The sequence below is a fragment of the Lissotriton vulgaris genome, chromosome 12, assembly GCF_964263255.1.
Source record: "Lissotriton vulgaris chromosome 12, aLisVul1.2, whole genome shotgun sequence".
NCBI classification, from domain to species: domain Eukaryota; kingdom Metazoa; phylum Chordata; class Amphibia; order Caudata; family Salamandridae; genus Lissotriton; species Lissotriton vulgaris.
This window is the reverse complement of record NC_141700.1, coordinates 698,399,477-698,543,655: the sequence shown is the minus strand read 5'-3', so window position 1 is coordinate 698,543,655 and position 144,179 is coordinate 698,399,477.

Sequence of the window (144,179 nt, the reverse complement as noted above, 5' to 3'; positions counted from 1 at the left end):
GTAAACATGGCAGCCAGTGGGGTGAACGCCTCGCTCATCCTACAGCTTCACTCCTGACTTTGTGTCTGGCTTCAAGATGGAGGTGCAGCAGCATCTTGTCAAACTCTCATTTGATAATGACCACCTGTTTGGACCGCAGGTTGACAATATGCAAGACAAAATAAAAAAGACCACCAAGGTGAAGGGTACCCTCAAGGTCCCTTTCAGCAGGGGCGTCTCTCGCAAACCACAGGCAAGAAGTGGGTCCAAAGCCGCTTCACCAGCCCAGTCCTACCAGTGGCGACAAGAGGGCTATGAAACACAGGAGCAAAGCCCAGTCTGCCCTAACACCGGAACCTGGGTATATTCAAACAAAGGACAAATGGTTCAGAGGGACACCTCATGAGATAAGATTACATGCCAATGTTTTGATCATATACAAAAACCACAGTTTTATTTTTGCTTATACATGGTGCCAAACAGTATAATAATAAAGTGCATACGGTGCACTGCTCATAAGTACAGCAGATTGATTTGACCTCGGAGATGCTTTGTGTTTGTGGTCCAATGTAACACAATTTGTTAAGGGACAGCAGGGAGGCTCTTTATGACCATTTGGGAGCTAAAATTACAGACGTCCCTGAATGAGACCTCCGTAAAAGCACGTTACATACAGTTGAGAGGTGCCTGGTCAGATGTAGTTCTGGTCCTGAGGAGACCCACCATAACTAATCTGTGTGTCGAAACATCGCCACTTATGTGGGGATCATTTGCAACAATTACGTTGTCTGTAACAGCATTTAGGCTAGACTGATATGTTTGAATCGTGGACACCCACATTGTATAAATGTATCGTATTTTAATTATTGCACTACTTATAAGCACTGCACCATCTGAACTTTATAAATATATTGTTTAACACTGTATAAGCAAAAATAAATCTGCTTTTTTGTATTTGATCAAATGCATTGCCGAAGTCGAGTCTGCTGGTAACGAGGGCCTGTGTCACACTTTTGTTGGTGGTGGGGGGGAGCCTTCTGAAAATCTTTCGGAGCATGCGGATGGTGTTAAAGCAGGCGGATGCGACAGAGTTGACTCAGTGTGTCACGGAAAGTTCTCTGTCCAGTATGATGCTGAGGTTGTGGGCATGATCTTTTGGCGTGGGGGTAGGTCCGAGCTCTGGCGGCCACCAGGTGTATTTTCAAAGTGCAGTGTGTCAGCCGAAGATAAGGACTTCAGTCTTGTCTGTGTTTAACTTGAGGCAGTTGTCTTTCATCCTTGTCGCTAGGTTCTTCATGCAGTTCTGGAAGTTGGTTTTTGTATGGGTAGGGTTCAGTGAGAGGATGAGTTGAGTGTTACAGGAGATGATGATGTTATGTAATCTGACAAAGTCTGCAAGCGGAGTCAAGTTGATGTTGAAGAGCTTGGGATTTAGAGATGAGAATCTGGGTACTCCGCAGATGTTTGGCTTAGAGTGTGAGGAGAAGCCGGGAGGGGAACTCTCTGGGTCCGTCTTCTGAGGAAGGACGCTAGCCATCTGAGTGCGTCGTCTTGATTCCGATCTGGCGAAGTTGCTGGATGAGTTAGGTGTTAGACTGTGTAGAAGCCTGCCGAGAGGTCCAGGAGAATGAGGGCGGCTGTTTCACCTATGTCCAGTAGGGCTCGGATGTCGTCTGTTGCTGCGATGAGGGCTGTCTTGGTGCTGTGGTTGGCCATGAAGCCCAATTGGGATGGCTCCAGTAGGTCGTTTCTTTCCAGATGTTCGGTGAGTTGGATCTTCATGGTCTTTTCCAGGGCTTTGGTGGGGAAATGAAGGAGGGCGATCAACTTGAGTTCTGTGGTTCTTTTATGTCAACTGATGGTTTCTTGAGGAGGGGTCTGACCTCCGTGTGCTTCCATGCGTCGGGGAAAGTTGTTGTGGTAATGGAGACATTGAGTATAGTGGTGAGTTGGCTGATCTCGTTGCTTCCAAGGTTAAAGAGCCGTTGCAGGCAGTGGCCATGAGGCCCCTGAGTGGATGGATTTCATCAGGATGCTGGTGGTTGGTGTGCCGAGTTGATCCCATGAGGTGACCACGTGGTTGTGGTCCATGAGTTGCTGAGGATGTTGGATGATTGGGGTTTGAAGTTGGTTGCTATTTTGTTGTGGAAGTGGTTGCCAGACAGACTCATCCTCAGCCTTTCCCGATGAACCCACATCACACCCCACCTCAGGCAACTCCTTGGCTCCCTCTACAGAAGAGATGCCAATCAATGCTGCTGACCCATGCACACAAGGATCTACACAACCATGGACCCACCTACATTAACCACCACCAGAACGTCTGCCAACCATTGAGAAGACTATGCTCCGCCTCCCTGTCACTTGCCCAAAATCCCCGTATCTACTGAAGCAGAAATACAGGATGCTCCTTCTCCTACATCGCAACGAAGACCTGGACAGCCTCCCCACACAGTATTAGACTAACACCTCACTTCTGAAATTCTGAAGGGCCCTCAAGACCTGGCTGTTCGAATGAGCCTGCCGGAACCTACAAACACCTGGATACCCTAGCGGGTGACTAGCAGCGCTTTATATATTCTGATTGATTGAGTCAGTTATTAGCCAGGCTGGCATGCCAGCCACTAATCCTTTATTAGCCAATGGGGTGATTAACTTTTCCACAGCAAAATTACAATTTGGCAGTTTTGCTGCTAAGACAGATATACAAATGATTGATGGACAGAATGCAGAACAATGTCTTACATTCACCCCAGTACAGAGATCTGGGCCTAAATCCATCGTTTTTTTGCTCACCATGCCATTCCAGTTTGGACCCAGCCATATGCAAATCAGTCTTGACCCTGCGCCCAATGGGAACAGTCAAGCCCGAACTGCCCACCCAGGTCCTCCGTGGACTGGAAACAAGCATCCTAGGACTGGTTTTGGGCTTTCAGCCCTCATCATCCAGGATAGCTTGACTCCAGTGGCATGGACAGCACGGGACCCACGTCTGGGCATACCCGTCCCACTCGGGGTGACAAATGCAAAAGCAACAATTGATGGACAGAATGCAGATCAATGTCATACATTCACCCCAGTACAGAGATCTGGGCCTAAATCCATGTTTTTTTTGCTCACCATGCCATTCCAGTTTGGACACAGCCATATGCAAAACAGTTTTGACCCTGCGCCTGATGGGAACAGTCCAGTCTGAACTGCCAGGCCAGGTCCTCCCTGGACAGGAAACAAACATCCTAGGACCAGTTTCAGGCTTTCAGCCCTCATCAGCCAGGATAGCTTGTCTCCAGTGGCATGGAGAGCACGGGACCCACGTCTAGGCATACCCGTCCCACTAGGGGGTGACAAATGCAAAAACAATTGATGAACAGAATGCAGAACAATGTCATACAATCACCACTGTACAGAGATCTGGGCCTAATTCCACCATTTGTTTGCTGTAACAGTTTTCGCACTAAGTGGGATGGGTATGCCCAGATGTCGGTCCCTTGCTCACTGTGCCACTGGATTCAATCTATCCTGGCTGATGAAGGGTGACATACCCTGAAACCAGTCCTAGGATGCTTGTTTCCGGTTGAGGGAGGTCCTGGCCGGCAGTTCGGTCTGGACTGTTCCCATGGGGCACAGGGTCAAGACTGATTTGCATATGGCTTCTTCCAAACTGGGGTGGCGTAGTGGGCAAAAGGACGATGGATTTAATGCAGATCTTTTGACTGGGGAAGAATGTTTGCATTGTTTGTTGTTAAGCTAAGACACATATAAGCATATATGTCCTACTTAATAATATACTGCTCCCTGCCATAGGGCTCTGTAGGCGTTCCTTGGTGGAGACTTACATATATTGTTATGGGAAGTGGTGGCTTGGCCATTGGTTTGAATGGCAAAGTCGAACTAGCAGTGTAACACTGCCTTTCCTGTCTGCCGTGGCAGGCTGGGAACCATTTTTCATTTTGGTACACCCAGTGTGGCCACAATCAGTGCTGCAGTCTTGGATAGCAACTGCCCTACCTGCCCTGGGTTTTCAACAGAGACAGCAAGGTAACATGGAATTCGCCCACTATTGGGTTAAAGACATTGTTTATATTTCTGTTTGGCTAAAACCAACGCACTTGGGAAAGCTGTACATTGCAGAACTTACTACCGGCTTGCACTGGCTTGTAACTCACTTGGGAGGCCCACTTAAGGGCAGAATATTAACAGGTGATTGCAATGTTCTTTTCTCATTAGCATTGCATTTGGCCTGTGATCAAGGACAGGGATGTCTGAAACGCATAATGCCTCTAAAAATGAATTCCCAGCAAGTTGTTTGTCTCTGATGCAGCCCGGAATAAAATGGCAAACCTGGTTTGTGTGTGCACTTCTGTTCGAAGGCATCCTTTTCTGATAGGTGTATATATTATATATATATATATGTATATTATATATATATATATATATATATATATATATATATATATATATATATATATATATATGTGTGTGTGTGTATATATATATATACTTATATATATATATATATATATATATGTATGTATATATACTTATATATATATATGTGTGTATATATATACTTATATATATTACCTACTGGCAGTCGCCAGTAGGTAGTTATAGTTAGGATTTTTTTCAATGTTAAATCTCAAAATTCTATTTGGAATAACTTTGGCGCCGGATGACGAATCTGCCTGAAAATTTCCTCAAAATGGCCTCGTTGAGCTCCGGTCCTTCCCTGAAAGTTTGGGGGGGATGCGTCAAGTGGGGGCCGAGATAAAAGGGGGGTCCCAAAACGCGTTTTCCCCATGTTAATTTCTATAGGGCGGTCGACCTCACTTTTAGCCCGAACGGCTGAATGGATTTACACCAAACTTGGCAAAATTGTAGGGACTGGTAGCCCGATGTGCCTTTGCTATGTCTCAAGATATGTGCTCCAGTGGATTTTGAGTAATTTAGGTTCACAAAAATATATATATCTATAGCAGCGCTCCGGTACGCGCACCGGGGAGTGCTCCGGGCGCGCCACGCGACTTGCGCACGGAAAGCTGATTGGCTGTCGGGTGTCTGTAAACATTCGAAACAGTCCGGAGCGGCCGTCATCTTGTGTCTCGGTAAAATCGAGACACAAGAGGTGGCAAAAACAAAGGGGGAAATGACCATAAGGGGGCAGGGATAGACCCCCCCCTGACCCCCTAGGTTTTTTTGGGGGGTTTTGAACAATTTTATATTTTTTTGGGTTGTCTATAGCAGTATTGATTAAGGTGACGCTAAGCTCTCCATAGCATAAAGTTTTGCCACAGAAAATGCATAGAAATTTGACCTTGCCAAATTTTGGCTGAATATTTGGCACCATTTGCCGTTCTTCTGGTCCAGAAAGTGAGGGTACTGAAGAGGAAGTGCTGGCCACAGGGGGTGGGTTGTTCCGAAGTTCCCGGACTTCAGCCTGTGCCAAATTATTGGGATGCCACCTCTCCATGTGGCGGAACATGGTATAGTTACCAAAAGAATATTTCTTGGAGGGATTGCCCCTGGAGAGAACTTTTTCACAAATCAGACAGGTGACTTTGGGGGCGTTCACCTTTTTTTGGTCATATGGAAAAGAAAAAAATTGCCAAATGAAGTGCACTTTGACGTGCCTTTGTCTGGGTTCTTCTGGGAGGAAGCGCCTTCGTTGTTCATCCTCCTCCTCCTCTTCTTCCTCCTCTTCTTCTTGCCCTCCAAGAAACTGTGGTGGTGGACCTTCTTTTCTTGGTGGTGGGGGTGGTGGTGGGGGTGCACCAGCTGCAGCAACAAGTGAAGCCATTGTCTCCTCCAAAATAGCTCTTGCTCTCTCAATGAAGAAAGTAAGAATGAGGAAAAATGGAGGGGGCTTTCATTATTTGGAGAAAAAAAATGATAAGAACCAATGAAAAGTGTTATTTTCAAGTCACATGACCCGATGCGCTTACGTTACGCGCTCCGGCGCGCTTACGTTATGCGCTCCGGGCCGCGCCACGGAGCGCTTCCGGGTGCGTTTACGCAGCGCGTCATAAGACGCATCACGCGGCTACGCGATACGTCACGCTTACACGACGCGTCACGATGTTGTTTTCGATCTCGACATTGGCGCTAACGGGACACTTCCCGGTTCGCGCACCGGGGCGCTTCAAAATAGTACGCTTTCCGGGGCGCTCACCGGGGCGGGCACCGGGAGCGTTCCAAAACAAAAAAAATATATATATATATATTTTTTTAAATGAAAAATTGTAAGGACTGATAACCCGATGTGCGTTTGCTATATCTCAAGATATATGCTCCAGTTTTTTTTAAGAAAATTAACTTAAAAAAAATATATATTGGCCTACTTTGGGCTTTATATATGTTAGAGCCCAAATGTAGCCCAATGTAGCCCAATGTAGCCCAAAGATGGCCACCAGAGACAAAAAAATACAAATGTAGCCCAAATATCAGGCAGATGTAGCACAACTAAAGCCCAATGATAGTATGTACCAGAGTGTTCTAAAGAACAACTAGAGCGCTAACAGTCTTACTTATAAAGTGAGACATATAGTTAGGAATTAGCAGTTAAAAAACCTATGAAATTCACTGAAAAAACAATAGGTTTCACACCAGTTATAGTTAGGAATTGGCATGTCATGAGTGATGTCACTGACCATGTCAGGCGTGATGTAATATGTGACGTCATCAGCAGTGCATTGCACGCGCAAGTTATAGTGAGTCCAACTAACTATAACGTGGGAATTTCAATGGTTTTATGTCAGTAAAATTTCCAGCTAACTATAACTGGTGTGAAACCTATGGTTTTTTCAGTGAATATATATATATATATATATAGGATTCCACAATCCTGTAGTGCCAGCAACCAGAAGACGGCTCGAACACAAACCAGGTACAGACTACAACAAGGGTTTCTTAGTGAATAAAGTGCTTTATTCCATCGATGGGAACGGCAACATGACAGGTTTCGTCCGGGGAACCCAGACTTGATCACATGACAAACCCAGAGATACATGTGGTTAAATACTGGTAGTACTACATATGGCCCCTCCCATAAAGTTAAGGACATAGAAAAAATACTGCTTATAACTCAAATGGCTGGCAAAATTCTGAAACTTTTCAAAGTTCACTTTTAAACATTATTTTTCATGATGGTATGTTCATAACATCGCAGTATTGGAGAAATTTCATGATAAAGGAAAAAGGTTAAAACCATAATTATTCCTCAACTATCTCCATATATACATTGACAAAATTAATGAACAGAATACAAATGTGTGTGTATATATATATATATATATATATATATATATATATATATATATATACATATATACTTATATATATATATATATACTATATATATATACTATATATATATATATATATATAATCACAGAGAACCCGAAAGCTTGAGGTCGCACTCCACTGCTAATGTTACCTTTACGGCTCAGTTACAAAGGAAGCCAGCCTCTGCATACCATTTGAAAATTCTCTTTATTGCCAACGCATTTCGAGGCAGCAGCCTCTACCTCTTGGGCAGCTGAGAAAATGCGACATAGAATTTCCTCATTTGCATGCGCTTTTATTTCCTGCCCCCAGTGGGCCTTCATGTTGTATGCAGGGACATATAGTCCTGGAGAATCGTCTTACCCTCAGTGGGTTCTGTGTAACGTTTCGTTTTCTTTACAGCATTGTCCTTTATTAAAAAGACATCCAGTGGGCCCCTCAATGCCAGGCAAGCTAATTAGTTCCACATTAGCACTGCTGATTCGCAAATCGGTATAGTTCCTGCTTGCACAGCTTCTTCCTCTCCAAGATGGTGCGGCCCTCCATGGCAGTGGAGTGCGACCTCAAGCTTTCGGGTTCTTTGTGATACAAATTAATTACACAGCTGCCCTGCCGTGGAGGGCCGCACCGTCTTGGAGATGAAGAGGCTGCACAAGCAGGAACTACACCGATTTGCGAATCAGCACTGCTAATGTGGAATTTCCAATTGAAGTCCACGTCCTGGTGTGAACCTGGGCTTCTATTGGAATTCTCCAGGGCATATTATCAAGCCCATTATCGCCGCCGCTAAACCGGCGATAATTTTAACGCCGTCCATGATAATATGCCCCTCAATTAGTGCTAGGTCCCTGCTGACAAACACTGTGTTGCACACTTTACTCAAGCGCCTTTCAGAAACTGTTCTGATCCTTACTGCGAACTAGGAAATAAATGCAGTGTGAAGTCAACAGGCAAAGGCTGGGAATTAAAAAATATGACTCATTATGGGGGGAGGTAGTGACTGCACAAATAAGACACAAAAACCCATGGACACAAAGTTTGTCATCTGCCTATAGAATGTGGTGTGCAGCTGAGCTAATTAACAAATTCCAATCTGGCATTGGGGTTTTATGTGTACAACATATACCAGTATGACACAGAGGTATGTTGAGTAGGTAAAAATAACAAAACAACAAACGCAGTATCCTAGAAGTGAGCGAGTCACTGAACGTTCAAGCCAAGCTCAAGCCAATTTCAATGTCCTTTTGGAACCTGAAGCCTAAAATGAGCCGAGCTTACACTGAAGTTGTGGCCCAGCTGTTAGTGCTGCTGACCCATCCAGGTTGGGAACCAGGGGCATATTAGCAAGGGCGATATCGCCGCTTTAGCTGGACTTTTTCCAGTGAAAGCGGCGATATTTTAATCACCCTATTGGCAACTGCAGTTAGCGACAGCTTGTAGGCGATAGCTACAGGTTTAGGGCCCGCTTTACATGTCAGAGATATTTATCGCTAATGACATGCAAAGTGTGCGTATCCAACCTGTTAGCGACTAAAAACAGTTGCTAACACAGCTATCGCCTATGAGCAAGCCAGGCGAAGTGATAAAAAACCTTGTGCTAAGCGCAATTATCGCCAAAACCTAACACCTCCTCAGACCACTTCTTAACCTGTATATCCAATGGGAGGTGGATATTCAGGTTAAGACCCCATTAGCGATGATGCCTGAATATCGCTGGATTTCCAGCGATATTCACGCATTGAGCCGCTATCACCAGATATTTTATTGCTTTGGAGATAAACGTTGCTAATAGCACGTTATCTCTGCGATAATATCCGGCGATAAAAAAATACGCTAAGCACATCTAGCGATAATTATCGCTATTGTTGCTAATATGCCCCCAGGTTCCAAACTTGGCCTTGCTCAGCAGACATCCTGTGTATCAAAGGAAAATCATTTAGTCTCCCTTTGCTAAAAATGCATAATGTAGTCTGGGTCTCTTGTGAAGTGCTTTTGTCTCCTTGGGACACGTTCACACTATAAAAAACTACAAAATAAAAATGTGGCTTCTGCCACCCATCCATGCTCTAACCTCTTATGCCAAAAATGTAAGACAACAGTACAAAAGGGGGTGGTGATGGACGGAGCATCTGAATCAATCAAACACTCACACCCAGTCAAAAGATCTGGGTATAATCCAGCACCGTTCTTTAGCCCACTCTGCCACCCCAGTTCAGACATGGCTATATGCAAATCAGTCTGACCCTGTGCCTCATGGGAACAGTCCAGCCCGGACTGCCAAACCATGTCTTCCCTGGACCGGAAACAAGCTTTCGAGGACCGGTTTCTGGCATTCCAGCAGTCTTCAGCCTGGCTTGCTTGAATCCAGTGGCAAAGTGAGCAAGGGACCACCCCCTTTTGTACCGAAAAATGTAAGACAAAGCACTAACCTTTGCAATACATATCCACATGGTGCCTGAATTGCACCTAGTGTGAATCCCGAAAACCTGTGATCAATCCCAGGCTACCCCGCTTGTCCGAAATGTGTGATCCTAAGAAACTACTGTATTTCACTGAACCTCCTTTTTCTTCATTATCACAGATGAGAACTTAAAATATGTGAATTCGGGATGTGCACTGTACAAAAACCTGTCTTGTATTTGATTTAATATCTTATGTTCCTCCATTTATAATAAGAATCTAGGTCACATGTAGGGTACACATGACAACCGATCTGCTTCATAGCTCACTAATGGTAAGGTCATCAGAGTGCGATGACAGCTGCCATTCTAAGTTCATGTTTAAAACTATCACTTTTAATGAATACTTGTCAATGCAGTAATATTTTATACACTAAGGTGAAATGCTTCCGCACGTTAAAGAAATACACTTTTTTTAATTTTTGAATAAACTTTAGTATTTTTTACATGATGTTTCCTGAATGATCTTATGATCAGAATTAACTAAGGAAACAGGCCTATACGTTTTGCATACCTTATGATCTTTATTATCTTTTGGTATAAGGCATCTTTAGGCTTCTTGAAAAGTCCAGTTAGCAGAATTGGAGGAAGTAAATAAAAGCGAATAATCAATGTGGTTTAAGGATTCATTGTTTAGAGAAATGGGAAAACCATCAGGCCCAGGAGCGTTACCTTCGTTAATAGAGTTAATGGCAGTGCGGATATCATATGTTGTGATATCAGAATCAAGGGAAGAAAAAAAAGTGTTTTAATCAAATTCCTTATTCATAGAAGAAAAATATGAGTTAATATTAGATTGGATAGGATCTAACTCTGGCGTATATACATTTTGGTAGAATTTTGTAAATTTATTAAGGATATCATTGTCTAAAAAGAGGCATGGAATCATCTCTTTACATAGTTTCTATTTTATGTTGCTCTTTTTTAATTTTAGGATAATTTGCTAAGAGTTTTCCTGCTGTATTTTGAACACCATAGTATCCGCAACTAGATTTAAGGAGATAAGAGTTTGCCTCTTCCATAGAGAATTTATTGAAATCAAATTTGAGAGAAAGAGAACTCTGTTTATTTAGACCATAGTCTTTAAACTCCACAGATCTTATAAATACATAAAACTATACAATACCAGACAACAACAAGGAGAAACTCATTAGCATTTAAAATCACACATTTACTTTGCGGATAGCTTTGCTTAATACATCTGTAATAAAACCGTATCTACCATCGCACCTGGCGGCCTGTGTATTTCCAATTTTCTAGACTCAGTTAAAAAAGTTTAAAACCTCATAAAAACATAATTAAACAATGATAACATAGACCCTAAAATTAAAAGGGTACTTTACCCACTTCTTCCTCCTTAGCAGCAATAGATTAAAACCATTTGGTCTATAGTTATCTTTGGTCTTAAGCATTTATCTACTGACTGGGTGGGTTTAAAGATAAATGAATCACTATCCTTGCTTAAGTTTTTCCCTTGCAAAACAATTTACACCTCTCATATAATTTCCTAGTGCAATTTCGATATCCAGATTTTTCATTTCTATCGGTAGCGCAATGGCTTGAACTTGTGACCTTATTCCGTATTTTACAAATAGTGGCCGTAAAAACAGTTTTCTCACCTCTAAAAACATATTGCAATCTAACAATATGTGCAATATTTTAGACTTTGTCCCAAGCCCGCATTTGCATGTTCCGTCGGGATATAGGATTTCTGCCTTTAGTTTCCCCTCCATCTGCCATGAGTTAGTGCCAATTCGTATCTTCAAGATTTCGCATCTAAACCCGTGGTTTGGCAGAGTTTCTAGATACGGGTACCAAGCTACATTCTCCCACGATTTTATCATATATTGGACCGATTTTTACTTTCTCAAGTATTCTAGGTCCTGGTTCCTTGATTGCTCCATGCCTTGGGCCCTAAGTAAACTCTTGGTAAAAGCTACATCTAAGGGATTCTGGTTTGCTCTCACCTTTAGGCTCCCAGTTAAATCAAATTTAACCTGATTTAAATTTGCTAAACAAGTCTTAGATTTGGATACGAAGTAGGATTGTTCTAAAGATGTAATATGCTTAATTAAATCAAGTGCTTTTTTGAAATTTTCTTTTAGGTGGAAACATAAATGTTGATAAAATCTCTTGAAGCACCTTTGAGTGTATCCCAAACAATTGGACATGATACGTCAGGAGATTTATTCAGAGCAAAACATTCTGTTATGAAAGTATCAAAGCACTGTGTGAGAGGTATCCAATAAAAGAGAAGTATTGAAGCACCAACGTCTAACTTTGGTGGGAAGGGGAAGGAGGTCTAGACCTAGAATTAGCGGTGCATGATCAGAAATTAAAATGGTGCCTATCTCAGCTCGTTTGATAAGGGTTTAGAGACCAAAAGGTGATCCATCCTAGAATGAGAGAAATGTACAGGGGATAAAAAGTATATTCTTGTAAACAGGGGTTTCAAATTCTCCAGGAATCAATAAGAGATCTTTGTTTTATGGCTGAGGTGAATTGTTTCTGAATGTAGGAAGGGACAAAAGAAGACTTGAAGGAGCTATCTAAAAAAGGATCCATTACCAGATTGGAATCCACACCACAAACTGAGAAGTCATCAGAAGTAGATATCAGTTTGGGTGTAATTGACTCCCAAAATGTTTTATCAGAATCTGTAGGTGCAGAAATATTAAAAACAGATATTGGTATTTTGTTTACTTGTAATCTTACAAGAAGCCATCGACCTTCTTTATTTGATTCTAGTGATAACAAGGTAACATCCAAAGACTTTTTACACAGAATTTCAACTCCATTACATTTTCCATTACCTGGTGAGGAAAATGCATATCCCACCCAATGTCCAACAAGTTGTTTGGTCTCCAATTCAGTAACATGAGTTTTCTGTAACAAACCAATATCAGCATTTAATTTGGCTAAATGAGTAAGAACTCTTTGTCGTTTAATAGGTGAGCCTAATCCTTTTACATTCCAAGTAATAATGTGTAAAGTCCTGAATAAAGAACTGTGGTGAAATGAGGGTACTCTGTATGTAAAGAATAAGAATTCTGTAAATTGTTTAATCGAGTAAAAAATGAAACTATGCATTTCTTAGCAGAGAGAGCAATATAGCAGAAAACTGCATTGAAAAAGAAGGAGCAAGATGAGGAATACAAAATAAAGAAGAAAGAAAACATAGGAGAGAGTATGAAAATAGAATAAAGAAAAAGAACTGCAGATAGATCAAATAAAACATGAAAAGGATAAAAGAAATAAGGATGTTGACAGAAACAAAATAAGACAAAAGACATACCAAATACCAGGACAAAATAATCTGGGGTCGTAAGACCACATACAGGAAGATGACAACAACTTATTATCTTATACAAAGATATACCTTTAAAAGACTAATAAAACATTAAATTAAATGGTAGGTTAACCTAGACATTAAAAACAATACAGCAACAACAATGTGAAACAATAAAAGAAAGTTATATGAAGCCTTTAAGTGAAAAGGTATTTAGAAGTGTCCATTGTTTCCATTTTACAGTTGTCAGTACATTTCTGCAGCATGGAGAGATCTTCATACATTGTCATTTTGTTATTGTAAGTTACGTTAAAGGAGCAGGGATGGAAAAGAACATAATGCAGGTCGCATGTCTAGAAATGTTTTCCTTCTGTCTGCTGTAGCTTTAGCCAGATCTTGAACAAAATATAATGGATTTCCTGTCCAAGTAACACGTACTTTGTTTTTTCTGCTTTGATAACTGTGAGACAATCCCGATATTACAGAAAAAATATTATGACACCCGAGATTTTTGTGATGAGGAGGCATGTTGAGACCGATGACCAAGTCTATGAGCACATTGTATGTTAAGCTTAGTGGAGTGAGGCATATCCAAAGGTTTTGGGAGAAGATTTTTAAAAAAGGAACTAGATTGAGAACCCTCCGTTTCGTCCGCAAGGCCATAGATGCGTGGGTTGTTGAGTCTTTTCCAATTTTCTAAACTTCAGTAACTTTCCTAAGATACAAGGCTTCTGCTTTGAGGTGCATAACACCTTTTTTATCACGTATTTTGTATTAGTCAGTATTATTTGCAGTCAAATGTTACAATACAAATGCAATCTTTCATCATATAGCTTACTCAGGTTCGTCATTGTCGAGTGGTGTTACATATATCTGTATTCGATTTTTCACATGTTTATGCCTTATAATTCTCAAATGACATCCATACATTAGGTGTGAAATGCCTCATGTAAGCCAACAGCAGCCTTACCTGAATGGGCAGATATGATTCCTCTGAATATGCAGGATGAGGGCTGAGTTCACATATGACACTTGGGAAACTCTTGAAAGGGGAGACAACAGGCTGCCAAGACAGTTCTTGTGGATTTACTGTCTGGTTGCTGAAGGATTCTGATTTTGTTCTACCAAACATGTCTCTGAGCTTACATATAACCCTTCGGCACACTTGAAAGGGGAGAGAACAGCATGCTAAGACAATCCTTGAGATCCGCTCTTTGGTTGCTGAAGGACTCGCCTTTCTCCTACTACACTTCTGTCTCTGGGTTTATTGCATGTACAATGAATGTTCCAAACTGCATTTTAATGTTAGATGTGGGAGGACACTAGGATTACCATAGTATAACTAACACACACACACACCACACACACCCACCCTCAGAAATCAAGTTTAATGTGGCCAAAAATGTTTTCCATTTAAAAATGCCCAAAGTGGGTAATACATTTTACTCTATTGGTTAGGGCTTGCTCATGAGCCTTTCCCACCCACCATACAATGCCAGGCATACATGTGGAACCTCCAGGAACCCATTTCTGAACACTTTCTGGCTCTCCAGAAGAGGACAGAGCCTGCTGTATGTGACCTGTGAATAGCTCTGAATCACTGGACCTACTCCACCTTGTACCTAGGACAAAGAATGGGACTACAAGGGTCATAAACCTGACCTTTTAAATCTACAGAGATACAACAAGCTACAAGAGGTGTCTTCCTGGAGGTTCTTGGCTTACTAATGGCACCTGGGCTGGACCTTGCTTTTATCTGATGCTATGTGAGTCTCTCAGTGCCTCCTCCGAGCTCCTAAAGAGTTTTAGAAGTGTACTCCTCTGGTGGAGTGGGACTTTAATGACTAAGTCAGATAAATCTTTGACCAGAATGAAACCTGGTTGTTGTATCTGAGTAGACCCAGGCGGAGTTCACAGAGTTGGCCTATGTGGAACACCACGCAGTGGCTAAAAAACTCTGGTGCGCTATGCAAAGTTCTGCATGCAGGCTAAGTTTGCCGGGTGCCTGTTCGCGTAGCCATGTGCAACGCGGAGTGAGTCCTCGCGTTCCAATTTGCGCACGACTTGCACCATGCTGTTCTCATGTGCATCCTCACATTCCAAATCATGCTTGAACGGGACCACGCAGTTTGCATGAGTGCTGGCAACTTGTTTTCCTACTCTCTGTTATTGTGCAGGATCTGATTCAATCAATTCCTCTTTAATATCTTTAATTCTTCCCCTATCAAACTTATCGTCTCCTCATTTTTTGGTCTCGCCTAGCCTTGCTGCGCACATGCATAGCTCTCTCAGCGAGATTTATTGCAGAAGAGTACTTTTACAAAAGGCCTTTAAGCCCTGCACCTCATTTCCATTGACTGGTGTTACCGTTTATGCTAAATGGTGGCCAGCCATTGGAAAAGAGCTATGTGTGTTGCCTTCCATTGACTTTTAATGCCATCCCACTTGGACTGCCTCACCTGCTTTTCGTTTGTTGTAAAGTTTTCTATATCTTACTGGGCGTGTTGGATTCTATTTGGTGTTTTTGTGTTCATTGGAGTGTTGCAGCTGCTCTGCTGAGGGAGGAGCATTTCCACAAGCTTTCACGACAAGGTAGTTTTTTTATTTTTTTGCTTTGGTGTAATATACTTTTGTTTTGTTCTAATGTTTTTTTGTGTTTAATTTGCAGACGACCTCCAGCCCGTTTCCGTTGCAGACAGCAGGGAGGAGTGTGTGTTTTCGGCGGATGACTACAGCTATGCCAGCGCTTAAACAAGCTTCCACGAAAAGGTAATGTGCGTTTTATTTCAATGTTGTAGATTGTTTGTTTTTGCAGGCTTTTGTTTTGTCTAATGTTTTTTGGTATTTTGTTTGCAGGCTTTTTGCAACCCCCAGCCCGTTTCCATTGCAGAGTGCGGGGAGGAGTGTGTGTTTTCGTCGGCATGACCACAGCGATGCCAGTACAAGTAAGCTGAGGAAGGAGCGCTTTCACAAGCTTCCATGACAAGGTAATTTTGCTTGTCGTGGAAGCTTGTGGAGGCGCTCCTCCCTCAGCTTACTTGTACTGGCATCACTATAGTCATCCCACCTGAAACTATACTATATATGCGTTTTTTTTTTAATGTTGTAGATTGTTTTTGCAGGCTTTTGTTTTCTCTAACTTTTTTGTGTTTTGTTTGCAGGCTTTTCGAGACCCCCAGCCGGTTTCCGTAGCAGAGGGAAGGTAATTATTTATTTTTTGCTTTGGTGTTATTTTACTTTTGTTTTGTACTAATGTTTTTTTGTGTTTAATTTGCAGGCGAACCCCAGTCCGTTTCCGTTTAAGAGAGCGGGAAGGAGTGTGTGTTTTCGGCGGCATGACTACAGCGATGCCAGCAGAGGCAGGAACTCTTTCACAAGCTTCCACAACAAGGTAATTTTGCTTGTTGTAGAAGCTTGTGGAAGCGCTCCTCCCTCAGCTTACTTTGGAGTAAGCTAAGGAAGGAGCGATTTACAAGCTTCCACGACAAGGTAATTTTGCTTGTCATGGAAGCTTGTGGAAGCGCCTCTCAGCTTACTTGTACTGGCATCGCTGTAGTCATCCCGCCGAAAACTGTATTATATTTGCGTTTTCTTTTAATGTTGTAGATTGTTTGTTTTTGCTGGCTTTCGTTTTGTCTAATGTTTTTTGTGTTTTGTTTGCAGGATTTTTGTGACCCCAAGTTGGTGTCCGTAGCAGAGAGCGGGGAGGAGTGTGTGTTTTCGGTGGGAAGGTAATGTATTTATTTTTTGCTTTGGTGTATTTTACTTTTATTTTGTTCTGTTTTTTTGTGTTTCATGTGCTGGCGACCCCATCCCGTTTCCGTTGCAGAGGGGAGGAGTGTGTGCTTTCGGCTGGGTGACTACAGCTATGCCAGACCATACACAAGCTTCCACAACAAGGTAATTTGCGTTTTCTTCTAATGTTATAGTTTTGTTTTTGCAGGCTTTCGTTTTGTCTAATGTTTTTTGTGTTTTGTTTGCAGGTTTTTTGCGACCCCCAGCCAGTTTCCATAGCACAAGCTTCCACAACAAGGTAATTTGCGTTTTCTTCTAATGTTTTAGTTTGTTTTTGCAGGCTTTCGTTTTGTCTAATTTTTTGTGTGTTTTGTTTGCAGTCTTTTCGAGAACCCCCAGCCGGTTTCAGTAGCAGAGAGCAGGGAGGAGTGTGTGTTTTTCGGTGGGATGACTACAGCTATGCCAGCGCTTCCACGACAAGGTTTTGTTTTTGGGAGGGATTTGGTGTAATTTACTTTTATTTTGATATTCTGTGTTTAATTTGCAGGCAACCCCCAGACCGTTTCCGTAGCAGAGAGTGGGGAGGAGTGTGTGTTTTCGGCGGGGTGACTACAATGATGCCAGTACAAGTAAGCTGAGGGAAGTTCATGTTTATACTATTTCCCTTTTTATTATTATTGTTTTAATTCTGTTTTCCTCCCGTAATTTGTGTTTTTTTTTTATTTACAGATCCGTCGTGTTTTACGTCGAATCTGCGGACATTGTTATTTGCTGGAAAGTTCCATGGTAATGGTAGCACAGGGCGGGGGGAGCCACTTTAAGGTAAGATTTGTTTTATGTTTAAGGTGTGCTTTTCCATGTATATTATTTACGTATTGAATGTGTTTTCAAAGTGTATGTTTATACTATTTCCCTCTTTGTTACAATTGTTTTGATTCTGTTTTCCTCCCGTTATTTTTAGGTTTTTTTATTTACAGGATCTTCGTGAAGCCCCAGGGAGTACACAGAGAAAGCAGAAATGTAGCAGCTGTTTGACGATTCCACTACAGCGATGCCTCTACAAGTAAGGTGTATTTTTGTTGATTCTGCCAACGCTTGCTGTTTTCTTTCATTCGGTTTTCCTCATGTAGCTGTTTCATAAGGTAAGAGTATTCATAAGGTTAAAGCCATTTGCTTTGCTAATGTTATTATATGGCAAAGCAAATGGCTTTAACTTAATAAAATGCAAGACCTATTGCATTTTTAATGCTTGTTATTTATTATATCAGTGTGTTTTTGTGCTTGAATATTTTAAATTGTTTTGTAATTGTGTTGGAGTCTTTCATGACTTTTTTATTGTGTTTATTTTCCTTACTTCCTAATTTCTTCTTTCCTTTCCTTCCTTTTTCTTCTTTTCTCATCTGTCTTTACCGCATCCAGCGCCATGGCAGTGGGTCGTCTACCTTGCAGGCGGCACTGCCACCCAGGTGTGCAGCCCTGGGCGATCTTTGGCGAGGACGAGGTGCCAGCAGTATTTTTTTCTGTTCAGCACCACCTCTCTTCCATGTTGGTAGCAGGAGGCAGGCCCAGGAGCAGATATCCAGAGAACCAGCCTGGTTCGGGACACCATCTAGCAGCTGACACACCGCCGGGTGGATATCTTGGACAGGGAACAGAAGCTGCTCCACGTGCTAGGCATTGTGATTCTAGAGCTTGGTGAGTATTAATTATTTGTTGTGTTAGCTTTCTACAATGCTAAAAAAAAATCCTAAATAGCATGCTGCTCATTCTCAGAGGTAAGTTTTGTTTAGTTTACGTTGGAATATTATTATGTGATCCAGTTTCTAGTTTCTGCAAGGCAGGTGCTCAGCGCTACCTAATCGTACTCGTCATCGGCACTCCCTTTGGCTGATTAATTAAGAAACCATTGCAAACTGTCTTCTGAGTCTAGTCACCATAGTGTATCAGTGATAGCAGTGAATTTGCGTTCTCCCTGTGACTTTCTTTATGTAGCTCGTACAGTTCCAAGCTATTTCACAGCGATGTGTGGTATGCATCAATGCATTGCAAAAAAGGGAAACTGAGTTGGTCCATCAAGGGGGTTGAGAAATGAGAATAGAATCAAAGATAATTTACTACAATGCATTAGTTCCAAATGTATTTTTTGTGAAGGAAATTTAAAATAGGTATTTTAGGGTAAGTATGGGCATCACAACAATAGTAGATAGACTCAAAACTAGTATGATAGGCTCGTTGGTCTGCTTTAACCCCTTGCATGCTCCAGTCGGCCGTTGGCTGACGGGAGCACTACCCCACTAGTGCTGCCGTTGGCTGTTGGCCCACGGAGCCCCGCCCACCTAATAGAACGCCCGCACCACGGCGGAAAAACCGCTGCGGTTAAGGTGTTAAAGAAGTACAATTATGTGACTGCGTAATAATTTTGTGAAGATTAACTGAATCACTAATCTTTTTATTATCATCTTAATTTCTTACATCAGAATGCAAGGGCAAGAAGAGGGATGTTGCAGAGGGTTCGGGAGTCGCTGGTCAGCAGGAGGGGCCAGCGGCAGCTAACTCCAGTAAGTCCTATTATTTTTTATTATCATTTCCCTAATTTTGGGTTTTATGATTGTTGTGGGCTTTGAATAGAACCTTGGCATATTGGAATGTTGATGCTGGGTCCAGGATGGAAGTTGCTGCCTGGAGGCTAGTGTCGCTGGTGAGAAACAAAGTTGCTCTGACACCCTTACCTGCGATCTTCGTTCCACGTGGTGATGAGGACAAGATACGAATCCATTCATGCAAAGCACAATGGGTTCCATTTTTGTTTCATTCCTGTTATCCCTGCATTATCTTTTTTTCCCTGATGTTACATGTTTTTGTGGGGAATAGCTGACTTTATCCAGTCTCTAGTCTTTTACTAGTTCACTTAGCTTCTGCTTTCTTGGTAATCTTTCCTTCTCTCCTATATATCATGTGATGCTGTAAGAGTAAGACTAAGAGGAACGTGAAGCTGTAAGAGTAAGACTAAGAGGAATACTGTCCACCATGAAGATTGCAGGCCCAAGTAATCTAGTATTATAAATAATATTTGCCATGTATGTTTGTTGAGAAGGCTTTCTTTTTCCTGCTCATGCTCTCTAACAGTTGAGTTCACTAGAGAGTAGCCATGGTCATGGACTAACCCCACCCCCCAATGTTTTGTGCTTTGTTGTTAATGTATATAGTATACCAGTAGTGTGTTGCATTTGCCAACCAACACCATATGTCTTTAATGACCACCCCTGGCTTGTCTAACATTGCCAACCAACCAAATGCCCAGAGTAATATTTTGGTAGACGATACTGCAGTGATAAATGAACTGTAGTGATATATTGCTGGTGTAGTTTTTTGATTGTAAAAATGAAGGGGGCATATCTTGCATCTAAAATATTAAGTATAATGTTTTACTCTAGCCACATCGACCACCAGTGATGCCACTTAAGTAGCGCTGCTGCATGAGGAGACTCAGTTGGAGTGGGAGAAGCGGTGGGAGGGACGGGCATTGGTAAGTCACATAACGGCTTGCTTATTGACAATTACTGTTATACTTACAAGCTAGCACCGGGGCGTCAACTTGTGACCGTGAACCCCCCAGCTTTACCAGCTGCAGCAGTGGTTGAGTTATTATGGCATCTTCTATCTGCAACTCATCAAAAGTAACCCTGGTCGTAGTGGGCGTAGCGGGGCTACGCAAAGGTCCACAGAGTTGCAAACAAACTCCGTGGAACTCAGCTCCGCTATGCCACTCGCCTCTACCCCCCTATTTACAAGTTGTTCAACATTAATTAAAAGTACATTTAAAACCACTTACCTCTGTATTGCAGCGTCCCCGGGCTTCCCTCCTCCTCTTCCTCGATGTCTCAGTAATCCTTGAGAAAACTGCGCATGCGCGTGCACCCATGCATGTGCATTTCTTGCGTGCCTGCATGTGCTGTTTTCTCAAGGATTACCCAGACGACGAGGAAGAGGAGGAAGGCAGCCTGGGGACACCGCAGTTCGGGTAAGTGGTTTTTAATTGATTTTTAATTAATGTTGACATATTTCTTACTAGGGGGTGTGGCGGCGGGGGCTGGGCAACTCCGCTCTGCTGCAGTGTTCAGAGATTTGCATTCTCCGCAGAACGCAAAGTAGGCAAATCTCCGCACACTCCGCGGGCAGAGCGGAGTTCTCCACCCGGGGTTAATCAAAAGCTCATATAATGAGCGTTGATGGCTTGTGGGAAACGTGAAAGAACAGAAGATTAAAAGAAAGGAAAATGGTATATGAGTGAAAGGGAAAATGGGTGAAAGAATTGTGGGTGGGTAAAGGAATGGATGGGCGAAAGGATAGTTGGAGGAAAGCGTGGATATTGAATGGATGAATAATGGATTGGTAATTTTGGCAAAAGAATGGATGAGAGAAAGTAAAGCTCAATCATATGGGTGAATTAGAATGAAAGGATGAATGGATACATGGAGAGAGTTATGCTGCTCACCTACTTACTTTGTTAATGTAGGTTTATCAAAGCTATGGTTTAAAGTGGGGAGTATTTTTTAACTTTGGTTTTACCCCCTTGACTTACTTTATTTGTTAAGCGAGCCAGATGTATGCCACCCATCATCATCACACCCCCCCCCCCCCCCGGCTACTGGAGAAAAAAATTGATAGTTGTCAACTACAGATGCCCCAGCTGTATAAATGAGAGGTAATTTATTATTCCACTCAAAGTGTCTGTTTATGCTTAATTGAAAAGCCTTTAGAAGAAAAAATACATAAATCACTGTTTTTTAATCCGGTGTTATTCTGCATTAATACTTTTCTCTCACACAGGCAGTGCTTTTATGCAGGGCATGTGTGGGCAAAACAAAATTGACCTTGTGACTCTCCTATTCAGAATCACATCACATTCCAATAGCCCTAGGGAACCAGCAATGCATTGCTACTGTGCATCTAAATATTTGCACAAAGCATTATTTACAATTTGTCTTTTTTGTTTTTCTCAATATAGCTACTCCTGTTGGTTCTGCTGTACCACCCACCAGAAAGGAGCTAGCGGTCTGTCTACGGCGGTAGAGACTGGACTGCATACAACACTCATACCAGCGGCTGGTGGTCCTGGAAGAGGAGGAGGATGAAATTGATGCCTCTCAGCCAGGCCCCAGTGCACCTGGTTCCCTTCAGCCTCTAGCCTCCTGGCCATCCCATCACCAGTACCACCACCTGCTGACATCAACTGCTGCTGTTCCTCCCATGCTGACAACAGCAGGCCATTGCTGCAGTGCATCTTGCAGCAGCTAGACACTATATAGAGACGGCTTGCCACTATAGAGCAGAGCCTGGACCAGCTCCGTACCCAAATACAAAACGCCCTGTTCTAGCCTTTTTTTTTATTTTGGTGGGAGGAACTTAGGGGTGGAGAGGGTAGGAAGGGAGTTGGGACCGAGTTTTATTCTTTGGACATTTAAGAATTTTTGGGAGAAGTGTCAGGCTGTTTGGGGAGAAAGGTGGGTCTGTTGTGTAGTTGGAGAGGGTGGGATTGTTTGCAAAAACAAATAAAGGGGAAACGTATTATAGTTTATCAAAATGTATGCATGAATTTGCTTGTTTTATTTTTAATTTGCACTGCTGCCTTTAGATTTTATGCAGCCTGTTTATGTGCATATAAGAGTGTACCGCTTAGTTATAATTATACCTCTCTTACTATCTAGCCCATTAGGGAGGATGCTGCTATGACCTATATTGCCTAAAAAATCCTAGATAAACGATTCCTTATAGTAGCAGTTAGTTACTTAACTTAACTAGTTCACTTCACTCTATAGTTGTCTTACCTGAATATAGATAAAGAAATAACAGGGAAGGTATCACAGCTTCAGAAGTGAGGTCCCCCTTCCACCCAGGTGAGCTCCAACTGTAGGATTAATTAGAAGGATTATCCATTGGAGACAACTAAATGAGTCAGGGGTTTTATCAAAGCTTTAAAAAAAATAAACACCAGACTACTACATGATGGCACAACAAAAATCCCCTATAGTGATAAAATAACAAAAAGTACCAATAGTTGTAACTTTCCGGGTCTGGTGGCTCAGTAGACTAATGCATCCACTGTAGGGGCTTGTGTTCGACTTCATGGTCACAGGTTCAAATCCCGGTGGGTCCACTCAGCCTTTCATCCATGAGTACCATTGAGTTGGGTAACAATACACATCTGTTATTCAGTGCCAAGATACCCCATTGGGGGTGAACGTACGCTTTACAAATACATATTTTATGAGCAATGGGGAGCTACTAGTAACTTGCAAAATCCTCGAGTTATAAAAAATGGACTCAAAGTGTAGAGTGGGCAAGTGGGCAAGTGGGCAACTTTAGGTTAGGCGTTTACAGTTACACAACAGAAGGCCTGCATGCCAATGAGGATGACCTTTGCTCTTTGTCAAAAATATGGATTACTTTTTATGTGCAGGTGGGTAAATGGGGCCGGTGTAGGCTATTGCTTAGAAGATCCTGCTGAGAGTTGGTGTTGCTATCACCACATCCGCCCCACCAAGTGTGTGATCCATTGATGGTGTAAATTAAGCTACACCTCAATAAATCACACAGCCCGGGGGAAGAGGGTTAGGGGAATGGATGAGAAAGGGGATTTGGGGAAACGTTTGACAAAGACAAAAACTACACATGAGCAGCACATCATTTGTCATCAATCTGTTGTTTAAGGAATGAGTATGACAGAGTACAGTTCAATGCACTGCAAACAGTCCTTCTGCCGACGAGACCCAAGTTATCAGATATCTAAATGTTCTGCCTTCTAGGTTGGGAATGAGACACCCATCCAGTTCTCCAAATATGATTGTTAAAGGAAAAATTATACTGTATTGCTAAATTAAGTGATGCATCTGCCTTCTGGAATGTCCATCACTTTGGGTCTGGACTGGTCCAGCAGATAAGCAGGAGTGTTGAGCTCATCTTTCGCCTTTCGTTTATGCAGGAGAATAGAAGGCCTGTAGATTGTAAAACAGAAACTGTAATTTACAGACAAGGAGAAGGACAAAAGGAAGGAAAGCTTCATGAGAAATGTATCAAAATGACTCAGAGGCATATCAAAAAAATCAAGAGGGGGACTCAGAGTTTCACATTTGCCACCAGTGCAACACACACACCCCCACATAGCAGCATTCCACAAATCAACGCACCTCTCTCCATTCCAAATAGCTGAGTACTAGGCCTCAGACTCCTAGTTTATCTTTGAAATCGATAACTTCTTGCTTCTAGATGTTGATGAGATTGTCCCATGGCTCCCACCCAGAGCTCTTCCATCCTCCTCCTGACTCTAATTAACTCCGTCCCAGACCAGTCATGACCCGAGCAAACTAGACGTGTAGTGTACTGCTAATGTAGAACAAGTAGAGAAACAGAATTCCAGTATTTTGCATAGGTTTTTGTTTGTTAACTAAAGTGACTGTTCTGGTCTCTGAAGAAGCAGAAAAAAGGAGACGACCCTGCAAGTAAATCTGGCTAAGCCTGTAGGGGCACATCACCTCCAGGGAAAAATTATGACCCATCACTCAGGCCCCAAACATTTCAAATCAATCATCTCACGCAAATTCCTAAATTACAGTTCAATACCCTCCCCTCACTGTCTGTCACCACATGAATCATTAATCGTCACTCACAATCACTCGATAATCAGGTCACTTGTTGGTGCAATGGTCACCTGATGCAATCCCAGCACGGTGGTAGGTGCACTACCTCTCCTTTGATGCAAACAACAGATTGGAATTTGGCAGTCTTGTAAATCGAACAATTGTCTGGAGCAGCCAACCTAGGTGATGACAAAAACAAAAGGATCATGGGGTGGACTGTATAGGTTAATTAATTTTTGTTAAGTACCTTTGTAAAGGCAAATCACCCCCAGGGAAAAAATGATCGCCCATCACTCAGGCCTCAAACATTGCAAATCACTCATCCGAAGCAAGTTCCCAAATTACAGTTCAATACCCTCCCTAACTGTCTGCCACCACATGAATCATCACTTACACAATCACTCACTCACCATTGCAAAAGTTGTAGCTACATCTCCCAATCCAAGCAGGGGTAGTTTAGGTATTCGGGAATCATCTTTGATGCAGGCAACACATTGGAAATTGGTATTGGTACTCTTGTAAATCATCAATCTTTTTGGACAACCCCTCTATTGCTAAGTGATGCAAAAAAGGATAGGCATGCAAGGGGGGCAGACATTGCCTTCAATGTCATGAAGGAATTGTGGATGCTTCTACAATGCACACTGCTCTAACTGCAATCCGGCAATATATGTGACCAAAAAATGGTGGGGCAGCATAAATATGACACACAAATAATAATCTCCCACTAGCTACTTTTTTTGTTGCAAAGATAGAAGTTCAATGAGATCAATATAAAAAGTTCTATGGGGCACTGGCATACTGTGGGAAGGAGAGTTCATTATCAAACTCAGGTGGTTCAGCCAGACGTTGGTCAGCTAACACTTGATTCTGACCAATGCTCTTCCTCCTCCTGTGCTATTTCAGGACCGGTGTAATTGTGTGGTATGAAATGTTGGTTCATTTTGATCAAAGTCAATCTCCCCACGTTTTGAGGTGAGAGATTGGTCCTTTTCACTGTAACAACCACACCAACTGTACTGAACACAAGATCAGCAGACACACTGGCTACAGGACAAGCCAGATATGTTATTGCCAGCCCGCTGCGCTCTGGCCTTTCACGCTTATTCCAATACCAATACATCATTGGGTTTTGATCACATAGACCTCTTTTGGATCATCCAGATACTACTGTAGGAGAGTCACAATGCTAATTTTGTTTTGCCCACACATGCCCTGCATAAAAAGCACTGCCTGTGTGGCAGAAAAGTATTAATGCAGAATAACAGGGATTAAAAAACTGTGATTTTATTAATTTTTTCTTCTAAAGGCTTTTCAATTAAGCATAAACAGACACTTTGAGTGGAATAATAAATCACCTCATTTATAAGTATGGCATTATGCACTATGGAGTACAAGTTGTGTAGTGGTAAAATAATGAATCCATGCTAATTGCTAGCAGGCGCATTGGGTATTTTGTGAATCTTTCAGATACCTTCTTTACCTCGTCCTGTAGCAGAAACAACAATGGGATAGCTTGGCCCATCATACTGTCATCCTTGATAACTTCCCATGTGAAAAGCTCAAAAGGTAGTAGCATCTGTGTCAGGCATTTCATTAGGCCCCATTTGACTGCATCCATGGCCATAGCTTTCCCAACAGCATCCCCTCCTCTTAGAATGACATAGCCATAGCTCTGTTTGTACTGCTCAGATGTTTGCACATGTAATAGGTTGAGTTCCAACATGTTGGCACCTCCTGTATTAGGGCTTTAACTGCTGCTCTATTAGTACACTGAAGAATCTACAACTGCTTCTGGGCTTTAAAAGAATGTCTGAAACAAGTGCAGATTCTCCTGCAGGTGGTCAGTATGTTGCTGACTATATCTTCTTTTTTGAGAAAGTCTTGCACCACCAGGTTAATGCAATGGGCCAAACACAGGATGCTAAAATAGCCTCCTTCTGTCATGGCCTTGACTATGTTACTGCCATTTTCTGTGGCAATAAATCCAATTCTGAGACCTCTTGGTCGCAGCTATTCATGCATCTTAATGTTAAATTTAAATTCATCCAAGATGTTTACAGCTGTATGTGATTTATCCCTGGGAATTAGTAGTTTTATATGGGACTATAAGCAGCCACGGAGCACTATAAGATTCTTAAAGCTCTCATATAAATATGGAGGGTTTCAACTGCCTGATTTTAAACTATATATTTGGGCCTCTTTTGCAGGACGATTACGAGATCTTCTCTCCCCTAGCAGACAGCATTGCTGCTATAGTCTTGCTGTTGGAAACAATAGCATAATTTTTGTATATAAGATAAATGATCCAAATTACTTTAAAAGAGTACGGTTCAAGACTCTTATAGATATAGCATATATATGGCGAGAGATGGCAGCTAAATGCTCTCTGCCTTTAATGCATCTTAGTGTTCCACTGTGGGGCAAATCTATGCTCCCGGATATAATTCCATGATACCCAAACTAAACCTTGAGCTAGATACGGTATTAGCCAGCTTGGACATTTATATACCACCAAGGGGTTCTCACTTTCAAAGATTTATAGAGGGTATCTGGTATCCCCAAAAATATGTTTTACAAGTACTTACAGATTAGAGACTGCCTATGGGGGTGCAGAGATATAAGAAAACCTGTGGGATCGAACATACTGACCTATCTGCACTCGGCTACAAAATTGACTATTAGCAAGACATATTGGCTACTCTCCCAATTCTGGGATATGGATTGCTCAAAGCTAGCATCCAAAAGGAGTGAACAATTGAGAAAAGACATCAGCCCTGTAGATATCGAAGATGCACTAAAGACTTTAGATGAGGCAGTATATTCTACTAATCTAAAGTTGCAACAGTTCAAAACCAGATGTATGCTATATTACACTCCAGAACGAATAGCTAGGAGGGCTTCTGCTAACGAGACAAACATAAGCGACAAGGGAAAATGCGCCAAATGCGCATTGGCTGCCGCAGATAACCTAGGTATGTTTGTTACTTGCCCAGGCTTGACACTCTTCTGGAAAGACGTGACACAAATTGTAGGAGATCGCTTAAAGATTGATATGCAATTAACGGAAGTAGAGAGTATGCTTAGTTATAAGGTAATGCCGGATCTTGGACTAAGATCTTTTATATTTGCCATTATAGCAACAGCGTGATTATGTACTGCCCGGGCTTGGGTGTCTAAAACACCACCTAGGGCTTTGGAATGGTGGGCAATACTAAGACAAATATACGAAAGAGAAAGCGCCATAGCTAAGAGCAGGGGTATTGGCTCTGGGAAGAAATGTTATCGAATTTGGGGGCCTATAGTAAATACAGAACAGTAAAAATGTCAGGCATTATTATGTTATTTCATTATATGTATCTACCTATTTATCTTTCTTATTTTTATTGTTTTGGGGGGGGTTCTGTTTGTACAACTGTGAGAGGTATGATACCCCTTAACTGATCTTTTGCTTTATCGATACATATTTGTGTATTATTATTGATATATGGTTTCTATGTTTCCTCCTGGAGATAAATATTTTTTTTAATTAAATTAAAAAAATTATTTCTGGGGAACATGGCCAGTGTTGCATGCTGCCAAACAATCTTAAAACTTTCTTCAGGGCCAAGACCTACACATATATTTTGCTTTACCTTCGCAAAAGAGATCCAGTATGCAGTATTGCACATCTAATCAGTCGCCTGACAACTGGTCCAGGTGGATAATGTGAACAATACTTTGCTGCAAAGCTTGTCCAGCAAACTGCTGCACATCTTGATGCAGCGATGTAACAGCAACTCTGGCAAAATAGGTCTGACTTGGTACCTTCCATTTTGGGCAGATGACTGCCACAAATTCTGAGACTCCCATTCCTTCCCCAGAAGAAAAAGAGGTCAAGTGCTAACATTTTTGCCAGCTTCCCATTGTACAAACATGCAGTTGGGTGGTTCCGATTGTAGGGCCCCTCCTGCAGAGACAAGCTTGTAATAGTAGCCTGGATTTTCTTCTTTTCTGGGGCCACTGACACAGGCATCTTTCGAGAGCTAGATGGTGTGGTAGACTCAATGTGTGGTGTGGTGGGGCAGTCAATGTATGCTGTGGTGTCTTCATCTCACTCCGAGTCCTGTGCCATTGTGAAGTCGCTGACGTGGGTGATTCTGCTGGTGCATTGCTGGGGACAGGGCTGCTTTGTGTAAAGATGTAAGCCTCTTCTTCCTCATCATCACTCGCAACCGTGATTGGACTTATACCTGATTTTCTACGGCTGTCCTCACCACCACGAACATGTTCAGTAATATTTTTGCGGTGCTCCTTCCACTTGATTGTATGGTGTTTTTTCATACGGATCGCATGGCCTCCAGTGCCATAACTTGTACCTGGCTTACCTGGATGAACATTTGTGTGGCAAATGCTGCATACTGCAATGTGCTACCCCTCTTTGCTAACCGTATAAAAGTCCCAAACTGGGGAGAAGAACTTTTTTTAATGTGCCACTGGCAATGGAGAAGTGTGGCTCACTGGTTAGAGGAGGCAGACCTGGAAGCAGAGGTCAGCCCGGGACCAGGGTTCAATTCCCGGCTCGGCGGGGTCTTGAGTCCTAAAATGTCCATGGACTCGACAATTCTCGCTCCGGTGCCTCCTCGATTTACGGGTTCACACTCTGCGACTCTGGGCAATAGCTTGCTTAATCTCCACAACGGCCCCTCGCGGCGGGATGCCTGGCTTTCACCTTGCGGATACCCTGCCGGGGTTATCTCACAGAGGAATACCAGGACGGGTTCCCTAAGCAAGCGCTTAGAAACCGGTTGGTGATTTGCGCTATATAAATTCCTGTACATTTACATTTACAATGCCTGAAGAAGAAATGGAGATAGGTGGGTGTGTCATGGATTACCTCTTTGTTTCTCCTGAGGTAGAGGTTGGTGCAGGTCTGAGCTGGGGCTTTGCAAATTGGGAGCTGGTGGTGCTACCTGTGCAACATCCCTCAGAGCAGGTTGAATAGAATGTCAGACTCCTCTGTGTCATCTTCCACCAGGACTGCCTCATTGTCGTCATCTTCCTCCTCATCCCCTTCCATAAGTCTAAGTCTTTCAGGAAAATGTATTTTCCCTTGCCTCTCCTGTTGTCTACTGGACTCTGCCTGGGTCCTTCCCATGCCCCTACCATCATCATCAGAAGTGGTGATTGGAGAAGATGGTGGAGTAGTACCCTTCCTTATCCTTGCTGGAGATCTGTGAGCCAATGATTCTAATAGAGGAGGTTATTGCTCAGAAGGATGCCCACCTTCCTGTTCTGTTCAAACATCAGGAAGATGTACTATTGCTGGCTGTGGCTGCTGTCCACCTTGCTCTGTTTCCTGAAACAATTGTGTACTACTTTGCAAATGGGACAAACCCAATTCAACGTCACTACTCATTGGCGTGGCCATGATTTCAGTGGCTTCCTCACTGACAGACGTGGTCCTGGGCTTAGGTTGGGGTGGTGTTGTTGATGCAGAAGTGTTGCTCTCACCTTGCTCCACAGAGGCTAATGCGGCAGGCACATGACGTGGTGGTCCAAAAAGGTTTGAGGCGACATGCCACTGGTGATGAGCTGCTTCTTCTCAATGCCCACTTTCTTGAAAGTATCTTTCATTGGGGGCATCTTAAAGCTCTCAGTTGGCAGTTGCACTAAGCTGCACAAGTGGAAGAGATTGGAGGACTGACATGTAACTGCACAGACCTTCAGTTGGACAGTACTGCGGTTGAAGTCTCTTCTCTTGTGCACCTAAAAGCTAACAAGAAGAAAAAAAACATTTAGTGTGAAACGTGGCTTTGTTGCAGTTTGAATTAGTACAGACAAAGGCAATATTAGTTTGGGTGTTTTGTTAACTTCGAGTCAAATCACACCCCCACACCATAATTTCCTATCAGAATAACACACAGTATACAGAATGATAGAGCGCTTTCATTTATTTCCATATATTCTAATGGAGATACCTGTGGCTCTCAGGTAAATGGAATTGTAATCCTTTAACAAATGGAGGTTAGTGCGCGCCTATGGCCGGGCAAAATAAATATTCATCTTCATTACACAAATGATGCTAATGTCTGCTCTAAAGTGCACGGCAGCCAGGGTGTCCAGGAGGAAATTGAATTATATACAAAAAAAACTGATTGTTGTTACGCTACTATGCGCCTATGGTGGATGAATGGATAGATGATGGATCGACCGAGGCAAAACTGAAAAAATTATTTAAAATGTAAATAAATTGGGGGAAATTTGAAATTACAAAACATCTTTAAAAAATTTAAAGTAAAAAAGGAGGCATGTCCACAATAACCAACACATACAGGCCTATCTCAAAAGGACACTGGCTGCCTACACAGAATGTCTGCCAGCCACATGGCCACAACAACCAACAAAGAAGCATGGCCACAACAAAAAACACATGTTGGCCTACATCAAAAGCACTTAAAACCACACAAAGGGAGATACCCTCAGATCCAATAAAGGACAGGGTGAGAAATTGCAACAACATTTTTGTCTCTACAAAAAGGCCTATGGCCATTTACTCAAAAAGTACCCTCTCGCCTGCCACAGTAAAACTATGGGAGGTAAACAGGCAACTCGTGATACACAAACCAGTCTTACTGTTAGACCCTATAATTTAACAAACATAGAATACCTATTGTCCAACATAATATTTATAAAGCACAGAAACCATCATAAGAGCATTGAGTTATCATGCACAAACCAATACTATTAATTAAAAGTGATTCAGTTTTATTCTTAAAAACAAGGTGTTAGCCTTGTACATAGTTTCATACACCACATTTACAAATTAATACAAAACAATTCATTGGGTTTAATGAATTGTTTTGTATTAATTTGTAAATGTGGTGTATGAAACTATGTACAAGGCTAACACCTTGTTTTTAAGAATAAAACTGAATCACTTTTAATTAATAGTATTGGTTTGTGCATGATAACTCAATGCTCTTATGATGGTGTCTGTGCTTTATAAATATTATGTAGGACAATAGGTATTCTATGTTTGTTAAATTATTGGGTCTTACAGTAAGACTGGTTTGTGTATCACAAGTTGCCTGTTTACCTCCCATAGTTTTAATGTGGCAGGCGAGTGGGTACTTTTTGGGTAACTGGCCATAGGCCTATTTGTAGGGACAAAACTTTTGTTGCAACTACATCAAAAGCACACTGTCTGACTATACAAAACGGCTGCCAGCCACATGGTCACAACAACAAGCAAGAGGCATGGAAAACAAAGAACACATGCAGGCCTATGGCAAGAGCACACTGGCTGCCTACATAAAATGGCTGCATGCCACATGTTCAAAACAACAAGCAGGAGGCATGGAAAACAAAGAACACATGCAGATCTTTTGCAGAAGCACACTGGCTGCCTACACAAAATGGCCGCCAGCCACATGGTCCCAACAACAAACAGGTGGCATGGAATGTCATGCCCCGACTTCCCTCCGACACTGTATCTTTAATTGCATTCACTATTTAAAACGCTGAGAACAACAGAACAACGCTTTACGTTCTTGCGTCTAGCTCCATCCGTTTTGGGTTCCGTCCCGTTTCTGTATTGCCTGACTTACGGTTTTACGATTTGTTCCGTTTCGCTTCTAGGGTGATTCCTGCCCTCTCGGCAAGGTGTTGTGGGCACCTGCATCCATTGCTCCTTTGGCGGAATCGTGGTTATGTGACGTCTTTCCTCCTGACATCCACATTTGCGGTGGTTACAGTGTTTGCTGTAGTCGTTCATATTCCCCCTTCCTTGAGCCCCGCCCGGCGGCCGGGACCTTCTCCGCCATCTGGCTGGGTTCAGCCTCTGTCTTCATTTCAGTCCTCAGGTGCTCCGCCCGGCGGACGGGTTTGATCTCCGCCATCCGGCTGGGCACCCTTACAGTTCACTTAGATAGTTAGGGTCCTTTACTTCCCCCTCCTATTTTCTCCTGGTGCTTCGCCTGGCGGCCGGATTAGTCTCCGCCATCCGGCTGGGCACTGCTATTCATTTGGTCATATTATTCCTTACTTGTTGCTGGATTCTCCTGTGCACTTCTTCAGTCCACCCATTCCTTGGCCAGCTACATATTATTTCTGGATCTCTTGCGTGGACCTGAGTGTGGTGCATATTCAGGCGTCTCTTCACAGAATCACGGTAACAGCGCTGTGCGCTGCCTTACAAGATATATTTATTTTGTGACTAATTGTGAGAGGACCTGAATGTATTTCCTGTTTAACAGATATTAATGCAAGATTCATGGAATTGGCTCAAGCTCATATCCATACCTACAGGAATATTGGATGTTCTCCCAGTATCCTCAAAGAACATACAAAGTGAGATTTACATTTTAGATACTTGACACTCACCAGTACAAAGTAAGAAAGAGTTATTTACTATTGTTTTTTGTCATCTTTGCAATAGCTCAAGACGAACACCTTATTATATCCTACTTATCAGTTCTACAGTCCAGAAAATCGATTGTGGTATGTAGTGGTCTTATATGTATCATAGACATTGTGTATAGTTATATTGTGGTTAGCAAAGATAGACTGTAATACTTATCTTCCTTTTCAGCCTACCTGTTACCAAGCATCCATTCTGAAGTCCACCATCAAGCTCTATTTTTTCTCCCCCAACCTTTCCTTGTTTTGTCTCCCTGTTTTCCTCTGGCGAGCCATTCGATACTCTAGTGTTTGATAGAGTCGGAAGGCCGTAGGGGAAGGCTGAGGATTACTCTTCGGATTCCTGACGATCCTGCGGAACCTGCTTGGAAATCATTACAGACGTAAAGCCCACGTGGTGTGTTCTGCCCGAGCGTCATGGATCTAGAAGCAGTCTCCCTAGCAGATTTAGCCGGCATGTTAGGATATTTGCAGGTTGAAACTCAGGCTTTGATTACTAGGGTAGATACTCTGCAAAGACAACAAACTGCAGGGGCTGCGGGTGGAGGAACATAAGTTGTACAGGTCACTACACCTCCTTCCATTCCTCTAGCACCCCCTGAAAGGTATGCAGGGGATGCGGAGCGATGCGCCGCCTTCCTTAGTCAATGCCAGTTGCATTTTTCTTGTAAGGCTAATTGCTTTCCCTCTGATCAGGCTAAGGTAGCATTTGTAATATCATATCTAAGTGGTTCTGCTGCTGATTGGGCCATACCTTTAGTAGACAGAGACGACCCACTATTACATAGTTACACAGCATTCAGGAGGGAATTCCGTAAACTGTTTGATAGACACATGTATACCCATTCTTCTGATACTGAGTTGTTAAGTTTTAAACAGGGGAATCAAGATCTCGTTGCTTACATAACATCATTCCGCAGACTGGTGGTTGAATCCAACTGGCCGGAAGAGAAACGCACTACAATGTTCTACAGGGGCTTAAGAGACGATTTAAAAGATGCCCTCTCACAGATAGTTGACCTACCGACATCCTGTACAGACCTTAGTGATTTAGTAGTTAAAATAGAACACCGGATACAAGAAAGGAAGAAAGAGAGAGGAAAGTTCGAAGCCAGATATGTTCCTATTAAAGAGAAAAAGAGTACTTCAGAGAAAACCAGCGATGATAGTGAGCCCATGCAGATAGGCATAGTAAGAGGACCACTGACGCCCGAAGAAAGACAGAGAAGAAGAACGCTTAGGCTCTGTTTGTATTGTGGCAAGGCAGGTCACTTTCTAAAGGAATGTCCTATTAAACCTACACAATCAAAGTACTCGGGAAACTAGGAAGCCTGGGATCTTGTGAGACGAGGATCCCGGGTAGGTCTGGCCTTACAGTCTCTTCCTCTGATTATACCACCACCCCCACTAATCATCTATAGGATAAGTGTGGCTCACTGGTTAGAGGAGGCAGACCTGGAAGCAGAGGTCAGCCCGGGACCAGGGTTCAATTCCCGGCTCGGCGGGGTCTTGAGTCCTAAAATGTCCATGGACTCGACAATTCTCGCTCCGGTGCCTACTTGATTCACGGGTTCACACTCTGCGACTCTGGGCAATAGCTTGCTTAATCTCCACAACGGCCCCTCACGGTGGGATGCTTGGCTTTCACCTTGTGGATACCCTGCCGGGGTTATCTCACAGGGGAATACCAGGACGGGTTCCCTAAGCAAGCGCTTAGATACTGGGTCGGTGATTTGCGCTATATAAATACATGTACATTTACATTTACATTTACATCTATATGTGTCTGCATATCTGACTCCGGGAGAAAATGGACTACATGTTTTAGTAATGATAGATTCCGGGGCATCTGGGAACTATATGGATGTGGAGTGGGCAAAAGAAAATATGATACCCTGTGAAAAAAGAGAGATAGTCAGTAATGTTACCACTATAGATGGCAGCTCTCTTATCTCTGGTCCTGTAACACATCACACAATACCATTGCACATGATAATAGAACCCGATCACCAAGAAGATATAATGTTTGATTTAATCTGTTCTCCACAATTTCCAGTGCTCCTGGGTATTCCTTGGTTGAGGTCTCAGAACCCTAACATAAATTGGGAAACTTTTACTATAACTTTCCCCCCTGTTACTTGTCCACATCTAGTAAGGGCAGCTATTGAAGAGGCACCCATTGGTATTGAAAGCAGTGAGATCAGCTCAGTCTTGCCATCTTGTTATCACGATCTACAGTCGGTCTTTGATGCTAAAGAAGCTGAAATCCTACCTCCACATAGGGTCTACGACTGCCGTATTGATCTTGAGACAGGGGCAAGAATTCCATGCAGCAGAGTCTATGCTCTCACAGAAAAAGAGAATGTGTATTTGAGAGAGTATTTAGACCTCATGCTTGAGAAAGGCTTTATCCGGCCTTCCGTTCCCCTGCTTCATCTCTGTTTTTTATTCCGAAGAGGGAAGGGGGTCTTCGTTGTTGCATTGACTACAGAAAGCTAAACGATGTCACTATAAAAAATCGTTATCCTCTGCCTCTTATAGCCTCCCTCCTTGACAGAATACGCAATGCCCAATTTTTTACCAAGTTAGACTTGCGTGGGGCATATCATCTTGTACGGGTCAAGGAGGGGGACGAGTGGAAAACCGCCTTCTGTACCAAGTTTGGACTCTTTGAGTACCTTGTGATGCCCTTTGGGCTTTGTAATGCCCCTACGGCGTTTCAGTTTTTTATAAACAAAGTGTTAAAAGACATGCTTGACATATATGTGATTGCATATATAGATGATCTGCTGATTTTTTCCCCTTCTATGACAGAACATATACATCATGTACGTAACGTGTTGGAACGTTTACTGGAGAATCGCTTGTATTGCAAGTTAGAAAAGTGCACATTCCATACACAAGAGGTCCCCTTTTTGGGGTATGTTGTTTCTCCTTGGGGCCTCCGCATGGATTCCACCAAGGTGGATGCTGTTCTCTCATGGCCTGCTCCTCGTAACGTAAAAGAAATCCAAAGTTTTCTGGGTCTGGCCAATTTTTACAGACGGTTTATTCGGAACTTCTCAGCCCTGGTGTCGCCCATTACGGCCTTGTTGAAGAAGGGGGTCCCTTTTCCATGGTCCACTGAAGCCAATAGTTCTTTTCGGCTACTTAAGGAGGCCTTGACCAGTGCCCCCGTCTTGCATCATCCGGATCCAACCCTGCCCTTTGTGGTGGAGGTGGACGCTTCGCAAGTGGCAGTGGGAGGTGTTCTGTCTCAGGCGGATTCTGTGTCAGGAGAGTGTCATCCAGTAGCCTATTACTCACATAAATTCACCCCTGCTGAATATAACTACGCCGTGGGAGATAAGGAACTCCTAGCAATTAAAAAGGCATTTGAGGAGTGGAGGCAATATCTACTAGGTGCTAGATATCCTGCTGTAGTGTATACAGATCACCGTAACCTACAATATATCAAGTCAGCTAAAGCTCTGTCCATGAGGCAATTACGTTGGTCCCAATTCTTCAGCGAGTACGACTTCACCGTTCAATACAGACCAGGGAAAAGGAACGGCAAGGCAGATGCCCTATCTCGATTGGGGTTTGAACACCCTACAGAATCAGTAGAACAGACCTTTATAATTCCCAGAGCAAATATCATAGGAGGTATACTGACTGAAGAAGATTTTGTGACTCAGGTTAAGACAAGTCAGGCCTCAGTAGATATGCAAACTCTAGTGGGCTCCCACGAAACCTCTACTAAGGAAGGATATGTTTGTGTACAGGGGGGAGTGGTATTGCCCTCTAGTGAGTTACAAGAACAGGTCATGAAGTGGTATCATACTCATCCGGTGGCAGGTCATCCAGGGATTAAGAAAACAACCAAGGCTGTACGTGACCATTTTTGGTGGCCTACTATGCTTGAAGACATAGAATCCTTTGTTAAGACATGTCATGTATGTGCTCAAACCAAGGTATCTCACCTAAATCCAGTGGGCTTACTCATGCCTTTAGCTTCCCCACCTGGCCCTTGGCATACAGTGTCTCTTGATTTTATAGTGGAGTTACCGCTCACCAAGATGAAGAACAATACCTTGTTAGTAGTGGTAGATTTATTCACGAAGATGGCTCATTTTGTGCCTTTGAGGGGGGTGCCCACAGCTGTCGAATTGGCATCTGTATTCATGCAACAGATAGTCCTACTCCATGGTTTCCCTTCTGTCTTGGTTTCTGATAGAGGTGCCCAATTTGTATCACGTTTCTGGAAGTGTTTATGTTCTTTTCTCCAGATAGATGTTAGATTATCCTCTAGTCACCACCCGCAGTCAGATGGACAGACAGAGAGGGTTAACCAATGTTTTGAACAATACATACGGAATCAGGTGTTGCAATCCCTAGTGGACTGGGACGAGCTAGTATGGTTAGCTGAGATCTCATACAACAACAGTCCACACACCTCTATCAATGCCACTCCATTCTTTTGTTCTTATGGTTACAACCCTAAGTTGTTGCCTTCAGGAATCCCTACAGATAGTTCGACCCCTGCAGCAACTGATAGGGTAGAGAGACTACAAAAGGTACATAAGAATGCATTAGACAGTCTCGAAATGGCAAAGGTGAGATACACGGAAGGGGCAAATTTACACAGGAGGTTAGAACCTATTTACACACCGGGAGATGAAGTGTGGCTCTCCACAAGATACATAGCACTAGGTGGTCCACGCAGGTTCAACCCCAAATATATAGTCCCCTATAAGGTGGTAAAGATGATTAATCCTGTGGCCATGATATTGGAACTGCCCCCTTCATTCAAAATCCACCCGGTATTCCATGTTTCACTGTTGAAGCCGGTTGAACCGGGAACTAGACTGCCTAGGAAACCCGCTCCTATAACCATTCAGGACTCTGAATAGTATGAGGTTGAGGCCATACTAGATTCCCGTAGAGTGGGGAAGAACCTTCAGTACTTGATTCATTGGAAGGGTTATGGAGTTGAAGAGCGCACATGGGAACCAGCTTCTAACGTCCATGCACCTCGGCTGGTACGTGTGTATCATCTGAAATATCCTGACAAGCCCAAACCCGGTACATAAGAATGCATTAGACAGTCTCGAAATGGCAAAGGTGAGATACACGGAAGGGGCAAATTTACACAGGAGGTTAGAACCTATTAACACACCGGGAGATGAAGTGTGGCTCTCCACAAGATACATAGCACTAGGTGGTCCACGCAAGTTCAACCCCAAATATATAGTCCCCTATAAGGTGGTAAAGATGATTAATCCTGTGGCCATGATATTGGAACTGCCCCCTTCATTCAAAATCCACCCGGTATTCCATGTTTCACTGTTGAAGCCGGTTGAACCGGGAACTAGACTGCCTAGGAAACCCGCTCCTATAACCATTCAGGACTCTGAAGAGTATGAGGTTGAGGCCATACTAGATTCCCGTAGAGTGGGGAAGAACCTTCAGTACTTGATTCATTGGAAGGGTTATGGAGTTGAAGAGCGCACATGGGAACCAGCTTCTAACGTCCATGCACCTCGGCTGGTACGTGTGTATCATCTGAAATATCCTGACAAGCCCAAACCCGGAGGGGTGCATTGTGGGGGGACTGTGCTGTCATGCCCCGACTTCCCTCCGACACTGTATCTTTATGTGCATTCACTATTTAAGACGCTAAGAACAACAGAACGACCCTTTACGTTCTTGCGTCTAGCTTCTTCCCTTTTGGGTTCCGTCCTGTTTCTGTATTGCCTGACTTCCGGTTTTGAGATTTGTTCCGTTTCGCTTCTAGAGTGATTCCTGCCCTCTCGGCAAGGTGTTGTGGGCACCTGCATCCATTGCTCCTTCGGCGGAATCGTGGTTATGTGACGTCTTTCCTCCTGACGTCCACATTTGCGGTGGTTACAGTGTTTGCTGTAGTCGTCCATATTCCCCCTTCCTTGAGCCCCGCCCGGCACCGGGACCTTCTCCGCCATCCGGCTGGGTTCAGCCTCTGTCTTCATTTCAGTCCTCAGGTGCTCCGCCCGGTGGCCGGGTTTGATCTCCGCCATCCGGCTGGGCACCCTTACAGTTCACTTAGATAGTTAGGGTCCTTTACTTGCCCCTCCTATTTTCTCCTGGTGCTTCGCCTGGCGGCCGGGTTAGTCTCCGCCATCCGGCTGGGCACTGCTTTTCATTTGGTCATATTATTCCTCACTTGTTGCTGGATTCTCCTGTGCACTTCTTCAGTCCACCCATTCCTTGGCCAGCTACATATTATTTCTGGGGCTCTTGCGTGGACCTGAGTGTGGTGCATATTCAGGCGTCTCTTCACAGATTCACAGTAACAGCGCTGTGCGCTGCCTTACAAGATATATTTATTTTGTGACTAATTGTGAGAGGACCTGAATGTATTTCCTGTTTAACAGATATTAATGCAAGATTCATGGTATTGGCTCAAGCTCATATCCATACCTACAGGAATATTGGATGTTCTCCCAATATCCTCTAAGAACATACAGAGTGAGATTTACATTTTAGATACTTGACACTCACCAGTACAAAATAAGAAAGAGTTATTTACTATTGTTTTTTGTCATCTTTGCAATAGCTCAAAACGAACACCTTATTATATCCTACTTATCAGTTCTACAGTCCAGAAAATCGATTGTGGTATGTAGTGGTCTTATATGTATCATGGACATTGTGTATAGTTATATTGTGGTTAGCAAAGATAGACTGTAATACTTATCTTCCTTTTCAGCCTACCTGTTACCAAGCATCCATTCTGAAGTCCACCATCAAGCTCTATTTTTTCTCCCCCAACCTTTCCTTGTTTTGTCTCCCTGTTTTCCCCTGGCGAGCCATTCAATACTCTAGTGTTTGATAGAGTCGGAAGGCCGTAGGGGAAGGCTGAGGATTACTCTTCGGATTCCTGACGCTCCTGCGGAACCTGCTTGGAAATCATTACATGGAAAACGAAGAACACATGCAGGCCTATGGCAAAAGAACACTAACTACCTATACAAAATGGTTGCTAGCCACATGGTCACAACAACAAACCGGAGGCATGGAAAACGAAGAACACATGCAGGCCTATGGCAAAAGCATACTGGCTGCCTATACAAGATGGCCGCCACCCACATGGTCATAAGAACAAGCAAGCGGCATGGAAAACAGATAACACATGCAGGCCTATGGCAAAAGCATACTGGCTGACTACACAAAATAGCTGCTAGCCACAGGGTCACAACAACAAGCAGGAGGAATGGAAAATAAAGAACACATGCAGATCTTTTGCAGAAGCACACTGGCTGCCTACACAAAATGGCCGCCAGCCACATGGTCCCAACAACAAACCGGAGGCATGGAAAACGAAGAACGCATGCAAGCCTATGGCAAAAAGCATACTGGCTGCCTATACAAGATGGCCGCCACCCACATGGTCATAAGAACAAGCAAGAGGCATGGAAAACAGATAACACATGCAGGCCTATGGCAAAAGCATACTGGCTGCCTATACAAAATAGCTGCTAGCCACAGGGTCACAACCACAAGCAGGAGGAATGGAAAATAAAGAACACATGCAGGTCTATGGTAGAAGCACACTGACTGCCTACACAAAAAGTCCACCAGCCACATGGTCCCAACAACAAACAGGAGGCATGGAAAACAAAGAACACATGCAGGCCTATTGCAAAAGCATACTGGCTGCCTACACAAAATGGCCACCAGCCACATGGTCATAACAAGCAGGAGGCATTGAAAACAGAGAACACATGCAGGCCTATGGCAAAAGAACACTAGCTGCCTATACAAAATGGCCGCTAGCCACATGGTCACAACAACAAGCAGGAGGCATGGAAAACAAAGAACACATGCAGGCCTATAGCAGAAGAACACTGGCTGCCTACCCAAAACGGCAGTCAGCCACATGGTCTCAACAACAACCAGCAAGGAGGCATGGCTACAACAAAGAACACATGCAAGTCTGTTGCAAAAGCATACTGGCTGCCTACCCAAATGGCCACCAGCCACATGGTCACAACAACAAGTAGGAGGTATGGAAAACAAAGAACACATACAGTCCTAAGGACACTGACTCTACAAAAAAGTCACCCCTGGCTACATGGCATGGGGAACAAAGGCAAATGGTGGCCCTTGGCAAACACACTCACAAACTGGCCAGACAAAGAAAGGAGGCATGGTAATCGGTAACACAGGAGGAAATAGCATTAATTCAGCAATGCCAAGAAACAAAATCTAACTGGGTTAAAATGATTTACTACCACACATATTCTCCAAAGGCATCAAATAGATTACCCCACTTATACACTATTTGTGGGGAAAAACATGAAATACCCAAAAAGAAACCACATTTTGTTATTTAATCTAATGCTATCCATGGCCTAAATTGTGTTTTAATTCAACAGACACCACAGAAGGAGTTGTAATGCACCCATGACTAGTACTGGGCCTACTAGCTGGAAAGCCCATTGGCAGACTAGGGCACATACTGAATTAAATGAATATTGCAACTTTATTGAAGAACAAGTAGAAAATGTACTAAACTGTGCAACATTTTCCCTTTACAATGAAGAAAAATGACGTGCAAAAAAATAACTAGGCCCCTACTGAAACTGCAGGCCACCCACCATAGTGCACTTTAAAAATTGAATAAATCCTGGTGTATGCCTCCAATTAAACAAACAACACCCTTATACACCAGTTTTTGAACTTGCTTGTGAAATCTCAAATACAAGTCCTTAAATCCAATGGTATATATGCAGCAGACAGGGAGCTTGATGCTTCCAGCTCAAAATCCCAATGAAAAGTGATCAGGAGATGGACAAAGCACTGGGAGGAGCCTGCTGGACTGGAACAGGAAGTTGAAGTCTCTGAGGCACTTCCTGCCGTTGAAAAAAAAAAGGCTTCTTGAACATAAATAACAACTCCAAGAGTTGGAAAAGAAAATCCACTTGATATGCCTCTCAGCTGCTTCTCGGGCACACAAATGTGTTTGCGATCTGCATGACATTGGTGCTGTCACGGCCAGAAGCCGTACAAACAAGTGCGAAGATTCGCACAAGCTCAAAAGCAGCCGAAGATTATTGCTCTGCTTGCAAGCGAGCACCAAAACAAATTTTGAGCATGCAAACAGAAAAAAAAACTCTGCTTCGCATCTGGGAAGGCGGCATTTAGGAATTCCTCACTATTCTGAGAGGTGCGTAGTGTCTGAATTGCACAAACTCCGTGAGTAGAGTGGAGTTTAAAGGCCGGACCTATATCCAACCCACGCTCTATCACGGTCAGTTTCAAATTTCGGCTAGGTCCGGGTCTACTGCGACCATTGACTATAAGAGTCAATAGTATAATAGTCGCTTGTGCTTTTTGACACTAATCCTACTTAAAACCATTCCTACTTAAAACTTTAAAAATGTATATTGCTGGTTCCACTTATTGAATTTTTGTCATTTTGATGTTTATTAAAGGTTTGTTTATTAAATGTTACTTTGTTTCTAATTTGGTTTGGGAATTTTCATTATTTTGCATTTTGACTTTATTACTACTGTGGTACCTGATAAATACTTTAAACCTTTCCCTAAGGCATGTCTGCTCTGGCTCTGTACAATAGCTACTAAGGGGGTAAGGTCCGGTTAATTAAATAACTTTGAGGCTTCACCATGACAGATGTGTGGATAGCTGCATTCCTGTGAACTGGGTGGGACACAGAATGAAGGGAGGAAGAACCAGGCTCCTCAGTACTCTTTAAAAGGTGCTTTTTGGTTCCGAGAGACGTCACTGGAAAGGGGCCTGGATATTTTTTGAGAAGAAGATGGGGCTGGTAAGAAAATCATAAAGAGTGGGCCTGGGGTCCTGGGTAACATTTTAATGCAGATGTCACTGTGGATGACATCATGGTGTGAACCTCTAGCCACTCCTATAGGCTGTATTGAGGAACTATCAGATTTGGAGTTGTTCCTGCTGTGACAGACTGCTTTCTGGAGGAAGGACAGGACGGAGGACACTTCAAACGGAAGCAGACTCACAACACAAACTTCAAAGACATAGACTCTAAATCACATTTAGTGTCTGAAAATGGAATTTAAGAATGGGAGGAGTCTAAGGCCCTCAAAATTGTCATCTGTCAAGCAGCCAGTCATGCTGTATGTCGAGGAGGAGAAGTTCTGCAAGCCCTCTGCCTATGACCAGGACTGGAGGCCAAGGTCTCCTATTCACCCAGCTGGTGAGGGGACATCACCCAGGGAAATCAAAGTCAACCTGCCCTGCAGCCTGGAGCAACTGGGCCTGCCTGATTGCCAAGACTAGTGTGCCCTGTGAGGAAGAGGAAAGTGCTTGGAAGGAGAAAGGTCCAGTGGAGTATCCCGTTGCAAGGTGTGCGTAGATGGCTACAGCATCAATCGGGATGTGGCCCGTGTGCAAAGGGATGTCAGCAACCCCATATGCCGGAGGGGGCCACCCTGAAGATTGCATTACTGCTGTCCCGATCAGTTATGCCTGTGTGTGGAGTAAATCTGGTAACCCTGTATACCACAAGGGGCCGCTGTGAAGACTGCATTGCTGCTGTGCTAATCAGACCATTGTCCGTGTGCGGCGTGTAGACAGCAACCCCGTATGAAATAGGAGCTTGCCATGCAGTGGAAATTACAGCCATGTCGATCAGGCTGTCACCTGTGTGCCAGAGGGGTCCGCCGTGAACAACGAGGAACGTTGCCTGGCTCTCCTGTTATCGAGAGGAGAGGACGCCTGTGTTTGCCTGAGCACTGACTAAGGATCGGAACCAAGCGATTGTCCCCCTCCCTGTGAGAAGGATCAGAGGAACTTACCATCTCACCAGAGGAAGCATTCTGAATGTCCAGCCGCTGCCCTAAAAAGCTGCAAGGCTTTTATCAAAGTCCTACTCACCATCAGCAACCGAGGTAGCCCTCTGCAACATCCGAGAGTGAAAAAGCTCCCAGGGACTCCAGTAGCGCAACCCTTCAGGAGTAGGCAAGACTCACCGCAGGGCCAAGACAAAAACACTTAGAAGCAGGATTACAGAAGTAGGGCGCTGGATCTGTTCAGCTGTTTGGACGGAGCACATTTCACAGTGAATTTAGATTATTTACGCTCAATTCCATAGGTGTTCCATGGACCAAAGCACAGCACAGGTGTATGCAAAGTTTCCAACAAACAAGCATTAAGCAGTTGTTATCAAGCAGCTGTCCCAAGAATTATAATGGAATTAGATCCAAATTTAAAGACACTTTTGTCAGAAAATACTGCCATGTATTGATGTTTCTTTCTTGTCATGAACTTTTTATGGAAGTTATTTGAAATGCCTTCCAATACAACCCCTTTGTAATTTTTTACGAAGTCAGAGACGAGGGTTTAACACCGAAAGTGGATTAAAAAAACTAGCTGCAGAAAGATTTAAATTAGAAATGCAGGTGCACTTAAGGAAATGTGTTGAATTTTGTAGCCAATTTGCTTATAAACCTCAGATCTTTTATGTTGTGGGCTAAATTTGCAGATAAATTAATAGAAACTGTTTTTTAGCAAGGGCGTAGAGGAAATGAACTTGTCTCCTTGGGTCCCAGTAAATACATTCTCACTTTGTCGCGTAGTACGACTGACTCGTGTTTAAAGTAAAAGTGTCCCAATCCATGTATTAAAACATTCCGGGCGCACGGAATTAAAGAAATTAATTTAATTGCTGCCCTTTTTTCTCGAGAACCTGTCTCCTTTTCGCCGTTGTTCTCTCCCCCAAAAGGCCGTGGTGCCCTTTGCCTTTATTCTGCTGGGTGGGGTGTCCGTGCGTGCAGTAAAGGCCCATCGTCGGACCGTGTAAACCTAGCCCTTGAAAAGCAAGCAGCAGATTCGCCGCTCAAACAGCCGCGTCAACTCGAATGGAAAAAAAAATGTGAATGCGTACCAGGGAGGAAAAAAAAACCTGCCCCGAGCGTTTGAATATATTCACGGAACAGACAAAGACACGCGACCGTGTGACTGGCAAAATACAAACATAATCAACTCTCAGAAAAGTTCTAGCGTTGAGAGCCAGCTATGGCTCTAAAAACATGCCTTCTTAATCTTTTAGGAGCAGTTCTGCTGTGCTGTGCTGTGTTATGTTATGTTATGTTGTTATGTTATGTTATAAGAGCTTGTATAGCACACGCTGCTATGATGAGTGGCAAAGGGTAGGGTTTATGCTGGCTTGTCGCTTCAGTGGCTGTTGCCAGAGCCACCCTTCGCCGTCACCCAGCTGAGGCGTGTGAGGCGGAGGCTCAGTGCCGCGCAAGCCCCAGGACTTGGCACGTTTACAAAGTCAGCCAGACATTGCTGTCGGCGCCATCCACTCGTGCACACAAAAAGTCAAACATTTTTTGCTCCCCAACCGTGGGACCAGGGTCCCCGAAACTTGGCATGTGCCCTCTGCCACCACCCGCCCACCCCCTGAATTTTTTTCAGATTTTTCGGAGTAGGCGCTGGGTGGCTATTTAAGTGTAGAAAGTTGCGCGGGGGGAAAAGGGCCATTTCTTTTTCCACTCAACCCCATTCTTCGTCGAGCACCGAGAGGAGGCTGCAGCACGGCTGGTCCCTGGCAGGGGAACTCCAGGTTTTTGGGTGACCCCGGGGGAAGATGCCACTTCGAAAGGGGGCGCCCCACTTATATAATGGGGGTAGAGGCTAGAGGGTGGATTTCTGAAGATTTGAATGAGTGAGTGTAAGTAGAGTAGGATCCCCTAGAACTCAGAGCTGGTTCCCCAAGACTTGAATTTCCAGGCCACATGGCAAATGGGTTTTTAGGGGGAGAAGCAGGTTGTGTTTGTGTTTTTATTTGAATTGTGTTACATGTGGTGGCTCTGGGATGGCAGAGGTTGGTGTAAGTGCCACAGAGGGCCCTGTAACAGTAGTGAGAGCTATGCACACTCAGGGGGTGGAAAAGGCTGAATGTGAGAGGCCCAGAGGACCCCCGGGTGGGGACTCGAAAGGGATAAGTGTTGCAGTGACCCCAGAAGGCCAAGTAGTGGGCTATATCACTTTAAGTTTTGAATGGCAGGAAGGTAAAAGTGTTCAAGAAGTCTACGAGTTAAGGTTAACAGATTACTTTGTCTCACCAAGAATTTTGTGTTCCATTCCTGGGCTTTCATTGAACAGCCTGATGCATTCTGGGAGTTGTAGTCCTAATCTACTTAATTTGATCCAAATGAGCTAACACACCTGAAAACAATGATTTGTAAGAGAAAAGACCAGGACTAGAGCATGTGATCTTGATGGCATGGAATCATCCAGTAACCTTACCAAAGGGTATTGTGTGGTTGTATATATGTCTCATAGGGTTCACTAGGTTGGCAATCAGGTGGGGATAGGTTTGCCTGAGGTCTACAGGATAACAGTAGAAAATTCAAGTGTCCCAGTCGGTGGCAAGGTGTGCAATTCAATTTTCCAGAGGTTACTGACGGCAGTGGTGGTGGTAAGTGTACCAGAAACCTTTGGGATAAAAAAGATTTGAGGTAAGTCTTGCAGAGTCCACTTATAGCAGTTTGGAGATAAATGTTTAAGATGCCCTTTACTCTCAGGTATAACTACCGTTGAGATTTTACAGTAAACTCGTTAAGATCTAGACATTCCTGCCTATATCCTACTGAACTCCCTGCCCTATAACAATACACATGCAATCCATTACATCCCATCGCCCCCTGTGCCCTTCAAACAATATACAGTGTTCCCTACATCTCATTAAGACCTCTGCTGTGCAAACAAATACCCCTCCCCTCCCTACATGCCAGTGTCCTTATCTGCTCCACAAACCACTTCCCATTCCTGCCCCTATGGCCCATTAACCCTTGCGTGTCCAGCTGCTTTCTCACCCGCCCCCTCCCCCTTGCTCCACCTCTTCTTTCACCAGTGGTGCTGGAAGTAGGGGTAGAGGGGAGCCGCTTCTCCTCCATAAAACTTGAAAAGGTTTAGGTAAAGAATAAACAATAAAAGAGGCCTTTGGGCAATTTTCTTCTGGCAGCATTTGTTGTGTTTTCAACAGTGGCATAGCTAGGCCTTTTGCCGCCTGTGGTGGTCCCAGCATGTGCAGCCCCAAAACAGTCATAAGAGTGGCGAGGTGCTGGTGCACGAATCCTGCGTTTGCCGGCCCTCGCGGCCGAAGGTAAGAGCAGGGCGGAAGACCATCGCCCCCAAAACTCGTGCCGCCTGGGGCAGACTGCCCCCCCACCCCCTTGCTTCGCCACTAGTTTTCAAAAACATGCTGTCACCTAATCTGCTATGCCTTTAGTGTGGTGACTATTTACCAGCAGCCACACTCCAAAAATCATTCCATCACTGCTGCCTTTCACTAGCCTCTCTCCTACCCCCTCCATTCTCTTTTGTTTTGCAGTTTTATATAACAGAAACTCGATCCAAACGTATTGGGGCACTTTACATGAGCACCAGTTAGGTTACACAAGAACACATTCATTTTTGTTTGGCACAGGGAGATTAATTGATTTGCCTAGAATCACAGGATGTTGAGCCAACGCCGAGACTCGAACCTGGTTCCCCAGCGCCAAAGTCATCAGTTCTGGTCATTACGCCACACCCTCTTCTACTTCACAGTGCCCTCCTCTCTCTCTACGTTCTTGTAACCTCTCTCCACTTCTGCCTCGCTAGCCATCTTGCCAATGTTAAATCCTCTCCACTGTTACCCATATATTTTTCTCTCTCTCATATCTGTCCCCCCTCTGCCCACTCACCTATCTCCAGTTTACTCTGCTTTCCTGTCACACGGCCTCCCGATCCCTCCCCTCCTTTTCCCCTCTACCCCTCTTCATTTCATCCGTTTTTTTTACTGTACCCCGTCTTTTGTCTCTCATACCCTCTTAGGCTGTAACTTCCTCACTCAGTCCTCAACATTGTCTCCCTCATCCTGTCCAGACTTTCATATCGACCAATCTCAATACGACAGAAAACAGTGATTTGTTTAAAGAAATAGGGCTGGAAGGAAACCCCCCTCCCACGAGCTGTCCCCATATCGACTTGCATCAAGGTGGCTGTAAGGACTTCCTTATTTATTGGACACCAGTTTCAAGTTGGTCTCGTAAGTATAAGGCAAAAAAAGTACCAGCATGGTTAGAGCAGGAGTGACTGTAGTCACAATCATGTATTTTCCGTGTTTTATATAAAGTAGCAGCGGTCAAGTGGCCCCGATTTCATGTGTGACATTCTCAGTCAATCCTTTGTTTTGACCAAATCTGCCCTTCGAGGTATTTAACTTTTTAACTCCATCGTTTTAATGGTGACAAGTCAACTGCGAGTCCCAGAATGCAAAGTGCTGTGCGAGAGAAAAGCCCGGGCTGGCTGAAACTGACATACGTGGCACGAGGCCACCTGACAGCCGTTCCTCCTTTCTCACGCTAATGACATGGGGCGAGTTAACCGTTATATTAGCCCCGCCCCTCTTCGACTCCCTCCCCATTGCTAAGCACACCCTTTCTTCTTGCCCGCCTCCTGTGCCTTTCCCCTACTCCTCCCCCGTTCACCAGTTCTGCCTTTTCCTTCCTCTCTCACCCCAGCCTCTTCTCTTCTCCACTTTACTTCGCTCGTTTCCTGTTGCCGCTCCCCGACCCCTCACTGCTGATCACTCTCTCCACTGGGGCCCATTTTCGAACGTTTTTTTTCTCTCTGGTTTTCGGCCTTCCCCCCACCCCCTTCCTCCCTCCTCTTCTCCCTTTCTTTTTCTTGTCACCTTTTTTGCTTCCTGTCACACCACACCCTCCCTCCTAGACCTCTTACATGAACTAACTTAACTTCCTAAACCCCTTACAATTTTTTTTGTCACTTCTCATCGTGATGCCCTTCGTCTCCGCCCACTTTTCATCTGCCATAACTCCCCCCCCCCCCCCCCTCACTCCTCTCTCTGATGTGGCTTTCTATAGTAGCAATTTTTTTCGATCAACCGCATTTCAACGGAAGCGCCAAGAAGCCCTTTCGAGGCCGATAAAGCGCTCTATAAATGACTCACTTTCTCAGTTTTTTTTGTTGTTTCTTCAAATTCTGTATGATTTTTTCACCCCCTTCGCACACTCCCCGTCTCCATCCCTCCTTCATTAATTTACACCTCACACCCTCTACTCCCCGACTCTTGCCTTCTCTCCCTCACGTTTTCTGTCATCCTCTTTCTCCCTTCATTTCTACACTTCCTTCTCACTTTATCATCCAGCTTTTTTGTGTGTTTTTTGCAGTTTTATTTAGCACTAACTCGACCCGAAAGAATTGGAGTTTGACACCTCCCCACTTCTTTCCTCTCTAATGAATTTTCGCTGTCCACTACGTGTCTCCCTACTCCTCTACTATCGCCCTCGCGACTTCTCCTGACTAGACACCCACACTGTCATTTCCTACCTTTCCCTCCCCATCCTTTCATCTCCTGTACCCAGCTCTTCTCCTTCCTTTCCTCTCCCCCTTCCCTTCTCATGACTTCCACCAGGTCTGTTCCTTTCCCCCGCACTTCTCTTTCTTTACAACTTTTTCCTACCTCCCTTCCTGCCTTCTCTTCCTCCACCACCCCCCCCCTGCATTAGCCCGTCCCCTCGCTACCCATCAACTCACCCTCCTTTCCCCTGATGTCCCCTTTTCGGGAAGATCCAATGTTTTCATCTCCCCTTTCATCCCCACTGCCCTCAGCCCTCCTCTTCATCTCCTTCCCTCACACTGCCCTTCTCTCGCCCATCAGTCAGCCCACTTCCCTCCTTTACTCCTCTCTCCCCCACTCCACCATTCTCACTCCCAAACTCAGCTGGCCTCCGCCTTATCAACTGGACTTTCCCCTCATTCACCTCGCCCTCCCCCTCAGCCCCTTTTTTCCAACTAGCCCCCCTCTCTTCTACACCTTTCTTCTCTCGTCCCTCCTCTGCTTCCTTCCACGACCATGCCACCTCTCCCCACCCTGTCCACTTTCCTCTCTCGCATTTACTGTATCCACCCCTCTTCATCTTGTCTTCTACTGTATCCAACCCCTCTTCATCTTGTCTTCTACTGTATCCAACCCCTCTTCATCTTGTTTTCTACTGTATCCACCCCTCTTCATCTTGTCTTCTACTGTGTCCAACCCCTCTTCATCTTGTCTTCTACTGTATCCACCCCTCTTCATCTTGTCTTCTACTGTATCCAACCCCTCTTCATCTTGTCTTCTACTGTATCCACCCCTCTTCATCTTGTTTTCTACTTGTTTTCTACTGTATCCAACCCCTCTTCATCTTGTCTTCTACTGTGTCCAACCCCTCTTCATCTTGTCTTCTACTGTATCCAACCCCTCTTCATCTTGTCTTCTCCGACTGCCCTCTACGCCACCCCCCTGCTTTCCACCCCTTCCCTATCCGCCGCTCTCTCCCTCTCTACTTCCCGCTTCTCTCTCCCTTTTCTGGCACCTCTCTTCTCTCCCTGCCTCTCGTATTCAGCCCTCCACACCGCCTCCCGCCTGTACCCACCCCAGTGTTCATTTTCCTCCCTCGTTTCTCGCCCTGCCTTCCTCCCTCTTCCACCCGCCCTTCATTTGACCTCTCTCCACTACCTCTCCTTTCTCCACCCTCTACCCCTTTTCTTCTTATGCCAACCCTACACTTTCCCTTTTCTTGTCTTTTGCTACCCACCTCTCACCTGATCCTTTCCTCTCCCCTCAAATCCTGCTTGCCCTCTTACCCCTCCACTATAACTCTTCCCCAGCTTTATTTTCTCTGCCCCTCCTCCTCCTCATTCTTTCCTACACTTCTCCACCAACTTCCTTCAGTGTTGCCTCTCCACCTTCTTTCTCTTTTCCCCTCTTTTAACTCCCATTTTCTCTTTTTTTAACTCCTCTCCACCACTGACTCTGCCCCTCCTCTTTCATTCTCTCTCTGCACTTCTCCCTCTCATACACTTCTTTCATCTTTGTCTCTCTACCAACCCTCTCTCATTTACACTTTAGCTTCTCCATTTCCTACCCAGGAGGTCAGCCTCCCTCCGCCATCTCTTCTCTACCCCCTACTCCGCTTTTCCTCCTCTCCCCCTTCAAGGTCGCCCCATCTCTTCCTCTCTTTTTTTCGAATACCTCATAAGTTTTCTAATGTGTGCTACAATGGTTTTCTCGTAATATGAACCGGGCTTGAGTCAGGGTACCACGGGGGTGGACGGCGTCCCCCCACTTATTTTTCCAGGAGCTCGATTACTGGAGCAAATGGAGCCACACATTCACTCTTTGGCCTCTCTGGGGCGAGATCAGAGCTCATTCAGAATGCTGCTCACACGCTGGCTTCTCTGATGCAATCGCATCTAAGGGGTGAGCGAGGGGAGGCAATGAGTCTGATGGTGCAAGCCACCTTTCGTGACATCACTTTCTGTCGTGACGTTAGCGTCCCCCACTTCTTTTTTTAGGACTTGTGCCCTGAATATAAACCCCCTAATCCTGTCTCACTCAGCACTTTCACACACATACCTATTGCCCACTCAGATTGGAAAAAAAAGTCAACTTAATAGCTCCCCTTAGTCATACATATGTTAGGTGTGCTGCAAAGCGCCTGGTGTCTCCTTCCGGAGGCTTCTGAGCGCTGGCATATGTACATTTATTTCAGAGTTGCCAGTAAACAGTGGAGTAGGGAGGAAAATTCCTCACAATCCAACTGTTTGGTTGTGAAACAGGCCTGATCGGGGTGCTGTGGGCCCCCTCGCACGCCATTGCCCCAGGGCCACTGCACCTGCTGTACCAATGAAAGCAGCCGATCTGTGCAGTGTTATGAACGCGCTCTCGCAGTTTCGTGATCTGGGGCTTGACTGGTCGTGGGTGCAGGGGACTGCTGCTGGCCTGGATACAAGGCTTTGGTGTGGTTTAGCAGTCACGACCGCGGCCACGAGCAGCCAGAACTGGCAGTGACTCACCTGAGCTGTCATGAGGTATCGAGATAGGCCCAGTCACGTGATCCCGCGTTCACAGTCAATGGCAAGAGACTCGATCGTGATGTCATGAGTTATATGAAAGTGCCTTGTGGCGCTATCGAGGAGCTACGATCGACATGAAAAGGCTCAGTCACTCGACTGAGTGCCGACTATCGATATGAAAAGAATCAATCGTAAGAAGGACACGCTTAGTGTGGAGAAGTGTGGCTCACTGGTTAGAGGAGGCATACCCTGGAGTAGAGGTCAGACCCGGGACCAGGGTTCAATTCCCGACGCCGCAGGGTCTGAGCCCAAGTGTCCACGGACTCGATAATTCTCACTCCGGTGCCTACTTGAATCACGGGTTCACACTCTGCAACTCTGGGCAATAGCTTGCTTAATCTCCATTACGGCCCACCCGCGGCGGGATGCCTGGCTTTCACCTTGGGGATGCCCAGTACGGGTTATCTCACAGGGAAAAAAGCCAGGGAGGGTTCCCAATGCAAGCGCCGAGATGCCCAAGGGTAAGTCGAGCGCTATATAAGAACACACACATACATAGTGCTGACTCGATGAAGGAATTGCTATTGGAATTGTGACTTGATTGGATGGTCGCGATTGATAAAGGCCCAATCACTCAATCAAGTTCTCACGATCGAGCTGAGGATGCTCTATTCAGGGTCGGATTGGTAATGCAGGCACTCGGGCAATTCCCAAGGGGACAGTGTCCAGTTCCAGCAGTGGGCTGCTTTTTTGATCAGTCTGGGGGCCAATTTGGGTGGTTTCTGCGATGTTCGATGCCGCCAGCGGCTCAGAGTGTGCCTGAGTGGCCTTTCTGGAGCCAGATGGGCGTCCATTACCTCCCTTTTATCAGCGCACAGAGGTGTCACTCCCTTTCTCTCACTGGGGCCGGCCTATTAACATTTGCATATTGAGCGGGGGCAAGGGGGGCTTGAGCAAAAGTGGCCTCACTTGTTTTCAGGTGTGTTTCACCAGGGTAAACTAATCTGTGCATTTTTTTTACCCCCGCACCCTTTTTTAAATACAATTTTGCCGACGCAGTGTCTTGTGGAAAGGCAATATGCAAATGTGGGCCACTTTTTTTTGGGTGTGCCTAGGCCGATTTTTTTATCCCAATCCAACCCTGTCTATCGTGACGTAATGAGCGATCTAACCAGGCCAAGTGGTTAGACTAGCAGTCACCTACGAGCAAGCCATGTCTCAATTGAGCTTCTGTGAGGGATGGAAAACTCGGTCAGTCGTGGTTTATATGTTTGGTAGCTCGAGTGAAATGTCACCGTTGACACGTAGCTGCAGGGCGGCTCAGTCGTGACTGATATGAATGGACTCTGTCTTGGCTCGAGTGAGCATCCCTCAGGAACAGGCCCCAGCCAGCATGGACGGGCTCTGCGGTTAGCGAGGTAACCAAGCCACAGGGAAGAGCAAGCCAGTGGGCGAAACGTTTAGTGCGGAGTACATGTGCAGCAGAATGTATTTGAAATCCCTGCCCTCACCGAAATACTGAAGTGGACGTCGTCCACCGGATTCGCATTTTGGTGTGAAAGTTCAGGAACAAATATACCAGAACCGTTAGTCCAACTTCCAAGTTCCACTTCCCGTGCTTGCTACGCCACCAGATTCAAGCTAGCCTGGCTGATGAGGGGTGTTACCCCGAAACTGGTCCCATGATGCTGGTTTCTGGTTCAGAAAGAACATGGCTTGGCAGTTCGGGCTGGACTCTTCCCGTGAGGGGCAGGGTCAAGACTGATCTGCAAATTGCAGGGTCTAAACTGGAATGGCGTGTCATGCAAAAAAACGATGAATTTAACCTAGATCTGTGACTGGGGGGTGAATGTTTGATTAATTCAGCATTCCACCCATCTTCGGCTCTTTTAGCACTTCCCACAGGAGGGTCAGATTTTCTGCATGGCCTATCTGGTTGGTGTTTGTCCACAGTTCCAAAATGGCCACTTGAATGCTGAAGAAGAGTGAATCAAGGCCCTGTTAATGCTGCTCTTGTGTAACAGTGAAGGTGACCTGTAACCCTTACACAGTAGTCACTCCTCTGGGTGTCTCTTCTTCCTCCCAGCCCCCCCCCCCCATCCCCATTATTTGTTGACCTCAGTTAGCCTAGGCAGTGTGCACTGCTGCCCAGAACCTCATCCCTTTCTGAGAGGATTTCTTCAGACCGCCACCATCTAGAGAGCAGTGGCCCCTGGACTCTGAGACTCCACACCAGGTTTTTCTAGGGGACCCCTACATCTAATGGGAGCTAAGCAATCCCAGCTACCCTGCCTGATGCATTGGTTCCCCCCCGTGGATCCAACTGGCAGGCCACCTCGTACATCCATGGCATATCCAGAACTTTATGGTGAGTAGATGTGGAGTTAAGAATAGTACATCTATACTTACCTATTTGCACTTACCTTCTGGATATTTTTGACACAAATTCTGTGCACACAATATTTATGTTTTCGATATTCTGTCAGTGATCCGTCATATATATATTCTCCTTGGTGATATACTGTTATTTTACATTATGCCCTCAATATTGTTGCAGGTCAGTATTTTACCACTCAATATTCTTGCATACATCCAGGAACTGCCCTAACAGGCGTGCTAGCAATGTTTTAAAGCCTGATTAGATCATTTCAGTGCTTTGAAAATGCTTCCATCCCCAGCATCAGGCCGCTACATGTTCTCCAGTACGCTGCAGCCATGCGTGTTGTAGAGATAGTGCCTAGATGTCATGTCTCTGCTCTGAGAGAGCTACACCTGCTGCATGAGAGGGGCAGCACATGCCACACACCACGGTGCTTACCGCAGTCCGTGGTAGTGCCCGGGGTGCCTCACAGTGGCTGTGGGTGTACTGATCCGAAGGAAAGCTAAGGTCTTCGGACGGCATCTTCTGAAAGGAGTACAGAAGATAAAGGTTACAGGCAGGGGAGAGCAGCTTCAGCAGTGCTTGATTTGCACCGGTGGTTTCAAGTGCTCAGCACTGGCACTTATGACAGCTGCACATGGTGGCTTTATTTGAATAATTTAGAGATGAGCAGTACAACAGTTGTTTATTAATTCCATAAACATTAAAAACAGCCAATACCTGTCACCCAAGCCATTATTACAGCTTTGGGGGTGTTGAACAGTTTGAATTGTCACACTTGTAGGAGTGTGGTGGCTAGTAGTTGTGTAACTACTGTCATTGGCAGAGCTGGCAGTGGCTATTGGTGGTGCAAGCTGCAGTAGCCTCCTCACAAGGGCCCTGACACATATTTTTTACATTTTTACAAATTAAGCACTGACATGTTTTTTTCAGCCATGAAGCAGTAACCCTGTGGAACTCTCTGCAGGGGCTCTGTCAGTCTCCTACTTCAGTTATTTTCAGAAAGACGCTATAATGACACCCTGTCTGAGGAGTGGTATCTCTACTACAGCTCCTGGGTAATACAGTTAATTACAAGTACAAATATCTTGGTGAGGGGGCTGCCTGAGGTGTGTGAGAAGCCCCTGTCCCAGAGCCCTATTGAGGGGGATGGAACTGCCCCCTCCTTCCCACTGCTCGACTCCCCAGTTCCTGATATTCTGACCTAGTCTTCTTGGTAAGATTGGCAAAGTAACCACTTTCGTTCCTCCAGTCCCTGGAAGCAGGAGACACCCATCAGTCTACGGGTGCCCGCCTTGGAGAATAAGAAGATTGAAACTGGGCACGCAGGCAGGAAGCTAGGGGCCAGGGGTTGTCTCGGGCGGTCAACCTGGGGTGATTAGTGGGGCATCTAGTGGGCTGTAAGTCCAAGAAGTTGGCTACCACTCAATGGGCCTTCTGGAGTGTCAGATCCGGGGGCAGCACATGGGTGGGTGTCACTGGTTCGAGGGGCCCAGTGGCAAGGGCTCCTTCTGCCCTAGCATCTGGATGCTGATGGGGCACAGCAGTCTCCCCGCAACCTTTTTTTAAAATTTTGTTGCATTTTTTATATAGAGCAAATTCGACCCAAAGTTATTGGAGCACTTTACATGAGTACTAGTTACATTGTACAAGGGCACATTCATTTTTTTGTAGGCACAGTGAGATTTGCCCAGAATCACAGGATTTTGAGGCAACGTTGAGACTCGATCCTGGCTCCTCAGTTCCAAAGTGGACATCTCTGGCAGTTACGCCTCATCCTCTCCCCGCATCATCTCTTTGACAGGATGACAAATCTTAGAGTGCACAAAGGTTCACCCTGGTGGGCTTTGTTTCGCACGGCGCCTTCTCTGTTCACCCCCATGCTTCAAGGTGTCTCCTTCAGTACCCTCAAACATGATCTGCTGCTAGATATCGCCGAAGCCTGGGTCAGTCTTTGATTCCCAACAGGACTATACTTTGGGCTCCATAATGGTATGAGCCACTGGTTCCCATGCCAGGGCAGTGGCTGTTCTCCCCCATGATAACCAAGCCTGGAGCGTTGTGATGACCAGGGACCCTTTCTGGATGGCCCACAATGCACCATGCAAGTCTTGTGATGAGGTGTGAACCTTGTTTTCTGGCATAGTGCGTTAAATTGGAATATATGATGTTACAATGCAAACAATTACAACGCATGCTTTTACAACGTGGTTTTTACATCGCAACTGCCATTACATTGCATGATTTTACAACGCATGCCATTACAATGCATTTTTAAAAACTTCCATTACAACGCATTCCATTACAACGCATAATACCTTTAGGGCAAGAGTACGGTAAGTGTTGGATAGTGTAGGGCTAAAAATTACAATTCCCACTCCAGTGAGTGCAACATTAGGGTAAGTGTTGGATAGAGATGGGGTAAAAATTACTATTTCCATGTACCCCAAAACCCATACCATCTTAAAACTAAAAAATCTCCAATACTTACCTTATAATGTGTTGTAATTGCATGCATTGTAATGCTATGCGTTGTAATGTCATGCGTTGTAATGGCATGCGTTGTAGTGACATCCGTTGTGGGGACATGCATTGTAATGGTATGTGATGTAAACGCAGTTGCGTTGTAATGACTGTGTTGTAAAGGTAGTGTGTTGTAATGACTGCGTTGTAATTGATGTTTCCCATTAAATTGGTGCAAATACCAAGTGGTGTCTTATCCCGCCTTATGGAAGCGCAGGCCTTGCCAGGAGCTGCAGGTACTCCCCTAAACCAATCCTCCTTGAACCCTAGACTTCACCTTTTAGGTGAACGGAACGTTTGTTTTGTGTCGGCCAGGTGCGATTATTAGACAAAGACCAGCTCACAGTAAGTACAGGAGGTGCATTATTTACAATATACACTTTTAAAGTAGTTTACACATGAGTATGAATAGAACATACCAATCCATCTATATAACAAAAATGACGCTTCTTCTTGCATATCACTGCTCACATGCAGGGCCCAGAAGTGTGGCCCAGTGGCTTAAGTGCACAGAAGCAACACAAACCCGGTCTCCCTCCCTTGCCCATGGCAGCGCTACATTAAAACCATTAACAAGAGTCGCTCTAGTGGGTCACCAAAGACAACCACTTGGTGGTGCCAGATTGCGTAGAGTGCCCCAAAAAGGACTTTTTGCTTGGGGAAAAAGGAGCACTTGAACAGTAATAGGCCATTTAACCTGGGAGTTTAAACATTCTTGAACCAGACCTGCTCTTTCCGAAGTGGAGATAACAGCTGAGAAAGGTTGTTTTGCTGCTCAGCATGATGCATCCTGTTGGCAGCACCCCCCAGACAATGCAACTTAGAAGTGTCCTGGCTGCTGTGCACACCTCTTACGTTCACAAAAGACATATCTGTGACGAGGGTTGTCCATCATCAGTACTGTACTGGAAATAAACAAACCGTCACTAAATGAACAGGCATAAAATAACCGAAGAGATCTGTCACACACTGCTTGACAATGGGAGGACTTTAAGCTAGTTCACCACTGCAAGTCCCACATATCTATTATATATATATATATATGGTTTTTTTAAGTGAATATATATATATATATATTCACTTAAAAAAACCATAGGTTTCAGGCCTTATATAGTTAGGAATTAGCATTTTAAAAACCTTGCAAATTCACTTAAAAAACCATAGGTTTCAGGCCTTATATAGTTAGGAATTAGCATTTAAAAAACCATTGAAATTGCTCCTATATCGTTAGTTGTACTAACTATATTTCGCGCACCCGCAATCCACTGCTGATGATGTCACATATTACATCATTCATGACATGGTCAGTGACATCACTGATGACATCACTGATTACATCTCAAATGACATCACTGATGACATCACTGATGACATCTCATTTGACATCACTGATGACATCTCATTTGACATCACTGATGACATCATCCAGTGACTATGTGTTTCTGTAAAGTTTAAATATGTTTTACATATTGAAGAATGAGTGGATGTATAAGTGTCTGGATGAAGGATTTAGTAGGTGCGTGACTGACTGTATGAGTGAGTGATTAAATGTGTCTTACAAAATGCATGGGTTAGTGACTAAACTGTCTGAATGTGTGCATCAGTATGTCTGTTGTTGTGTAAGCTGCTGCATGTGTTGATCAGTAGCTATATGAGTGGCTATATGGGTTATTGATTGGTTGCCCAAGTATTTGAATGGGAGACTGAGTGTGTGTGTGGGTGGCTGAGAGGTGTGTGACTCTGTGCATAGATGTGTGAGCAGTTGATTCACTAGGTGTATGAGTTCAAGAGTGCATGTGGAAACAGCTATATGGACGGTTGACTGTGTGCATGGGTGTGTTGGTGAGTGAATGGATATCTCAGTGCTACATGTCCAAGTAAGTACATATGTAAAACACAGTGCATGTGAGAGTTGGCATATATAAATGACTATACATGAGAGCCAGTGAATGAGCGAGTGGCTGTATGGATCATTGTGTACTTGTATCAGTGATTGTATAAGAGAGTAAGTATGTGTTAGTATATGTTTGAATAAGTAAGGTGTTGTGTGTATTACTGTATAGTTAAGGAAATGGAAGTGTGATTGATTCTTTGCATGACTGACTAAGTTTGTGAGTAACTCCATGGATGAGTGGCAGTGTGTGAGTGTCTGTATAGGTGTATGAGTGCATATGATAGTGTTGTATTGATGAGTGACTGTATGTATGAGTGATTCTATGGGTGAATGTGTGTTTAGACCTAGGAATCAGTGAGTGCGTATGTAGTAACTGGTATTGGTGTGTCAATGGTTTCAAGAATGGTAGTCTGTATTGAACACTGGGTGTAATAAAGGTTATATTAGAGTGTGAGGAGGTGCATCGTATTATCACATGAATTATATCATCAGTGATGTGATCAGTGATGTCAAATGAGATGTCATCAGTGATGTCATTTGAGATGTCATCAGTGATGTCATAAGTGATGTCACTGACCATGTCATGAATGATGTAACATGTGACATCATCAGCAGTGGATTGCGGGTGCGCGAAAGATAGTACAACTAACTATATAGGAGCAATTTCAATGGTTTTTTAAATGCTAATTCCTAACTACATAAGGCCTGAAACCTATGGTTTTTTAAGTGAATTTGCAAGGTTTTTAAAATGCTAATTCCTAACTATATAAGGCCTGAAACCTATGGTTTTTTAAGTGAATTTGCAAGGTTTTTAAATGCTAATTCCTAACTATATAAGGCTTATAACCTATGTTTTTTTCAGTGAATTTGCAAGGTTTTTTAAATGCTAATTCCTAACTATATCAGGCGTGAAACCTATATTTTTTTTCAATAAATTTCAAAGGATTAGCGGATAACGTTTATATATGTTATTATATTTCTGGGACCACCTGAGCAGCCATCTTGTTTCTCAGGAGAAGTGAGGCACAAGAGAGCACAAAACAAGAGTGGAAAACGCGAAAAGGGGGCAGGGTTGAGACCCCCTGAAGGACCACCAAGTGCAAAACATTTTTTTTTAAATCACGGGGTACGTGCACCCCGCGATTTGTTTTCTTTTTTTTTGCCCTTGGGGGTCCTTTTGGGACCCCCTGAGAAGGGCTAGAGGGTTGGGGGGTCTCTACCCTGCCCCCTTTTCCTGTTTTCCACTATTGTTTTGGGCTCTCTTGTGCCTCAGTTCTCCTGAAAAACAAAATGGTGGCCAACACTTCCTGGTTTGGACAGTTTGGAATGTTGACAGTCGACTGCCAGCCAATCAGAAACTCACTCGCGCACGTAAGGGTACGCGCACGTAAGGGTACGCGCACGTACGCGTACGGTACGCGTACGGTGCGCGTACGGTGAGCACATATAGATATATAATTTGCTCAAATTCAATTTTCTCAACAACTACTGGAGGGATTTTCACCAAATATAGAAAAGGCACTACTGCATACCTGTCCCTACCATTTTTCCAAGTTTGGTGTCATTCCGTTCAGCCGTTCGGGCTGTAGCCGTGTCTAAATGTCCCATAGAAAATGCCATTTGAAAATTTCAAATTCAATTTTCTCAATAACTACTGGAGGGATTTTCACCAAACATAGCAAAGGCACATCTGCATACCAGGCCCTACCATTTTGCCAAGTTTGGTGTAATTCCATTCAGCCATTCGGGCTGTAGCCATGTCTAAAGGTCCCTATGGAAATTAACATGGGGAAAACACGATTTGGGACCCCCCCTTTCGGCCCCCGCTTGACGAATCCCCCCAAAACTTTCAGGGAAGGAGCGGAGCTGGCCAAAATTCTGGAAAATTACACATGGATTCCTCAATCGGCGCCAAAGTTATTCACAATAGAATGTTGAGCGCATATAGATATATAATTTGCTCAAATTCAGTTTTCTCAACAACTACTGGAGGGATTTTCACCAAATATAGAAAAGGCACTACTGCATACCTGTCCCTACCATTTTGCCAAGTTTGGTGTAATTCCGTTCAGCCGTTCGGGCTGTAGCCGTGTCTAAAGGTCCCATAGAAAATGCCAATTGAAAAATTTCAAATTCAATTTTCTCAAGAACTACTGGAGGGATTTTCACCAAACATAGCAAAGGCACATCTGCATACCAGGCCCTACCATTTTGCCAAGTTTGGTGTAATTCCATTCAGCCGTTCGGGCTGCAGCCGTGTCTAAAGGTCCCTATGGAAATTAACATGGGGAAAACACGTTTGATGAATCCCCCCGAAACTTTCAGGGAAGGAGCGGAGCAAAGCAATTTTAAGGAAAATTACACGCAGATTCATCAATCGGCGCCAAAGTTATTCCCAATAGAATGTTGGGGATTTCCTATGGTAACTAGGTCCTAACTATATATACCTACTGGCGACCGCCAGTAGGAAATATATATATTATATATATATATAATGTACTGGCGGTCGCCAGTAGATAGTTATAGTTAGGACCATAGGAAACGCGTTTTTTGTTTTCCCAATAACTTTGGCGCCAGATAATGAATCTTCGTGAAATTTTCAAAACTCCTGGGGTGATTGGGCAAGCGGGGGCCGAGAAAAAAGGGGGTCCCAAAACGTGTCTTCTCCATTTCAATTTTCATAGGAAACTTTAGACACGGCTACAGCACGAACTGCTGAACGGAATTACACCAAATTTGGCGAAAAAATAGCTCTTGTTTCAGAAAGAACTCTTTTTGTTGAATAGTGTAAATCTGTTCAGTAGATCCTGAGAATTAAAAAAAAAGAGGTTGACAAATGAATTTCCTATAGGAAACTTTAGACACGGGTACAGCTGGAACTGCTGAATGGAATTACACCAAATTTGGCAAAAGAGGTTGTGCTTGCTTCAGAAAGCGCCCTTTTTTTAAATGGTGTAAATCCGTTCAGTAGTTGCTGAGAAAATAAAAAAATTAAAGTTTTGATATATAGAGGCGCGGTGGATCCGCACACCCTCCCAACCGCGAGCTTTATTCTAATTGGCTGTCAACACTCCAAACCAGAAAGTGTTGCCAGCCATCTTGTAACTCGGTAGAACCGAGTCACAAGAAAAGAGAAAAAGAAACGAGAAAAACAAGAAAAGGGGGCAGGGTAGAAACTCCCTGACCCCTTAAGCTTGCTCAGGGGGTCCCACAAGGACCCCCAGGGCCCAAAAAAGCATTTAAAAAAATTTACTCAGCCGAATTCACGCTGGGTGCGCGAATCCGGCCGAAAAAATAAAACAAAGCGAAGCGCGGGCTCCCGCGCTTTGTTGTATTGAAGATCCCGGGTGGGCCAGGTCCCGGGGACAGTCAAAAGAATGCGTGAGGTGGGCCCAACCCCCCCCCACACTACCCCGGGGACCGCCACTTCCCTGGGGCTTCTGTTTTAATGGGTGGGGGGCCTCCAAGGTCCCCCCGGGGACCACCACCCCAGGGATTTTATTGATTATTTAGCGGAGGCACACAGCCCCCCTCTGCCCTGGGGACCGCCACCCCGGGGCTTTTTCAGTAAACAAAATACACCTGTGTGGGGGGGCTTGAGCCCCCCACATGCCCCGGGGACCGCCACCTCCCCGGGGCAATAATATTCAAATGCAGGGGTCCGTTACGGACCTCCGAGCCCCAGGGACCACCACCTTCCCGGGGCTGTGCAAACGTTGGAAGGGGGGCCGCGTCGCCCCCCTCCTGGAGCCCTTGATGGTCCTGGGGACCGCCATCCCCCGGGGACGGCTTCTGCAGTGTCCAGTGGACACTGCTGTTTGTTATGACAGGGTGGGAGCAGTGCGGCTCCTGCCCTGTCATAGCAAACTGTTATTTGGGTTTTGAATGCGAGAGCAGGAAACCTGCTCTCGCTTTCAAAAATCAAACCACATTGCTTTTCCACATGGGGAGCTGCATGTCAGCAGCTCCCCATGTGGAAAAGTAATGCCGGGTCCCGCAGGACACGGGGAGCCGGCAGGGACCGTGGGGGCATTAGGTCTCCCCCCATGGTCACCAACGAAGAGGGCAGGCCCCGGGGGATGGGGTCCTCGGGGCTAGGAGTGGCCAAGGAGGATGAGGTTCCCAGGGCTAATAATAGAGGCCTCAGGAGGGGGGCCACGCGGCTCCCTTCCCATACATTTTTTTTTAAAGGGGCAAGGCCCTGGGGGATGGGGTCCCCAGGGCCCAAAAAAGGAAACAGGAGGGGGCCAACACAGCCCCCCTTCTTAAAAAAAAAAAAAGTTGCTGCATCTCGGCTAGGCCCGCCCCCTCCCTGCAGCACTCAGCAAAACGAGCCCCCTGGGGCATTGTAAGTTGGGGAATTGAGGGTCCCTGGGGGCCAACTAGACCACCAGGTTCCTCCAGTATGCGCCAGGGAGCTGCGTTGCAGAGAGGTGTTCAGAGGCCACACACCCTTTTACACCTCAATGCAACGCAGCTCTGTGGCGCTTACTGGAGGTACCTGGTGGGCGAGTTGGACTCCAGGGACCCTCAGGATTCAAGCGTACTTGATCCCCCAATTCAAAACGTGCCACAGGGTGCCTCTGCACAGTGGTAAAGAGGAGGGGGCGGGGCCTGAGGTGACACATGTGCAAACATGCCCTGTGGCGTGATTCAAGTTGGGGAATTAATTCCTCTTCAATCCTGAGGGCCCCTGGGGGCCAACTAGCCCACCAGGTACCTCCAGTAAGCACCACAGACCTGCCTTGCAGAGAGGTGGTCCAGGCAAAGCCCCTTTTTACAACTCTCTGCAACGCAGCTCTGTGGCGCTTACTGGATGTACCTGGTGGGCTAGTTGGACTCAAGGGACCCTCAGGATTCAAGGGGACTTAATCCCCCAATTGAAAAAGTGCTATGGAGCGTGTTTGCAGAGTAGTGGAGAAAGGGGGCATGGCCTTTGTCTACCTCTCGCCAATCCCACTGTGTGGGGCTTACTAAAGGTAAAAGATAGGCTAGTTGGCCCCTAAAGGACCCCAAACAGTGAAGGGGACTTTAATCCCCATCCAAGAGCGTGCCAGGGAGTGCATTTGTAGAATGGTGGGCAAAGTGGGCACTGCCTTGTACGAGTACTTAACAATGCTGCTGTGTGGGACTGACTGGAGGTAATCGTTTGGGAAGTTGGCCCCCAAGGATGTCTTTGGGGGCCAACTACCCCTCTTGTTACCTGCAGTAAGCCCCACACAGTGGGTTTGCTAAGACATCTTCGGAGGCCATGGCCTCCTTTCTCTACACTCTGCAAACGTGCCCCGTGGCAGACTACGGGATGGGGGGTGAAGACCAATTTAGTCCTGAGGGAGTTTGGGGACCTAGAATCCCTCCTGGTACCTCCTGTAAGTCCTACACAGCGGTATTCCTGAGCATTGGTTGGACACCCAGCACCCTTTTTCCACCACTCTGCAAACGCGACTACTAGTTAAAGTAGCATATTTCTGCACCTCTGACTTAGAGGTAGTTTGAATCCCCCTGCACTATTATGTACTAGGGGCTTACAGAGGAGGTCATGCTAATCACAGGGGTACCCCAACACATAGTGTTCCCTAGTGTATGTAGATGTTTTCACTGTATTCTAAGTACCTTTTAGCATAGCACTGGCTCTATGCCTGGTAAGTCAGAGTCAGTTACCACCAGTACCCATCAGAAAAAGTTGTGGGCACAGGATGATTTTGCAACAAGGCCTCTTTCTGCTCCTCTGTTGGTTCTTTCTGCACGTGTCTTGCTTCTTCCTGCACTTTTCTTCGTGGACTTCTTTCTGCATTTCTTTTGCTTCTTTCTGTGTGTTGTGTTTCTTCTTTCTTCACATGTTCTACCTCTGTAGGCATAGTTAGAAATTAGCATTTAAAAACCTTTGAAATTCACTTAAAAAACCATAGGTTTCAGGCACGTTACAGTTAGAAATTAGCATTTAAAAAGCCTTTGAAATTCACTGAAAAAACCATAGGTTTCAGGCACGTTATAGTTAGAAATTAGCATTTAAAAAACATTTGAAATTCACTGAAAAAACCATAGGTTTTAGGGAAAGTTATAGTTAGTTGGACATTTCACTCGTCCAAACCAGAGAAATTCCCATTTTTAGTTAGTTCAGCTAACTATAACTCGCGCCCCAGCAATGCACTGCTGATGACGTTGCATATTACATCACTTATGACATGGTCAGTGACATCACTGATGATATCTCAAATGACATCACTGATTACATTATCCATGTGATAATTTGATGCATCTTCTCACACCCTAATATAACCTTTGATACACCTACTCTAAATTACAGACTGCCATTCTCAAAACCATAGACACTCCAAGACCAAAACCTACATATCCACTCACTGATTCTTAGGTTTACACACATATCCACTCACTCACCCGTACAGTCACTCATAATTATAGTCACTCAGTACAGGACTATCATATGCACTCACCTATATAGACACTCACACACCGCCACACATCCATAGAGGTACTCACATACCTAGTTAGTCATGCATATATTTAATCACACTGCCATTTACTTACCTATACAGTTATACATACACCAGCTCAATTACTCATACAAATACTAGCACATTCTTACGCTCTTATACAATCAATGATACTAGCACACACTCATCCATACAGCCACTTTCACAATCACACACTCAGGTATAGCCATATATGTATTCCAACGCTCATATATACTGCTTTTCACATATGTAGTTACTCACACATGTACCACTGAAATATACATTCACTCAGTAACACACCCATACACACACTCACCCACCCATACAGTCCATCACAGATGCACTCTTGAAACCATGCACCCAGTAAATCACCCACTCACACATCTATGCACTGAGTCACCACACCCCACCCACACAAACACTCAGACAACCAATCAATAACCCATATAGACACTCATCTAGCTATTCGCGAACCCATGCAGCCGATTACACACCAACAGAAAGAGGGATACAGACATTCACAGTTTAGTCACTAACCCATGCATTCAGTAAGATACATTTAATCACTCACTTATGGAGTCAGTCACAAACCTACTAAATCATCCATTCAGACACTTATACACCCACTCATTCTTCAATAAGCCTTTCCCCATATATTTTAAACATATATAAACTTTACAGAAACACACAGTCACTGGATGATGTTATCAGTGATGTAATTTGAGATGTCATGAGTGAGGTCATCAGTGAAGTCAAGTCAAGTCAAAAGCAGCTTTATTCGATTTTGATAGTAAAAATCATAGAAGCACAATAAGACAATAAATATACATTAACATCATTAGTTCATTATGTGAATAAAATCAATTGAATTAAAAGAAAAACATTCCAAAGGGAGAGTCACAATAATTACCGAAAATTTGTGTTGAGTTAATTCATTGCAATCCTAAATTTAATCATAGATTTTAAAAATGATGGAACAAGGTACATGATCAGTTCATCTTCCAGCATTTGCAATTCCATAAGCGCAGTCCTACATCAGTGATGTCACTGACCATGTCATGAGTGATGTAATATGTGATGTCATCAGCAGTGCATTGCGGGGGCGCGAGTTATAGTTAACTGAACTAACTATAACATGGGAATTTCTCTGGTTTTGTACGAGTGAAATGTCCAACTAATTATAACTTTCCCTAAATCCTATGTACTTTTCAGTGAATATATATATATATATATATATATATATATATATATATATATACACACACACACACACACTATGGCTGCTTCTTTACATCTCACAATGATGCTGAGATATGGGATGATAGTGCATCCCAGCAATTCTCTCCACTTTCCTTTCCCCTCAACCCTTGTCTGCTCAGGACCACAACTATATACAAAATCTCAGATTGGACAACCCAATGCAATAACCAGCTAAGCAGACTATATCATATGAAATATCATAAAGGGACCAGCAGAGCTGCTTAAAGCTAATAGCATCTCGGAAACCATAAAAGTGCATGTTTGTTTCCCACATCTCATCATCCACCAAACTGCTACGCACTGCGTCCACACAACACCCACACCATGGTGGTCCGCACTCACGACATGGAAACATTTCCCACATAGGACATAAAGCGAAGACATCCTTCTGACCACACATCCTACTCGGCATAGCTTGCTTGACATGTAGGTAAGCGCTTCAGTGTCCACAAGGGGGTATTATAAGCGCTATGTAAATGCTACATTACAATATAACACAATAAACAGTGGGGGCAAGGTGCGGTTTGAATGGGGAACTGGAGACTAGGGGCAGGGTCGGACTGGGAACCACAACCGGCCCTGGCAAAGTGCGCGGCCGGCCCCCCCTCCCCACTGGGGGAGGGTGTTGGAGGTGCCGCCGAGCTCTTTGCCGGAGCCGGTTTTCGGCCGATTTTGTTACAGGGCCGATTTTGTAGGTATGCTGCAAAAACGTCCCCAGGGGTCCAGAAACGGCCCCCACCCGTGCGGTTCACCAGGGGATTGCCCGGTGCCCGCTATGGCCAGTCCGGGCCTGACTAGGGGAGATCAGTGTATCCCCGGGTCTCCCTGGTCATGTGCTCACCAGAGAGGCGAGGCTCAAGTTAGAGTTTCACGCTCCTCAACACATCCCTTTGAGAGTATCACAGAAGGCCATCATCCACCTTCCTATCTGGCGTCCATTTTGGGTCTCTAAGTCAGAGCCTAAAATGGAAGCCACAGAAATTCTAGATGGCAATGGCCTCAAGTTACTAGTCTAAACCCAGGCTGCTTAAAGTTACTCAGGCTCCTGAGTCGCCTCCAGTAATTAGCAATCAGAACCATAATCGTAAAGCAGCACAAAAGGATTTTCACAACTTCGAGGCACACCACCATAGCGAATCTGTTTATAGGACAGACATTCTGTCAATGAGAAAGTAGCACTTTCATGCAACTCTGACTAGCTCAGCTTCGAGGCACTATGAGGTCTTTTTTGAGGATCAGCTATAGGCAGGCACACAACGCCTATTGGACTGGACAGGCTTTAGCCCCCCCCCCTCAGTTTCTGTGGGCTGGGCTGGGGCTGCCAGCCTAGCCTGCAGATCAGACACTTCAAAGTGTTCATTTTGGCACTCAAGCACGTTTGACGTGCAACAAGGCAGCCTTCCGTAGAGTTTTTTTTCTTTCATAAGAAAGGAGCCCCCTGCCCCTTGTATCGCCCTACCTAATAATTTTCCTAAGAAGGAATATTACGAGTTGTCAAGATGGCAGGAAAGACAAAAGCTTCAGTTATTAAATCCTTCTGTATCAACAAATACACAGAATGGGTACCCTGCAACACGCCCTCTGCAGGAAAAGTCCAGCAATTAATCCCCAGGGCAATATATACAGTGACATGGCTGAAGGATTTTGCCTTGCAGTTGTAAGGAAACTGGTTATGAAAGTAGAACTACAGAGTACATGGAAACATTATATTAGAATGAGTTTGTTTTATTTTCTTATTAGAATCAAACTCCTCGCAATGTGCAGCACCCACACATGAGTGGCAGGGGCGGCTGGTGACATTTGAAAGTGGTGAGCCGTAAACTAATTTGCATATTGCACCGCAGCGATCGAGCGCAGCGAGCGAGCCCGAACCACCTTGCATCCATCCATACATCATTCATGCATCCACCCATCTATCCACCCACCCACCCTGCATCCATACATCATTCATTCATGCATCCACCCATCCATCCATCATGCATCCACCCATCATGCATGCATACATCCATACATCATTCATACATCCACTCATACATCCACCCACCCATCCTGCATCCATATATCATTCATTCATGCACCCACCCATCCATCCATCATGAATCCACCCATCATGCATGCATCCATGCATCCACCCATCCATCCACCCACCCACCCTGCATACATCATTCATTCATGCATCCACCCATCCATCCATCATGCATCCGCCCATCATGCATGCATGCATCCATACATCATTCATGCATCCACCCAACCACCCTGCATCCATACATCATTCATTCATGCACCCACCCATCCATCCATCCACCCATCCATCATGCATCCACCCATCATGCATGCATGCATCCATCCATACATCATTCATGCATCCACCCATCCATCCACCCACCCATCCTGCATCCATACATCATTCATTCATGCACCCACCCATCCATGCATCCACCCATCATGCAAGCATCCATCCATACATCATTCATGCATCCATCCATCCATCCATCCACCCATCATTCATGCACCCACCCATCATGCATGCATCCATCCATACATCATTCATGCATCCATCCATCCATCCACCCATCCATCCATCATTCATGCATCCACCCATCATGCATGCATCCATGCATCCATCCATACATCATTCATGCATCCATCCATCCACCCATCCATCATGCATCCACCCATCCATCCACCCATCCTGCATCCATACATCATTCATTCATGCATCCACCCATCCACCCACCCATCCATCCTGCATCCATCATTCATGCATCCATCAACCCATCATGCATGCATCCATCCATGCACCCATCCACCCACCCATCCACCGAACAATCATTAATGCACCCACCCTGCATCCATCCATCATTCATGTATTTTTATGACCATATAAAAATAAATTATGGACTCTAACAAGCCTTTAGGATCGATGTTGAAGGATGTGCCAGTTTACATATTACATCACCCCTACCTTTTTATGCTGGAAACCTTCTACCGCCCATGTTTTTACCATCCTGTAAGCCCTAGGTATGTACTATACAAATTCACATACAAACATACACCAACATGCATGCAATAATAAATGCATATATCATGCTATTCCGCCTCTGCCGTTTGTTAACATTTTGAAATTTTATAACCTTAGTTCAAAGAGTACATTATATTTGTGGCGACAGTTGTTAACTCATTTTCTGGAAAATGTTTATAAAATGAAATCTGTTGAAGGCTGTTGTTGCAACTATCAAAAAAGAAATTCTGAGAATTTTTACATTTCCAAAACCCCATGCTGTGAAATAAACGGGTGACCTGGAATAGACGCACACATTTCTGCAGCAGATGCTTTAACACACTGAACTATCTCAAGTCATTTGTGCAAGCTAGTTTACTGGAACACCGAAAAACACACACTCTTACCTTGCTGCCGGTCCCGCACACGTCACAGGCTCACAGCGCCCCTGGCCAATCCTGGCGCCAGGGGCACAGGTACCCTCTCGCCCGCAGCACGCCCATTAGGGCTCCTGATGGGCATGCGCAACGCCGCCAAAACACAAGTGCGCATGCATGGGCACGGGTAAAAATTCACCCTCCGTCCCCACGCATGCGTACTTGTGTTGCCGTCTGTACAATCATGTCAATGAATCAACATGACGCCCGCCCGGCGGTCTGACGTCATGTTGATTCATTGACATGATTGTCATGAGGGAGCTGCAGGCGGCGTCGGGTAGGGGGGGCTACGCCCCCACGCCCCAATGGACGATCCGCGCCTGATGAGTGGGAAAAGCAATACAGCATCGTCACATAAGGGGTAAAAAGCGCTATTGAATGCCATCGGATAACACGCAAAAAAAGATGGCTCCGTATGTGGATGTGCTTTTTGCTGGGCTTCACAGTCCCCACAACATGAGTTTGATTTGGAGTGCAGGCACCTCAGACTTTCATCCTTCTGGTATTGATACAATGGGTAACACTAAGTAACATTTGTAGTCCCGCATAACTTTGCAGAATGTAAGTTTTATATTTGTTAAGTCAAAAACACAGATTTCAAGAATAGTTAACGTTACATCGTGTTGCATACTACTTCACCTATAATTACATTCCCAAAAGTTCTGAAATGCCTCAGTTAAGTTGTTTTTAAGCTCTTTCCTCAAAAGTACTGTAAACATTCCTGAAAAAATGCATAGAGCTATGTCGTGCATTGTGACTTAATGGAGGTCAATCAGCTTTAGGAACGTTTCAAAAGAGGTGCGAGATATATTGTTTAAGGGTTGTAATCCACGAGGAAAACAACCTTAAGAACTTGGGCATCACAGCACGATGCCATTACAACGCGGTTGTTACAACAACCGCGTTGTTACCACGCAATGCCATTACTACGCAAGTCATTACATCCCCTTGCAGTAGATGGCGTGCTAACATTAGAAAAACTATACTATACTATTCCAACACCTTCCCTACTGTTACGTAGTCTGAAGTTAGAATAGTGAATTATACATTTCTAATGTCAGCGCGCCATCTACTGCATGTCGATGTAATGACTTGCGTGGTAACAACGTGGCCATTGTAACGACCGCGTTGTAATGGCACGCGTTGTGATGACTCGCGTTGTAACGAGTCATATCTAATTTACACTAGTGCACCCTTAACTCTTGTTTAAAACTATAAAGTAAGTACGTTTCAGTTACTATGGTTCTGATTGTGATTGGCCTGGGTAATTCCAATATGTTCGATAACTCCTGATACAGAACATAACAGAATTAGGGGATTTGTGCCTAGCAGCGAATGTCCACACTTTTTTGCGCAAGCAAGTTTCAGCATGTCAAACCTGCGAAATTTACCAGGAGATGGAAAAGTCCAAATAAACATCAGGCTATAGGGATTGTGTGAAAAGCACCAAAAGCCACATGTTATGACCAATTTTGGGGGGAAAATCATAACTGGTGCTGTTTATCACACCAAATAAATTCAGATCCAATGAATGGATTTTATCCGGTGTGATAAATATAAACTACATTTTTATCAGTTCTTTAGGCCTGGTGGGTTTGTGCATGAATGTGGCTCAAAGGCAACAACTGCTTTATATTGATTTTAGTGCATATTCCTGGCAGAGACATTTACAGGTGGTAATATTGCTAACTGATTGTCACTCACTTATTCAATCTCAGAAGGGGAAAATTATGATTTAGGAATCAAGCCTGTGGCTTGCCAGACGCACATGTTCCTTTGTGGAACAGACAGGCAGGAGCTTATTTCAGAAGATGGAATGAAACCTATTTCACAAGCTCACTGTCATTTCACAGAATGAATTGGAAAAACAGTCAAGTCTTGAAATAGTTTTGCGAAAACTGGTTCTAAAGGTCTTTATATTGAAATCTTTCGAAGCAGTTTTTTAGTTGTCAAATCACCCATTCCCCCCTTTAAAGAGCTCTGTGCCTGATTTATATTCTGGCAGGCAGACGTTTCTCTGCCAGGGCAACTGAGTAAATTACTCCATCACCCAGAAAAAGGTACCGTCCTCCGAATTTAGAAATGATCGCCAAGCTTGAGGTCATTTCTAAAGTGTTGCCAGGAACCGATGCCACAGGGGTTCCTGTCAATGTTTTGTGCAGTTTGGTGCAGAGCTCCGTCATGGTAATGGAGCCTGTGCTCAAAACTGTGAAATACATTGACAGGAAACATACTGATTTTCATTTTCAAAAAGAAAATCCCATAGCGGGATTTTCTTCTTGAAAATCAAAAAAGAAAATGCCCCACTCCCCGCCATAGGAATAATTTACCACCAGGGTTTGCCAGGCAGTGATGGGCAGTAAAAAATACGGCTATATGTACACCCATCTGCTGGCCCTTACTCCATTGTGCCATCGAAGAAGTGTGTCTACTGCAATGATGGAGTAGTCACCGCCATAGCCAAACCTGTAGTCTACCCACATTTAAATCGGGCAGGGGTGGGCCACTTTATTGACAGAGAGGGAATTCTATCAACCACTGCAATGGAGTTCTCTCTCCACAACATGTAAATCGGGCCCTTTGCTAGTAGCCCATACACATAGTCAAATGTATTATAACGTTTGTTGTATTGTATTCAGTTTGGCAAGTCAGTTTAAAATGCAGAGTTTATCACTCTAGTTTCTAGTATTGGCTCTAAGTATAACTCCGCCCCATTGTTAGAAGTGTTAGCCCCGCCTCTGTTGGTTGTCATGTTTTTGTTTGGTGCTAGGATTTCATGCAAAGCCACTTTATGGTTTGTTAATATATCCGGCTTTGCGTGAGAACCTGTTTGCACTGTTCCTGCCTATTCCCCCCGCCCACATTCTCACAGATACCAATAACAAGTGTTTGATGCTCCGCAATACAAATCCATTTTGCACTTCGCTTGCGTCAGCTTTTCATTACAAAATATATAGGGGCAGATTTACAAGCCACTTGCGCCACTTTTGCATAGTTTTTCACATGTTAGAAATGACGCAAAAGTGGCGCAGGGGTCTTAATAATAAGCCCCATAGTCTGCACCAGAAATGTGATCTACGCTTTAATTTGCGCCGCTTTGTGTCGCGATGCACCCTTCGCCCCGCGAGTGTGCAAGTGCTAAATCATAGTAAATCTGTGACCCTGCCAAATGTTTTTGTGGCTGCCATGTGCCCCCAGTGCTGGCTAGCCTCATTACTGTTCAGACCACGGGCTGTAGGCTGTCACCCCTACAGCTGCCACCTGAAGGATTCCCCCAGTTTGACTGTCCATGAAGCAGGGGCGGATTGGCACTGCGGGCACTCCGGCAAGGGCCGCAGGGCCGGTGTCTCAGTGCACTCTGTGGGCCGTTTTTTTCCCCCTTTACCAGTTCACAGAGAGAACTGACAGGGAGAGGAAAGCAGCTTCACTGTGCAGCTGGCTGCTCAGCAATGATCAGCTGTGGCCTCTCCTTGACCCCCTGCCCTGCCAAGCAATCATGCTGATGGTGGGCTAGGGAAGGGTGCTTCTGTGCCAGAATCAACCTCTCTGGGGGCCAGGTGTTGCTCAGGCCATTGAGCCATTTTCACCTCAGCCCCCCTGGGGCCCACGCAGCCCAGAAACAGTGCTTGCATTAGTCCTTACCTACAGCCCTTCTCATTCAGGGCATAGTGGGTGAGGAAGAATAGGTCTCATTATGGGGGCCAGGTGATGTGGGGAACTCGCACCATCTTCACCTTAGCCTCCCCCACATCCTTGGATGGCCCAGAAGCTGTTTTTTCACTTTAGCCCGTCTCCTGCTAGGCCATTGCCCTGAGGCAGTGAAGGGCTGGGGAGGGCTGAGTAATTTACAAAAAGCTGGGGCCTCCTGTTTTTCAGGTGCTCCTGTGCTGGAGGGCTGGGGAATAATTTTTTAATAGAAAGGGGCTCACTGTTTTCAGGTGCTCCTGCACTGGAGGGCTGGGAATCATTTTTTAATAGAAAGGGGCCTCGCTGTTTTCAGGTGCTCCTGCGCTGGAGGGCTGGGAATCATTTGGTAATAGAAAGGGGCCTGGCTGATTTTCAGGTGCTCAGCTTGTAGGACATTGTCACCTTAGCCCTGTGTCCTTCCCAAGAACAATATCCTCCCACTTACATTCCTTGTGTGTTTCATGAAAGGGCATGGCCGTGAATGTGGGCCACGCCCCGCGAATGTGGGCCATTTTTTTTTCAGTGCCCGGGCCCAATTGTGATCCCAATCCGACCCTGCCATGAAGCCAGTCCGTGTAAAAGCGACCTCGGGTTGGCAAGAGGAAAGAGGTCCCCCCCCCCCCCCCTCACCGCCGCACTTACCGCGTGACCACTGGATTTGGGGCATATTTGGCAATGCGTGTTATGCCTTGTATTTTCTGAAGTTGTAGAGTCCTGCCTGGATGTAGGTGTGGGAAGTCAGAGGGGACGCAGCGGGACGCTATCAAGCCCCGTGCCCCGTCCACTCTCCCCCAAGTCCAGCGGCGGATGAGAACCCTCCTCACAAGGTGACCCAGCGGCTCTCAAGGCAGAGGTCTGTCTGGGAGAGGCTTTCTTAAGCTCTGAAAGGCCAGTGAGTTTGTGGTAGATGGTAAGCCAGTGCTCCCAGAAAAACAAGAGAGAGCAGAGCTGTCTGCAAGGTGTGCAGTATCCGGGGTTCAAGTAAGGGCAGCGTCGTAGCATTTCGCTTCCAATGTAAGTATTGTGTAGGCCTTGTATGCAATTACACCAAAAATACAATTCACATGGTAAAACTTGTTTCTTGGCACTTTAGGGAGATGTTTATTTCTACACCATCAACGGTACTACTTGTAATGATCACGGAAGAATGAAGGTTTGAGTCAGCCCTGCAGTGATATAAACTCGAGCCCTGCCATGGTGTGAATCTGTTTGCAGAAGGAGTGAGACATTATGCCCCTCACGGACCCTGCAGTACTGTGAAGCACCCCCTTTGACCCACCCCCTGCAGTGAGATACGCTCATGCCCTGCAATGATGTGAATCTATTTGCAGGAGTGTGACATTCTGACCTGCAAGGACCCTGTCAAACACCCCCACGCACCCGCCGAGTCCAACCTCGTGTTTGATGTTTTAGGCTGCTGAGCAGCAGATTGCACCCACAGCACGCGCACCACCCACCTGAGCTATCTTCCAGCTAAGAGGAAGTTAAGACTTGCAGACTTTCACACTGAGCTGTGTATTCCACCAGCTATCCTACCCACGGACGCAGACGGCCAGCAAACAGAGCTGGATTGGTATCTCAGCGGGTTCATGTTCCAACCGCAGTAAACTGTGAGTTTATTTTAAAATTTATAACGGGATTAATGCTTTTCATCTGCTGCTAATGAGTGCCATTGACATGTGCAGTAATGACGTCTATTATTTACCATACAAATATGATACCATTTGCAACGTAAACTACGCGAAACGCGTGCGTGCGTGTATGTCTAAATGTATACGCATTGCACGTGAAAAGATGGGAGTGAGTCACTTTCATGCCGCTGGAGACCAGATTCCAGAACATTCTGTGGTTTGAGATTGTATGGTAACCCTCCACTCAGTAAATTCCTCTTGGAATCTAGACATAATTCCTTCTTTGGCGTCTCTCTCCTTACTTCATGCTGTGTGTGTCAACGATAGGCAGGGCCACTGGAATTATGCGGCGGGGGTGAGGGCGGGGTGAGGGAGGGAAATTATGCGGCAGGGTTGAGGAAATTATGCAGCAAAAAAGGCATATTATGCGGCATAATACTGCACCTTTTTCTATAGTATTACTTCATTACTTTGTACTTCTTGCACCTTTTAACACGGTCTGAGCATTGGTTGCACCTCATTAATACCAGTTTAATACCCAAATATAGCAATAAGCAACAGAGAAGGTGACTTCAACCTTTGTGAAGGGTCTTCCACTGCTCGGCAATACGTTTTGCTGCGTTTTTAGTAACTTTTGAACCATTTGAGCTGCTGGAAACAATTCATTTTTTTTTACCATCTGTAGAATATGTAGCACATGAATTATGTGGCAAATGTAGCAAATCTACAACTAAGCGAAAATCGCTGCTGCCGCACAATCACATCATTACAGTGGCCCTCACTATGGTTGTAATGTGGGGTTGGTTTGCTGTTTTCATGTACTGGATGTTTTTCTAGATGTCTGCATGCATGGTGATGCCCCAGCGTCCATTTTGGGATTTTTTTTTCTTTCTGTTCATGCCAATGCAAACAAGCATCGGTAAAGCTGTGAGCTGGGCACTCCACTTTCAAAAGGCAAGGCCAGTAGAAAACTATAGTTTGAGAAATGAGAGGCCATACCCTAACCCAGTAGCAAAACTGTCACTAAAGAACATTCTGGTCAAAGTGAACAGCCATGGGATATCTAGACTGAATAAAGTTAATGTACTGTAACCTACATTATGCAATCCATTGGTCTCCTTGTGGCAAAGAGCATCTTCACAAATGCATCCTTTAGGCACAATAAGCTGCCAGACCATTCCTTCATCCTCCTTCCCGCTGCACCATTCGCTAATAGCCTCAATGAAATACTCCATACTCTCACAAGGGTACCACAATCTATGTCTGGTAGACTGTCCCTGTGGCTTACCTCATCCCTGCCCATACACTATACCGTTTTTTCTGATGGTAAATTTTGGAGTGTCTTTGATCTCACCTATTAGCGCGTTGTCATTATTTGTGAAATATTTGTGCAATTTGGTATCGTAGCTCTTCTTGGGCCCCAGTGCAAGACCTGGCACCTTCCATTCCTCTGGCCAGCTGCCTGATCGTTACTGAGTTCAGCTACTGATAGGACTGTATGTTCACCTGCGTGCAGCTACAAATGCTGTAGCAGGGCCTGCCACCACTGGGGACCAGTACTACTGGCCACAACTAACTCCTGGTCTGCCTCACGGCCTTAACCCGTTTACCGCGGCAAACATTCCGCCGCAGTGCAGGCGTTCTGAAAGGTGGGCAGGGCTGCGTCGGCCAATGGTCGTGCACCGCACCAGGGAGGGAGTGCGTTGGCCGATGTGAGCATGGAACGGGTTAAACAGAGCTTAATGTGTGAAGGAAAGAGTGCTGGTGCTGTAGCTCTACTCAGAGGCTATGGCCTGTGAAAAAATGTCATTGCGCTGAATACCAGGACTTCTTAAATCCACCTCATGCCTCTTTTATCCAATACCAGTGACTGCTACCCCTTTATCTCACCCTTGCAGGTTCCTGCTTTCTCCCTTTGTGATTATTTTTTTCCATCTTTCTCTTCCTCTGTCTTTCTGATGGGTGTGTTTTTCCCTCTCTTGTACTCAGTATATATCTGATGTGGAAACATAAGTGCCAGTCCCCCAAAATAAGTGCTGGTGGCACCCACCAGCAACCACCAGCTTAAATTAAGCACTGATCATAAACATATGCATCCATTTAGAGGACAATAAACAATCTTGGTGGGATCATCTGACTCCGATGCTAGGGTGTGCCTTCCCGACAACCCAAGCATTGTGGAAACAGTGTTTTGCAGTGTGAATCTTTTCTGGATTCACAGACTTGACTATAGGTCATTCACTGCATGTCCTAAATACCTATACAATCTGACCACTTCTTTACATCTCACAGTGACACTCAGATATGGGATGATAATAAAAATACCCATCCTTACAGTTCTCTCTCCCTCCAACCATGCCAGCTCAAGACCACAACTATACACAAAATCTCCGACTGCACAACTCAGTGTAGTAACCAGCTAAGCAGACTGTAATCATACGAAATACCAACAAAGGACCTGTAGAGTTGTACAAAGCTACCAATATCCTGAATTATGTAAACATGAAGACGGTAATTATACCTACTCAGTAAATACTGTTAATTGGGTAACTATACTTGTATCCTTGATCGACTTTGTTGATTCACCTCCTGCGGCATACATAAGAAGTTGCGGTAGATTATTCCAGCACTGAGCAAGGGCCTATAGCCTATAACAGCATAATTGTTGATTTTCTTTGCCATGTCAAGATGTTTTACATGAAAACTAATAAAAATTATATTTTTTTAAAGTTACCAATATCCTGAAAACCATAAAACTGCAGGTCTGTCTCTCACACTTCATCATACAACACGCTGCTACATGAATGCACAACAGGATAACAGCACTTCAGTGGTCATTACGCACTGCATGGAAAGGCTTCCGACATAGGCTCAAAACATAGACAGGATCCGTACAAGCACACACCCTACAATGTGTAGCAAGATACCCATGCAAGCAAGCGCTCTCCACCCCATATAGAAGCAGTTAGTGCTTTATAAATGCTGCAATACAATAAAATACATCTCGACTCTGCTTGCTCACTGGCATGGTAGCTAGTATTTTAACCACATTCGTGCTCAGTTGTCGCTGTCCTATGAATGAGAACCATTATTCTTCTATTATCACATTGGCTTTTCTTTGAGTTTTCTGCCCTCCCATCTACCCCATTACCTCCTCGTCCACCTTCACATCCGCAGCGAACATTCCGCCGCAGTGCGGGCGTTCTGAAGGGTGGGCAGGGCTGCGTCGGCCAACGGTCGCGCGCAGCACCAGGGAAGGAGTGCGTTGGCCGACGCGAGCACGGAACGGGTCCCATTCCTTACTCATGAGCAGCTTGCTTGCTCCACAGAACCCTTTTACCCAGCTGTGGTCAAAATACTTCCCACAATATGGCGCTGCTCACCCAGCATGCATAAAGGGGGAAGCAATTCACCAAAACAGCCTGAGAATACCAAAGAAACTCATAACTAAGAACAAAAAAAACAATCACCAGACACAGAAAACAGTGAGAGAGGGACAGGCTCAGAAATGGAACGGGAAGACCAGGACTCGAGTAATGAGGATTACTCTTACTCCCTGATCAGGACTCCCTCTCCCCCCTCAGGCTCTCTCTCCTCTTTTCTCTAATATTCCTGCTCTCTCTGCCTCCACTGCTCTCTTAGTATTCCTTGCTCCTTGTTACCCCTCTTGCTTCCTCAGCAGCTACTACGTTCACCTTCAAAAAAAGTTTCCCTTCCCCTGGGTGCCCAGCTTTTCAATTTCTATCTTTTCGTCTCTCCTCAACGGTTAGGGTGCAGATTCACTTTCCCGGCTTCTTATTTTGAAGCTAGCAGCACTAACTATCCTGGAACTTGTTTATTTTTCTCATTACAGATATGGACCTACCGAACCTAGCATGCAGAGCTCTCAAGCTTCCCAGATCCACGTGTCAGCAGTTTGTCCTATCCAATTATGCTTTCTGCATTCTGGGACTTGTAGTCATGATTTAACAAGAATGCGAAAAAAGCCTGGACTGGATATGCCACTCACACATGGATCGGACAAACTTTAGAGTTCTGCATCACGCTCAGTTATTCAGGCTGAACATCATCCTCGTAGCTCTGAACTTCTTGCTAGCACAGTGTTCTCCAAAGCTCTTAAGTTACCCTGATCCAAATGTGAGAACCTCATCCAGTCCAGGTTTATTTTAGCTGCATGCTGGGATTTGCCAACATTTTAGCCTATTGTAAAACCAGAACTGCAAGTCCCAGAATCCCCTTAAGTGAGGAGTTACTTATGCATGGAATGGGGAACTTGAGAGTTCAAGTTCTACATCCTACTTGAGTTTTCAAGCAGGCCCATTTGTGATGATGTATTTACTCTTTTTGTTATATGGGCATCTTGCAATGGGGGGAGGGGGGTGTTGATGGGAGGGGACACATTCCAAACTCTTATGTTCATATATCCCATGAGTGAGTAGCTCATTCAGGACAGTTTTTTCTCTTCATCCGGTTACTTGTAGTTGCAAAGTTATAAAGGGAAGAATACGATTAGAAATACCCAAATGCAAACTCGATTATTGTAATGTTAGGAAGTTCATTGTAGTCAGTGGATTGGCAGAGGGACAACAATGGCTGGTAGAGACCATCTGCTCCAATATTCTAATGGCTGTATTTATTTCCCCCCTGCTTTTTTTTGGATGGTCTACCCCAATCAGTGGAATGTTCTAACAACATTATAGAGGAGTTCTCAAGTTTCCCAGAACCATGTGTATCTTATCCAGTCTAGGAGTTTTCTGTCAATTCTGGGATATGTAACCCTGGTTTCATGTTGGGTTAAAGAAAATTGTAAATCCCAGCATGCAAGGAAAACAAAATCTGAAAAGGATGAGCTACTAACACATGAAACTATGTAACTTGAAAGCTTTGTATAGCTTTTCTGCCTCTGGCTGTACCGGTTGTCAAAAACCCTCTTCCTCGTAATAAGCCCTCACCGCACCAAGGCTTTTCTCGTAGGTGGTATAAAACACTTGGGGCTAGATGTAGGTAATTTTATTTTACCACTTCTTAAATACCGAATTTTACTGATTCGGTATTTAAGAAGTGGTAAAATAGAGGGGGGGGGATGTAGGTATTACAGAATCGGTAAATACCGAATCGTTAAGATTCAGTATTTACCGATTCTGTAAATACCGATTCGGTAATGCCCATTGATTTCTATGGGCATTGAAGCCCATAGGAATCAATGGGCATTACCGAGCGGTATTTACCGATTCGGTAAATACCGATTCCAGCAAGTGTGCAGGGGGTGTCACTTTGACATCCTCTAGTACCCCAAATACAGGCATGTGTGCCATGTGGCACACAGACATGCCCTAAGGCCATGTCTGTCTGTCACATGGCATAGGTGTGCATGCACACATGTGCATGCACACCTGGATTCGGTATTTTACCACCCAATTGGATTGGGTGGTAAAATACCGAATCTGAAAGGCCTTTGGGACTCAGAAGAGTCCCACCTACATCTGGAAGTTACTGAACCGGTAAAAATACCAAATCTGTGTTTTACCGATTCGGTAAATTTACCGATTCGGTAAAATTGGCCCCCTACATCCCAAAAACCCATTTACCGATCGGTAACGGCCGAAATCGTCCGTTACCGGCCGGTTAATGGCCACCTACATCGGGCCCTAGGTTCCATGATCTATTCACACATGGGACCTAGACACCTGAGCTACAACCTACACTATCATCTGACGGGCACAGATCTGGGTTGGGTAAGAGATGCCACTGCCCGGGTTGCTCTGTTATTGTTGCTAACTCTGCATTTGTGTTACAGGCTGATCGGATTCACCTCCACCTTTCCGACACTACTTGCCCATCTACCCCCTGTGTCAACAGAAGATGACAGAGCCGGTGTCCACTGCAGCAGCACATCATGGTTTGCACGGAATACTCGTCACCAACAAACCATTTTGGGCTGTTACAGTGAGCGCCGGAAGCCAGCAGAGGAGCACCAGGACACAAGAGTTAGAGCATGGTTACTCACAAACATTTTCCCCAGGGCCACAAAATCTGGTCTGTGGTGTGCCTGAGGGCCACATTGATGCCAGCAGGATGTGAGTGGATATTTCGGGCTGGGGGTACAGTGGGAATTGGGGATGTGAATCATGTACATAGTGTGGTCAGTGAGTCCTGGAGTTATTTTGAGGGTTTCAGTCCCTACTGCCCTCTAAATTGATCCCCTAGTCTCTAGAAGAGTGATAGATTTGACAATACTGTGCTAAGCAGCATCTGAAGCGCTATTCCTTTACCAGCCTTCTCTATTTGATATCACTACCTCTGTAGAGTCAAGTGAAAAAAAAGAAGTAACTTTATTATTGAATTGGAATAAAATAGAATTACACAGTGTGAAATCAAAAAACCTATGTTCAATCCCGGCTTTCCCACTCGACCAAATTGTGTGATCCTAGGCAATTGTTTTATTTCACTTTGCCTCCTTTTTCTTCATTTCACATGTAAGAGCACATTGAAAAATCTGTGTTCAGGATATGCATGGTACAAAACCTTCTAATGTGTTTGATTTACAGAACTATAATGTTGTCCATGTATAGTAAGAACCCAAACCACCCAGAGGGTTCAACAGGACCCCTGCCTCTTAGTTTCCTATTAGCATTGTCAGGGTGGGAGGAGGCACAAATGTTTGTAAGTGCATTTTTAAAAAATACTTCTAAATGCACTGATATAATCTTTTGCACTAAGGTGAAATGCTTCTGCATGCTAACGAAAAAACTTTTTTAGAATTTTGAAGACTGTCATTTTTATACACGTTTGTTGCAAGAGGTCTTAAAAATGAATGTGTTCTGAAAGTTAAGTGGTACAGGATACCTTTTTGTTTGCTTCTGCTTTTTGACTTCGGTTATCTTGTAAATAAACGCTTGCCCATTTATTTAACATCTTTCTTAAAGTTAGTGCTCTATAAGTCAACAGCTGTCCAGGGCTGCTTTTGGCCAGCGGGCCGCATGTGAAGGTCAGGAGGGCCGCAATCGGCCCGTGGTCCGTACGTTGAGTATCCCTTGGTCGGAGCGAGCCCTACATCTCAGGTCACCAAGGGCACCCCACTCTGTATCACGAGGAACACCATATCCCAGCCCAGTTTTCTTCCTGTAAAGCATAATGCAAACTGGAATTCCAGCCAGTGCAATTAATTCAATTTGTATGAACCAGAACTACAACTACCCAGATGCATTGTATTTCAAAAGAAAGGACTGGAATATGCTGCCCTTGATGAAAGTGATCACCTTTTAACTCATAGTTGTGACATGCTGTGCAAAACTTCCAAGGGTTTCAGTATCATGTGCAACACCTTAAGCAAATTCCTGGTCTTTTAGCCATCACCAATTTGCATTCTGTAACATGTGGTTTTGCCTTTAGCCTTTATTGGTACAGTCTCGGTTTAGCCACCCCAGCATACAACGAATTCTCAAGTTTACCAGTAGCTCATGTGCTCCAGGTTCTTCCTTTGCATTTTGGGATATGTAGTCTTATTGGTCTCTTTATAAAACAGGACTGCAAATGGAAACAAAAACCTGGACTGGATGAGCTAATGAAACATGGACTTTGGAAAGCAGAGAACTCTGCATACATAATGTGGTTGGCTAAAAAGCCAGAAGTGGCAGAAGGTGCGGCACATGACATGGGTCTGCTTGGCAGCGGGTAGTTCTGGCACCAGGCGTTGTAAACAGGCATGGCTTCAACAACGCACACACCTGTACATGCGCCTAAAGAAAGGGCAATGCAGTTAAAGGCCGCAAAAGGAAGCCTCGTCGAAGAACCGCCGGAAGTGGAGCACCTGCCGAGCTGGCGTGGCCCCCGCTCTAGCAGCACAGAAATATTGTCCGTGACTTCGGTCTACACAGGGCCAGTATTGCATGTGCTGCTTCAGCGTGCGCCGCCACTTCCCCCGCAGGGCCAGGGCTGCCTCACCGGGCCGTCTGAAGTAAGGGCCTTGCTGCTGAGAGGTGCAGGAGCGCGTGGGGCTGCGCGCGCCGCCCTTCCACTGGGCAGTCAGTAGTTTGGGCCTTCTTGCTGAAAGTTTGCAGGTGCGCGTGGAGCAGCGCGCGCCGCCCCTCCACCCTCCGGGCCAGGGGTGCCTCCACTGGGCCGTGGGTATTTTGGGCCTTGTTGCTGAGAGGTGCAGGTGAGCGTGGGGCAGCGCGCGCCGCCCCTCCACCCTCCGGGCCAGGGGTGCCTCCACTGGGCCGTGGGTATTTTGGGCCTTGTTGCTGAGAGGTGCAGGTGAGCGTGGGGCAGCGCGCGCCGCCCCTCCACTGGGCCTTGTTGCTGAGTGGTGCAGGTGCGCGTGGGGCAGCGCGCGCCGCCCTTCCACTGGGCCTTGTTGCTGAGAGGTGCAGGTGCGGGTGGGGCAGCGCGCGCCGTCACTCCACCTGCAGGGCTGGGGCTCATCATTACTGCCCCCATCGGACCGTCAGAGGTGCAGGTGAGTGGGGGAATCAAGAAGAGGCCTTTGTGCCCTCTTACATGTTGCGCTGGATTCAGGGTGGTGAATGCCACATGGCGTGAACCTACAAATCCGGTATGACCGGATAGGGGCCTAGCCGGGATATGGATTTTCACTCCGTTTGAGCTAGAAAATCTTAAGGAAGGAAATCTTTCCTTTCTTGAGTCCCCTCTCTCACCAGGGTTTCCCCACGGTGACATGCTTCATCATAGGGGCCATCTCAACCCGCTGCGGGTTGAAGCGAGCTACGACTTGCGTAGGAGCACTAATCACGAGGAGCTATGTGTAGTGCAGTGGTGTGGTGGAGTGGAGTGTTTTAAAACGTACCTAACTAGTGGGCAGAAAAAAACTTAATAGTCACGTAGTATTGTATAAGAAGCAACAATGTGCCTCATGGTCTTTTAAGGGGTGAGAGAGTTCCGACTGGAACTTTGGATGTGATGTGTGATGTGATGTGACATGTATATAGCGCACTTTCACTCCAAGGAGCATCTTGGCGCTAAGACTCAGAGCCAGCTGCGTAGATATACTGCAGCTGAACTATCCAACCTGAGGAGATATGGGATTCAGCCTGATGCTTTGCAAGCTTGCTCCGAAAGGCCATAGATCCAGGTTTTGAGGGCTTTCCTGAAACCCTGCTCGGTTGTCATCTGACGCAACTGGTCAGGTAGTTTGTTCCATGCCCTCGCGCTAATCACTGCCAGGGATTTCCCTCCCTTCGTTGAGAGTCTAAATTTAGGAACAATCAGTAAATTGACTGTGGCAGACCTGAGATTTCTGGAAGGATAGTATCTCACAAAATTTTTACGTGGATACATCGGGCCCTGCGTGTGAAAGGCCCTATAGGTGATGGTTAGGACCTTGAACAGAATACGTTTATGAATAGGGAGCCAGTGCAGGGCATCCAGTGTTGCTGAGGCTGAGGACCTTCTGGGCCACCTAAGCACCAGTCGTGCGGCCGCGTGTTGGACCATCTGAAGCCTGTGAAGGGCCGATTTATGGGCTCCTGCATACAGGCTGTTACAGTAATCCAGTCTGGATGTAATTAGTGCCACAGCCACCGTTCGCCTGGCTGTCAGGGGGAGCAGATCGAAAAATTTCCTCAGCCCCTTTATGATGTTAAAGCAGGAGCCTGCTACCGCCCGCACTTGCTGTTTGAAAGAGAGGGTATCATCAAATTTGATCCCTAAATTTCGTGCTGCACTAATTGTGCTTAAAGGTGCTTCCTTATCCTCTGGCCACCATTTCTGAGGGGCGAAGGAGTTATTAAGCCTAAACTGCAAAATTTCCGTTTTAGCGAAATTGCACTTCAGATGGTTACTTTTCATCCATGTCTTTCCTCTCGGTCAATAGACCTAGTGTCCTTCCCTAGAGACTGCATATAATACTACGCGACTATTAAATACCATACAACGTGACAAATTTGTATCGTATGTATTACTAACGCCTGCTTATTTTCGCAGCGTATTTGTTTCGTTTTTTATCACATCTCACTGTAGGTCACTTTGTAGTGCTACACACAGGGCGGGACCCTGTGTTGTCCTGAAGAAGAGCTCCGGGGAAGCTCGAAACATGTTGACGTCTGCTAGGGACTCCTAATACATTTTGATAGGCCCACTAGAGACAAACCCCAGTTTTAATAGACCAACTAGGAGCCCGAATAAAGTTTTTCTGTCCACTAGTTAGGTACTTTTTAATACGCTCCACTCCACCACACCACTGCACTACACATAGCTCCTCACGATTAGTGCTCCTACATCTCATCGCAAGTCGTAGCACGCCTCAACCCACAACGGGTTGAGATGGCCCTTAAGATGAAGCATGTCACTGTGGGGAAACCCTGGTGAGTGAGGGGACCCAAGAAAGGAAAGCTTTCCTTCCTTAAGAATTTCTAGCTGAAACTGAGTGAAAATCCATATCCCGGCTAGGCCCCTATCTGGTCATACCGGATTTGTAGGTTCACTATTGTTTCAGGAGGGTGGACCTAGCTTTTTCCCTCTCCCTCCCCCGTACTTTTTGATGTTTGCCACATGGCCCCATCTCATATGTGTGACATGTTCCGCCTCTCCTGGAACGTTTGGCTAACAAGTCTATGCAGCAGTTTTAATACCATATTAGCAGTGACAAGGCTCGCTGTTTTCCACGTCGACCTGTGAGTAGCTCACTTCATTAGGCTTTTATAAATCTGAATTCTAGGATTTTACTCCTGTTTGTCCCATTCTAAAAATCAACACTCCGTGTCCCAGAATGCAAGGGAGAAACACGGACTGGGTTAGCTATGTGTGCACAATACTGTGAAACTCGTGAGCTTTGTTCATTAGTTTAAATAAATAAAACACACACCTCAGGCTGCACAACTGTGTTGTTTTTGGTTGTTGTTTTTTTTAAATATGGTGTTGTGCACGGAATCAGCCTCCTGTGCATACCTATCACCTGATACATCTCGCACACTTCTGCCCTATCCAGGGCTAAACACGACTTTGGGCTCAATCGGAGCTAATAAGAGCTTCCTTTCCTCTTTGATGTTACACAGATGCCAAGCAGACCTACACTGCACACCTAAATCCTAACCTGTAGCAACTATCCCATGCCTGGGCACTGAAGCACACTCAGTTCAGCTGGTGGACCTCAATCTGGGGCCAGACTGGGAATCCAAAGTAGCCCTGGCAAATTTCGACAGAGCAGAACAGTATGGTACATTAATCACTGGAGTTAACTTGCCTCAAAACTATTGGATATACAAGGAACACTGCAGTTGGTGCTTTCAATACTGCTGCACTGCTACAAAAAACTCCCCCCCCCCCCCCCTCAGTAACAATACCGACCCACCACCCTTCCATACTCCTAGGGGAATGGGGGGGGGTTTGCCCCCGCCAGGCCGGCGGTAGCCACCGCCGGCCTGGTGGGGGGCCAACCGCCCGCCATCCGTCCCGGAATGACGCCCGCCATATTATTATGGCTGGGGGGTCCGTGGCGGACGGAAAGACTGTTCGCCGCTTTTCCGTCCCTGTCAACTTGCGGCCGGGGCGGAAGAGGGTTTATATGGTGGCGTTGTCTATCAGACACCGCCAGCCATATTAGCATTGGCTGTGGGAAATGCTTTTCCATGGCTGGCAGGCGGTCTTCACTTTGGGGGCCCCCTGCGGGCCCTGATGGTGAAGGAGAGGCTGGGGGTGCACATGGGGGGTAGCTGTGGTACCCCCCTGCATTTGCATACACAATGCGGCAGGCACTGCGCGGTGCCTGCCGCTTTGTGTATTCAAATGCATCACAAGCATTTTTAGCATTGTTGCGGGCGGTGCTGAGAGCACCGCCCGCCACAATGTTAAACATGCATGATGCGCCCGCCACTGTTGCGGGCGCATCCTAATACCCCCCACGGGACCCCCGCCCTTATGGTGGGTGGTCCCTACCCCGATGGGATGGCGGGCGGACAAAGTCCGCCCTTCATCCTAATGACCCCCCTAGTCTGGCCATGCCTCAATCCACAAATAAAGCACCTACCGTGGTGCAGGAATAATTCAGGAGGGGTGGAGGAGGGGGTGCTGTCATCAATACTACATCACAGAACTCTTAGGGAATGTGAAAAGTCCAAGCGTTGCACAAAGAACAAGTGAAGCGATTGAGCCGCGTCCATGCCGCAAGAGAGCGGTAAGGATGCAGTATGTAGCTGGTGGTGAGTTTGGAGCACACATGGTATGGTAGCTCAGTCATTCACCGGCTGCACTTTTTCCTTTGAATGGGCACTAACTCTGCACAGTGTTAATGATAAACCAATGTTACACACAAACAATAAGGTGTGGATATCGGGGTTCAGTGAAAATTTGTCACTTGGGCATCACCAACTAAAATGACTTGAATTGCTCATTTTAAAAATCTTTGTTTCCACACACTTCAGAATTACCAAAAAAGGTATTAATTTTGCTTTCCTATGTGCTGACCTGTTTTGAAATATTGTATAGTTCAGTTATAGGTATTTACATTTTGTTGTGTTAGGAAAACAAAGACAACATTCCTCAGCATTTCCTTTTGCCCAAGCAAGACTGCTGCATAGTTCACTTTACAAAATCCTCTCACTTAGCAGTCCTAGAGAGAAAAGTAACCAGCAGTCTCCATGTTAAAAGAATAAGCAGCGCTCAACAAATATGACAAGAAAATACTTCTCATCTTTATTGTTCATTCATCTTCCGAACCCCAGCACTGTTACTTTGGGGGTGCTACAGCACCCCAGTACTCCTAGCACCTATGCCTACTTATTTCAGAACCGGGACCCACATAATCGCTGCCAGTATCCTTGAACCCAGACATTTTTTTCTGTAAAAACACTCATTCACTCACACTCACTCTGACTTTCAGTACATCAAACCCAAATACTGTTGGCGCGTCCTAGTACTACCGTGCAACACCCCTGATGTCCCAGTATTAAGACCTATATGCAGCTTTACCGATAGGCCTCTATCCCAGCCTGTAAACACCACATTTGCTTTACCTGGCCAAAGCCAAGCATGTGGTTCTGCCAAACCACCTTAACTGTGACCTGAAGTACCCCATCCTTTCCAGTACCGAAACCCACACACATTTTTGACAACTATTCTTAATGAGGCCCTTCCCCACAATGTCACTATTGGGAGATAGATCGATAGATAGATAGATAGATAGATATATGCACTTTTATGGTCTGGATCATGTACCACTGAGTGTGCGGGGAGGCGACAGATTGAAAAAGCTGCGCAGACTTGAATTGCGCTACACAATAGATCTGCTTACAAAACACCCACGAGGTCTTAACTGTGGAGAAGAATTATCGGTACATATAGTTCAAAATTGATTAGGAAAATATGTCAATATTGTAGATTTATTGCTGAATGGTATCTGTATCTTCGATCATTGGTATAATTAGCCACTTTGTATGATGTGTTTATTTATCTAATAGGGTAATGGAATGGCATCCTGACGACAGAGAACTGGAAAATAAAAGGTAATTTGAATGTAATGTACTAAAATGAACTTTTTGACGTGCTCAAAATGATTGGTTTACACACTAAATGGGTGAAAAGATTGTTTTTTATGACATTTTGAATTAGAATTTCTGATTAATGATGTCTCAGGGAAGGAAAATAGCCGATCCACTGCTTGATTTAACTCACATCTATGCCGAATGACCGCTAAAGTGGTCATTTGTCATGTGCACTGTGTTTGATTTGTCTACAATGAATCATTGATTGAATGAATCGACATTTCATTAGTACATTAATTGATTTAAGCACGGTTGATAAATGAATTATTGTGTTTTAAAGTGTTGGAAGATGTAAATACATGATATGTATCCGTTACAAAATGGCGCTCACATTAGCAATTGAGTGTTAGTCCTTCCCTTATGTTTATCGTTTACAGTGTGGTTTAAAACATGGCGTTTCATTTGTGCCGGTAATATTGACAAAGGCACCTTTGCCGAAACGCGTCTGTTGCTGTGAGGTCACGTCAATAAATGCGCTGAACTTGTCCCGGGAGTGCGGTATTTCTTTCGAGTATCTTGAATACACTGAAGGAGTGGAGCGCAATATATATATATATATATATATATATATATATATATATAGGTAGTTCTCATGTTTAGGTGGAAATATATTCCGCACCTTAAGCCTGGTATACACATTTGTTATTGAGGACCACCACCCCTTTGTCATTGCTTTTGTGGCACTGAGAACAACAGGGAGCTCTGCTAAAGTGCCTTGAACCTCACATGCAGATCACCTGCTATCCCATTGTTGGAACCCACATGCCTCTTTTTCAAAGTACCCCCTTCCTGTTTTTCAGCACTCAGTACCATAGCAGTACTAAAACCTGGGTTTTGATAAAATATATCTGTGCTCTGCTCGCTTCAGTATCACCTGATACACCCTGACCTACTGATGTACCTGATTCCTCTCCAGAAGCATCCGTGTTATATCAGTAGTCACCACATTTTTGTCCTGCTTCCTCACATCTGGTCCATACACTTCCTGTCAGGCTTGAGGTACCTAGACAGTTTTATCCATCCGCTTCAAGACTGACCTACAGCTGTGCCTTTATGCAGTTCAACAATTGGCCTGGCAGACGCACCCCAAAACGTACCCACAGATTTGTAACACGAGGGTAGCAAAAGGGGTATAATGACCAGAGCCCACACTTTTACAGGGCCCACACTCCTACTCTGCAGGTGCTAATGACATGCTGGACACTGGCATTTCTGAAAACCACAGACATAGGGGGATTGAGGGTTGTGCGCCTTGCGGATGTATGACGTTACCACGCGGTACATCACAACGCGGTACATCACAATGCAGCTTTTACAACGCAAGTCTTTACCACGACTTGCGCTGTAGGGTGCTGGACTTAGGAATAGTATGATTTACTATTCCAACTCCAGCCTACGTACAGTAGGGAAGGTGTTGGAATAGTAAATCACACTATTCCTTAGTCTAGAGCGCCCTCCAGTGCAAGTCGTGGTAACGACTTGCGTTGTAAAATCCCACGGTTACAGTTTTCGCCCATTCATGTCAGAATGATAGGCGCATCCACACTTATGGGGCACCTTTTCACCAGGAGAAGAATGTGAATGTAGGTTGGAAGGACACTTTCTCTGGGTAGGAAGTTCTAGAGTTTTCTGTCTCCTTAATGTCAAGTCAAGTCAAGTCAGAGAATTTATATAGCGCGCTACATACCCAGAGGGTCTCAAGGCGCTTGAGGAGGGGTGGGGAATTACTTGTCAAATATCCACGTTTTAAGTTGCTTTCTGAATGCTAGGTGGTTCTGGGTAAGGCGAAGGTAAGTGGGAAGTGAGTTCCAGGTTTTAGCTGCCAGGTAGGAGAAGGATCTGCCTCCCATAGTGGTTTTGTTGATGCGAGGTACCGTGGCGAGGGCTTGGTTGGATGATCGTAGCTGGCGGGAGGGGGTGTAGAAGGACAGTCGTGTGTTGAGGCATTCTGGTCCGATTTCGTAGAGTGATTTGTGTGCGTGGGTTAGGAGTCGGAAAGTGATCCTCTTATTGACGGGAAGCCAGTGGAGGTTCTTCAGGTGACCAGAGATATGTTCTTTACGTGGGATGTCTAATATGAGCCTGGCTGAGGCGTTCTGGATTCGTTGGAGTTTTTTCAGGAGTTTAGAGGTAGTACCGGCGTAGAGGGTGTTTCCATAGTCCAGTCGGCTTGTGACCAGAGCGTGGGTGACCGTTTTCCTAGTTTCGGTGGGGATCCAACAAAATGTTTTTTTGAGCATGCGAAGAATGTTGAAGCAGGATGAAGAGACGGCGTTGACTTGTCTGTTCATTGAAAGTGAGGAATCCAGGATGACGCCCAGGTTCCGTGCGTGGTCTGTCGGGATGGGTGCTTTTCCAAGGGCTTCTGGCCACCACGAGTCATCCCATGCAGAGGGGGAGGGTACCTAAGATGAGGACTTCTGTTTTATCTGAGTTCAGTTTCAGACGGCTGTCTTTCATCCATTCGGCTACTTCTTTCATTCCTTCGTGTAGGTTAGTTTTGGCGGTGCTAGGGTCATTGGTGAGTGATAGGATCAGTTGAGTGTCATCCGCGTAGGAGATGATGTTGAGGTTGTGTTGCCGTGCGATGGCCGCGAGGGGGCTCATGTATACGTTGAAGAGGGTGGGGCTGAGTGAAGATCCTTGTGGTACGCCGCAGATGACTTCAGTGGCCTCTGACTTGAATGGTGGAAGGCGGACTCTCTGGGTTCTTCCGGTGAGGAACGAGGTGATCCATTCTAGTGCTTTTCCTTGGATTCCGATGTTTCTGAGGCGCTGTATGAGGGTGCTATGGCAGACTGTGTCGAAGGCTGCGGAGAGGTCGAGGAGGATGAGGGCGACTGTGTCTCCATTGTCCAGTAGAGTTCGAATGTCGTCCGTTGCTGCGATGAGGGCGGTCTCCGTGCTGTGTTTTGCTCGGAAGCCAGACTGTGAGGAGTCGAGGGAGTTGTTGGCTTCGAGGAAGGCGGCGAGTTGGTTGTTGACAGCTTTCTCGATGACTTTGGCCGGGAATGGAAGGAGCGAGATGGGACGGTAGTTTTTGAGTTCGGTGGGGTCCGCTGTGGGTTTTTTCAGAAGGGCGCTGAGTTCAGCGTGTTTCCAGCTTTCTGGGAAGGTGGCGGAGTTGAGGGAGCAGTTGATGACGTCTCGGAGGTGCGGTGCTATGATGGAGTCTGCTTTGTTGAAGATGTGGTGAGGGCATGGGTCTGTGGGGGATCCTGAGTGGATAGAGTTCATCAGGCGGATGGTGTCCTCAGTGGAGATTGGGTTCCAGTCGTTAAGGGTGTTCGAGGGGGGTGAAGGTCCAGCATGTGGTTCGGTGGGTTGGTCCCCGGGTTGGTTGTTGAAGCTGTTGTGGATGTCTGCAATTTTGTTGTGGAAGAATGAGGCTAGGGAGTCGCAGAGGGCTTGAGAGGGGGTGATGTCGTTAGAGTTGGCCGGGGGATTGGTAAATTCCTTGACGATGTTGAAAAGTTCCTTGCTGTTATGTTATGTTATGTTAAAATGGGACTTTTATAGCGCAACGGCTACTCCAAAGGAGTGTCCCGGCGCTTTTGAGCTCCAGACTGTTGTGGGCGTTGTTATCTAATCGGTCCTTGAAGGCGGTTTTCTTGGCCTTTCGGATCAGTTGGTGGTGTATGCGGGTGGCGTTCTTGAAGGCGTCCTTGGTGCTGGAGGTTGGGTCTTTTTTCCAGGCCTTCTCAAGGGAGCGGCAGAGTTTCTTGGATTTCTTAAGATCCTCGTTGAACCAGGGGCCTTCTTGCTGCCAAGTTTGATTTGTCGTTTTTTCAGTGGTGCTAGGATGTCGGCGCTGTTGGATAACCATAGTGTGAGGTTGGTGGCGGCTTGGTCCGGGTTTGAGGAGTGGGCTGGGGGGTTTAGAAGAAGCGATGAGGAGATCTGGTCGATGGTGATTTTGTTCCAGTGGGAAAATTGAACATTTACTAGATGTACAGTTGACATTTGCTGAGCCTTCTGAGTAAGAAAGCATGTAGAGGTCCACACAAGTTAAATTACCATGGATCAGCCTGCATCTCTAGTTTTCAGAAAAGCTGGTTGGTTTGCCTCACAGGGCGCAGCATGAGTCCGTGGCCAGATTCAGCCACCGCCCTTTATGAAAACTCAGATGATAGCGACATTTTTTTCAGCATTGTTTAAAATCGGATTTGTAAAGAGCATGGCTACCCAACAAGGGTTTCCCAGCGCTAGTGGAAAAAGCCCAGGAATCCCATAGAGGCTCGGAAAAACCAGGTCTTAAGTAGCTTCCAGAGCAAAACATAGGGGGTGCATGAACACAGTAAAACAAATGAGCAATTCTGTAGCTTAGAACGTAAGGTCACTATGTCACCTTTTTAAAGTCTTGGAACAGAGACTAGATTAGTCTTTCCAGAGTGTAAAGCTCGCCTGGGGACATACAGCTTTACAAAGTAATGAATATATGTTGAGCCCATTTGGTGCCATGAGTTTAGTAATTGGGAGCCAGTATAGATTGCTAAAAATGTTTTGAAACTGTATACTGATTCATTTAGTGGCATATGATCAAGCAGAAGAGCTTCAATTGAGAACCAATCCAGTTCTTTTAGGGCAGATGTTGGCATATTCTTTGATTCCTGTGACCATTCTGGCTGCTGCATTGAAAGTGGATCTAAGAGGTGCAAGATGGGTTTTCGCCATGCAAATGATCATTCTATAAATATTGATATTTTCATGACATTCTGCATAAAACAAACGCTGAATCCATGCATTCACACCATACCTGATTACCCTACTTCTCTAGTTTTCAGTAATGGCCAAGGGTGGTATTTTTTTTTTTTTTTAACATTTGTTAAGCGCGAACAATAGCCCGCAGGCGTCTCGGCGCTGTACTTTGTATGCTCTCCTGTGCGGTCTTACGAGGTTAGAGGTTGAATAGCCATGTCTTTAGTTTCTTTCTGAAGGACATAAGATTTGGGCTGGATCTTATGGATTGCGGGAGTGTGTTCGACAGTTTTGGGGCGGCAACTAGGAAACGTCTGTCTCCCCAGTTAACCAACTTAGTTCGTGGTATAACCAAATCGTTCAGTTTGGCTGAGCGAAGTGTCGGAGAAGGAGTATATGGGACAAGATGGTTTATCAGGAACTGAGGTGCTTGGTGATGTAACGATTTATAGACAATGCACACTGTCTTGAATTTTATTCTGTTCCTGATAGGGAGCCAGTGAAAACTTCTCAGCGTCTCAGTTATAGGCATGAATTTGGGAATATCTGAGAGCAGTCTGGCTGCTGCATTTTGGACTGTCTGCATTTTCTTGATTACCCTGACTTGGGCATTGGCAAATAGGCCGTTGCAGTAGTCTAATGCAGACAGGACAAGGGCGCTGACCAGTGTCTTGCCTACATTTTTGGGAAGAAAGGGAAGGATTTTCCTAACCAAGCGTAATTTGTAAAACGCTGTGGTGGCCGTCTGGTTGGCATGAGCCATAAAGTTTAACTTGTCATCGAAGATGACTCCCAGGTTTCTCACCTTAGTGGCAGGTTTGGGCAAGGCTCCAAAGGATGATGGCCACCAAATTGGGGACCAATTAGGACTGAGGTGGCCAAAGGTTACCACCTCAGTTTTGTCGGAGTTTAGTTTTAAACAGTTTGCTGCCATCCACTGTCCGATGGCCAGCATACCTGTTTTAAAACTCTCCGCTACTGTTTCCCCATCGTTTCTGACAGCCAGAATCAGCTGGGTGTCATCCGCATATGAGGTAAGGTTCATCCCATGCGCTTTGATGGTTTTAGCGAGGTCCGACACATAGATGTTGAAAAGTGTCGGACTAAGGGATGAACCTTGAGGTACCCCACATGGCAGCGACAGCTCCGTAGACTCGAATTGTCCCAGGATAACTGCCTGGGATCTATCCGTCAGGAAAGATGCCAATAGTTTTTTTGCCAAGCCTTGCACGCCCATCTTTTCGACACGGTCGACTAAGATCTTGTGGTCGACCGTGTCGAAGGCGGCCGATAAATCTAAGAGCACCAGTAGTGCAGCACCACCTTGGTCTCTGATTAGTCAGATGTCGTCCGCCGCTTTGATGAGCGCTGTTTCAGTTTCATGAAACTTGCGGAATCCAAATTGTGTTTCGTCGAGCAGATGGTATTGCTCGATAAATTCCGCAAGTTGAGTATTCATGGCCTTCTCAACTATCTTGGCAAGAAACGGGAGATTGGCTATAGGCCTGTAGTTTTTCAGTTCAGTTTTATCTAGGCCAGTTTTTTTCAATAGAGGCTTTAGCAAGGTCTTTTTTAAAGGGTTAGGGAAGACGCCTGTACGGAACATTAAGTTGCATATTTGAGTTATAACAGGAATCACAGTATCCATTAATGAGCGGAGGATGTTCAGGGGACAGGGATCCAGTGCAGATCCAGATTTGATGGTTTTAATGATGTCCTGGATTTGGTTTTCTGTGACCTCTGCAAAATGAGATAGGTTATTACTTGTAAGTGAAGTGGTTGTATTTTCAGTGTTTTGATTATCACCAGAATTGAATGCTGAGAAAATATCATTCACTTTGGTGTAGAAGAAAGATGCCAGTGAGTCACAAAAACTTTGTGAGCTAGGGGGGGTCAAGTCAGGAACGCATCCTGCCAGCTGTTTGGTTATTTCGTAAAGCTTTTTATTAGAGTTTTTTGCGCTTTCGATTTGCTCGCTGTAGTACTTTTTCTTGGCCTCTATAATCAAGTGTTTGTATTGAGTTAAAAGTTCCTTATACGTCTTTCTACTTTCGTTGTCGTAATTCTTCCTCCAATGTCTTTCTTTATTTCTGCATTGCTGTTTAAGTTTTCTGAGCTCCTCAGTATACCAAGGTGCTGATGGGGAACTTCTATTCCTAGACATCCTTTTTACTGGTACTAAATTATTGGCATGCAAGGAGCAGGCAATACTGCACCCTAGCATGCAAGGAGCAGGCAATACTGCACCCTAGTACCACAGCTAAACACATCACAAGAATCAATGTTGTTTCAAAACAAATTTCTTGACGTTTATCCTTTTTTTGTTTTTTTTGTTTCTTTTTTGGGCATTTCTTGTCCTAAGAGATAGGTGCACCCACACACTTGAGGTTACTGTTTTCACTAAGAGAGTGTGGGAATGCTGGGTGGTAGTATTTTTGTAACTCCCTGCAAATTCCAGAACTTTCTGTTACAGAAAGATGAGGAAATTCAGTGTTTTATTGTATGATTCGTGTTTGGATCATTTGGAATCAGAAAAAGTCATGGGGTCTAGGTAAGCTACACAGCCTGGATTCATCCAGGGGTCTGGTTTTCAGAAATTACTTGGGTTTGTAGGTTTCCGAGCATGCTGGCCAACCCTGGCCCAAATAACGTACTTCTCTCCATCATTAGAAATTTGGTTTTCATGGTTTGTTTCAGGGCCTTTCCTGATTTTGGTAATAAGTCAAGCCACACAAGTGGTGAGAAGTTTTCATGGAGAGACAAATGGTAGCACATTTGATATTCTAAATTGAATATTGGTATATTTTTAGCATCCATTTGTAAGCTACTCACGCAAAAGCAGGGTTTGAAAAAACACCTTCAGAATGGTGTGGCATTATGGGTAATGCACATTTTGAGCAGTACAAAGAAATCTGTTTCTTGGGTACATTTTAAAAAAGCATTGTCTCTTTCATATTCTTTCATATTCCATTTTATATTTATAAACTGTTTCCTTATAAAGCGATGTGTAATCAGCATAATGAAAACACATTTTAAGCCGTAGCTCAGCTGATGGTTCTAGGGATCAGAACTTTTGGCAACTGACAAAAAACGATATAGCTCTGTGACCAGAAGAGCCTGACAGATGTAACTGTCTATTACTTTTATGTGTCAGACTTCAGTGCCTCTAAAATCCACTATTTATACTAGTTTATTTAGAAAAACAAATTTGAATCTAGTCAAACGACCCCTTGCTAAATTAAAAATAGTATCTAGTTTTCAGAAATGTAAAGCATTCTGGATTCATTTGCAGAAGCAGTAAAATAGTACATATTAGCCACTACTTGGATAATTGCAAAAACGGCGGTGAAAAAAATATATTTTTATCCCCCTTTGCCTGTTTCCAGAAGATGTGGGATTGGCAGACTGCATCCTCAGTCCAACTGAGGCTTTGCAGCATTCTAGCGCTCCAGTGCTCAGGATTGGCAGACTGGATACGAAGGAATCAATCAGTTCTTTAACTAATTTGAAATACTAATTTATTCTGAAATGTAAGTGAAACAATTCTCACCTAAAGCAGTTTTTAGGTCGAGCTGGCATAAGCAGCGCGAAGCTCTGCTGTCTCCAGCAAGCTCTATTGTTAGGGACTTGCTTTGGAAGTGGGACAGGAGATGGGCACGCGCATTGCGATTTGAACAGTTGTACGCGCACGTACACCCACACGCAGTGCACATCTCCTGTCCGGCTTCCGAGACAAGTCAGCCTCCTGCAATCATACACACAAATACAACCACACACACACACACAAAAATTAAAAGCCATTGTTATTTGTAATATCAATACATCTAAGTCACATAAATACAACACATATTGCTATAGGTGTCACATTTGCGAAAGTTAAAACCTATTGGCATTGTAAATGACAAAGCTATTAATTTCGCTATTTTCAAAACCAACACATAAATAAAAAAAATTGTCATTCACAATACCAATAGCTCAAACTTTCCTAATGCGAGACCTATTGCATTGCAAGTGCTTGTTTCATATGATGGTGGTAGTCTGAAATTTGTGGTTACATAGTATACTGACTGAACTGTAATTGTTTGGGCGTTTGCATCCCTGTGCAACCAGGTCTTTTCGAGCCTTGCAGAGAAGCAGGTCTCACCAGATTTGTCCCTACAGCTTTTCTTACCAGAAGCCATTTCCAAGGTTGTGCACAAAATTGAACTTGCTTAAAAACTAGATTTTAAAAGAGCTGCCAGTTTCCTTGAATTGCTTTCATCATGTTTGCAGGGCCACGTCCTCCTGCTCAGGTGACTTGGCACATGTCGTGATTCTGGCTGCCCTTTGGTCTAGTGTGGTGTAATGCCAATTCATGGATTTAACAGCTGAAATATAGACTATATGTAACCCTATACAGTCCAATAAAATACGAGTTTAATAAGGTTTATTTCACCTCAGATGGCAATCGCTCTTGATGGGCCACTGAAATTATGCAATTTTGCAGCCTCAATGTTTCCTCATAATTATGGATTTTCAGCATTTGCCACATAATCCATCATTTGCTGCATAATCTGCAGATGTTAACAACGTTTCTAGCTCAAACAGATCAAAAGTTACTAAAAACGTAGCCGCACATTGTGGGACAGTGTAAGGCCCTTCTCAAAGGTTGGCTGTTAATCTTTCTGTTACAGATTGCAGTGTTTGGGTGTCAGACTGGTACTAATGGAGTAAAACCTTTCTCCAGATAGTGTTAACGTTTAAAAATGATAAAATTATGAGGTAATACAATCGCCAAATGTCACATATTTTGCATTTTCTTCTGCATAATTTAGTAATCCCTGCACAAAATTTGATCCTCCCCAGCCTCATAATTCCAGTAGCTATCCTCTAAATCGCCACCTGGTCTCAAGTATATCTGTCGGGTAACTTTAGGAACCTAGCCAAATTACGTTTATTTCAATGTTCTCTTATGTGCACACAGTGTTCAAGGCAGTTTTAGACTATAGAATTTGAACCTCTATTGTAGGACGGAGGGGCTTACCGATGTTCTAGTTGGAAGGTGATGAAAGTAGCATAAACAGTGCTCCTCCCAAGCTAAGAAATGCAGAAGCTGGTGTGAGGCTCTGGATAGCAACACATAAGAGCAAGCATTTGCAATGCAATAAGTCTCTCATTTATGAGAGCTTGAGCTATTGGAATTGTAAATGATAATGCCTTAATTTGTGTGTTGTTTTTTAAATCCGATAAATAAAAGGCATTGTCATTTACAATGTCAAAAGCACAAACTTTTGCAGATGCGAGACCTATTGCATTGCAATTGCGTGCAATTTCTTAAAAAAAAAAAAGCGTTAGGAGGGAACGCATCCCAAGCTATGAAATGCAGAAGCTGGTGTGAGGCTCTGGGTAGCAAAACATAAGAAAAAACTACAAGCTTACCAACAATACTTTCAGTCGCTATAATTTCTGAGATGCTAACAGTGTTGCATATTGTCATTTATGCTTTTCTGGGTGCTGTAGTGTGGCACATTTAAAGTGTTGACCTGCACCCAGCACGGCTCTAACTTCACACGTCCTCAGACACGCTTGTTAATTCTGGGTACGTGAAACAGTGCTATGGGTGTCCGCGTACGCCTTTTGATAAGAAGTGTGTCGGTTACCTCATCTACCTGCTGGCATAGAGCTCTCTGGGGCAACTGCTGAAGCCCAGCAGAGAAGACCCCTGATCCGTAAGCTTCGACAGGAGCCCATGGTGCTCCTTGAAGTCATGAACATTGAAGGCTTACTTTTATTGTCATCAGAGGATCTTCATATGGGAGGAGGAGCTAAGAACTAAAGGAAATAGTTCTTTTATAGATGGTTGCAGGGCTCGAGTCTGGGTACCACGCGGGTGGACGGCGTCCCCCCACTTATTTTAAGGGGTCTTACCGGGTGGACGCCGTCCCCCCTGTGCAAAAGCTGTGCTGAGCTGGTGCTAGCGCTGTCTACGGCTCCGGGTCATGTGCTGAGCCGACAGTTCCCAAAGACAGTATAATTAAGGCCCCAGGCAGGGCGCCACCACTCCAGCAAGTGAGCCATTACCGACACAGGCACCCCCCGGCAAGCCCATTCAGTGATACGTCATGGCTGGAGTCAGGTTACAAAAGCACAAACAGCCCCTCCAAAAGCTCCTCGAGTTCGATTCCGAGCCTCGCCCCGCCTCTCTCGCGCTCCTCCTCTTCGGGGTAAACTGCCTGGTTAGCTAGCTCAGTGGGTAAAAGCAACTGCATTAGACATCAGTGTATGCTTTGCAAGGCTCATGTTTTTTTCTCACTTTTCCGCCATCTAGTTTTACCCGAGTGCGCTGGGCTAAAGTTGGGCTGTTGCAAACTTTGTCTGCTAAGTAAGACTATTCTAGATTACGGACATTCTTAGTAGGTCATTGCGTCACTTTCAGATGAGCTCTGTAGAATGATATATGAAAGGTTTCTGCAATATTAGGTACTCGTTGCCGTTTTGTAAATTATTATTATTTATTTTTTAACTGAATTTTGAACTGGTTGGGGTTTGCACAGGCGGAATGCGACAAGCCAGCGAGGCCGCAAGTCCCCTTCACACAAAAGATAGCCCCCTCCAAGCATGAGCGTCCCCCCACTTCTAGTTTTTTTTACCTTTCGTGACGACACTTCCGGTCGTGCCGTCACTTCACGTATTTGTGCGTCCCCCCACTTCTAGGTTTTTTTACCTTCCGTGACGTCACTTCCTGTCGTGATGTCACTTCCGTCTTTGAGCGTCCCCCCACTTCTTTATTTAGGACTTGTGCCCTGGATGGTTGTGACTGTGTTTAAGGATGGCTGGCAACATCAGCAGCTGGTGCCTGAAAAGCATGAACCAGCACAGAGAAACTCTCCTTGTTGGATTCTTTGTCATCTATTGACCCCAGAATCTTCATAAAAAGATCCACACTGGTGACAACGGATGTATCTCATTAACCCCTCCTCCCCCGCCTTCCCCAGCTCTCGCCCAAACAACGTTTTTTTGTTGCTAGTGTGAGACATTACGCCATTCTTGAACCACACCAAGATATGCCACTAGAGATCCCAGCTCAACCACATAATTCCACAACAGAAAATACTACTCTACACCTTGCAACATAGTAATTCTACATAATGCCACTCAGCTCCAGATAATTATTTTACACATAACACTCTACTTAATACAACATAAATACACCCCATGTAAATGCACTCTATGCCACATACCAGCAATTCACATAAATGCACTCCACGCCATAAAACAGAATTCCAATAAGCATAGTTTCGCTCAACGCCACACAGTTACAAAAAACATCACATAATTTCACACAAAACCACATATTTCTAACACACACAAAATTCCACAACACACCACATGCCTCCAAAACACTACAAATTTACACACCATACCACTACTAATAATTCCGATACAACCCACATAATTCCACGCCAAACCACAAACATCCATTACACTCCAAACCGAAACACATAGGTGAAAGCCATTGTCATTTACAACACCAATAGCTCTAACTCTCGCAGATGCGAGATCTGTTGCATTGCAAATGCTTGTTAAGCACGTGAGCATTGTAAACAAGCAGCTGCCCCAACTTGTTTATGTTAAACAATTTATAATACGTGCCCGGTTGCATGGTGACAAAGCAATTTAGGAAGGTCAAAGTAGATCAAATTCATGGTTAATTTCTTATTTTTTTGATGAAAGTAAACCGACCCTTTTGGATTTTTCCTTTGCTGTCCTTAACAATTATGGTATTAATTCAGAATTTCACAGTAATTGTAAAAGTACCAATACCCAAATGATCTCAAACATGGTTTGTGAAGGACATCCAAGAACTATGCAGCTCGGTAGGGAAGTTCCAGTCTTTATAAAAAGCTTCACTGTAGGTGTTTTCAGGCAATTGACGCAAAATGTACGTGCCAGCAAAACACAGATATGTTAGTTTTGAAACCAATAACAATTTTAACAGTTGTGCTTATCTTCTTTTATATAACGCGGCCATCTCCTTTGTTTTGGAAAGTACAAAAAGAAATCTTCCGTGACTGGCTCCATTTAAAAGAGAATTAGCTTTGTTCTAAACATTATTATCATGCTTGTGACTAATATTTGTGGTGTGTTAATGGCATGTAGACATTGAGTGCAAAGGTTCCTGAGAGCACATTACCCTGTCTGTAAACAAAGTGAAAATGTAACACACGTCTTATAACGCCATCTGGTAGAAACAGCAGTGACAAAGTTGCATATGTTAATAAATGTTTTAAAATAATGTAGCAAAACACTGTATTTGTGAAGAATATAAAGGCAGCAAATAGGCAAAAAATGCTCGCTGATGGCACTACAATATTTTGCACCATCCTTAATACCGAAACAAAATAATTTGTTGTACGGCATCAGAGACAACATGCATAAAATGTGCAGGGCTGACATGACAATATTTCACACAATGTGTAATGCCCAAAGCAAAATTTAGTTTAAAAGCATCGGAGGGAGAAATGTTTAAATAAAAACTCAAAAGGCAGACAGCAAGCACGCATAACTTGTGCTGCTGCCTCAACAATATTTGATAAAGAAGGTATTAAGGCAAGAATGTAAAAAAAAAAAAAAAATCGTGCAGGGAGGACGAGACAAACAACAAAACAATCCAACACGCTCTAAATGCATGCAGCCAGGGAAAGATGAGAAAATGGAAACATTAAACGTTATGCAAACTTCACCTAAAGAGAAAAACTTTCCACCCACCAAAGCGAATGGGAACGAGTACTTAGGCTACAACCAATAGAAATAAGGAAAAGTGAAGTGGTAAGCACATGGACCAATAAGAAGTGAAGGCAGAATGTAAATTCCTTTTATGATAAATACAATAGATTTCACAAGCACAGTGCAAGGGGGAAAATAGATTCAGAACTGGTAAAGGGGTGGGGGAGAACTTGGTTTGTGGTTAGAGCAAGGTACAGTGTGAAGCATGATGATGTAAGGGTTAGTATTAAGAGGTTGGGGTAGGGATACTGTAAGGTATCGAGTAAGGGAAGTTATTATGGTCAGGGTTGGAGTTAGGATGGGAAACATCTATTACAACGCAGCTGTTTCCCCGCATGCCATTACATTGCAAGCGTAAAAATGCATGCGATATAACAACGCTTAGCCATTACTATGCGTGTTTTCACATCGCATGCACTGTTGCAACACATACGATGTAATGGCGATCCACCCCGTTGTGAGAAAACAGAGGCTCTTCCATTTCCTCACAACGACGGGCACTGCCCCTCAATGCAAAGCAGGAAGCAGGAGAGAGGAACCACGAGGAGCAGGAAGCAGGAGAGAGGAACCACGAGTAGAGAGCGGTAAGGGGGATTGGGCCTGGGGTGGGGGTTACTTTTTAAGTGTTTAGGACTGGGGGACGGGGGGCGTGCTGTGTGTCGTGTTTTTGGGTGTAGGGTAGTGTTGTGGTGTTTGTGTAAGGTAGTAACAGTCCTGCGCACTCATAAAAAATAACATATCATATGGATGAGTATTAAGGAGCAATAGGACCAATCCAACACTGGAGTCTTTGCTTTTTTCTTTTTTTTATTTGGTCATCAGACATAAGTTACACATAGCCAGCCGACACGTGTTTCGTCGTAGAAAACAGTGTTATACAACTCTTCAGGGCTCTGTGGCTGAATCCAAATGTGGAGAACCCACATCCGGTGATAATTCCAACCTTGCAGAGTAACTATATTCTTGACAATCAATGTTCAAAAAAGGAAGAGTACAAGCTGATCGGCAGATCCGTCAAGAAGTGACGCCAGTACAAAGAGAATCCTTCGTAGTACCAGTATAGGGGTAACCATGAGCGTGTGACGAGAGAGAGAGTGAGGTGTGGACCGGATCAATCCCGGTGGAGCAGGAGTGCGTACTCTTTCCAGGCTATGTCCCAAAACGGAGGCCACTTTCTGGCGTCTTCATTCAATCGATTGAACGAAGATGCCATATGACCAGTTAAAAAAAGAAAATAGCACAGGCTCCAGCGTTGGATTGGTCTTATTGCTCCTTAATACTCATCCATCTGATATGTTGTTTTTTATGAGTGCGCAGGACTGTTGCTAAATTGTGATTGTGTGGTTTTCTACACAGATTGAGGGGTTTTAGGGTCTCCCCTTCCTGACAGCACCATCCTTACCTTTTGACCAAAGACCAAATAACGTCAATAGTGCTAGAGCGCCATAACTTCCTGTCTACTAAAGCCTGATTCTACCCACACTTTGTGTAGGGTAGTGTTTAAGGGTTTATGGTAGTGTTGGAGGTCGTGCAGGGTAGTGTGTGAATGTAGGGACCAGACTAAGGGTCGGGGTGGGGCGTTCTTGGGGTAGTGTTTTCAGGTTTAAGGTAGTGTAGTGGTGTTTTTGTAGTGTAGGGTAGTGGTTTAGGGTAGTGTCGGGGGGGGGGTCGTGCAGGGTAGTGTGCGAGTGTAGGGACCAGACTGGGGGTTTGTGGGGTTGTGCTGGGGGTAGTATTTTAGGGTAGTGTTGTGGTGTGTGTGTGTGTGTAGTGCAGGGTAGTGTTTTAGGCTTTAGGGTAGTGTCTGGGTGTCGTGCTGGGCAGTGTAAATGTAGGTAGAGGACTACAGGGTTTGAAGAGGGTCGTGCTGGGGTACTACATTGGGGTTTAGTGTAGGGCAGGGTAAAGTCACTTACCTTGCAAACCTTTACCATGAGTATACCTTTACCACGCATGCCTTTGCGTTGTAATGGCATGCGTGGTAAAGGCATAGTCGAGGTAAAAATGTGTGCTATAATGGCATGTTGTTGTCATGGTCATCACATAGTAATACCCGCGTTGTAATGGCATGCGTGGTATTGGTACCCGATGGAACGTCATACATCCGTCCGGATTGGTGCAGCGATTAAGTTAAAATCGGGTCAGGGTTCGAGGTAACTGAGGAAGTAACAGTTCAGGGCTAGGGATAATGTAGGTCTATGTACAGTTCAAAAACCTAGTGATAAAAAGTGACTTTTTACCTACATTTTGTTTTCCAGTTTCTTTTACACATGCAGTTCTGTAAACCTGGAACTCAAGCTTTGGCCCAACCTTCTGTGGTATTACTGGGGCTTGCAACCATTTCCCTCTAAGCACTGCATTTGCAACCTTATCCTTCCTTCACAATCCTGTCCTTACACCCACACACAAGTGCTAGACCCTTCTACCTAAATTCCGAGCTACCGGATCCCTTACCACATCTGTACAGGGACCTGTAGCCGACTTTGCTGAGCACTTTAATCCTGGCCTGTTGCACCCAGCGATTACATTACTGGCACACATGCAAAAATGTGGGAACAACATACAACTCTTACAAAGCACTCCTGTCGTCCCCTGTAGCATCCACTGTCCTTCCAGCACCTTTGCTATTCCAGTAGCAGGCGACAGAGCTCTATCAATGCACCTCAAGAACAACCTATGGCAGCACCTACTTTGCCAGTACCTGGACTCTAGCGCAGTCAGACAATACAACATTTGCCTCACCTGTGGTACACACTGCTATTCCATACAAGGGTTCACACCTGTGCACCTTAGTTCTAATATGAGTACCCCATAATAGTCAAGTGCTGGGATCCATATGCCAATCCCTTCTCAATGCACCCCAGTAATCACCTTGCATTTCAAGCACGACAGCACACAGTTTTGCCAGCGTACGCAACCCGAACTCCCGGCCAGTACTGTGACTGGCACTCTATTGTGCCAGTGCACAGAGCGCTCTAGTAATGCACATCAATTCAGGTCTGATTTGAAGACTAAAATGCATGAAAATCCAGGAATGTAGCTTTGGTCATTTGCTTTGTGGACCATTGAAACATATGTATTGCTTATCAATCATTGCAAATCAGACGGCTGTACACAGGGCTTAATATGAGCTGGTGGATTCAGGTGTGCGGTACCGGCACTTAATTTTCAACACCAGCAAACATGACATTCTACCACTTGGTGGCGCTGTCTGTTTAATTTAGAAATGAGCACGACTACAGTTGCTTATTAATTCAATATACATTAATGCATACAAAATTATTAATATCTGCATCCCAAGATCTTCTTATACCTTGACGGACACAGAATAGTCTGAACTGTAACACTTGTTGGAGTGTGATGGTTATTAGTTGTGTTGGTATTGTCATTGACAACGCTGGCTGGGGCAGTGGGTGGTGCAAGTTTCAGTGGCCCCCTGACGAGACCCCTGGCACTTATTTGTTTACAATGTAAGCACTGGCTGTACACTTCCACAATGCTGATCCTAGAAGGTCAATATTGACCCAGGAGATTATGGTCCAAGTGTGAGACAAGCCTCATTTAAGTGTCCACCCATATATTGCTACCCCTTCTTCCCATGAACATCAGACTTCCATTAAAGACGTAAAATATTTACTTACCTCACACAAATTTGCCCGCACTGGCATCCATATTAATGGACAAGTCCGCCTATGAATTATTCGATTTCCTTTCTGCAGAAGGACAAATATGCACATAAAACATAACTCACCTCAGCTTCTAAAAGTGCCTATAAACATTCCTTTCCATGAGTTTGTATTATATATTTAAGGTGTTGGGGAAGCAGATTCCGCCAATAATAATTCTATGCTCTAATAAACTGAAAGGAGACACAAATGTAAGGATGTATGACGTTACAACGCATACTTTTACATTGCATACCATTACAACGCGATTTTTACAACGCAGGATCCTTTACAATGCATGCCTTTACAACGCATGTCATTACATAGCAGATGCTATTACAACGCATGCCATTACAATGTAAGTATAGGTAAGTATATCTTTTTTTTTAAATTGTAATTAATTTAATTTAATTAATTTAATTTATTTAAAGTCGTTTTTTTAAAAAACTGAACCCTAAAAATACCCCTGTACCCCTTAACCCAAACCTAGCCCTGAACCCTAAAAATACCCCTGTACCCCAAAACCCAAACCTAGGCCTGAACCCTAAAAATACCCCTGTACCCCATAACCCAAACCTAGACCTGAACCCTAAAAATACCCCTGTACCCCAAAACCCAAACCTAGCCCTGAACCCTAAAAATACCCCTGTACCCCAAAACCCAAACCTAGGCCTGAACCCTAAAAATACCCCTGTACCCCATAACCCAAACCTAGCCCTGAACCCTAAAAATACCCCTGTACCCCATAACCCAAACCTAGCCCTGAACCCTAAGAATACCCCTGTACCCCATAACCCAAACCTAGACCTGAACCCTAAAAATACCCCTGTACCCCAAAACCCAAACCTAGCCCTGAACCCTAAAAATACCCCTGTACCCCATAGCCCAAACCTAGCCCTGAACCCTAAAAATACCCCTGTTCCCCAAAACTCAAACCTAGCCCTGAACCCTAAAAATACCCCTGTACTCCATAACCCAAACCTAGCCCTGAACCCTAAAAATACCCCTCTACCCCATAACCCAAACCTAGCCCTGAACCCTAAAAATACCACTGTACCCCAAAACCCAAACCTAGCCCTGAACCCTAAAAATACCCCTGTACCCCATAACCCAAACCTAGCCCTGAACCCTAAAAATACCCCTGTACCCCAAAACCCAAACCTAGCCCTGAACCCTAAAAATACCCCTGTACCCCATAACCCAAACCTAGCCCTGAACCCTAAAAATACCCCTATACCCCATAACCCAAACCTAGCCCTGAACCCTAAAAATACCCCTGTACCCCAAAATCCAAACCTAGCTCTGAACCCTAAAAATACCCCTGTACCCCAAAACCCAAACCTAGCCCTGAACCCTAAAAATACCCCTGTACCCCATAACCCAAACCTAGCCCTGAACCCTAAAAATACCCCATAACCCAAACCTAGCCCTGAACCCTAAAAATACCCCTGTACCCCAAAATCCAAACCTAGCTCTGAACCCTAAAAATACCCCTGTACCCCAAAACCCAAACCTAGCCCTGAACCCTAAAAATACCCCTGTACCCCATAACCCAAACCTAGCCCTGAACCCTAAAAATACCCCTGTATCCCAAAACCCAAACCTAGCCCTGAACCCTAAAAATACCCCTGTACCCCAAAACCCAAACCTAGCCCCGAACCCTAAAAATACCCCTGTACCCCATAACCCAAACCTAGCCCTGAACCCTAAAAATACCCCTATACCCCATAACCCAAACCTAGCCCTGAACCCTAAAAATACCCCTGTACCCCATAACCCAAACCTAGCCCTGAACCCTAAAAATACCCCTGTATCCCAAAACCCAAACCTAGCCCTGAACCCTAAAAATACCCCTGTACCCCATAACCCAAACCTAGCCCTGAACCCTAAAAATACCCCTGTACCCCATAACCCAAACCTAGCCATGAACCCTAAAAAGACCCCTGCACCCCAAAACCCAAACCTAGCCCTGAACCCTAAAAATACCCCTGTACCCCAAAACCCAAACCTAGCCCTGAACCCTAAAAATACCTCTGTACCCCATAACCCAAACCTAGCCCTGAACCCTAAAAATACCCCTGTACCCCAAAACCCAAACCTAGCCCTGAACCCTAAAAATATCCCTGTACCCCATAACCCAAACCTAGCCCTGAACCCTAAAAATACCCCTGTACCCCATAACCCAAACCTAGCTCTTAACCCTAAAAATACCCCTGTACCCCAAAACCCAAACCTAGCCCTGAACCCTAAAAATACCCCTGTAACCCAAAACCCAAACCTAGCCCTGAACCCTAAAAATACCCCTGTACCCCATAACCCAAACCTAGCCCTGAACCCTAAAAATACCCCTGTACCCCAAAACCCAAACCTAGTCCTGAACCCTAAAAATACCCCTGTACCCCATAACCCAAACCTAGCCCTGAACCCTAAAAATACCCCTGTACCCCATAACCCAAACCTAGCCCTGAACCCTAAAAATACCCAAACACCCCAAAACATATACCTCAGTACCCCAAAACATATACTCCTATACTCGTACTTATTTTTTAAAATTACCTAAATTAATATATTTAATTTATTTTATAAAAATACATAAATTAATATATTTATTTATTTTTAATATTAATTAAATTAATTAAATAATGTTAAATAAAATATGAAATAAAATTATATACTTACCTATACTTACGTTGTAATGGCATGCGTTGTAATAGCATCTGCTATGTAATGTCATGCGTTGTAAAGGCATGCAATGTAATGGATCCTGCGTTGTAAAAGTAGCGTTGTAATGGAAGTGAGTTGTAAAAGTTGCGTTGTAACGGCTGTTTCCCCAAATGTAATGTTCAAACAGAGCTTAAAATAAAATAGTTCTATTAGTTGACATGAGTGGGCCTCTTCGTGTTTTCTATTGTACTTTTAAAATGAGTGTAATGTGCAGTGTGAAGCACTGATGTGTTATTTTCCTGCCTGTGCACAGACAGCCTCAAATATGACCTTCATTTTTTCATAAACTTTGAAATTCAGTTGGCTTTATGGTTTTCCTTGCATTGTATCAATAAAAATTTCTGATGTGACGTTTCTAAAGGAAGGAAAATACAACTGGATTAACGTGAAAGCCATTTTCTTTGACTGGTTGGAGGTGTTTCTCATATTTTGAATCTGCTTTTATCTCATGTAGGACATAATACAGGATTATACAATAGATGTAGATCAAAAGTCATTATACCATGTGATGTGTTTTCTATTTTACTGGTAGAAAGCTCAATATATCTCTTGTTTCATGTCACTGTGATTTTAAAAAAAAATCATTTTGGAAATGTTTCTGCTGACGACCCACGTCCTCAATTTGTCGTCTTAGAGAGCTGGCTCCACATTAGTCTGTTTGATCAGTCTGCACTTTCAATATGTTAAACTGATCAGTCCTTATGACTTACTTCTCTTGTGCTAGATTATATTTGGATCTGGCTATTGATTAGAGTAGGGCTCCACTTCCACTGCCTATACTGGCCTACGTTTATTTGCATTTCTGAGTATATTGAATCGACTTACCATTATCTTCTTGCCTTCTCTGGTGATTTCTTGAATTTAAATAAACCTTCATGGTTTAAATTTGATTCTAGTCCCATGTGGATTTTCCAGTGTGGATTTCCTTTATAGATTTTTATATGTGGGGGGAGGGGTCTCTGGGTTTCATCTTGATTTATGTCTAGGACTCTTGGTCTTTGGGACTCGATCAATCAATTAGTCCTTTTAATGCTGAAAAGTGCCAACAGTGTTCCCTGTCTGAAAAGTGTATGATCAGTGACTTTTTTCTCTTTGTTTTAAATTAGTTGCCTTTTTTTCTATCTAATTTGTTTATTTTAGGACGTTCTCAATAATTACCTTTTAAATGTAGTAATTTACAAAAAATGTTGAGAGACTTTTTTTTATAAACAGTGAATATATATTTTACATGTGATTTACCATTTCCTTATATTTAATTCACAGGCTCAGGCTTGAGGATCTTCATCGCATCATGGCCGAAGAGCCACTTGGCCCTCTGTCTGATGCTAGCCTGGGCTACGACCAATTTTGCAGCTGGATTACTAAGGCGCTTGACAGACTGGTGCCTGTTATTGCAAGTAAATCCAGCTCCAGGAAGTCGAGCCCTTGGTACGACAGTGCTCTCCGCGCTCTGAAGAGCTCGTGTAGGCGGGCAGAAAGAGAGTGGCGGAAGGCGTACGATGCCGTTAAAAAAACCGCGTACTTGGCCGCGGTTAAGCTCTATCATCGAGCTATCTGTAGAGCCCGCGCGGCGTTCTACGCAACGGAATTCCGTAATAGCCATAATCCCTCGAAGACCATCTTTAAAGCCTTAAAAGACTTGATGGCTAAGAGAGTGGCTCCGCCTGTGGATGGTTCCACCTCACAGTGTGAGATTTTGGCTGCCTTCTTTCTGGAGAAAGTTAAGAACATCTATTTGTCATTTCCCAGCATGACATTACCACTTTCTCCTCGGAACGATCTCTGCAGCCGCCTGGTATTACATTCTCTCCCCGCTCTCTCTTGGGATGGGTTTGTTAAGTTGGCACAACGTGTCAAGTCCGGCTCCCCGGCGGACCCACTCAGACCTGCTCTCTTCAGAGATCCGTCCTTTCAGGGGCGCACGGCAGTGTGTTCATTAATCAATCTTTCCCTGACTTCAGGCACTGTTCCTGCCAAGTGGAAGCAGGCGGTGGTTTCCCCGATCCTGAAAAAACCATCTTTGGATCCTCTAAAACCGGAAAACTATCGCCCAATCTCATTGCTTCCCTGGCCGGCCAAAGTCATGGAGGCCCATGTTAATGTAGCCTTATCTGAGCATCTGGTACTGGCCAATGTTCTCGATCCTACGCAGAATGGGTTCCGTGCTGGGCACAGCACGGAGACCGCCCTTCTGGCAATGGTGGAACATCTGCGGAGTGTGTTGGATGCAGGTCAAACGGCAGCGCTTATTTTATTAGATCTTAGCGCTGCCTTTGACACAGTGTCCCATCGCATCCTCCTACACCGCCTGGAGAACATCGGCATTTGTGGCCCCGCTCTGCAGTGGTTCCGTTCCTTCCTCAGCGATCGCTCCTTCTGCGTTGCCACCCCTCCTTTCCAGTCCAAATTCCATCAGTTGGACCTGGGGGTTCCCCAGGGCTCCTCGCTGAGTCCCACGCTTTTCAATCTCTACGTGCGGCCGCTGGCTGATGTCGCCAGGCAGTGGGGCCTTACTATGGTCTCATATGCCGACGACACACAGCTAGCGGTCACGATCAGCGGGGACGCCGAACTAGATGCCCCCAGGTTCCGTGATGGGCTGAGAGAGGTGGCCAGCTGGATGAATAACAACTGTCTCCAGCTGAACGCAAAAAAAACCGAGGTGATGATCGTGGGAAGAGGAACGGACTGCTGGGGGGACAATTGGTGGCCACAGGAGCTCGGGCCTGCCCCCATACCGGTGATGGAGCTCAGAAACCTGGGAGTATGGCTCGACCACACCTTATGTTTTACCACCCACACTAAGAGAGTGGCAGCTTGCTGCTTTGGTGTCCTACGCGGACTGAGGCCGGTGCTTAAATTTTTCGATGCCCCGACGAGACAGTTGGTCATCCAAGCGACGATCATCTCCCGGCTGGACTATGCCAGCTCGCTCCTGCTGGGAGCTAACCAAGCGGAGATCGTCCGCCTGCAGCGCGTCCAGAACGCGGCTGCGAGAGCAGTGGTGGGCCTGCCGAGGTCATGTCCCACGTCCAACACTCTGAGGTCCCTACACTGGTTACCAGTGAAAAGCCGAATCCATTTTAAGGTACTCAGCCTTGCTTTTAAAATTTTAAAAGGATCGGCTCCTGAGATCCTCAATAATCTTATATCCCCTTATGTCCCGACTCGCTCTCTCAGATCCCTAGGGCAATCCCTTGTGGTTACCCCGCGTTTCAGGCTTAGCCGGATGGGCGGCCGCTCCTTCCGTGTGAGAGCTGCGGCTCTTTGGAATTCGCTTCCTTTGGAAATCCGCCTTTTAGAGGATCTACTAGCATTTCGCAGGGCCGTGAAAACCTACCTGTTTTAATCCTTTTATGTTGACTCTCACTTTTTCCGCGTTGTGTTATGTTCACCTTTTCCATGCGCCAGGACGCTCCTTCGCTGGAGCAGCTGTGCGCAAAATAAATGCAGCTAACATAACATAACATAATAGATGCAATCAGTGACAAAAGGAACTGAGAGAAGTAAAAAGAGAAATTCAATGCCCAAACAGCAAGTCAGGAAGATCTCACTACCTGTAAGAGTACAATTCTGCTCATTTTAAATATGAGATCAGGCTGCAAATTGCTTCATAACCTCTAAAGAGCCTCCTTTGATGCTTTTAAATGGAAAACTTTTAAAAAACATTGATGTCTACCAAAGTGTCACTATTTTGAAATTAGGAAGGTATTGAGTGACAGGATGGATAGTATGAGGAGAAGGAATGTAGGACCCATGTATTCCTGTTGCCTAAATAGTAATGCTTTGTTGCATATGCGTATCTCACTATGCACGAATATAGTACATAATCGCATTTGAATATAGGTCTTGTATTAGCCTGATGTGTACATTAGCCTTAACATGCAAGTTTCATGATTCCCATAGGCCTAGAAGCCATTCTATTTGAGGTAATATATGCTCACATTTCCTGCATCTCGTAAAGTGTAGCCTCACTTCCTATGTTGGTCAACCAAAGCTAAATTTTAGGAAAATAGCAAATTTGTAAATCTTGATCATCCTTTCAAGGACTTTCCTATTCTTTCCACTGGAATATTCTGCCTCCTGCTCATTATGTATGTGTTTTTGTGTAATGTCACATGTTTATCCGACGTATACTTGTAGTGACAGAAAGGGGTATAAGAGCCGTCCAGTATTGCAGGCGTTAGACCATTACATGCGCTAGCTGGTTCTTTTGAGTGAGAGCTCTGGTCAATTCAAATTACACTCGTCACTTGTTATTTCGCTGTGCGGCTTGATATCCTTGCATTAAACACACTGGACATTCAGGCTTTGCAACTTGTTGCATTTATTCTTTAACACTGTTAATCCCTTTAAAATATATTATTTGATTTCGGTAACATGGATTCAGTGTCCTGAATACAAAATGTAAGCTCTTCATTTGCTTATTAGAACTCTGTGTTGGAGCTACCGTAAAACACTGGGGAATAAACTGACAAACGCTGATGCTGTTGGATGTAGGTTTCACTCTGCTTGCCAGAATTTTTTTGCATGGATCAGGAAGACATTTGAGAGCATATTTTCTCATTTTGGCTTTCTGGAACACTGACTGTAACTTCCATGAGCAAGCAAAACCCCTCATTTTCTTCATTTAATGCAGTCTTGTCTGTAGTAATATTAGCACTTTAGTTGTTATTCTATGGTGAAGCTACAATGGGACACCGGGTATTCAACTAACGGACTACTCCTGCTATTGGAAGTACATGCTTGATTCTGCTAGCATGTCAGACTTTTTTCTCACATAGACCAGGATGAAGTTTGTGCATTTCTGCAAAATGTGTCCCTGTTTTAGCTTCTGGAGCAATAACCAGAAAAGTAAGGTACAGAATATCAATTTTTTCACAGGCGGATGCTATGTATTTTAAAAGGCTCCGTTCATATCTTACATGCCGACTCCTCCAAAATACCTTTCATTCTGCAGTGGGAACTACCTGAAAATGAAATCACCCAGGTGTACAGTAAGATCCTGATTATGAGTGGATCTCAATTACGTGTTGTGTTATTTACACACCCAGTAATTATTGGGTGCGTTAAATAGCTCACCCTTTACTTTTTGACAGGTTAAACCTTCCAGAATTTAACAGGGGAAAAGTATACAGTATTTACCATAGCATACGGATTTTGGTTCAATAATCACAATCCACAGGTTATTCCTCAAATCTTTTTAAAGGTGTTATTTATCACCAATAACAAACCGCACGGTATCGTTCTTTATCAGGTGCAAAGTATGTTTCTTTCATTCATCTTCTGTTTATTTGTGATGAAATGCATCATAGGCCTATGCTAAGAAGGAAATCCGGTGAATTTGATCCGGCTGCCGACTCCCCACCCTTCCTAAATCCCACTGGTTTTGTGTTCACCTAGAGATGAGGATTTGTGAATACCTTTAAAACTCAGTGGGCCACTGTGCTGAAAAACTCACTGTGATGCTACTGCCCGGTATGTCTCATCTCCCGGATGACGAGCAGGAAGGTAGTTAACTTCTGAAGAACCAGGCCTTTAAGGGCCTAGCGGCGCAAGGCACGCCTAAATCTCCGAGTTCACCTGCTTTGTTGTACAGAGACACGGGACACTCTGTTAAGCGTAGACAACAGGATTTATTAGCTGCAGCTATGCACAGGGATCCTAGAAGTACACCAAAGGTATGTTCTCAGGAGACTGCCCCTTTACTCCGGGGCTCACAGTCTTTTATATTCTTTTACATCTGCATAAGAACACTCCCAATGCGCAAAATTTAAACCAATGAAAAGATATGTTTTTGGGAAAAACAAGACGTCACATGATTAAATTATCCACCCCCTAGGTCGTGTTTTGACTAACCCCACAGGTGATTCAATAATGGTGTCCCTGAGTTAATCAACAGTGGTAGACATGTTTGTGTATTGCAAAAAAGGCTAATTTGCAAGGTAGGATAAGGCGGGAAGAAGGACAATGAAAACCAACAGATGGTTTGAAACAAGGATTAGTGAGTCGAGACAAGAATACTGAAGGCCAACAGACAGTTTGGATAAGGATTAGTGAGTCGGACTGATTCCTGGAATTGACTTCACCTCAAGATAGAGGTGTTAGTTGATACGTGGCAGTACGAAGGGCAAGAGATCTCTGTTTGCCGCGCTGCCGGAGTGAGGGCAACACAAAATGGCGGTGCAACACAATATGGAGTCGGAACCAAATTTCCTCACTTCTTCCATGCGAATCCAACCAATCCTGGAGCAGCTCTCATGCTATTTTCAGCATGAGAGCAGCTCCTGGATTAGTTGGTGCAGGCTAACTCAGCGTTCATTTTGAGTCAGGGGACCTGTGCCTGCAATCCCCCAGCTGCTTTGCAGCACTAAGATTGCTTGACTCTGAAGTGTGCATGTCGGATAGACCAGCTGTCTGACATGCGCACTGAGAACCCGCAGATGTCATCCTGCAATCTGCAGAAATCTGCCACACCACAATCGCACTCACGCTAGTGCAGCCGGCGCCATGCAGAATAATAAGATGGTAATGACCATTTTATTACTCTGTGTTTATCTGCTGTGCTCTCAGCAGGCGGGGCGATGCTCCTCTACCTTAACGGAAGAGCCACCACTCAAAATAAGTAAATGTAAAAGCCCAAATTCTATCTTAGGGGACCACCACTGGTGCTATCGAAAGCCTGTGCTATGGAATACCAAGGCTGCCGAACCTCATTCCATCTTTAACCTTTTTCTTCCACGATCCTACACTCCTCTTTATCTCACTCTGGTAGGTTCTTTTTTTCTTATTTTTTTGTTACTGTTTCCTATATTTCTTTTCCTCCTTTCACCCATTGATCTTTCTCTCTCACTCGTGCTCTCTCACTCAGTGCTGATGAAAAATCAGTCCTGCTTCTGCCCCCCATGCTTAATTTGCACCAGAGGTTTCTGGCGCTCAGCATTTGTCAGCACCGACTCTAGTGACGGTCCACCGAATGGTTGTGGCACTGTCTTTTTAACCCCTTCGCCGCGGCGTGAAGCTTGCTGCAGTGCGAGGGGGCGGGATTGGGCGTGGTGTTCAGGTACTTCTGACAGCTCCTAGCTGTCATAAAACATGATGGCGTGTGCTCATGACGGCTGGGAGCCGTCAAAACTCCGCCTACTGATTAATTGTCCCGCACAGGTGGGGAATTAACCGCACGTGGGCGGAGCGGCAACGTTCTGACGGCTCCCGGTCGTCATGATCACACATCTACTGTGACTCATGATGGCTGGGAGCCGTCATGAGCACCGAAGGTGTTAATTTTGAGATGAGCACAACTGTGTTTATTAAGTCAATATACATTGAAAATGAATAATGCTGGCTTCTCCAGCCATTATTATAGCTTTCTTTGGCCTGAAATAGCCTGAATTGTCACACTTTTTGGATTGAAATGATTGGGTGACATGTTAGTAAATGGCAGGGTGTGGGTGGTGCAGGCTGCAGTAGCTTTCCAACAAGGGCACTAGCACTTTGTTTTTAAATATGAAGCACACCCCCCCCCCCCTCCTTTTAAAATGTGTGCAGACTGTGAAAGAATATGTGCCTGAAGTATCAGTTTACTCTGAGAACGGAAACACTTTGTCTGGTTTTTTTTTCTTTCACTGCAGGGCCTTTTGGGTGATTGTACAAGATAGTGAAAAGGATCAGGATTTATTCAGTGCAATCTTAAGCCATGCTTCACCGAATAGTGTGTGTGGAATGCTAAAGTGTAAAGCAATTGTTACATATTTGGTATGTTGATGGCTTTAGGTTTGGTTGTTAATGCCACACGCCAATAAAATAAAAATGTGCTTGTGTGTGTGTAATACGTATATTATTTGATAATGCACAAACGCAGTGCAAACAAAAACAACTAAACACTTTGACGAGAACATTTTTGTTGTAGCAGAAACACGGTGCACATGAGGTGCTGTGCAGAATCGTATGTTCTGTGGAGTCTGGCTAGGAGCAGAAAGGCTCGTGATACTTTGTTACTTCATGTGGAGTCAGTTAATTTATGAGAATGTAACAAAGTATTCTGTGCCCTTGAAATGTATCAGAGAAAAGCAACAGATGGCGGCAGCCAAGAGTTAACTTGTAGCTGTTAAAGTGGTGTGGAGAGACACGGGTGGGAGTGACGGAAGTCACTTAGGAAAGATGCTCTAATCTAATTGTGGGGCATTCGATGGCCAGAGAAATGTCGGGTGGCCTTCCCCATACATTTCATAGAACTAAAATCCTCCGGACAGCTCAGGAGAGTCGTGGGAAGGTCAGCCAGCATCACGCTGATATGCAAACAAACCCTATTTGGAAGAGGTTGCTCTCCGGTTCTTTCTTGCGTCAGTTTTTGCAGCGATAACAATTGTACATCAAGATTTTGCATCTAGGGTCCATTTTTTTTATTTTTTATATTTCATTTTTTATTACATTTGAGTCATCGGATGTGACGCTGAACGCACTTTCGGTTATGCTAACGCCCAGCAGATGGCAGTCTTTCCTTGCATCACTCTGCAGCCCCAGAAACAATGAATGTGCAAATAAATCATGTTCAAATTAGCACCTAATGTTCTTTGTTAAAGTTATCCTCCTTTGTATTGTCAGTAGGATAACTACATTTAGCGAAATATATAGACCCAAAATCCGAAGGCCACGTTGCAGTGCTTAATTTGTAAAATAAGCACCAGGTCCCTGACCAGGAGGCCACGGCAGCTTGCACCACACATTGCCCCTCCCAGTGCAGCCAATGACAGTACCAAAACAAGTATTAGACATCTCCCTCGCCTACAAGTCTCACAGTTCATATTGTTCTAGGTCCCCATAGCTAAAGGAATGGCTGGGAGGCAGGTATAAGTTATTTTTACTGTATATTGTATTCATAAACGACCGTTGTTCTGCTCATCTCTAAATAAGACAAGCAGTGCCACCATGTGGCAGACTGTCATAAGTGCGGTGTTGACAATTAAGTGCAGGTGCCGAGTACTGAAAACCACGGACTCAAATTAAGCATTGCGAATGCCCATGTGCAATAGTTAGGATCACTGGAATTATGCAGCAGGAGAAGGGAAAATTATGTGTCAGGGTTGACTATATCATGCAAAAAAATGCAGATTATGAGGCGAACTGCTCCACATTTTGTGATTGTATTACTTAATTATTTTGTTGTTTTTAGTCCGGGTAACACTGTATGGGCAAAGGTTTCAACTCATTAGTACATATTTAACACCAAAACACATTAATAATCAACTGAAAGGTGTCCAGTCAATCTTCGTGAAAGGCCTTCAACCGTGTGGCAATTCGTGTTACCATGTTTTTAGTAACTTTTGATCTGTTTCAGCTAGTAACAGAATTTAACTCGCAGCCGGTCGAGCAAGGGGGTAGTCTCTCATGGACATAACACATAGGCACCTTCCTAGGCAAGCATTGTCACCTGGCTTAACTTTCAGTCACTTAACAGGGTGAGACAGAATAGCAACCTCTAAGTTCTACTTAGCTTAGGTCCGCAGAGAAAAGACCACAACAGAGGACTTAATCTCACTCATCAGTCAAGAAAACCAGTAGCGTCTGATACCGGTTTGGGGTGGAAGGGCAGAGTCTGTATGGGAAAGAAAGACATACATGAACCGGCCGGCCGCCGCCTCTCCTCCGTCCTCTTACTTCTGCCAGTCTCCAGTCCCAGCTGCTAGCAGGAAGCACCCGGGCTCACAGGCTTACCTGAGCCAATCGCAATGCAGCGTTGTGATTGATCTGAGCGTCGTGTTTCAGCACTCAGATAGGGACTGGGAGGCTTTGCATGTTCCTCACCTGTGTAATGCAGCCTGGTGGGCAACATGCAAAGTGCGCATGACTGTTTGGCCGGCCCAAGAGAGCTGCCCAAACAGTCATGTGCACTTGGAGTGAAAAGCACTCCTCCCCTGCTCGTCAGCCCCGCCCCACAACTGACTCCAATAGGAAAAATTAAAATGATAATAACAATATTTTATAATTTTATTTTTCCTTTTAAGCAGTGGGGCGATGCTCCTCCGCCTTAGAGGAGGAGCTGGCACTGAAGAAAACTACAGTCTGTCAAAGCTGCCAGATGTGTTTGGAACCAAATTATCCTAGTGCCGGGCCGTGCCCTAGGAAAAGGTGTCTGGTGCTCATCAAGAGGTGAGATCAATACTCACTCAGCCTTGCTGTGGTTGTTTGTAAACCAATACAGGCTGCATAATAATACAAATAATTATAATTTGAGAGAAGCACTCTGTTCAAAATTATGGGAAGCTCATCATATTGAATTTAATAGTCCATTATATAATAATTAAATCTTTCATGATGACATTTCAGGGCTCATCTACGGATGCCACGCCCAGTCTTCAATTGAACTGTATAAAAAAATATTGATTATGTTTCTTTCATCTTTTAGTTATACACCGAGGATGACCGGCCAGTCAACATGCTTCAATCCGTTGAGGAACTTCTCCAGAACTTCGTTAGATGTGAAAGCTAGTGCTTGAAATTATTTTTTTGCAATATCGGAGGATCAATTTCCAAAGGCAACACAGGTACAACTTTATTTATCGAGGCACGGTTTGTTTTATTGGTCAGTGGCACGCATCACATATTTATTGTGGAAATTGCCCATCTCGCACAATTGTCCTCTGGAGTCCTAAGCTCTTCGTACTCCACAGGTACTATACACTCTTCTCTATCTGACTTCCAGTCTATTCACTCCTCTCCACATAGCACCTATTCCAAGTCTGGCAACATTGCCATGGATGGGTGGCTGGGTTGGCATCCCCTGTCTGTCTGTAAAGAAAATATGAAAAAAAATCTAATATATTTTTTCTACAATTGAAGAAGACTGTCCATACATCCTTGGATGATTCCTGAAGCACATGTGTTTATGTTAAGGAGGTGATAAACAGTAAATTCTGAGATGTGCAGGCACACACTGTACTCTTGCACTTCTGTCGTAGTGGAGAAAGAAAGTAGTCAGCAAAAATAATGCACTTAAATTTCAAAATGATTCTAACTATACTTGGGAAGTCATTTGTTTCCCAGTTTCTGTTTTTCAAAGACTTGAACTGCTTGGGAGTGAGTGTACAGAAAGGGCCCCATCACCTGAGCTGGTGGCAGTGGTCACTTGCTGCCACGCCCAAAGGACACTATTTACACCCATATGGGCATAACATCTAAAAAACCTTCAGGACCCTTCCTTCCCAGGGGAGGGGTTTAAATGGCGAGATTTGGAGGGGGCGGGGTTGAAATGAGGAGAGCTTCCCAGGAGGCTATGTTCTGCATAAAGTAAGAGCTCTGAGACGCGGTAACCCCAGGTTTACATAATGCAGAGAGTGGCAAAAGTGAAGATTTGTTAACCTCTTCAAAATTACTTGTAGAAAATAGATTCTAACCAGTCCTAAAAACCATAAGGATTTTATATCAAAGGTATTTTTAAAAGAGTTCTGTGTAAGCTTATACACGAATTTGCGCTGAGCTGCCATGATGTAGAACAAGCACTGATAAAAACCAATTGTTTTTATTATTTTTAAAGAAACTATTGCATTCACATTTTCACGCACGTAAAGAGCAGCAATCCATACTTTGCTGATGCCGACTGCAGTAGCTTAGGCTGTAATTAGAGATCCCTTGAGTTGCATAGAAATGCAATTTGTACTAGGCTGCAGTACCATAAGCCCTTAGCAGAGATCCCACGAAAGTGCCATTTTAGAGCAGCCAAAGCTACATGCACCGAAGAGGTAGAGATAGGAATGTTAGTTTACTATGGTAGGTATGGAAGGTCTGGTATGGTAGGTAGTCTGAGTATGACAAGTAGATATAGTATGATGGGTTTGGTACTGTCGGTAAGATATTGTAGGTATGGTATGTTAGTTGGATAGGTTAGGTCTCGGGGGCGGCTCCTCCATTGAAGTGGAGGAGCATTGCCCCACTTAAACCCCTGCCTCCCCCCCCACAAAACCCCAGAGATGAAAAATAAAACAGTAATTTATAACCATTTCATTTTTCATCCCCTATTCAGAACAGAGTGTCAGGACACTGGACTGGTGGTCCAGTGGACCTCTGTCTCCTTTCTTTCTTTCTGCTCCTTCACTCGTTTTTCTCCCCTTTCTATCTTTCACCTTTCTGCACCTCTGCTCTTTTGCGCCTTATTTCTGCCCATTCTCCCTTTCTCTCCCTCTGCTCCTTCACTCGTTTTTTCCCCTTTCTATCTTTCACCTTTCTGCACCTCTGCTCTTTTGTGCCTTATTTCTGCCCATTTCCCTTTCTCTCCCTCTGCTCCTTCACTCGTTTTCACTCGTTTTTTTACCCTTTCTATCTTTCACCTTTCTGCTCTTTTCTGCATCTCTGCTCTTTTGTGCCTTATTTCTGCTTATTTTCCCTTTTTTCTTTATCCCTTCTTTCCCCCCTTTACCTTTCCCCGCCGCTGCTGCCCCCACGGCCCCTCCCCCCCACCCCAGCACGACCGGCCCAATCCAGCTCCCCTCCCCGCCTCCCAGCCGTCCAGCCCTCCCCGACCCCTACTTAATGGCGGCCACTGCGGGCGCGCCGCTGGTGCACCGAAGGCGCGTCAAAGGCAAGCACGTCTGCGCCCGTCTGCGACCCGTCCGCAACCAGCACCAGGAACCCTGGACCTCCGCCCGCCAACGCTACGACCCAGCAGCACTCCACGCACTCAACCCAGGCTGCAACAACAACTGCAAGCTAGCATCACCAGCCGACACCCATGGACCCTTCCGCTGTCACCACTGCCGGCACACCTGCAGCACCGCCAAGAACACGGATCCAGCACAACCCGCCCACAAGAACACAACCGAACCGAAGACCCTGCAATGCATCCTCCTCAACGTCCGATCCCTCCACAAACACGCAACAGAAATCTGGGACCTCCTCGACAGCACCACCCCAGATGTAGCATTCTTCACCGAAACCTGGACCAACACCACCTTGGGACCGGACATCGCCATCCCCCAAGGATACAAGATCTCCAGGAAGGACCGCCCCATCCACCCAGGAGGAGGAATTGCCATCGTCCACAAATCCAGCCTCCGCCTGAGCACACTCCCTGACGAGTCCACAGAACTGATGGAACACCTTCACTTCAAGATACTGGCCAGCCCCACCGCCGCCCTCCGAGGAACCCTCATCTACCGACCCCCTGGACCCCGCGGACCCTTCGCCAACTCCATCACGGACATTATCTCCCCGCAGGCCATCGCATCCACCAACTACACCCTGCTGGGAGACCTCAACTTCCACCTCGACAACCAACTGGACCCCAACACCACATCCCTCCTGGACAACCTCCACAACATTGGACTCCGCCAGATCGTGACCGAGCCCACGCACTCAGCAGGACACACCCTCGACCCCCTCTTCACTACAGGAAACTCCATCACCTTCAGCCACACCACCAAACTCCCATGGACCGACCATCGTTGCGTCCACTTCACCTTCAGAACACCCACCATCCACAGATACCAGCACCTGCTTCCACAAAGAAACGGGACCAAAATCACCGATGACCAGCTCATCTCCTCACTCAACAACTCCACCCCAACCATCGCGGAAAACGACGACCCCAACACCGCAGCCCGAACCCTGCATAGATGGATCTCGGACAGCACCAACACCATAGCCCCCCTCAAGAAAAACAATACCCGTGCCAAGAAAGCCAGATGGTTTACCACCGAACTTCGAGAGTCCAGGCGCACATGCCACCGCCTTGAAAAGGCCTGCAGAAACACCAAATCCACAGAAGCCCACAACAACTTCAGAGCCGCCACCAACGCCCACCATCAACTCATCAGAGAAACGAGGAAAAAAGCGATTGAAGACAGAATCTCCACCCACGCACACAACAGCAAGGAACTCTTCAGCATCATCAAGGAGTTCGCCCAACCCACCAGCGAGTCTACCGACATCCCTCCCTCACAAGACCTCTGCGACAAACTCAGCATCTTTTTCCACCACAAAATCAAGAGCATCTACGACAACTTCGACGAAGACAACCAACACACTGAACCCTCACCAACCACCCCCGACACCCGGAAACCAGCGATTGATGACTGGACAGCCCTCACCACCGAAGACACACTGAAGACAATGAAGTCAATCCACTCAGGGGCCCCCAAGGACCCCTGCCCCCACCACATCTTCAACAGAGCCGCCAACACCATCGCACCCATGCTCCGCGAAACCATCAACCGCTCCCTGGCGACCGCCTCGTTCCCCGACGACTGGAAACACGCCGAGGTCAACCCCCTCCTAAAGAAACCCTCAGCGGACCCCACCGACCTCAAAAACTACAGACCCATCTCCCTGCTCCCGTTCCCAGCGAAAGTCATCGAGAAAGCCATCAACAGCCAACTCGCCACATTCATTGAAGAACACAACATCCTCGACTCCTCCCAATCCGGCTTCAGAAAAAACCACAGTACGGAAACCGCCCTCCTCGCCGCAACAGACGACATCCGCACCTTACTGGACAAAGGAGAAACAGTAGCCCTCATCCTCCTCGACCTATCAGCGGCGTTCGACACAGTCTCCCACCGCACTCTAATACGCAGACTCTACGATGCAGGAATCCAGGACAAGGCTCTCGACTGGATCTGCTCCTTCCTCTCCGGCAGGACGCAGCGGGTCAGACTCCCCCCTTTCCTCTCGGACCCCACACCGATCACCTGCGGAGTCCCCCAGGGCTCCTCCCTCAGCCCGACGCTTCAACGTCTACATGGCTCCACTTGCCCCCATCGTCAGAACCTACGGACTCAACATTGTGTCATATGCAGACGACACCCAGCTTATCCTCTCCCTATCCAACGAGCCCAACACCGCCAGACGCAACTTTCGAGAAGGCATGGAAGCCGTCGCCAAATGGATGAAAAACAGCTGCCTTCAACTAAACACCAACAAAACAGAAGTACTCATCATGGGCCCAAACCCCGACGCCTGGAGCGACACCTGGTGGCCCACCGCCCTCGGAAACCCGCCAACCCCCACAGACCACGCACGCAACCTGGGAATCATCCTGGACTCCGAGCTCAAAATGGACCGCCAGATCAACTCTGTCTCATCTTCCTGCTTCCACACCCTCCGCCTCCTTCGTAAGACCTTCAAATGGATCCCCCTCGAACACCGAAAGACAGTCACTCACGCCCTGGTCACCAGCAGACTCGACTACGGCAACGCACTCTACGCCGGAATAAACAAAAACCTCATCCGCAAGCTACAGAACATCCAGAACGCCGCCGCAAGACTGGTCCTCAACCTGCCAAAACACTGCCACATCTCCCAGCACCTACGCACACTCCACTGGCTCCCCGTTGAGGCGAGAATCACCTTTAAGATGCTCACCCACGCACAAAAGGCCTTCCACGGCACCGGACCAGCATACCTGAACAGCCGACTCAAATTCCACGCACCCCAAAGGACCCTACGATCAGCCCAGCTTTCCTACGCCGTGGTCCCCCGCACCAGAAAGACCAGATCGGGAGGCCGCTCCTTCTCCTTCCTCGCGGCCAAAGCATGGAACGCCCTTCCGCTCCACCTCAGACAGACAACATCGCTCCCCATCTTCGCAAGAAACCTCAAAACCTGGCTCTTCGACAGACCCCTCCTTGATGGAATGGAACCTGCACCCCCCCACTCCCCCACCACCTAGCGCCTTGAGACCCTTACGGGTGAGTAGTCGCGCTTTAACAAACTCCTGATTGATTGATTGATTGACAGGGGCCGGGCTGCTGCAGAGTGACAGCAGCTGGGAGGAGTGTGGGCTGTCTATGCGACGGCCAACCACACATGCACTTTAAGCCTCTCTAACCCTGCTGCCTGAGACAGCTGGGTTAGAGCAAGTGTAGACTTCCAGAGCACTGAGTGAGGCCGCCCCCTCCAATCAGGGCGGTGCTCTTATGATGCATGAGAGCAGCAACAGGATTGGTCAAGTAAGTTGCAGTTCCTGTAAGAAGAGGCTTGGAGCAGAGGACATCTTCTTCGTCTTCAGGTAAGTGTTTTTCTTAATATTACTTTCATATGCGCCCCTCGTAAATGCCAGCTGCCACTGTTAGGTCTGGTATGGAGTGTCTTCTAGGTTAGCTAACCGTAGGTATTTTAGGTTGGGTTAAGTATAGTTGGTATCACTACGTGCGTTTTGTGGCTCTCGTAGGTATAGTAGATTAGGTGTGGCTTTACTTTCTCTTATTGCCTGTGAGCATGGACACACCTGTGTCATTCCACTGTTAATTTTTTTTAGGTGCTACTTTTTAGGTCTTGCGAGGGTTCTCGCTGGCAAGAGCTATCGTATTCCACAAGGTTCTTACAGCCCACCCATTGCTTACCAATTGTTTGCTTCATTGTCACCTATTTTCTTCCTCCTAATCGGGCAGCGAATGTCTGCTTCACTTCCTCTTCTTTCCTCTGCAGTATGGCCAAAGTTTGTTTGTCTGTGATTAGTGTCATTACACTGCTGCTCTCACTGGGATTGGGGCACTTTGTTTTCTTCTTATTCCTCCATCGCTGCTTGCACATTTTGATTGCCCCATGCACTGTGTTGCTGTTTTACCCTCCTACCTCCATTGTCCATGTTGCTGTTATTATTGCCCCACCACCCCCATTGTGCATGTTGCTTTTATTCCCTCCCCTCACTTTGTCTGTGTTGCAAATTTACTAATCAGAAATGCATCTGTATATTTAAAAACAAAAGTTGTTAAATTTCAGTTTTTAAAACTTATTAAAACATTGGAATGTGGAGCACCCCATTGAATACAATGGAGTGCTCCATGCTTCTATGGGCCGGTAAAAGCCCACAGAGCCACATTCCACATTGTTTGTTCACAGCTGTTGCTGTGAACAAAGGCCTCTTGGAGCCCGAGGGTATTTAAACGTCCCGCTCCCTGGTTAAAGTCCCTCGCCATCGGCTAGGGCCTTTAACGCTGGAGTGGGCCTTTAATGGCTGGTATAGCTCGCTACGGGGGACTATAAGGTTGTAGTACGAAATCCCAAAAAAAATGAAGCAGTTTACAGAGGTGTGGGAGTAAAGCAACATGATGGGCCGGGACAAGCCACAAGACGGAGTGCAGATGGGTGAAAGTGAGTAGCTTGGAACATGACACCCAAACAGTGGTAAGCAAAGGGCGGGTTCCAAGCCCTTGTATGTTGCTGGTAAGCCCACAATATATCTTTGCCAACCAGACAGTCTGTGTTTTCTGGCAGGCTCAACCTAAAAGTAACCACCATTTTCATAGCCAGGTCTATTGACTTTGCCAGTGCTTGTTAGGTTGATCCCACTAGGCTGTGCATGCGCTGTCTGTTGCAAGGCATGGTGCAGCTTACTGAGAACTTAGAACGGTTTGGAGTCCACTAATGGCTTAGAATTGGTTGGCTTTCCTTGTCACGCTCATTTGCCTGATCTTTCTTCAAGGTCCAGCTTGTTAATCTTGTGTTTGTCCCTCCCATGGAGCATTACATCTTTACAGTCACTTTGATTGGCGGGCATCTCTGCCTCTATTGCTTGCTTTTCAGGTAATACTTTTTTCTTTTGTGTTTAGCAGTTTGAGAGTGCATGTGTTTTCGAGCCTTCTCCCTCATGTATTTCTCTCCCCTTGTGTGGCTCTGTTGTCTTCCCCCTGTTGCGCTCACCCATGCACTTATTCCCATTGCTTTCCCCCCTCCATACCCTCTGTGTTGCTTCCCTGTCGCCCTCCCCTGTGTTCCTTAACTTGTTCCTTCTGCCTTCTCCATGCTAATTTCGTGCCACCCCCAGCACACTCTAATCACTTTAAAAAAAAGTTTTTGCATGTTAGGTTTTCTTTTTAGTTACCTATCCAGCTCAGATTGGTAACTAAGAACAATAAGAAGAGAAACAAACGCACAAAAAAGCACCTGCGTCATTTTGTGGCTGAGTCATATGCCGGTGGCTTTGTCAAAGGTGTGGATTTTTATTTTTGTTTGTCGAAGTGCAGCTGTCTGGACGTTCAGACAGCCTCTCTGGGAATGTATTCCACCCGTTGCTTACCATTGGCATTGTGGTTTGTAACTCACATTTTCTGCCTTTCTATTTGCTGGCTTTCATTTGTTTTAGGCTTTCTAGCATGAGTTTGTCCCTCCCAAGGAGCAAAGCCTTTTCACATTACTTCTCCTTGAATTCTTCCATGAGCATCTCTCGTTGTAAACGGGCCTGTAAATCTTGTTCTTATCTTGTCACATTTGCATTGCATTCAAAGACAGACGTCAAATGCCAGGCTCTGTCTTCCGAAGGAGCTTGGTGTTTACTTTTCTTTCTCTGACTTCAAAGTGAGAGGATTTATGTGAGCATCTTGCTGAATACTTGAGGTACGATAGGGTTTTTTTCTAGCATTCAACAACATTTAAATGGACTGTGCAAGTATTTCAGAATATATCAGAAATAGGAAAGCACATATTAAGCAAATTTTTGTTAACTCTGAAGTGTGTTGGAAACAATTACTATAATGTGATCAAAACAAATCAACACACTTGGTGATTCAATTTCCACACATTATCATTTGTGCACTGTATAGTTTTACTAGTAAAATTGTATGTCTGTGCAAATCTAATGGTCATTTCAATTGAAAATGTGTTGTCTGTAATGGCACTGTGCTACTACACCATGCATACTCCACTCAACTCGACACCAATCTATGCCACTGTACTCTACACCACTCCACTGCACTCAACTCAACTCTGCACCACTCTACACCACTGCACTCTATGCCTCTCTACTCTACACCACTCTACACCATGCCCCTCCACTCTGCAACACTGCCCTCTTCTCCACTGCACTCTATGCCAGTACAATCTACGCCGATGCACTCTACCCTGTACCACTCAACTCTACACCCTTACACCAGTCCATAGTACACCACTCTAATCTACACTGCACTCTATGCCATTACACTCTGCGCCACTCCACCACTCCACTCTACACCACTTCACTCTACTCTCAAACAATCTCTCTATGCCACTACACTCAACGCCACTCTACTGGAATCTGCACCACTCTACGAATGCCACTGCAAGTTACGCCACTCTACTCTAAACCACTCCACTGTACACAACTGCACTCTGTTACTGCATTTACCAGGTGCAATCTCATTGGAAAAATCAAGACCGGAAAGTAGTGCATGCAGTTGAAACAATGAAGTGCGGTTCTGCAATGGGATAGGAGTCTCTGTTGCACATAAATACAATTATGAAATGGAGAGCAATGACTTCCTGAATGCGTTTCTTAACCCCTTCGGTGCTGAGGCACAGTGCTCTTGTGCTGATGACGAGCTGAGCTCCATTATGGTCCAGCACAGCAGGGGAATAAGTCAAGCAGCCAAGGTGTTAATTACAACTAATGATTTCCTGAGCGTCATATATAGAAGGGAGTTGGGAATCAAATTATTTCTTGAATGCCTTACAAGGAGACAAACTCTGTGCCTGAAATGAAGGTAGAGAGTGCAACCGCTTATCTTAATATACATTGTAACTCCGCTAAATGTTGACATGTCCCTGCCGCAGAATTAAGTTCACATAATTTTTTTTATTGTGTAAGCCAGCCTCTGTAGTAAAGAAGTGGTATTGAATGACACTTGAAATCCTAAAATGAAGAACGAGGGAATGGATGTGGTTACCAAGGTAACTCTTCAATAAAAAACGTAAAATGAGGAAAAATGTACTTCCTTTAATCATTTAGAAATCTGAGACCGTAAACGGATTTAAATAGTAGGCTTTACGTTGAATAATACCTATAGGTCTATTCGTTTTAACTCTCGACTATATTGAGTCCTAAAGTTGATCTTATTTATTAAGACTATCCTACCTTAAAATTGTGCTCACTTCTAAAGAAATATATTGAAGTAGCTGTACTCAAGTGATGAAATCTCTAATGCGGACTGGTGGCACTCAGTCTCTAGGAACTCACCCCTTCACAAGAGTACAGAACTTGTAGGTTAGGTAGCTGCTTAAAACCTATCATCTCTGGAACTATAGGGGCTAGAAATACATTTCAGACGGTTCTGGAATCACAAAATCTGCAGTCTGAGTGGTTTGATGTTCTGAACCCACAGGTCTCTCAGGGACAGGTTGTTGCAGGCACCTGAAGATCATAGCATGGGTCAGTGATGATGCAGGTTCTCCGTGCCACTGCTTCGAACACCACTGCGCCAGCGGCGGTCCCTCCAGAGGTGTGTTGCTCCCCAACACTGCTGCAGAAAGAGTGAAAAATAAAATGGTAAATGATTTTATTATCATTGTATATTTCGCTCTGTGACAAACTGAGTGTGGGGGCGGGGCCAGTGCATAATTGCTGCTGATTGACAGCAATGAGGAGTGGCCATTTAAGTTTGAAGTGTACATGTAGGTTTGCCGGCTATCTTACTACGGCCAACCAGACATGCACAATTCAAACTTCTCCAAAGACAGCTGGGTTGGAGAGCAGGCAATTGCTGCACTCTATGAAAATACACTCTGTGGGCCCGATTCACGGAACTAACTTAAGACAAAATCCTAAACTTACTACTTTTGATATTCACAGAAGTTAGGATTTTGTCTTAAGTTTGTTTTAAGACGGACTTAAGACAGACTTAAGACAAAATCCTAACTTAAGTCTGTCTTAAGTCTGTCTTAAGACACACTTAAGACAAAATCCTAACTTCTGTGAATACCAAAAGTAGTAAGTTTAGGATTTTGTCTTAAGTTATTTCTGTGAATCGGGCCCTGAGTCACTGCACTCTCCTATGCACCACTCTAATCTGTGATGCTGCATGGCACGCCGCTGCACTCTATCCCGCTGCACTTTACATCAGTCCATTCTACTCTGCCACTCCACTCTATTCCACTCTGCAGCACTCTACTCTACAGCACTCTATGCCACTCTTCTCTGCAACACTGCATTCTACACCACAGTACTGCATTCTGTCAATACACTATACAATACTGCACTCTATACCTCTCTACTCTGTATCCCTCCACTCTACACTACCCTATTCAGCATCACTTCATTCCCTGCCATTCTACTCTGCATCACTCTACTTTACGCCACTGCCCTCTGCAGCACTCCACTCTGTGGCCCTATATTTAACTCTGTACCACTCCACTCTTTTATGCAACACTTTAGTTTATGCCACTGCATTCAACTACGCTGTACTCTGCAACATTCTACACCAATGCACTCTACACCAGTTCACTTTACTCTACACCACTTTATGGAACTCCACTGTATGCAAGTCCACTCTACGACACTCTGCTCTCCTCTATGCCACTAACTTTTAGCCATGTTGAACAGCAGTCAACGAAAACTATGAAATATGTGGTAAATGGCCAACATATCAGCAAGGTGGAAAAGTTCAGGTATTTGGGGGTCCAACTGGACTCTGAGTTTAATTGGAACTCACTTATAAGTCAGAATGATTTGTCTTTTAACAGAGCGATATTCAACATTGGAGATTTTTCCCGCAGGCTTGGGCACACTCCTATTCAATTGATCCTGGAAATTTACAGGGTCAAGTGTATTCCACTGGTAAGCTACGGCAGTGGAATTTGGGGATATGGCCGAGTTGCTCCACTTCAAGTAGCCAAAAATAAATTCTTAATGGGCCTAATGGGAGTTCCACAAAGTGTACCTTATGAAATTGTCCACGAAGAACTAGGTTTAGATTTTATTATTGATCAGCTTCACCTTGGTCCTCTAAAGCTTAGGAACTCAATTTGGGTAAAGGAGGATCTTAGTTTCAGTAAACTAGTTTTCCAGGATTGTTAAAAATTGGAAAAATCCTCCCTGATCCTGTGGCTGGAGTATGTGGTGTGTAATTTGCAGGCTCTAGGGAGGCCTGATCGATAATCCTTCTGCCATAACTCACTCTGATGGCAAATAGTTCAAAACTGCTTTTAGGGACAAGTTGGCATCAGAACATGAGGACTCTGCACCAATGAAACATTCCATGTGACCTGCAATATTAATGAAAACTGTCAGCAACATATAACCTTATTTGACCTGGAATATGACACGTCATCAATGCCGCATGTTGACTTATTTCAGCTTAAATTTATTTCCCAGCCTAATCCTTTTTACCATATTTGTTTTATGAACTCAGTCTTGCCCCTTTTTAATTATGATAATACATTGATCAATGATACATTAAATGTTGTCATGCTCTGCCCAAAATACAACAATTTGAGACATAAGTTCTTACGCCCAATTTTAAAACCATTGAATTTTACTCCAGTCAAACCTGCCTTACTGTTTATACAGCTGTTAAACGCTCCCTCCATTTGCTTTTTCTTGTACGCTTTTTGATGGGGGTTTTAAATTAAGAATGAGTTGGGTATTAAAAAATCTTATGTTATTTTTATTGGCTTGACTTTTATGAATTTATTTGTAAAATCGAATAAAGATTATGAATGAATGAGCTATGCCACTCCACTCTGTGCCACTCCACTCTGCGCCACTACACTCTTTTATGCAAAACTCAAATTTGCGCCACTGCATTCAACTCCTCTGCGGTCTGCAACACTCTACACCAATGCGCTCTACACCAGTCCACTCTACTCTTCACCAGTCTATGGGACTCCACCCTATGCCAGTCTACTCTACGACACTCTACTGCGCTCTCCTCTTTGCCACTAACTTTGAGCCATGCTGAACAGCAGCCACACTGGTATACAACAAGGCAAAAACACATTGGCAAAGCCAGTAGCTCTTGCATAGGTGATACTTATTTGCTTTATCAATGTTGTAGCCACGCTGCACAGCACCAGGGATATTGTGTGGCGTGGCTAAAATCCATTGGCGAAACCAATAGATCACAATGGAGACCTATTGGCTTGGTCAGTGATTGTTTTTCTTTATCACTTCCTTACATTCGAGGAAGTCAGCAAGTTCTGCTTGTGGGAAACCGAGGCGGGCGGTGATTGAGGGCAAGATCTGGCGGGGTTGGAGGATCAGCATTTTACTAGTGGCAAGGATGTGGTTTAGAGCACTTTGGCACACTCTGAGGAGGGGCACTTTATGCATTGCTACAATTTGCCTTTAGGAAATAAAGGCTTGTTTCTTTTAATAAACCTGTTAAAGACTATTTGGGCTTGAAAAGCATAAGCCGAACTTGTCTGATGATTTTGATATTCGAACAGGTGATGGCATGGTTTCGACAGATTAGCACAGCACTAATACCACTTTAAATTATGTCATCCTAATAATAAACAATTTTTGAATGTCTGCTTCTCATTGATGAAAGATGTGATAACTAAGGGATAAAGTAAATAAAATGAGCAATGTTACTAAACGAATCCCACCTAAAAAACCTGGTGATTCAACATAACGTGTGCTAACTTCGACTTCTGAACTTATGCCAATGGTATTTGTATAGTGCTTTCTACCCCTGAGGCGTTGAACCACTTTCCAGCGAGAAACTCAAAACTACTGTCCCGCGTGTGGGCTCCCCAGGGCACAGTAAGTGAACTGGCTCTGGAGGATGGGGGTCCCGGGGCTGTTGGGGGGAGGGGTGGGTGTGGGGAAGATCTATGCCCCTGTCCCTTTTTATTTGAATCATGCCCCCAGACATGGGCTCCCGTCTCCCTTCTTCTTTTGTTTTTTGCAACCGGCCCTGGGGAAGGGTTCCCCGAGGACCTTCCAGGCTTGGGAGAGGAGCCACACGCTCCCCCCTTCCTTATTTTTAAGAATTTGGCCCCGGAGATGGGGTACCCAAGCCACCATTGGCTCGGGGAGGGGGACTGTGCCCTTGTCTTGCTTTTACTTCTGAGCACCTGAGCAAGACTTCAAAACAGCAGAATAAAACGTGAACACTCTTTAAAATAAGCTGCTACACCCCTTACATATATATATATATGTATGTAATCAAGGCTGCTGCTATGCAGCCGAAACGCTTCATGCTGGCATTGAGAAAAGAATAAAAGCACTTAATGAAGAACCAAAAATTTACAATACTTCTTCTCAGGGGTCCTACCAATAAGTAGTCCATTCAAAGGCAGCAAAGAAATCAACAGAGAATCTGAAATATGAAAAGACATCTTTATTATTATTAATTGTGAGGCTACGTCGCCCAGTCACACCTAAAGCAACTGGATGAGGTAGTCTGCCTGAATGGCCTCCGCACAGACCTTTTATACAAAATATTGTGCCCTAGGCACACATTCTCTTGAAATACATTATTATTGGTCACTCCCAGGACGTGCACAAAGCACTGTACAAACCCACTTTCAAGATAAGTCCAGGCCATAACAAGAACAGATGGAAGTAAGATAGGCACGTTTGTGTGTAGTAAATCTTTACAATGCCCTGTGCTCTGATCTATAATCTTGATCAACTAAAGGGCAGGAACTGGTTTGGCAAGGAAAGGCCAGCTTCTAAAATTAACTCCAGCGCACGAAGAAATCCCTGGTTAAAGTGTATATATGTTTCACAACAGGTCAGACTGCTTTGCTCACAAACTAACTTCTGAAAACCTACATAAAAGCAACACTAGATGGCAGTCACGACACATAACAAAAACCCAAGTTTCAGAAAAGAAAGTCTTTAAGGAAAGAAACCATTTAGATATTGTTTAAGATAACATATGCACAAGAAAAATAATGGCTAACAAGGTCCTGAATAATAATTGAAAACTCAGATAAAAATCAGCTAACGAACCTAGTTTTGCAAAAGGTCCGTTCCAGGTGAAAAGGGTTACTCTCTGCAGTTCATTCAGAGTCAGAGAAACCCATGTTAAGGTTATGTCCTTGAATACTTGTTCTGCCATGGTGAGAGCCTACTGTAAGGGCAATGCACAAAATGGCTGCTATTCACAAGATGAAACCCAAGGGTTCAAACAGAACCTTCAAATACACAGTGAATCCATTGGTGTAACATGATGAAAACACTCATGCATACCGCATTCGTCATTTGCGGTTCGCTGATACCAAATTCATAACAAAATCATGATATTTAAAACACAGGTTCAGAATTTTCAGAACCACAGACCATCCTTTTGCCCTTACATAGGCAATAACCTATACTCATGCTAATCTGAGTCTAGGTCTATACTCATCAGATCATCAAGGTGTTGCTGTAGTATCATCTTATTACTTAGCAACTCTCTCGGGACAGGTCTCCTTACACACGTAGTGGCACAAAAGGCCATATATGGCAGGACCAAATCGGAAAGCGCACTACTGTGGTCTGTACCTGAAAAGTATTGGAGATTACAGAAGTTCAGGACCTATGGTGATATATATATATATACACACACACACACGCTACTGGCAGCCGCCAGTAGGTAGTTATAGTTAGAACCTAATTTCCATAGGAAAAGCATTTTTCGATTTGCTAATAATGTTGGGGTTGTTTGACAAATCTTCGCGAAAGTTTCCCCCAAAAAAGTCTATCCAGGCCAGCTCCTATCCTGAAAGTTTGGGGGTGATTTGTCAAGTGGGGACTGAGAAAAAAGGGGGGTGCCAACAAGTGTTTTCTCCATGTTGATTTCCGTAGGATATTTTAGCCAAGGCTACAGCCCGAACTGCTGAATGGAATTACACGAAATTTGGCAAAAAGGTAGCTCTTGGTTCAGAAAGCAACCTTTTTTTTTTAAATGGTGTAAATCCGTTCAGTAGTTGCTGAGAAATTTAAAAAATAAGAGTCAAAAAATCTATTTCCCACAGGAAACTTTAGCCAAGGCTACAGCCCGAACTGCCGAACGGAATTACACCACATTTGGCAAAAAAGGTACTGCTTGTCTCAGAAAGCGACCTTTTTAAAAATGGAGTGAATCCGGATTTACACCATTTTTAAAAAGGTCGCTGAGAAATTGTTAAAAAACAAATGTCGAGATCTAGGGGCGCGGTGGATCCGCAAAACCCTCCCGACCACGACCTTCATTTTAATTGGCTGCCAACACTCCGAACCAGGAAGTGTTGGTAGCCATCTTGTGACTCTGTAGAACCGAGTCACAAGAAAACAGAAAAACAACGGTAAAAAAAAGAAAAGGGGGCAGGGTAGAAACAGGCCTGCTCAGGGGGTCCCACAAGGACCCCCAGGCCCATAAAAAGAATATATTTTTTTAAAAATGCAGTAAAATTCACACTAGGGTCTCGAATCCCGCCGAAATAAAAAAAATTAAGCACGGGCTCTTGCGCTTCATTTAATTGAGCCTCCAGGGTGGCCCAGGTCCCGGGGGCATGTGCAATAAATATATGCGGGGGCCCGCGGGGGGCCCCCGCAGCCCCGGGGACCACTATACCCCGGAGCTTGCTTAATATCCTGTGCAGGAGGGCACTCAGCCCTCCTGCAGCCCTGGGGACCACTACCCCCTTGGGGCTTCCTTTTTAATTTGTGGGGGGCCTCCAAGGCCCCTCCAAGCCCCAAGGACCACCACCCCAGGGCGTTTATTAATTATTTGTGGCGGCACAGGGTTCCCCCGCAGCCCCGGGGACTGCCAACCCCCCGGCTTCAATTTAAAGAAATAAAGAAACCTGTGTGAGGGGGCTCGAGCCCCCCACACACCCCGACCACCACCACCTCCCCGGGGTTGTGCATTAGGTGGGAGGAGGGCCACGCGGCACCCCTTCCTTGAGCCCTTCATGGCCCTGGTGACCACCACCCCCCAGGGCCGGCTCCTGCAGTGTCCAGGGGTGCCCACCACTGGGACACTGCTGTTTGTTATGACATGGCGGAAGCCGTGCGGCTCCCGCCCTGTCATAGCAAACTCTGGTTTTAGATTTTGTAAGCGAGAGCAGGAAACCTGCTCTCACGTACAAAATCCAAATCAGATTTCTTTTCCACACGGGGAGCTGCATGTCAGCAGCTCCCCGTGTGGAAAACCAATGCCGGCTCCCGCAAGAGGCAGGGAACCGGCGGGACCGTGGGGGAATTGCGTTCCCCCCACGGTCCCCAACAGATAGGGCTGTCCCGGGGATGGGGTCTCCTGGCCCAGAAGTGGCCCAGGAAGGAGGCCACGCGGCCCTCCTCCCAAAAAAAACGGAATAAATAAATTTGTGGTGCATTTTAAGTTGGGGGATTAATTCCACTTAAATCCTGAGGGTCCCTGGGGGCCAACTTGTCCACCAGGTACCTCTTGTAAACGCCACAGTGGTGTGTTGTAGGGAGGTGCTCTGAGGCCACGCCCCGTTTTACACCACTCTGCAAACCCGCCTTCTGGTGCGCTGCTGGTGGGACAATGAGGTCCTCGTGTACTCTGGGGACCCCAAGAAACAAGCAGTCTTCATCCTCTGAGCAGCAGTGTGCCAGAAGCTGCGTTTGCAGCGTGGTGTAAAAAGGGGCGTGGCCTCAGACCACCTCTCTGAAACACAGGTCTGTGGCACTTACTGAAGGTACCTGGTGGGCTACTTGGCCACTAGGGACCGTCAGGATTCACGGGGACTTAATAAGGATGTCATAGTTAGAAATTAGCATTTAAAAAACCATTGAAATGCACTGAAAAACCATAAGTTTCAGGTACTTTATAGTTAGAAATTAGCATTTAAAAAAACCTTCGAAATTCACTGAAAAAACCATAGGTTTCAGGGACGTTATAGTTAGCTGGACAAATCATAGAAATTCCACCGTTATAGTTAGTTCAGCTAACTATAACTCGCGCCCCTGCAATGCACTGCTGATGACATTACATATTACATCATTCATGACATGGTCAGTGACATTACTTATGACCTCACTGATGACATCATCCAGTGACTGTGTGTTTCTGTAAAGTTTAAATATGTAAAGTTTAAAATATGTTTTATATTTATATATATGCCAAGGTGTATTGAAGAATGAGAATGAGTGGGTGTATAAGCGTTTGAATGGATGATTTAGTAAGTGCATGACTGTCTGTACAAGTGAGTAATCAATGATTAGATTTTGCCTGTTTATTTCTTTATCCATACGTTTACTCTGTCGTTCATACAGTACCCCTAGGTAAAGTACCCAGGATATAGAACTACACTGGCAAAATCTAATCATTGATCTTATACCTATTTATGTATGTCTGTCACTATGCTGAGAAAAATCATTTTAATTATTCACATCACTGTTATTATACATGCACTTATGCCAACCTATAGCGATAATACTCATGCTAAGGGTAATGCGCACCAGGCCCTCCAATGGATAACCCGGACAACCTATCATGACAAGATATTAACCATACCATACTATACTTTTGTCCTACACTTTCTCTCTTTTCAGAAACGATACTCCCTTCTACAAACTTGGTGGCACTGGTTAGTTCAAGCTGCCACTGATACTAAAATTGACCTTCCTTTGGTCCTGAAGAAGCGCTTTGGATCTCCTTCTGAGGTCACATACAGCGTGAAACATGTTAACCGTTATATATGTCCATTAGGGACATATACCCAGCTACAGAGGGACATAATATCCCCAAGAGCCGCACTACACACTTTGTTTTAACAATGACAGAGGGATCAGCCTAATAAATAGTACCCACTCTCCCTTCAGTCATTTTTGTAACAAACCACTTTAGATTTCACTGCCACTTACACCTACGCATCCAAACGGCTTCTCATAAAAAATCTCCAATAAAGAGACCCTTCGGGGGACCCAGAGGGCATTGCAGCGCCGGCCCGACGAGGAGCAAAAACCAAATGATGAAGCATGACATCCTTCAGGGTGTGTGAAGGCATTATGATAAGGGCACACTATCCCCCACAGATAGAGTAGCACACGAAACAAAAAGTCTTCCTCTACAAGGAACAGCGACTCCCTTTGTGTATGAATAAGTAACAGAGGCATTCATGTTCTGGAGGCTCCTCAGGCCCTACGCCTCACCAATTCTGCACCTTACCAGTCCTGCAATTCTGGGAAAGGGGTATACAGGTCACCCATTATAGTGAGTACCATCTTGGTCCATGTGCTTAAAACCACCCGGTTCCCTAGTATAACGCAAGAATCAGGGGGAGCTCCGACATATAGGGAGTTTTCGTGTGCCCTTTGCAGTGCCCTAGCCCAGCCGTGCCTCGCCGTCCTAATAGGTATATTTTCTATTTTCATTATGTACCATCAATGAGGGGTGTGGTTTCTGTAGGACCTGGGCCAAGAGATTTTGGTGCAACAGGCTACGCTCTTGTGACCCAGGGAGCCCCATCAATGGGAGCGCCGCCCACTGCAGTTGCTCAGCCAGGTGACATAGTTCAAGGTCTGGGACCGCCATTCCCACCTCGTCCGCTGGAACCCATAGCTTCCGTAGGGCTACTTGCGGTCAGAAGGAGCTCCAGTACAAGCACAATAATGTGCCATCCAGTTCTCGAAAGAACCTCGCAGGGTGTTCCACGGGTAGAGCTGCAAACAAGTAAAGAAAGCACAGCAATACAACCATCTTTCAAATCGCTATCTTGCCCCTCACCGATAGGGGGAGTGTAATCAAAAAAGGCAACCGTGAGTCGCAGCACAACTAAAGCTTTGCCATAATTCCCTTTAAAGAGCATTGCCGTTGTTCTATAAATCGACACATATTAAATAGTGGTCTACTCCCAGCACAGAGCTGGCGCGATCCAAGCCTCCCATGGTTCCCCAAAAACTGAGTGTAGCGAGTAGGCACTAGATTTATGACAGTTGCCCAAAAGACCTAACAACTCACCAAATGAGGATAGAGCCACTTCTGCCCCCTCCAGTTCGGATTCCTCCGCACGCATGTACAGAAGCCTATTGTCTGCAAATAGCAAGATATAGAGTATCTGGCAACCAGCCGGAAGAGCATGTCTAAAACTTGCATATTCCCCGACTTCTCTTTCCGCATGAGCACACATGGTGTACGCCCTTCGATCCTTACTCTATTAGGCGTTCCGCCACTGGGAATAGTTTCTCCCTTTCCTCCCGGAGCTAGGCCCTACCATCGCTCATCGCTTCCAGATCTGGGGTCAGATTGTCAATTACCCCTTCCTGTTGTCGAATATCAGCATGTAGCTGGGTGCGCAATCTGATTTATTGGAAACGCAATGTACCCGCACCACTACCTTGAACTCCACCCATTCCACCACAAGCGATGATGCTGTGCCTGCATTTTCCAGCCAGTAGTTAAGCATCACCTCCTGCAATAATGCTCAATCAGTGTTTCCTTCAAAAGGGTGGGATCCTGGTGCCATGTTGGGACAAGAGCCCTGTGACGTGACCAGTGGTAAGGTCATAGTAGGGGGGTTATGATCTTGGAATGTTAAATACTCTGCATCCATCACACAGTGCATCGCAACAGAAAATCTCATCCAGGCCCATATCTAATCCATTCAAACCAGAGTGGAAGGAGAAGGCCCGTGCCCTGGGGTTGCGCATCCACCAAAAGTCTACCAACCCTCAGTGCCTAATCCACTCTTGAAAGGACCCTGCTAGTTTATGTGCTGAGGCTGCTGATAGCGGGGGTTAAGAACTGTCCAGGGGGGGAAGGGGTAGGGGGGGGGGGGCATGCGACACAATTGAAATTTTCACCTATAATGTTTGGGTATTGCAGTGTGGCAGTCACTATGGGAGCAAAGCTAATCAGAAACGCATGTTGATTGGCGTTTGGGGCATATATATTTACTGATTCAATGTCCTTCCCATCCAGTTGGCCTATTGCTAGGACGTAACGTCCCTCCGGGTCTGCCACCACCTTATGAAAATAAAAATGGTACTCCCTGGCTTATCCAAATAAGGACACCTCGAGCAAACACAGAGTAGGCAGTGTAGTAAAGCTATCCCCTCCATCTCTTCCAGAGAGCCCTACTCTCACTCTCCATCAAATGAGAACTTTTTCCCGGACTTACAAGCTGTCACTGGGGTGCTTGGGTGGAGAGTTGCTGTCCGTTTCCTTCCATCAGCTGGGGTCGCCGCCTGCCTCCCGCTGCCCGCTCCCACTTCCACGTGGGGAAGCGCAGGCAGCCGTGCAGAGTGCAGGTCAGAGGACTGCAATCCCCAGCAGCCCACGGAGCCCACGGGAACCACATGACAAGAACACAGCGCCAGGAGGCGCATAAAATTACCGTTAGTCCTGCCGAGCGGGGGGAACTTTTTCCCGGACTTACAAGCTGTCACTGGGGTGCTTGGGTGGAGAGTTGCTGTCCGTTTCCTTCCATCAGCTGGGGTCGCCGCCTGCCTCCCGCTGCCCGCTCCCACTTCCACGTGGGGAAGCGCAGACAGCCGTGCAGAGTGCAGGTCAGAGGACTGCAATCCCCAGCAGCCCACGGAGCCCACAGGAACCACGTGACCAGAACACAGCGCCAGGAGGCGCATAAAATTACTGTTAGTCCTGCCGAGCGGGGGGAACTTTTCCCGGACTTACAAGCTGTCACTGGGGTGCTTGGGTGGAGAGTTGCTGTCCGTTTCCTTCCATCAGCTGGGGTCGCCGCCTGCCTCCCGCTGCCCGCTCCCACTTCCACCTGGGGAAGCGCAGACAGCCGTGCAGAGTGCAGGTCAGAGGACTGCAATCCCCAGCAGCCCACGGAGCCCACGGGAACCACGTGACAAGAACACAGCGCCAGGAGGCGCATAAAATTACCGTTAGTCCTGCCGAGCGGGGGGAACTTTTTCCCGGACTTACAAGCTGTCACTGGGGTGCATGGGTGGAGAGTTGCTGTCCGTTTCCTTCAATCAGCTGGGGTCGCCGCCTGCCTCCCACTGCCCGCTCCCACTTCCACCTGGGGAAGCGCAGACAGCCGTGCAGAGTGCAGGTCAGAGGACTGCAATCCCCAGCATCCCACGGGAACCACGTGACAAGAACACAGCGCCAGGAGGCGCATAAAATTACCGTTAGTCCTCCTCCTTGCGGGACGCGAGCGGGACGCCGGGCTAAGCCCGGGCAAAGGGCGGGCCCTCTGTGGCCCTCAGAGGCACAAGGAGGACGGGACGGGCCACCACTCTTGGCACCAACACAGGAGAAGGTACAGTCAGGCACTACCCTTTCAATTCCTACTGTTTTGAACTGTCTACTCTTGCCTCCAGGATCCTGTCTTCCAACTACTATGTCCATCTAGGAAGAGCTGAATGCCCTCTGTGGCACAAACTATATCCCGGATGCATTAACCCCCCCCATAGTGACCAGAGTCACTGATCAACCAATTTGCACTCCCCAGGCATCCCCCGATACAACTCTCCCTCTATCGAATATCTGCAGCCCCTCTTTACCTGGCCCCAACCCAGCCTCATTAACGCTGGATAATGCTGAGACTCGATCAAATGACTCTGTATCCCCCCTACAATTGACCCTTCTGGCCCAAATCGAGCGATTGCTAAACACTGCTCTATCTCCACTGGTAGCAAAAATTAATGATTTGGGGGATAGACTGTCCAGGATCGAAAAAACTGTAATACGGTCATATCCACTAACTGGAAACACCGTTATACCCACACGCTCTACCCCCACTAACAACCAGAAAAGGTCTACGAACAATGCTCCCAGGACACTTCAAACTTGTGACCCCCCTGTTATACCACCCATTCAAAGTGGTCGAAATGATACTCTTAATACCGAACATGCCCCATATAGAGCTCCTATGATCTCACTAGAAAGAAGGCATCGCATTGATTTACCCCCCGAAGCCGCCCCATATGTTACCGTTCTCTCTGGGGTCCCTGCACTTAGTCCGGGCAAACGTGAATTACGTCAGGATCTACTGAACAAAGCCATCTTTTGGCTCAAAAACAATAGACCATTACCATCCGCGCTAGATGGCGGGATACTGAGTGTCAGAAGGGTGGGGTGGCTTGGTCATCTGCCCAAAAATGTTCCGGGGGACTTGATTTTAATTAAATTTAAACACAGGAACATTGCCCCCTATTTGCGATCTACCCAGCCTAAACTTGGAGATGGTTCCATCTGTATTTGGGACCTGCATGACTTTTACCCTGGTCCCCAAGCACCGAATTACCGTAACTCCGGGTGAAAAAGGGGGATTCTGTGTATCTTGGGCTATTATTTTGAATCGCCGATTTGCTAAACTATTTTAGTTGGGTTTAAATCTATTTTCTTTTTAATTATGCAATGTTATGTTGAGTTATTTTTTTGCTTGTATGCATTTCTTTTTGCTGCTTTTATGGTTTTAAACTCAAAAGCCGAATAAAGCTTATTTGATTTGATTTGATTTGAGTCTCTTGCAGGAATGCCATCTGCGCTCCTCTACGTTTTATATATGCAAGAATGTTGTACCGCTTTGACGGTGCATTCAGCCCCCTCACATTACAGGTAATCACTCGTACACTACTGGTCATTGCTGTATTGAAGCGCATGTGACTGTGCACCAGGGCCTTCCTTGCCACTCACACAACTGCAGCACCACCACCCCCAGTCACTCATCACAACCGCATTCACTGTGTCCACACCCATTAAATATTCAATATAACAAATAAACATTGCTAACCAACCTTATAGCCACAACTCCTTCCCTGGACTGTGACATGTACATATCCTGTCTAAACCATCATAGGTTTAGACAGGATATGTGCAAAGGGCACAAACTAAAGCCCTAATATAAGGCCCAAGAAGTTACATCACAGAAAGTTCTGTAGGGGAGAGAGGCGTGCCAGTCAAGTAATGTCTGCTCCAGTAGTAGTTAGAAAGGGAAACATGGGAAACTCCCTCCTCCCCCGGGTCATGCTCCAGTCCTCCCCAGGCCCATCATAAAAAAGTAAGTTACACAAGTAGAATAAACACAACCCCATGAATACAAGATCACAGGTATAATCCAGTTCACATTAGAAAAACAGTCCAGATGAGATCGTTCCCGCCTGATCATCAATCCTGGCCTCCAGCCGGCGAGTGTGCGCCTCCGAATCAGTGAGGCGGCGATCCATGCTTGCTGTCTCTGGCAATAGGGTGTGGAGGGAGGTCTCAAGGGTAGACACCTGAGCAGACATCATCTTTGAATCCTCCCAGATAAGGCCCTGTCCTACCAATATTGAGTCAATCTTACCCTCCAGCCTCTCCCTGGAGGCATCGATGGCCGCAATCAGCCTGTCAAACTTTTTATCCAATTGGGAGGCCATGTTGCTCCCGGCACCCTGATCGATCCTGTCTTTGAGGGTGCCCGTTGAGGTGTCATCCTTTAATCAATGGGAGCGGCCCATAGTGCACAACAGTTATCAAAGTATAACCACATACAGTGCTTCCATAGCATCCGCGTTAATAGGGAAACCAGTAGGAATCGGTGCAACCCCTCCTGAAGGAGGCGGGAGGCAGTCGCCAGTAAGTACAGGTATGTGGGTATCACCCCTACCCTGTGCTGTCCCAACACTGACTCAAATCCGGCCCCACCACCTGTCCGCAGCCTAGGACATGGTCATCCTCCCCTCTGCGCCGGGCAGCAGAGTAGACAGAGTAGGCACAAACTCATCACTGCCCCCTCCTGTAGCACAGTCAGACTGGTAGAACCCTCCGTCAGGCACACTGCCTCCCAACTGGGGGTGTCCGTCAATCCCACAGAGGGGACACCAATGATGCATACCAGTAAGGAGGGCCACACATGCCCAGCAATCTACGCAGACAGAAGGGCTAGTGGGGGAGGAGTGAATCCAGGGGGTAGGGGGCTGATTCTCAGTGGTGTAGCTGCAATTCAGGCTTCCAGGTGCTGTCCTCCCTCTATTTGCCCTGACCACTGGGGCCGCAAGCCGCAGCCCAACAAAAGCAAGTTGATGAAAAAAGGGGGGTATGCTCACCAGTTGCAGCCTGGTTCCTGTTGAAACCAGCTTCCATTAGTGGAACAATGAGAGCCTCGTGTTCTGCAGCAATTAACAAGGAGCCGCCATCTTGAATCAGCAGGCGGCACCGATTCCCCTTGGCTCTGCATGGTCCGCAGCGGTGGTCTGGCTGCTGGTTGAAAGTCGGCACGTGCCCCAGGGTCCACGGTGGCTAGGGCACCAGGGGCGATCAACCTCTGGCTGATGCAGGGCCCATAAGGACCAGGGAGCTCTTTCCCTTTGCTGCCTATGGCATGGCGGCAAGCTCCACCCCGCTCTTCCCACATCTATATCTGTATTATACTTGCAGGAGTGTAGGGGTAGTTAGAAACAGACTTGTCAGAGAATCCCTTGCAGTGTATTGACAAGTCACCCCACCATAAACCCCAGAATCCGTACACACACAAACGGTAGTATTTTAGGATAATTGTTTATTGTTGATCCTAATTAATATGGTTTGCATTAGATTATCAGTACAATGCATAATCACTCAGTGACCATGATCATCATATCAATTGGTCTAAAATGCACTATCTGCCTGTAGCAGTATATTCTTTTGCTGTCTATTGCACAGTCAAGTAGTACCCCCTCTATGGATCGGAGGGTTCTCCTTTAAATGCCTCGTAAGGCAGCATGTTCCCCCAGCATGCAGTTTCTCTCTGCCTCCTCCCTAATTAGGGAGAGCTTTTAACCTGTCCTTTAACATGTCATGAGTGATGTAACATGTGAGGTCATAAGCAGTGCACTGAAGAGGCGCAACTTATGATTAGCTCAATAAATTATAACATACATTTAGGGTTTTGTTGGTATTTAAATGTTAGTTATTATCTCATTCCCACACCTTAATATAATGTCACTTTTTAACTTTTGATTTTCAGTGAGTTTCAGTTATTTTTGGTGATATTCAACTTGGTCTTCTTCAGACAATCTGCGGCCAGTAGACCTGCTGTGCATTGCCTTTGGCCGTGTGCAGAAGGGGGTTGGCTGCGGTGCCTGCCTAGGCCTTGTGCTCAACCCCTTCATCAGAGACTGACATTTGCTACATAAATTGATGTGCGAATTGCAAAAGTTGCAGACTTCACCAAAATGCTTCTTCTATCTCAAATGGATACAAAAATTGACAAATTGTGGGGCGCAATTTAGGTAACTTTGCCTCATAAAATAAATACTCCTTGCGTACGAGTTCAGCACCAGTTGAATCAGTCTGAAGATGTAAACTTCCTTTGGGTTGTGAGGTTCCGTGAATTCT